This window comes from Pecten maximus, chromosome 16, assembly GCF_902652985.1.
Source record: "Pecten maximus chromosome 16, xPecMax1.1, whole genome shotgun sequence".
Taxonomy (NCBI): domain Eukaryota; kingdom Metazoa; phylum Mollusca; class Bivalvia; order Pectinida; family Pectinidae; genus Pecten; species Pecten maximus.
The window spans coordinates 715,379-829,802 of NC_047030.1; the positions used below are offsets into that span (position 1 = coordinate 715,379).

General features: G+C 37.5%; 2 protein-coding genes across 5 annotated transcripts; both read left to right on the forward strand.

Annotated features, from left to right (window-relative positions):
- Window positions 1-545: 545 nt before the first annotated feature.
- On the forward strand, window positions 546-93,161 carry LOC117314806 (kinesin-like protein unc-104). Of its 4 annotated transcripts, XM_033868910.1 has the most exons (46): window positions 546-770; window positions 1,356-1,576; window positions 16,904-17,007; window positions 17,835-17,917; window positions 18,073-18,252; window positions 18,961-19,026; window positions 33,282-33,460; window positions 34,661-34,772; window positions 35,022-35,165; window positions 35,591-35,614; window positions 37,600-37,678; window positions 38,990-39,068; window positions 39,271-39,410; window positions 39,954-40,143; window positions 40,392-40,467; window positions 41,256-41,338; window positions 41,646-41,737; window positions 42,728-42,868; window positions 43,301-43,354; window positions 43,689-43,770; window positions 44,420-44,601; window positions 45,581-45,663; window positions 46,770-46,838; window positions 48,371-48,543; window positions 51,541-51,684; window positions 53,137-53,274; window positions 53,614-53,732; window positions 54,338-54,426; window positions 59,732-59,864; window positions 61,458-61,626; window positions 61,901-61,991; window positions 62,578-62,699; window positions 63,251-63,346; window positions 67,475-67,540; window positions 69,899-69,958; window positions 73,187-73,258; window positions 73,531-73,688; window positions 74,449-74,554; window positions 74,762-74,962; window positions 79,480-79,595; window positions 81,137-81,645; window positions 83,077-83,198; window positions 83,550-83,802; window positions 87,633-87,752; window positions 88,018-88,136; window positions 90,392-93,161. In XM_033868910.1, the coding sequence occupies exons 3-46, from the start codon at window positions 16,908-16,910 to the stop codon at window positions 90,429-90,431; spliced, it is 5,454 nt and encodes a 1,817-aa protein (XP_033724801.1). In that variant the 5' UTR covers window positions 546-770; window positions 1,356-1,576; window positions 16,904-16,907; the 3' UTR covers window positions 90,432-93,161. The 4 variants fall into 4 exon arrangements, with proteins under 4 accessions (XP_033724801.1, XP_033724802.1, XP_033724803.1 ...); XM_033868911.1 differs by lacking the exons at window positions 35,591-35,614; window positions 51,541-51,684 and having other exon boundaries at window positions 547-770; window positions 79,492-79,595; XM_033868912.1 differs by lacking the exons at window positions 35,591-35,614; window positions 51,541-51,684 and having other exon boundaries at window positions 547-770; window positions 79,492-79,586.
- A 10,279-nt stretch (window positions 93,162-103,440) lies between these two features.
- On the forward strand, window positions 103,441-113,347 carry LOC117314714 (lithostathine-1-beta-like). The gene is made up of 4 exons (XM_033868803.1): window positions 103,441-103,636; window positions 107,018-107,302; window positions 110,888-111,073; window positions 113,041-113,347. The coding sequence occupies exons 1-4, from the start codon at window positions 103,579-103,581 to the stop codon at window positions 113,280-113,282; spliced, it is 771 nt and encodes a 256-aa protein (XP_033724694.1). The 5' UTR covers window positions 103,441-103,578; the 3' UTR covers window positions 113,283-113,347.
- The last annotated feature ends 1,077 nt before the right edge of the window (window positions 113,348-114,424 follow it).

Sequence of the window (114,424 nt, forward strand, 5' to 3'; positions counted from 1 at the left end):
AATTTTTCAAATTAAAATGGTTTGCCAAGGCAGCAATGTAGCAATGTAGCACTGTCTGTACAATATGTATAATGGTAGCCGTTATTGATTGATCTGTCAAAGGCTTGTGTCCTGGTATCCCTCTTAGATCAATGGATTCATCTCTGCCTCTGACGCAGAAATATTCTCCAAGAGAAATCAATAATCTCTCCCACCAACAGCATGACATCACCCTAACTACTGAAGGCAATGGTACTCAGAGGTTCCAAAGGGAGAATTTGTCAAAAAACAAATTCAAAATTGAATAGAAGTTTTTTTTCAAACCTGTCAGAATTTTGTATAGTTAGATTTACTAAAGGACTTGGTCAGGAATAATTTCAGCATTCACCATCTGTAATGTGTAATGGTTAATCTGTCGGGTGTCAGCTGAGATATTGATTGACATATTTGCCCTATTTACCTGTAAGTAGACCTTTCCATTGATTATACATCGGTGATCAATATTTTCATGCGTACTACTAATGCTGATTAATTTAATTACCTGTACCGAGTTGGTATTTGTATATATACAATATAGGGTGAAATATTATATGTACAATTACGTGAAATTTCGTTGCCAAAATGTATTCCATTTCTGATCCTCTCCCCGGATGATTTGAATCCCTGAGTGCACCTCTGACGGGAAGTGCATTACATATTCATTAGACATAGCTTAACTATTTCTGGTGTGCTTCAGACAGAGCACAAAAAGTGGCTTACGTTCTGTTTGGATTTACGGACACCCTGCTAAGGTAAGCTTCGAGAACTACGGAGTAGTCTTATTGTATGCATAATATTTCACTGTATGATTCAAATACACAAGAAGTTCCTGTATTAAAACCGAATTCCGGTAGTGCCATGGGACCTGGGGGCCCAGACATTACATCATGGAATACGTAGATATAAACATAATAGATTATAAGTTAGTGAGAGTCGATGCCAGTAGAATTCCTATTATACCAACCCTGGATTTTCATTAATGACAAAATTTATCAAAGTTGATTATATGTGGTGAATTAAAATTAATCTCCTGTCTTTAGTTCCAGCAACATTTAGGTAATGTTTTGAAATTCAGAGAAAATTGCTCGTTCAGCATTTTGGGTGAATTATGTTAATTTGGATGTGTTTTCTATGGATCGAAGCGACATCCAATATTATAATAAGAAACCAAATGAGTCAATATTCAGAGACATGACGTTATACCGTGTAAATTATCATAAGAGCACTACCACTACCAAATCTTCGCGACTGTTTTCGCCATATTGCTGCGAAGTGAAACATTTTGTCAGTGTGTCAGACTTTCCCAGTAACTTGTTTTTCGTGTGATTTATCTTCAGAAACAACATGGAGTTGTGAGAAGAGAGAGTAAAAAGCAGGTGGAAGATTTCTCATCGGATACCAGCGTCCAGATCGGACCTTCCCAGGATACCTACAATAACAAGCCGCCATAGCAAAATGGATCATATACCATACTTATATCTGTAGACGGTCTCCATACAAAGCTTTGGCACCGGATTCTCTTGAATATTCTTCCAGTTTAAGCAAGAGACAACAAAAGGTATGTCTGCTTCCTTAATTATAGACTTTATTTAACATTCTTGATATTCATCATACTCAAATAACCTGCAGCTGCTGGGAAATATTCTGGCAGTGTATAATGTACAGTTAGAATGTTACTGTTCCTTGGGACTTCACGTTAAAATGTTCATGAATGTTTCCATATTTTATGCTAATTACTTATTTAGTTTTTGTTAATAAGCTATATTTTTACCCATATATATATTTGTAATGTCTGGCCTCAGCAGTAAAATAGAAATGTCAAGTTATGTAACATACTTGGACAATTTTGTTGGAACTGAAGGATAAATGATACTTTTTTTGTGATCATATGTTTATAAATAGTAGATATGTAAATATACCTATTAACTATATACATGTAGCATTACCCACTAGGGAATTCTCACAGGTGTATGCTCGTAGACAGGTATATAATTATATACCATATTTAAGTAAGCCCCTGCTCACAAAAGAAGCCCCCATCTTCATTTTTGCAGAATCATCAATTTTGAAATAGAAAGCTTGCAGTGGTTCACAAATAATCCCTACCAAACTTAAATTATTGTCAACTTTTACACTAGGGGAAAGGGATTATTTGAGGATAAATATGGTGCTAAACTTTTACACATGGGGAAAGGGATTATTTGAGGATAAATATGGTACTAAACTTTTACACATGGGGAAAGGGATTATTTGAGGATAAATATGGTACTAAACTTTTACACAAGGGGAGAGGGATTATTTGAGGATAAATATGGTACTAAACTTTTACACAAGGGGAAAGGGATTATTTGAGGATAAATATGGTACTAAACTTTTACACAAGGGGAAAGGGATTATTTGAGGATAAATATGGTACTAAACTTTTACACAAGGGGAGAGGGATTATTTGAGGATAAATATATATGGTACTAAACTTTTACACAAGGGGAAAGGGATTATTTGAGGATAAATATATATGGTACTAAACTTTTACACATGGGGAAAGGGATTATTTGAGGATAAATATGGTGTTAAACTTTTACACTAGGGGAGGGGGCTTATTTGATGAAGAATATGCTACTTAACTTTTACACTAGGGGAGGGGGCTTATTTGAGGATATATGGTGACCATCACAGACAGTCACAGGGTGAAGATTGTCACTCTGAGAGGTTGTCACTCTGAGAGGTTGTCACTCTGAGAGGTTGTCAGTATGAGTGGTTGTCACTCTGAGAGGTTGTCAGTATGAGAGGTTGTCAGTATGAGAGGTTGTCAGTATGAGAGGTTGTCACTCTGAGAGGTTGTCACTCTGAGAGGTTGTCAGTATGACAGGTTGTCACTCTGAGAGGTTGTCACTCTGAGAGGTTGTCAGTATGAGAGGTTGTCAGTATGAGAGGTTGTCACTCTGAGAGGTTGTCACTCTGAAAAGTTGTCAGTATGAGAGGTTGTCACTCTGAGAGGTTGTCAGTATGAGAGGTTGTCAGTATTAGAGGTTGTCAGTATGAGAGGTTGTCACTCTGAGAGGTTGTCAGTATGAAAGGTTGTCACTCTGAGAGGTTGTCAGTATGAGAGGTTGTCAGTATGAGAGGTTGTCACTCTGAGAGGTTGTCAGTATGAGAGGTTGTCAGTATGAGAGGTTGTCACTCTGAGAGGTTGTCAGTATGAGAGGTTGTCACTCTGAGAGGTTGTCACTCTGAGAGGTTGTCAGTATGAGAGGTTGTCACTCTGAGAGGTTGTCAGTATGAGAGGTTGTCAGTATGAGAGGTTGTCACTCTGAGAGATTGTCAGTATGAGAGGTTGTCAGTATGAGAGGTTGTCAGTATGAGAGGTTGTCACTCTGAGAGGTTGTCAGTATGAGAGGTTGTCAGTATGAGAGGTTGTCACTCTGAGAGGTTGTCAGTATGAGAGGTTGTCAGTATGAGAGGTTGTCAGTATATATGTGTAGCTCAGATTATTTTTCTAGGAAGATGCAGTTGTTTTTGAAGGAGTGACTCATATACTCATTGATAAAACAGCAAACTGATCAATTACATTAAATAAAACTTATCTTGACTGCTGTAAGGAAAATTCTGCTCATTCCCCAAAATGTTTCCTGTTATTCCCATCAGAATTCTGACATAAATACCAGCATGCAATATGCACATAAGAACATTTTTCTGCTTTCCATGAATTTGAACAATTACTACTGACTGGATCAACTGTCTACTTACCTACATAACCAATCTTGATTCCTTTCGATCAGTCCTCTCTCAGGTTTATTATATATAATTAGGCATCAATTTTTTCCAGTTTTTAACTTGTAACTGATGCTAGATTCACCAACGTTGTCACTGAGTGAGGTGATATGTAGGAAGATTGTAGCTCTGGGCTGGTTGTCTTTGCAGACTGACAGGCTTTAAGCTTACTAACTAAATGTAGATGACATACAGTCTTACTAACTAAATGTAGATGACAGACAGTCTTACTAACTAAATGTAGATGACAGACAGTCTTACTAACTAAATGTAGATGACAGACAGGCTTATTAACTAAATGTAGATGACAGACAGTCTTACTAACTAAATGTAGATGACAGACAGTCTTACTAACTAAATGTAGATGACAGACAGTCTTACTAACTAAATGTAGATGACAGACAGGCTTACTAACTAAATGTAGATGACAGACAGGCTTACTAACTAAATGTAGATGACAAACAGTCTTACTAATTAAATGTAGATGACAGACAGGCTTACTAACTAAATGTAGATGACAGACAGGCTTACTAACTAAATGTAGATGACAGACAGGCTTACTAACTAAATGTAGATGACAGACAGGCTTACTAACTAAATGTAGATGACAGACAGGCTTACTAACTAAATGAAGATGACAGACAGTCTTACTAACTAAATGTAGATGACAGACAGTCTTACTAACTAAATGTAGATGACAAACAGGCTTACTAACTAAATGTAGATGACGGACAGTCTTACTAACTAAATGTAGATGACAAACAGTCTTGCTAATTAAATGTAGATGACAGACAGGCTTACTAACTAAATGTAGATGACAGACAGGCTTACTAACTAAATGTAGATGACAGACAGGCTTACTAACTAAATGTAGATGACAGACAGTCTTACTAACTAAATGTAGATGACAGACAGGCTTACTAACTAAATGTAGATGACAGACAGTCTTACTAACTAAATGTAGATGACAGACAGTCTTACTAACTAAATGTAGATGACAGACAGTCTTACTAACTAAATGTAGATGACAGACAGTCTTACTAACTAAATGTAGATGACAGACAGTCTTACAGTACTAACTAAATGTAGATGACAGACAGGCTTACTAACTAAATGTAGATGACAGACAGGTTTATTAACTAAATGTAGATGACAGACAGTCTTACTAACTAAATGTAGATGACAAACAGTCTTACTAATTAAATGTAGATGACAGACAGTCTTACTAACTAAATGTAGATGACAGACAGTCTTACTAACTAAATGTATATGACAGACAGGCTTATTAACTGAATGTAGATGACAGACAGTCTTACTAACTAAATGTAGATGACAGACAGTCTTACTAACTAAATGTAGATGACAGACAGTCTTACTAACTGAATGTAGATGACAGACAGTCTTACTAACTAAATGTAGATGACAGACAGGCTTATTAACTAAATGTAGATGACAGACAGGCTTATTAACTAAATGTAAATGACAGACAGGCTTACTAACTAAATGAAGATGACAGACAGGCTTACTAACTAAATGAAGATGACAGACAGGCTTACTAACTAAATGTAGATGACAGACAGTCTTACTAACTAAATGTAGATGACAGACAGGCTTATTAACTAAATGTAAATGACAGACAGGCTTACTAACTAAATGTAGATGACAGACAGTCTTACTAACTAAATGTAGATGGCAGACAGTCTTACTAACTAAATGTAGATGACAGACAGGCTTACTAACTAAATGTAGATGACAAACAGGCTTACTAACTAAATGTAGATGACAGACAGTTGGCTTATTAACTAAATGTAGATGACAGACAGGCTTATTAACTGAATGTAGATGACAGACAGTCTTACTAATTAAATGTAGATGACAAACAGTCTTACTAACTAAATGTAGATGACAGACAGTCTTACCAGTTAAATGTAGATGACAGACAGTCTTACTAACTAAATGTAGATGACAGACAGTCTTACTAATTAAATGTAGATGACAAACAGGCTTACTAACTAAATGTAGATGACAAACAGTCTTACTAACTAAATGTAGATGACAAACAGTCTTACTAACTAAATGTAGATGACGGACAGTCTTACTAACTAAATGTAGATGACAGACAGTCTTACTAACTAAATGTAGATGACAAACAGTCTTACTAACTAAATGTAGATGACAGACAGTCTTACTTACTAAATGTAGATGACAGACAGTCTTATTAACTAAATGTAGATGACAGACAGTCTTACTAATTAAATGTAGATGACAAACAGTCTTACTAACTAAATGTAGATGACAGACAGTCTTACTAACTAAATGTAGATGACAGACAGGCTTACTAACTAAATGTAGATGACAAACAGTCTTACTAACTAAATGTAGATGACAGACAGTCTTACTAACTAAATGTAGATGGCAGACAGTCTTACTAACTAAATGTAGATGACAGACAGTCTTACTAACTAAATGTAGATGACAGACAGGCTTACTAACTAAATGTAGATGACAGACAGTCTTACTAACTAAATGTAGATGACATACAGTCTTACTAACTAAATGTAGATGACAGACAGTCTTACTAACTAAATGTAGATGACAAACAGGCTTACTAACTAAATGTAGATGACAGACAGTCTTACTAACTAAATGTAGATGACAAACAGGCTTACTAACTAAATGTAGATGACATACAGTCTTACTAACTAAATGTAGATGACAGACAGTCTTACTAACTAAATGTAGATGACAGACAGGCTTATTAACTAAATGTAGATGACAGACAGTCTTACTAACTAAATGTAGATGACAGACAGGCTTACTAACTAAATGTAGATGACAAACAGGCTTACTTACTAAATGTAGATGACAGACAGTCTTACTAACTAAATGTAGATGACAGACAGGCTTATTAACTAAATGTAGATGACAGACAGGCTTACTAACTAAATGTAGATGACAGACAGCTCGCTTATTAACTAAATGTAGATGACAGACAGGCTTATTAACTAAATGTAGATGACAGACAGGCTTACTAACTAAATGTAGATGACAGACAGGCTTACTAACTAATTGTAGATGACAGACAGTCTTACTAACTAAATGTAGATGACAGACAGTCTTACTAACTAAATGTAGATGACAGACAGGCTTACTAACTAAATGTAGATGACAGACAGGCTTACTAACTAAATGTAGATGACAGACAGGCTTATTAACTAAATGTAGATGACAGACAGTCTTACTAACTAAATGTAGATGACAGACAGGCTTACTAACTAAATGTAGATGACAGACAGGCTTATTAACTAAATGTAGATGACAGACAGTCTTACTAACTAAATGTAGATGACAGACAGGCTTACTAACTAAATGTAGATGACAGACAGGCTTACTAACTAAATGTAGATGACAGACAGTCTTACTAACTAAATGTAGATGACAGACAGTCTTACTAACTAAATGTAGATCAATCATTTTATGGATACATATATATATATAGAATGGCAAAGTCCTATATTGCCTAGCATTTTCCAGACTGTCTAAGGTCAAGGTCACACTGAGGTCAAAGGTCATTTGTTATGATGCTTGTCTGGGTTCTTTGGACTTCCTAAGGATGAAGATCAGTGAAACGCTACATATATATTCAGTGTGTAAACGTGATGTGTTCTGAAACTGTCTGTGTGGCCAAAGTCAAGGTCACATTGTGGTTAGAGGTCAAAATCATTATTATAGTCAAATCGTTTTATTAACAGAAAGAAATTCTTTGTAGTCATAGATATACTATACAGGATAGCAAGACTGTAGGTCAGTTACCACTTTTAGGTCTGTTTAACAGAGGTCAAGGTCACATTGAGGTCAGAGGTCAAATGCATTTCCTGGGCCATATATACAATGTATATGCATGTCCTTAATAAAGAAATAGCTTTTGTAAATTTTTAGGGATATATGTGGGTCGGCTAGGAGGTCTGTAAAGGTCATATTGAGGTTAGAGGTCAATAGGGTGTTGTGATGCCTACCTGCTGTTTTGGTGTTGTGGGTCAGTATAGAATACCAATCTTTTTATTGAGAAAACCATTGTGTGCTCATCATTTGAATGATAATTTTAGGGTTGGAGAACATTTACTCATCTATATATATATCAAAGTCTTGATTAGCCTGACCATCCTATTAGATTTTCTTTGCCTTGATGCAAATGTGTTAAGCGAAAATAAGGTTGCTGTCAAAATTGACACCCAGATCCTTTTCCGTTCCCACTTTCTGAATGGGGTGTGTGTTCTTCACTAAGGCTGTATCAATGATCCAATGGTTCATTTCCAGTTTTAATGTGTTTCTCCTTGTTAAGCTTCATTAGTCTGGTCTTTGTCCTGTTGCTGACATTGTTGTTATCATCACCAGTGAGTCTCTGTCCCTTCCAGACGATATTTCTCTGTAGATCTTGGCATTGTCGTCAGCAAACAGTTTTATGGTGGCTGGGTTTACTACATCAGGAGGATCGTTGATATAGATTAGAAACAAAGTATAGGTCCTAACACACTACGTACATATACCCTGGGGAACTCGGCCTGTCACTGGTGCTGTCACACTACCCTGGGGAACTCGGCCTGTCACTGGTGCTGTCACACTACCCTGGGGAACTCGGCCTGTCACTGGTGCTGTCACACTACCCTGGGGAACTCGGCCTGTCACTGGTGCTGTCACACTACGTACATATACCCTGGGGAACTCGGCCTGTCACTGGTGCTGTCACACTACCCTGGGGAACTCGGCCTGTCACTGGTGCTGTCACACTACCCTGGGGAACTCGGCCTGTCACTGGTGCTGTCACACTACCCTGGGGAACTCGGCCTGTCACTGGTGCTGTCACACTACCCTGGGGAACTCGGCCTGTCACTGCTGCTGTCACACTACGTACATATACCCTGGGGAACTCGGCCTGTCACTGGTGCTGTCACACTACCCTGGGGAACTCCGCCTGTCACTGCTGCTGTCACACTACGTACATATACCCTGGGGAACTCGGCCTGTCACTGGTCCTAACACACTACCCTGGGGAACTCCGCCTGTCACTGGTGCTGTCACACTACCCTGGGGAACTCCGCCTGTCACTGGTCCTAACACACTACCCTGGGGAACTCCGCCTGTCACTGGTCCTAACACACTACCCTGGGGAACTCCGCCTGTCACTGGTGCTGTCACACTACCCTGGGGAACTCGGCCTGTCACTGGTGCTGTCACACTACCCTGGGGAACTCGGCCTGTCACTGGTGCTGTCACACTACCCTGGGGATCTCGGCCTGTCACTGGTGCTGTCACACTACCCTGGGGAACTCGGCCTGTCACTGGTGCTGTCACACTACCCTGGGGAACTCGGCCTGTCACTGCTGCTGTCACACTACCCTGGGGAACTCGGCCTGTCACTGGTGCTGTCACACTACCCTGGGGAACTCGGCCTGTCACTGGTGCTGTCACACTACCCTGGGGAACTCGGCCTGTCACTGGTGCTGTCACACTACCCTGGGGAACTCGGCCTGTCACTGGTGCTGTCACACTACCCTGGGGAACTCGGCCTGTCACTGCTGCTGTCACACTACCCTGGGGAACTCCGCCTGTCACTGGTCCTAACACACTACCCTGGGGAACTCCGCCTGTCACTGCTGCTGTCACACTACCCTGGGGAACTCGGCCTGTCACTGGTGCTGTCACACTACCCTGGGGAACTCGGCCTGTCACTGGTGCTGTCACACTACCCTGGGGAACTCGGCCTGTCACTGGTGCTGTCACACTACCCTGGGGAACTCGGCCTGTCACTGGTGCTGTCACACTACCCTGGGGAACTCCGCCTGTCACTGCTGCTGTCACACTACCCTGGGGAACTCGGCCTGTCACTGCTGCTGTCACACTACCCTGGGGAACTCGGCCTGTCACTGGTGCTGTCACACTACCCTGGGGAACTCGGCCTGTCACTGGTGCTGTCACACTACCCTGGGGAACTCGGCCTGTCACTGCTGCTGTCACACTACCCTGGGGAACTCGGCCTGTCACTGGTGCTGTCACACTACCCTGGGGAACTCCGCCTGTCACTGGTCCTAACACACTACCCTGGGGAACTCCGCCTGTCACTGCTGCTGTCACACTACCCTGGGGAACTCGGCCTGTCACTGGTGCTGTCACACTACCCTGGGGAACTCGGCCTGTCACTGGTGCTGTCACACTACCCTGGGGAACTCCGCCTGTCACTGGTGCTGTCACACTACCCTGGGGAACTCGGCCTGTCACTGGTGCTGTCACACTACCCTGGGGAACTCCGCCTGTCACTGGTGCTGTCACACTACCCTGGGGAACTCCGCCTGTCACTGGTGCTGTCACACTACCCTGGGGAACTCCGCCTGTCACTGGTCCTAACACACTACCCTGGGGAACTCCGCCTGTCACTGCTGCTGTCACACTACCCTGGGGAACTCGGCCTGTCACTGGTGCTGTCACACTACCCTGGGGAACTCGGCCTGTCACTGGTGCTGTCACACTACCCTGGGGAACTCCGCCTGTCACTGGTGCTGTCACACTACCCTGGGGAACTCGGCCTGTCACTGGTGCTGTCACACTACCCTGGGGAACTCCGCCTGTCACTGGTGCTGTCACACTACCCTGGGGAACTCCGCCTGTCACTGGTGCTGTCACACTACCCTGGGGAACTCCGCCTGTCACTGGTGCTGTCACACTACCCTGGGGAACTCCGCCTGTCACTGGTGCTGTCACACTACCCTGGGGAACTCCGCCTGTCACTGGTGCTGTCACACTACCCTGGGGAACTCTGCCTGTCACTGCTGCTGTCACACTACCCTGGGGAACTCGGCGTGTCACTGGTGCTGTCACACTACCCTGGGGAACTCGGCCTGTCACTGGTGCTGTCACACTACCCTGGGGAACTCGGCCTGTCACTGGTGCTGTCACACTACCCTGGGGAACTCGGCCTGTCACTGGTGCTGTCACACTACCCTGGGGAACTCGGCCTGTCACTGGTGCTGTCACACTACCCTCGGGAACTCGGCGTGTCACTGGTGCTGTCACACTACCCTGGGGAACTCGGCCTGTCACTGGTGCTGTCACACTACCCTGGGGAACTCGGCCTGTCACTGGTGCTGTCACACTACCCTGGGGAACTCCGCCTGTCACTGGTGCTGTCACACTACCCTGGGGAACTCGGCCTGTCACTGCTGCTGTTTTAGACTTTGTTAATAGTGACCTGCTGCTTCATTCCTTATAAAAATCCTCTTTCCATTTTCCCATGTTTCCAAAAATGCCATATCCCTTGACAGTAATCTTTAACATTTTTGCTTTCGGTCCTATATGTTTGGTTAGTATATAGGGCTGTTCTATGTTAAGTCAGAAAGTTTTGCATACTCTGTTTATTGATTTCAATAAAATACCACAAGGATACACACAAATGTACACAAATACACACAAATGTACACAAATATACACATATATACACAAATACACACAAATATACACAAATGTACACAAATATACACAAATGTACACAAATATACACATATATACACAAATACACACAAATATACACAAATACACACAAATGTACACAAATATACACAAATGTACACAAATATACACATATATACACAAATACACACAAATATACACAAATACACACAAATGTACACAAATATACACAAATGTACACATATATACACAAATACACACAAATATACACAAATACACACAAATGTACACAAATATACACAAATACACAAAATGTACACAAATGTACTCAAATACACACAAATGTACACAAATGTACATAAATATACTCTAATACACACACATGTACACAAATGTACAGAATAAATTTTCAGTTTCAGGCCAGCAAATCAACAGCATGCTTCTGTTTTGGTGTGATGGTACCAGATCTGATGTTGTCTTGTTGTCTATGTTCCCTGAGATAGTGTCTAATGTTTATAAGTGAGAGTGTCTAATGTTTATAAGTGAGAGGGGTCTAATGTTTATAAGTGAGAGTGTCTAATGTTTATAAGTGAGAGGGGTCTAATGTTTATAAGTGAGAGTGTCTAATGTTTATAAGTGAGAGTGTCTAATGTTTATAAGTGAGAGTGTCTAATGTTTATAAGTGAGAGTGTCTAATGTTTATAAGTGAGAGTGTCTAATGTTTATAAGTGAGAGTGTCTAATGTTTATAAGTGGGAGTGACTAATGTTTATAAGTGAGAGTGTCTAATGTTTATAAGTGGGAGTGACTAATGTTTATAAGTGAGAGTGTCTAATGTTTATAAGTGAGAGTGTCTAATGTTTATAAGTGAGAGTGTCTAATGTTTATAAGTGAGAGTGTCTAATGTTTATAAGTGAGAGTGTCTAATGTTTATAAGTGAGAGTGTCTAATGTTTATAAGTGAGAGTGTCTAATGTTTATAAGTGAGAGTGTCTAATGTTTATAAGTGAGAGTGTCTAATGTTTATAAGTGAGAGTGTCTAATGTTTATAAGTGAGAGTGTCTAATGTTTATAAGTGAGAGGGGTCTAATGTTTATAAGTGAGAGTGTCTAATGTTTATAAGTGAGAGTGTCTAATGTTTATAAGTGAGAGTGTCTAATGTTTATAAGTGAGAGTGTCTAATGTTTATAAGTGAGAGTGTCTAATTTTTATAAGTGAGAGTGTCTAATGTTTATAAGTGAGAGTGTCTAATGTTTATAAGTGAGAGTGTCTAATGTTTATAAGTGAGAGGGGTCTAATGTTTATAAGTGAGAGGCCGGGGTCTATATAATTAAACAGGTCCATTAACTGTATAATGTCCTCATTAGTCAGAGACAGTATAGTATAATGTTCTGAGGCATTGATCAGTTGACCCCTGTCTGACTGGGATAATGAGCTACAGCTGATGTACACATATTTTAATTTATACAATAACACAAGTCACATTAGCTCTAAAAGTTACATTTATTGAAAAGCTCTACTTTCATGTATCAACACATTATAATTTTTTTGGCATTCTTAGGGGCTACTCTGTAGGATTATTCCTTAAGGTAAATTTGGAATTAACTTGGTAATTTCCAATCCATAGTGATAACCGCAGCCCCTGGGAAATCCCCATAGGTGCAGGGTTGTACATGTTTGCATATAAATCCGAATTGGGGGTAAAATTCAAATATATTGAATTATAAGGCCCCGAATCAATAATTAATTAGGGATAACCTACAGAGTAGTCCAAATTTTTTTGGTTAGACATAAATTGAGCTAACAGCATTAACTATTCATGTACACGATATAGTTGTTACCAATATCTTGATCGAGAAACAGACATTCAATGTAAATAATATATAATAATGGAGTTGCCACTACAATCTTTCATTTGTACACAATCAATAAACTTACTATATAAACACAAGACTATTTATTCACCTTAGCCGGATTGATTTACATTTCGATTCTAATTATAAACAACCATTAAAATCACACCCGACAAATACTGTGGGAAACTTATTGGATAAAGTGAGCGGAGCCCATAGACAACCTGTAGGCCAGGGAACCCAGTAGGTCAGATGTGGAGACCCCTGAGAGAGCCCCGCTGGTCAGAAGGCTGATCCCCAAGATTAAAGTAACAATCAGGAAAAAACCTAACCCAGCAGGTTAAATTGGCCAAGTCTAGGACATGCAGGATAATAATAGACCCAGTGGAGACCCTAACATGTCAGATGGGCAAAGCCCAAATTTAAGGTAAATATGGATGAAAGCCTGTGGGGAACCCAGCAGGTTAGATGGGCGGAGCCCACGACATGCAGGATGGCACTAACCTGTGGTGCACCAATCATGTCAAATTGGCAAATCATAAACTAAAAAATAATGGCAAACCTGTGGGGAACCCAGCAGGTTAGATGGGTGGAGCCCAGGACATGCGGGATGGCACTAAAACCAGTGGAGACACTATATATCTAGTAGCATCAGATGGGCGAAGCCCAACTAAAGTAAATATGGAGGCAAACCTGTGGGGAACCCAGCAGGTTAGATGGGCGGAGCCCAAAAACATGCAGGATGGAACTACATAAGGTAATGAAAACGGAAACCTGTGGGGGACCCAGCAGGTTAGATGGGCGGAGCCCCTGACATGCAGGATGGCGCTGAAACAGGTGGAGACCCTATAGCTACATATAGCTAGCATTTCAGATGGGCGAGGCCAAACTTAAGGTAAATATGGAGGAAAACCTGTGGGGAACCCAGCAGGTTAGATGGGCGGAGCCCACAACATGCAGGATGGTACTAGTACTAAAAACCTGTGGAGCACCCCGCAGGTCAGATGTGTAAGCCCAATTACGTTAATAAAATGGCAAACGTGTGGCCTGGGGCACTCAGCACATCGATGGTTGAGTCCCAGGGACATGCAGGGAATTTATGTCATATAAATGTATAACACAACTAACACTTGGTAAATATATACACTGGCGACAGATAGGGGCGGGAGGGCGGGTCGTCAAAAGAAACATGAACGTAATTCCACCAGCCTCCTCAACTGCTAGACAAAGACTGAAATTAGCGTCACCTAAACTCTTGACCATTGGTCACTATAGTCACGTGATTACCAACAACATACTTAATATTCATGCATAATGACATCATCTAATTACTGCTGAACAAACGTTACCGAAGGTTAACTCTCCGGCTTATTATATATAAAACCTATTTACATAGATATATGAAGTTGTACATTTGTAACATTAACATGAAAATTCCCTTCCAAGAAAACATTATAAGTCCCGTAGGACCTTACAATATATAATAATCTGACGTTAGATTTGGAGTTAAAGAAACTCAAGATTGTAGAGGACATGTGCTTGTATAAACTTAAATTAACACAAAATTTAAATAAGCATGCTAGCATTTTCCTCTTTGAATATTTGGTAAACCATTGTAACTTAATTACTGCTATGTCACTGCTAGGTAAAGCTGAAGTAGACAGATGGTATTAGAGATCTGGTTAAATCACTTCCTTGTTGATTATAGCTGATCTACTTCTGAAACTACAGTTCAGGGTTTACACAGGATATTAAATGCATATCAGTCGGGGCCCTTTACAGATTAGATGGTGGGGTACTTGTGTATGGTTTGAATGGGTCTTCATCTTCTGTTCTTTGGTTCTATAGCTTTTGGGTTATAATTATTTATACCTGAAAATAGATAAACATAGATGAGGTCCTTTTCAGATTAGATGGTCGGGGTCCTTCTCTATGGGTTGAATGATGATCATGAGGTCCGTTTTAGATTAGATGATCGGGGTCCGTCTCTATGGGTTGAATGATGAGGTCCGTTTTAGATTAGATGGTCGTGGTCCGCTCTATGGGTTGAATGATGAGGTCCTTTTCAGATTAGATGGTTGGGGTCCGTCTCTATGGGTTAAATGATGAGGTCTGTTTTCAGATTAGATGGTCGTGGTCCGCTCTATGGGTTGAATGATGAGGTCCTTTTCAGATTAGATGGTTGGGGTCCGTCTCTATGGGTTAAATGATGAGGCCCTTTTCAGATTAGATGGTCAGGGTCCTTCTCTATGGGTTGAATGATGAGGTCTGTTTTCAGATTAGATGGTCGGGGTCCGTCTCTATGGGTTGAATGATGAGGTCCTTTTCAGATTAGATGGTCGAGGTCCTTCTCTATGGGTTGAATGATGAGGTCCTTTTCAGATTAGATGGTCGAGGTCCTTCTCTATGGGTTGAATGATGAGGTCCTTTTCAGATTAGATGGTCAGGGTCCTTCTCTATGGGTTGAATGATGAGGTCCGTTTTAGATTAGATGGTCGGGGTCGGGTTGAAGGATGAGTTCCTTTTCAGATTAGATGGTTGGGGTCCTCCTCTATGGGTTGAATGATGAGTTCCTTTTCAGATTAGATGGTTGGGGTCCTCCTCTATGGGTTGAATGATGAGGTCCGTTTTAGATTAGATGGTCAGGGTCCTTCTCTATGGGTTGAATGATAAGGTCCTTTTCAGATTAGATGGTCAGGTCCTTCTCTATGGGTTGAATGATGAGGTCCGTTTTAGATTAGATGGTTGGGGTCTGTCTCTATGGGTTGAATGATGAGGTCCTTTTCAGATTAGATGGTTGGGGTCCGTCTCTATGGGTTGAATGATGAGGTCCTTTTCAGATTAGATGGTCAGGGTCCTTCTCTATGGGTTGAATGATGAGGTCCTTTTCAGATTAGATGGTCAGGTCCTTCTCTATGGGTTGAATGATGAGGTCCGTTTTAGATTAGATGGTTGGGGTCTGTCTCTATGGGTTGAATGATGAGGTCCTTTTCAGATTAGATGGTCGGGTCCTTCTCTTGGTTGAATAATGAGGTCCTTTTCAGATTAGATGGTCGGGGTCCGTCTCTATGGGTTGAATGATGAGGTCTGTTTTCAGATTAGATGGTCGTGGTCCTCTCTATGGGTTGAATGATAAGGTCCTTTTCAGATTAGATGGTCGAGGTCCTTCTCTATGGGTTGAATGATGAGGTCCTTTTCAGATTATATGGTCGGGGTCCGTCTCTATGGGTTGAATGATGAGGTCCTTTTCAGATTAGATGGTTGGGGTCCGTCTCTATGGGTTGAATGATGAGGTCCTTTTCAGATTAGATGGTCAGGGTCCTTCTCTATGGGTTGAATGATGAGGTCCTTTTCAGATTAGATGGTCAGGTCCTTCTCTATGGGTTGAATGATGAGGTCCGTTTTAGATTAGATGGTTGGGGTCTGTCTCTATGGGTTGAATGATGAGGTCCTTTTCAGATTAGATGGTCGGGTCCTTCTCTTGGTTGAATAATGAGGTCCTTTTCAGATTAGATGGTCGGGGTCCGTCTCTATGGGTTGAATGATGAGGTCTGTTTTCAGATTAGATGGTCGTGGTCCTCTCTATGGGTTGAATGATAAGGTCCTTTTCAGATTAGATGGTCGAGGTCCTTCTCTATGGGTTGAATGATGAGGTCCTTTTCAGATTATATGGTCGGGGTCCGTCTCTATGGGTTGAATGATGAGGTCCATTTCAGATTAGATGCCCAAGTTCTTTGTGTATGTTTTGAAAGATGAGCTTGTTTGTCATTGATGAAATTTTGTGAAATATTCTGATTTGCAGTAAGATGTCGTCGGTAAAAGTTGCTGTGCGTGTACGTCCATTTAACGGACGGGAAAAAGCACATGACTCTAAATGCATCATTCAGATGTCTGGCAAAAGCACAGGTAAGTTCACAATTTGGTTAAATCAAACCAAGGGTTTAGTTTTACTAGGTGTGTGGGATAACATTTTACAAAAGTCAACTTTTATTGGTTCGACTAATTGCATACTTTAAAATCAATTTATTTTGAACTTGATTAAATTAAGATTTTGGTAACTTTTATAAATTGTTGATGATAAATGCTAGATTAAGAGCAATTGCTGTTATTTAAAAGTATCATGTTTATACTTATACTGTCATACGTGGTGATTTTCTATGTTTGTCTATTGTTATCTGTGTTTTTCTATTGTTATCTGTGTTTCTCTATTGTTTTCTATGTTTCTCTATTGTTATCTGTGTTTCTCTATTGTTTTCTATGTTTGTCTATTGTTTTCTATTGTTATCTGTGTTTTTCTATTGTTTTCTATGTTTCTCTATTGTTATCTGTGTTTTTCTATTGTTTTCTATGTTTGTCTATTGTTATCTGTGTTTTTCTATTGTTATCTATGTTTCTCTATTGTTATCTGTGTTTTTCTATTGTTTTCTATGTTTCTCTATTGTTTTCTATGTTTGTCTATTGTTTTTCTATGTTTTTCTATTGTTTTTCTAGGTTTTTTATTGTTTTCTATGTTTCTCTATTGTTTTCCATGTTTGTCTATTGTTTTCTATGTTTGTCTATTGTTTTCTATTGTTATCTGTGTTTTTCTATTGTTTTCTATGTTTCTCTATTGTTTTCGATGTTTTTCTATTGTTATCTTGTTTTTCTATTGTTTACTATGTTTCTCTGTTGTTTTCTTTTTCTCAATTTTTTTCTGTGTTTCTCTAATTTTTCCTATATTGTTTTATTTTTAGCTATAACTAACCCAAAAGCTGGACCCAAAGATCAGAATTTGAAGACATTTGAGTTTGATTACTCTTACTGGTCCCATACCACAGTGAGTATAGCGGACAACTCCATAATAACTATCCTTTAAAAACTTACTGGTCACATACCACAGTGAGTATAGCGGACAACTTTATAATAACTATCCTTTAAACAGTGGATTTTAAGGGCTTGTTTGTCCTAATATTTTGTGTGTGACCTTTTCAGCCAGAAGACCCAATCTTCGCGTCCCAGCGCCAAGTCTACGAGGATATTGGACTGGAGATGTTGGAACATGCCTTTGAGGGCTACAATGTGTGTATCTTTGCTTATGGACAGACTGGTTCTGGTAAAAGTTACACTATGATGGGGAAGAATGAACCGGGACAACAGGGCATCATTCCACAGGTAAGAAATACTAAAATCAGAATTTCAGGTTGGACAATGCCTGTACACGCTAAAATTGAACCCAACCCTTTTTGATGTTGAAACACTTAATATTACACTCCCATAAAATAACTGGCTATGTAGTATATGATTGAAGCAGGATATAAACTCAAAAAATAATAAACGCTCATATATTTGGGTTGTTTTTTATTGCACAAATAAAGTGATATGAAGATTTCTTTTACTGAAGAATCTTGAACATAAAATATGATTGTGTAACCAATCCTTCATTTCACACTGGGGGCTACAATAGACTTGGTAATACAGATGGTGTTGTGTGTTTCGATCCCTGCCTGGGACAATGACTGCCTCATGCTGTCCTAGTGTCGCTTAGCAAGACAGATACAGTTTACCCCAATCAATCTGGATAGCAGTGACTTTTCCATAATGTGTTTCAATGTGGTAGTCACCAGTAGCTACAAGAAGTCCCTGCCTCAGGCCCAACAAACTAATAAACTGTATCGCTCCACCAATAGATACCTTACATTCTTATTTATATACCAATTATAAATGGTCGTGTTTTCTGTGACGGTATCCCAGGCAATGTGATAACGAAAAATTATCTTAATTTAGATTCAAGTGTGTGAAAATACTCTTAGATGTTTCTTGTCATAATATAATATAGATGAGATAAAAATATAAACTGATATTATTATTTTGCTGTTTCAGCTGTGTGAAGATCTGTTTGTTAGGATAAAGGAGAAGAGCTGTGATGTGACCACCTACTCATGTGAGGTATGTTAGTTTTAACTTGTATTGAAGTTTGTAATGACACTCAGCCATAATATATAGTCTATAACTTGAAACGTTTGTTGTGTATAAACTTTTCTTTTCGTGGAGAGTGTATCATGATGGTAGCCATCAGCAGACCCTCAATCATTACACGGTGGACGGGACAGACACGTTGTGTTTTACTTCCTGTATGTATAGTTCATTTAGTCTGTTAGACATTCAAAAATATTGCTGCTATAGCTTTCGACATTTGTTTTTTAAAAAAGATGTTATTTTGTCGACAGTTTGATGTTTTGAGGCGGCTACGTAAAATTGAAATAGTGATGACATATATTCACAGTATATTGCCATGCCAGTTTCTTACCGAAATTCTTTCTTTTGTATGGCTCACCTGCATTTGAAATTTTTCTTGACAAACTAATGATGACTTAATCTTGTGTGTAACAAGCAATTTCATTGGCTAAAAAATTGATGTTATATGCAGCCCATAAAGGATAAAATGATGTCATTGATTGTAACATCACTTTCGATTGGATGATTCAGGAACAGTGGTTTCATAATTTCTTAGAAAAAGACACTATCAATAAAAGCTGATTTTAACAGTGTACAGTAGATTAATTTGTCAAGATTAACTTCAATAATCTTAAAAAATTTGAAATTTTTTATGTTATTGAGCCATAAACAAGAAACTGGAGTGTACTCTCATCGTAAACCATGTACCTCCCAACAACATTTGAGGGAGTGTACTCTCATTATAAACCATGTACCTCCCAACAACATTTGAGTGAGTGTACTCTCATTATAAACCATGTACCTCCCAACAACATTTGAGGAAGTGTACTCTCATTATAAACCATGCACCTCCCAACAACATTTGAGGGAGTGTATACGTACTCGTTATAAACCATGTACCTCCCAACAACATTTGAGGGAGTGTACTCTCATTATAAACCACGTACCTCCCAACAACATTTGAGGGAGTGTACTCTCATTATAAACCATGTACCTCCCAACAACATTTGAGGGAGTGTACTCTCATTATAAACCACCTCCCAACAACATTTGAGGGAGTTTACTCTCATTATAAACCATGTACCTCCCAACAACATTTGAGGGAGTGTACTCTCATTATAAACCATGTACCTCCCAACAACATTTGAGGGAGTGTACTCTCATTATAAACCACGTACCTCCCAACAACATTTGAGGGAGTGTACTCTCATTATAAACCACCTCCCAACAATATTTGAGGGAGTGTACTCTCATTATAAACCACCTCCCAACAACATTTGAGGGAGTTTACTCTCATTATAAACCACGTACCTCCCAACAACATTTGAGGGAGTGTACTCTCATTATAAACCACGTACCTCCCAACAACATTTGAGGGAGTTTGCTCTCATCGTAAACCACGTACCTCCCAACAACATTTGAGGGAGTTTGCTCTCATCATAAACCCCGTACCTCCCAACAACATTACTTTAGTTTCCTTAGATCTAGCTGGCCGACTTTTGGAATATTGAAGCTATGAACACTAAAACATATTTAACTGATATTTTATGTTTCAAAAAACAAGACCTTCTGAGTCCCAAATAAAACACGATGAAATTTGATCAAAAATTGTTATTTCCACTGGAAACTGAAAATGCCTAATAAGTACATGATTATAGACATGACTAAAATATTATTACAGAAATAAAACTGACTTAAACTAATTATATAAATATAACAGGCCATTATATTTTTCCCCCATTTTGTTCCATTTTCATGGAGTAAATCTAGTCACAGATAGTATTTGCAGTCTGTTCCAAATTTAATCTCTAACTCCCATTGTGGTGGCCTTTGATTAGTAATACATACAATTTTTGTTTCTAAAATGGGTGATTTAAGTTATTTTTTCAAACATTCTATACATAACAAGTATTTTATTTGCCTAAATCCTATGTCAACTTTTCTATTTAGAAACACTTTCTATTCTTAACCTTAGGCTTGTGTAAAAAACAACTTAATGGAGACAATCTTCCTTTAGGAAATGCTTGCCTCATGTAGATTTTCTAGGAGGTGTGGTAATGGAATTGTGTCCCTAGCATGCAGAATTGATGGAGATCCATCGGTATCATTAACAAGGCTCCATAAATGTCGTGCTCAGTGTAATTGATTGTTTGAGTTTGACAAAGCTATATATGGATTTTTCCTGTTAAGGATTCTGAGAGACTAATTACAGACTCTTTAGAATATTTATTGGGTTTCGTAATAATTTCATCAGTCTGTGTTCTGTATTTTGTCACCAGCCTTTAACTCTACATATTTCATGAAGACAGAAAATTTAAGTAATACAAAAAATCTTTCCGCTTTCTTCATTCTTCTGATGGCTTTGATGTTCCTCATGAAGGTCTAAATCTTTCTTGTATTCATTGTATGTCATTCTCTGATTTTCTAGTAGAAAATTTAAATTTCACAGACATATTTCATCAGGCTTTCTGGGGGTTGGTAATTTGCCCCAATTCTCAATTAAAATCATATGGTATTTGAGCCAAATTTCTATAATTTGCAGTTTACTTTTGAATTTTCCCTTCCTAATTACTTAATATTTCCCCCTAATTTAGACAGAAATATCCATTCTAAACAAAGGAAAGAAGCCCTGTAGTATATTTATAGATAGATTATATTACATCATGATGATTTCCCCAAACTTAGAAAGATGAAAATAACCTAGAAAAACACAGAGTTTTGTATTTTTATACCAATTTAAAACTACTTTACCTAATATGCGTAGATGATATGTCTGTATTCTGTTTTGTATGAATTAAATATGATGTACTGGTACCACATTAATTTGGATGAGTTATCTCCCCTGGGTCTATATAGATCAATACTATCTATGGGTGTCAGAGTGCTGTGTATGACTCATACGATGACTGGATTTACTTAATTCTATCTAAAGCAAGAAGTATAATAATTAAAAATTCAAGGGTTTGATAACAGTTCAGTATAATGGAACAATTCAATTTTAAACTAACAGAGAAAATGGAGGCTGAATTAAAATAAAGAATTTTCCTTATTTGGAACCACTCAGGCTACCATTTGTACATACTTATTTTTTGATTATTTAATATAACACTTCAGATGTTAAGAATAAACATTGGTGGTAGGACTATAATATATATTATATTGTGATTTTGGTATCTTCTCTCAAAAATCTTCTTTTTTTTTCTTTCTTTATATTGTCTCCCTTGAGACTGCCTCATTCCTGGACATGAAGATTTCCTTTACTATTGATTCTATCCCAAGTTGGTGACTTATCAACCAATTCTAGTGTCATTATATTGGACTGCGATAGATGTCATGCCAATGTGTCTGTAATGTGCCATTTCAGTGATATAGCACCATGATGGTGATCTGGGAGGAATGTAGCCAAACTGGACTGGTTAGTGTCTCGAGTACAGAGGTCCCAGGTTGTAGGTGATGACATTTGTCCTAAAGTCAAGTTGTTTGCGTTTTATACCCATCTTAAATATCCACAGGAGGTATAGGGTCTTGTGTGTGTCTTTGGGGTCAAAGACTTTGTTAAAAGAGGGAGGAATATTAGAGGAACTGGACTTGGCTGAATTCCAGTGGACAGGTAGCTCAAATGGTTATATAAGAGCCTCTGTTTAGAATCAAGACATCCAGGTTGGCATCCCAGTCTAAAGATCATTGCATTTTGCTTGTTCTATCACCTTTGGCACATATAAATAAAATACCCTCAAAAGGTGGTACAGGGTCTTGTGTGTGTGTCTTACAAACAGGGAGTCGAAGACTTCGTTGAAGGAGGAAAGAATGTAGGGGAACTTGACTGGACAGAGTGCCAGTCAGCAGGTAGATAAAGATGGTTAGAGTGGTTGTCTCAAGCTTTAAGATGTCCAGGTTGTCTCAAGATCTCAGATGTCCAGGTTGTCTCAAGATTTCAGATGTCCAGGTTGTCTCAAGATTTCAGATGTCCAGGTTGTCTCAAGATTTCAGATGTCCAGGTTGTCTCAAGATTTCAGATGTCCAGGTTGTCTCAAGACTTCAGATGTCCAAGTTGTCTCAAGATTTCAGATGTCCAGGTTGTCTCAAGATTTCAGATGTCCAGATTGTCTCAAGATTTCAGATGTCCAGGTTGTCTCAAGATTTCAGATGTCCAGGTTGTCTCAAGCTTTCAGATGTCTAGGTTGTCTCAAGATTTCAGATGTCCAGGTTGTCTCAAGATTTCAGATGTCCAGGTTGTCTCAAGCTTTCAGATGTCCAGGTTGTCTCAAGATTTCAGATGTCCAGATTGTCTCAAGATTTCAGATGTCCAGGTTGTCTCAAGATTTCAGATGTCCAGGTTGTCTCAAGACTTCAGATTTCCAGGTTGTCTCAAGATTTCAGATGTCCAGGTTGTCTCAAGATTTCAGATGCCCAGGGTTCAAGTCGTGGTCGGATTGTCGCAGTGTTCCTCTCCTTACACTTGATTAACATATTATATAAGGTCACAGCTTCAGATGGAAAATCTTTAGGGATCTGCTGTCAGGTTGTGTTTAGATTATTGAAGGTCTGTATCAGAAACCCACACTCTATAAATCAATGGTACTGTTTGATAAGCCTGGCCTGTCAACAGTTATATGGATTGAGGCCCTAATCCCTGCTGACATTTATATAATTAGTGGTCGGCCTGGGGAGTACTAAGTTTATAACCACTGTAGGAATTAACAGCTGCCATGTTGTGTGGTTTATGTCAGGCCAGACTACTGGGGAAATATGCTGAAGCTGAAGTGTATACATGACTACTCATTTTACATATATCTGTCAATTACTGCACATCCAACCCTAATATAGATTTTTCTAATGCTGTACATTACATACTCAATGTTAGTTATACACTGTATAGCAATATAGATATTATAGGTGTAATACACTGTATATCAATAATATATATTATAGGAGTAATATACTGTATATCAATATAGATATTATAGGAGTAATACACTGTATATCAATATAGATATTATAGCAGTAATACACTGTATATCAATATATATATTATAGGAGTAATACACTGTATATCAATATAGATATTATAGCAGTAATACGCTGTATATCAATATAGATATTATAGCAGTAATACACTGTATATCAATATAGATATTATAGGAGTAATACACTGTATATCAATATATATATTATAGGAGTAATACTGTATATCAATATAGATATTATAGGAGTAATACACTGTATATCAATAATAGATATTATAGCAATAATACACTGTATATCAATATAGATATTATAGTAATAATACACTGTATATCAATATAGATATTATAGCAGTAATACACTGTATATCAATATAGATATTATAGGAGTAATACACAGTATATCAATATAGATATTATAGCAGTAATACACTGTATATCAATATAGATATTATAGCAGTAATACACTGTATATCAATATAGATAGTATAGGTGTAATACACTGTATATCAATATAGATATTATAGCAGTAATACACTGTATATCAATAATAGATATTATAGGAGTAATACACTGTATATCAATATAGATATTATAGGAGTAATACAATGTTACAGGAGTAATATACTGTATATCAATAATATATATTATAGGAGTAATATACTGTATATCAATAATATATATTATAGGAGTAATACACTGTATATCAATATAGATATTATAGGAGTAATACACTGTATATCAATAATAGATATTATAGCAATAATACACTGTATATCAATATAGATATTATAGTAATAATACACTGTATATCAATATAGATATTATAGCAGTAATACACTGTATATCAATATAGATATTATAGGAGTAATACACAGTATATCAATATAGATATTATAGCAGTAATACACTGTATATCAATATAGATATTATAGCAGTAATACACTGTATATCAATATAGATAGTATAGGTGTAATACACTGTATATCAATATAGATATTATAGCAGTAATACACTGTATATCAATAATAGATATTATAGGAGTAATACACTGTATATCAATATAGATATTATAGGAGTAATACAATGTTACAGGAGTAATATACTGTATATCAATAATATATATTATAGGAGTAATATACTGTATATCAATAATATATATTATAGGAGTAATACACTGTATATCAATATAGATATTATAGGAGTAATACACTGTATATCAATATAGATATTATAGGAGTAATATACTGTATATCAATATAGATATTATAGCAGTAATACACTGTTTATCAATAATATATATTATAGGTGTAATACACTGTATATCAATATAGATATTATAGGAGTTATACACTGTATATCAATATAGATATTATAGGAGTAATACACTGTATATCAATAATAGATATTATAGCAGTAATACACTGTATATCAATATAGATATTATAGCAATAATACAATGTATATCAATATAGATATTATAGGAGTAATACACTGTATATCAATATAGATATTATAGCAGTAATACACTGTATATCAATATAGATATTGTAGCAGTAATACACTGTATATCAATGATAGATATTATAGGAGTAACAATATAGTAAGGAGTTCATAATAAAAGTAGAACATTCCTAAATAGATTATTATAATTATAACCAATTATAAAATTTTGCTTGATTTAGGCAGAACTGTATTGATCAATAGAATTTTAGCACAAACACGTCAAGACAGTCCTAATTTTGGCACAAAGCTGAAGCATGTATCCAGGGTTGTAATTTTTTGTTGGTATTGATGCAGGTATAATCACCTGTATCAATTAGGTTTAATGACCTTATTTGGTCATCTTTACCTAGATTTATCATATCTGATTAAGTTGACCACTTGATCAGTAAAAAATATGCTAAGTATCTATAGAAAATAGTGAGTTCACATAATACATTTATGTACCCATGAATGGTCAGGGACAAAAACATACAAAATGATTCAATATTCATAATGTTGATAGTATACGTATTCATATGATTGATTAAATGCATATTCATATCTACTAAAATACATATTTATGACACGCATCGTCATAACAACAATATAACCTGCTAGTAATGTCAATATACAGTAGAACACTCCTGGATTATAACGCTCTGTGTCTGTTTTTCTGTAGAGTACAATTTTAAGTATGATATATACATGTGTAATATCCAAATGAATTCTTATTGATTTTTTTCATTTATCATACAGAAACGGATATGAAATATGTATGAAGGGCCGTGGGGACTGATACATAGTAGTCACTGGGTTAGGTACAGTATAACTGGGAGGTTCTGTCCTGGTCTGTCCTGTCTCGTACGTAGTAGTCACTGGGTTAGGTACAGTGTAACTGGGAGGTTCTGCCCTGGTCTGTCCCGTCCCGTGGGGACTGATACGTAGTAGTCACTGGGTTAGGTACAGTATATATAACTGAGAGGTTCTGCCCTGGTCTGTCCTGTCTCGTGGGGACTGATACGTGTAGTAGTCACTGGGTTAGGTACAGTGTAACTGGGAGGTTCTGTCCTGGTCTGTCCCGTCTCGTGGGGACTGATACGTGTAGTAGTCACTGGGTTAGGTACAGTATAACTGGGAGGTTCTGTCCTGGTCTGTCCTGTCTCGTGGGGACTGATACGTGTAGTAGTCACTGGGTTAGGTACAGTATAACTGGGAGGTTCTGTCCTGGTCTGTCCCGTCTCGTGGGGACTGATACGTGTAGTAGTCACTGGGTTAGGTACAGTATAACTGGGAGGTTCTGCCCTGGTCTGTCCCGTCTCGTGGGGACTGATACGTGTAGTAGTCACTGGGTTAGGTACAGTATAACTGGGAGGTTCTGCCCTGGTCTGTCCCGTCTCGTGGGGACTGATACGTGTAGTAGTCACTGGGTTAGGTACAGTATAACTGGGAGGTTCTGCCCTGGTCTGTCCCGTCTCGTGGGGACTGATACGTAGTAGTCACTGGGTTAGGTACAGTGTAACTGGGAGGTTCTGCCCTGGTCTGTCCCGTCTCGTGGGGACTGATACGTGTAGTAGTCACTGGGTTAGGTACAGTATAACTGGGAGGTTCTGCCCTGGTCTGTCCCGTCTCGTGGGGACTGATACGTGTAGTAGTCACTGGGTTAGGTACAGTATAACTGGGAGGTTCTGCCCTGGTCTGTCCCGTCTCGTGGGGACTGATACGTAGTAGTCACTGGGTTAGGTACAGTGTAACTGGGAGGTTCTGCCCTGGTCTGTCCTGTCTCGTACGTAGTAGTCACTGGGTTAGGTATAGTGTAACTGGGAGGTTCTGCCCTGGTCTGTCCTGTCTCGTGGGGACTGATACATAGTAGTCACTGGGTTAGGTACAGTATAACTGGGAGGTTCTGCCCTGGTCTGTCCTGTCTCGTACGTAGTAGTCACTGGGTTAGGTATAGTGTAACTGGGAGGTTCTGTCCTGGTCTGTCCCGTCTCGTGGGGACTGATACTTGTAGTAGTCACTGGGTTAGGTACAGTATAACTGGGAGGTTCTGTCCTGGTCTGTCCCGTCTCGTGGGGACTGATACGTAGTAGTCACTGGGTTAGGTACAGTATAACTGGGAGGTTCTGCCCTGGTCTGTCCCGACCCGTGGGGACTGATACGTAGTAGTCACTGGGTTAGGTACAGTATAACTGGGAGGTTCTGCCCTGGTCTGTCCCGTCTCGTGGGGACTGATACATAGTAGTCACTGGGTTAGGTACAGTATAACTGGGAGGTTCTGCCCTGGTCTGTCCCATCTCAACAACAGATCAATGATTTGTAGATCAGTTAGTCATTCCAACACTGATTCAGCTGGTGTATTAATGTTAGAGTCATGGAACTGTTTAGGGATTGTAGTATTGATTCTGTAAAGTTACAAACACTGTCCAAAGTTCTAATAGTACGAGAGTCAAACCGACTAGAGGCTGTATTCTGACTATTAGGACTGCGCCATTATAGACAATACTCAAGACATCAGATATGTTCACCGTATAACACAGAATTATATGATATATTTGATACATCTATGTCAGTTTTTGATGCACTACTTTCATGCATATGTGAAAAAGAGTGGTCGGTGGCACATTGGTAACACACTTGTCTTTCACCAAGGTGGCTAGGGTTCCGTTCCCTGACCTGAAAAGGTATAGGGTCACTTGCCCGACCACGTGGGGTTTCTCCTGGTACTCCGGTCTCCTCCCACAATAAGATAATCCTCACACATTGTAATTGTTATAAAATAGATAGAGTCTATGTGGCAAATGTTTAAAACAACTTCTTCTGAAAAGCTATAAAACCCAGAGTCATGAGATTGGGCTATGGCATGCTGGATCTGAAGGCTTGCTATCAAGTTTGCTCTAATGAGTTTTAAAAAACTCCTTCTGAATAACAAAGAGACCTTAGGTGATGATAATGATGATATGCTCTGATGAAGCCAGGCTATCAAATTTGTACAAGTAAATGACTAAATGATCATGACCTTGAAATGCTTTCAAGGTCACTTCCAATCACATCTTCCGAACAGCTGACCGGGTTTAACCCGGTTATGATATTTAATGTACTAGATCGAAGGGTATATGGTATTTTGAACTAAAAGACTAAAAGCACTCCAGACTAAAATATTTCAATAAAGCCTTCTTTTTATAAGGTGCCAAACAGAGGAGCAATACAGATATCTAGGCTGATAGAACTCTGGCTTAAGTTCAATGAGATGAAACCTAACACTAGGCAATTTGATTCATGTAGGCGGTAAACCAGACACAATACTTAAAAAATGTATAATACAGGCCAATTGTGCCATTGCTAGCTGTTTAAAGAAATGTTTTAGGAACTGCAATAGGCTTGCTTTCACTAGTGGTAAATTGTGTTTGTATTTAATTGTCTCATAATTACTGTCACACACGACTATATTCTAGACTATCATTATTTTGTCTCAGAAGCCATAATTGATCCGACACTGATTAAGTTTACCCTGTGATGTACCACTGTGTAGGCGCGGATTGAGAGGACGGACAATGTAGTTAGGATAAATTATTAATACTAGAATCACATCTCTTTGAGCTAGAAACTTTATTATCTGGTGTGACAGGGTCAAGAGTAGGTTACAAATGTATAAATCTGCGGCATCCATAGATGTTGTTGACTATCAACAGACATGTCGAGATTAATTTACCCAAAAGGTCAACAGCCTTTCAATGATGTATAATGGCCGATAATGAACCTGTGCTGGAATTTCTCACACGCAGTACATATCATGGGGACTTAGTATGTTTTTTTATCTGACCTTGTGATCGTCAAGGAATGATCAGATTTCAACCTGACAACCAAATTGAAGTTGTGAAGAAATATCTGTTAGAAATAAAATTGTATCTGACCTTGTGTTCTACTGTTGTAACGTAGCAGACAATCAGATTTGAATGTTGATGTTTCATGATGCATTTATACTCAAGTAATCATACAATGGATTGATTTTCATACTGATCTTGTGGAAGGAAATCAATATCACAATATTATTGGTTGACCTTTGTCATATTACGGCCAATTTACTGTCATATTTACCCCCTGCAGCTCTCAATAGATAAACAGCACTGAATCGGTGACGATGTATTGCCTGAAAAACACTTGTTGCCAGATAAAATCTGACTGGAACTGCGTCAACAACTTTACCCCTGACATTTCCCGGAGCTTGTTGCTGCGGCTAGCATCAGAGAACAGTGGGGCAGTAATCATCCTCCCAGCGCGTACCAATTAAATCTAACTGATTTATTTTTTGCCCGCTACACAGAGATCCGGCCATTGGATTAATTAAGATCTACATTAGAATTGGTCGGACTCTAGCATGCTATAAATACTTATTTATCGAGATCCATACAGGGTATCGTCCCTAAAAACGTTTATTTACGTGAGATTTATTTTAGTACCCACATTTCTCTAAAGCCCAAAGGATTATTTACTTAATCAACAGTTAATTTTATAAAGATATCCTCTTATATACCAAGCATGGAGCTGACATTCATTGAAGACTTAACATCAAGAATAAATAAAAATGGTGTAGATTAATTTCACATGAAGATTAGATTAAGCCTGAAGCATAGATGTGTAGATTTCACATAATACTCATTACAAACTATCAATTATAAACATGTTAATTAATTTACTGTTAATTTGTGCCTTACGTAAGGTTTCCCTCGGAAGTATAAACGGATGACATTCGGTGGTGCCTGGATGTTTATGTTACTTGAACGACAATGAAACCTAATGCCTTTAAAGGCATTAAAGCAGTCACAAACACAGGAGACAATACTGCGTGAGCGTATCATTTCCTGTGCGGTGATAGGTAGAGGAAAGCGTTGCTTTGGTACGACACAAACCTCAACAAGAACAATCAATAAAATGGCCGACCAGTCCCTTGTTCCACTGTTTGTTCTGTTCTCTGAATGATATATTTTTAGCTTTCTGAATAGTAACCTATTCTATAGCAATACATCCGGCTGACTTTCTCACAGGTAGAATTTGTTAAAGGTCTAATTTCTCTAAGGAATACAATGTTCGTGCTAAGATATATGTAGAATCACTTTTGCATTGTTTCACGCTGCTAGCAGATGTACAGGTGGGAATCCTACAAATAGATTTATTTGACCTACGTACAATTCCAACGTACAATATATATCCTGATCTGAAATAAAATTGTATCTGCCTTTAATGACAAACTGTATAAAGATCACCTCATCTGAAGATAATCTGCCTTTAATGACAAACTGTATAAAGATCTCCTCATCTGAAGATAATCTGCCTTTAATGACAAACTGTATAAAGATCTCCTCATCTGAAGATAATCTGCCTTTAATGACAAACTGTATAAATATCACTTCATCTAAAGATAATCTGCCTTTAATGACAAACTGTATAAGTATCACCTCATCTGAAGATAATCTGCCTTTAATGACAAACTGTATATAGATCCCCTCATCTGAAGATAATCTGCCTTTAATGACAAACTGTATAAATATCACTTCATCTAAAGATAATCTGCCTTTAATGACAAACTGTATAAGGATATCCTCATCTGAAGATAATCTGCCTTTAATGACAAACTGTATATAGATCACCTCATCTGAAGATAATCTGCCTTTAATGACAAACTGTATATAGATCACCTCATCTGAAGATAATCTGCCTTTAATGACACACTGTATAAAGATCTAAAGCCCTCGTGCAACAGTTGTTGCTTCGGGGCTGACAAAATTACTATTGCCCTCGTACCCATTTGATAACTGTATAATAGATCCCCTCATCTGAAGATAATCTGCCTTTAATGACAAACTGTATATAGATCCCCTCATCTGAAGATAATCTGCCTTTAATGACAAACTGTATAAATATCACCTCATCTGAAGATAATCTGCCTTTAATGACAAACTGTATAAATATCACCTCATCTGAAGATAATCTGCCTTTAATGACAAACTGTATAAAGATCTTCTCATCTGAAGATAATCTGCCTTAAAGACAAACTGTATAAAGATCTCCTCATCTGAAGATAATCTGCCTTTAATGACAAACTGTATATAGATCCCCTCATCTGAAGATAATCTGCCTTTAATGACAAACTATATAAAGGTCTTCTCATCTGAAGATAATCTGCCTTTAATGACAAACTGTATATAGATCACCTCATCTGAAGATAATCTGCCTTTAATGACAAACTGTATATAGATCTCCTCCTTAGAAAGATGATTTGACTATTAAGTTAAAACATCTATCTACCTGTAACAATATATCGTTGGTGGACTATATCTCAAATCATCATTAATTTGTGGTTCAATGTTGGTGGCCATGGGAACCAAGCACCTCCTGGGATTTCTTGCTGTCTTTAACACTTACATTACTCCACAGTTTTAATTTTGACTAAAACAGACCTGTTTCATTGGAGAGGGTTTTTACTTTTAGTAATTTACGTCATAATCATGAATTAACAAGACGTAACCATGGTAATCCTTACAGATAATTCTCTGATCCAATCATTACTTCCACACTTACTATAATAAGCCATTGATTGGCCATCAACAATAACATGTTAACCATTTGTGTTTTATTAGTGGAGGCCATATATATACTGAAGACTATTTATGGTAAACACTGTTGTTAGTTTTTTTAAACACATCTGTTAAGGACTTTCAGAATGATGTTATATGTTAAGTAACTTGAAGTATATATATGTGTATAATTAAATTCCAAGGGCCAATTAAAACTAGGCTCAGTGTTGTGGATGGACTTATTACATGCTTGGTTCTTTAGTTGTATAAATACTGTACTTTGAGTTCCATTCAGAAAAAAACTAACAAATTTATCATAAAAATTTTGAATGAAGAATTCCTTATTTGGAAATGCACTGGAAAAATAGATAATTATAACTTACTTCATGTAGATAGTCTTATCTGAAAAAAAAAGAAATTCCAGTTTGAAAATTTCCTATTTGTATTATATAAGCTCTGGAAAGTTTATAAATTGTTCTGATTATAAAAGATACATGGTTCGAATTCCTTCGCAAAAAAGGAAATTCCTTAAATCCCTGGAGAGCTGAGAAAATTGAAATATCGTGATATTTGGTAATCATGGGGACTATTGTAATGTTTAGGAGTAGGTCTGATTCCGATCCATCTCACATTATATGTAACTATTTATTGGCAGGCGCAACAAAGAATGGATCGATGGCCCATCTTGTGTGGGAGTGTATAGGAGACAAGGATATGTCTATTACACTGTTCCCCAGCACATCAAATCCTCTTATTGTCAATAGGTTACACACTGTTTAGGTTGTAATACCATTAGTTTTAGTGGATAACAAGCCTGTTGTAAAATGTTTGTCTTAATTAGGGATTGGTTCTTTTCCTTTAAAATCTTCCTTAAAATAAATGAATGATCAGGTTTCAATTTGACAACCAACTTGAAAACCTTCTTCTAAATGAATTATCAGGTTTCAACCTGACAACCAAATAAAACATTTTCTTTCTCCTAAATGAATTATCAAGTTTCAACCTGACACCTCTTAACTGGAAACCTTCCTTCTCCAGAATGAATTATCAGATTTTATGTGGCCGGTATATTATTTTTGACAGGATTCAAGTACAACACATTCTGCAATCATTAGATCAAACACTGTTAAATTAATATTAATATTTTAGGGTAATTTGTATTGTTATATTTACAGGTAAATTCTATCGTTACATTTTCAGGTAAATTCTATTGTTATATTTTCAGGTGAGCTATATGGAGATCTACTGTGAACGTGTGCGTGACCTCCTGAACCCAGGTAACAAGAACACACTCCGGGTGCGAGAACATCCTCTCCTAGGACCCTATGTTGAGGACCTGTCCAAACTGGCTGTCCAGTCCTTCCAGGACATCAGCAATCTCATTGATGAGGGTAACAAAGCCAGGTAATTTAAAGAGATAAAGATACAGGTTTATTGATAAAGAATTAAGTCCAAGACTCAGTTGTTGAAAAGGTGATTAGCTCAATCACTTGATTTCTGTTAATCTAATCTCCCCTTTACTTCAAAACCTGAATATTTGTGTTACTTAAAACAGGCAGGTAGGAGGAGACGAAAGAGTGCTATAGAGTTTTGTAACATTTTGTTTTTACCAGAAATGATTTGATCAGGATTTTAAAACAGTTGTTAAATTGCTATTAGCCTATAATGTCTTTTGAACAAGTGGGCCCTGGTTAGTAAGAGGATAGAATGGGATAACAGATTAGTGCAAGGACAAAAATGCAAATAAGGGCAACAAGGCATGTTAGGTCTCATGATCAGCAACAAGGCATGTTAGGTCTCATGATCAGCAACAAGGCATGTTAGGTCTCATGATCAGCAACAAGGAAAATTAGAGCAGTCTTAAGGGCAACAAGGCATGTTAGGTCTCATGATCAGCAACAAGGCATGTTAGGTCTCATGATCAGCAACAAGGCATGTTAGGTCTCATGATCAGCAACAAGGCATGTTAGGTCTCATGATCAGCAACAAGGAAAATTAGAGCAGTCTTAAGGGCAACAAGGCATGTTAGGTCTCATGATCAGCAACAAGGCATGTTAGGTCTCATGATCAGCAACAAGGAAAATTAGAGCAGTCTTAAGGGCAACAAGGCATGTTAGGTCTCATGATCAGCAACAAGGCATGTTAGGTCTCATGATCAGCAACAAGGAAAATTAGAGCAGTCTTAAGGGCAACAAGGCATGTTAGGTCTCATGATCAGCAACAAGGAAAATTAGAGCAGTCTTAAGGGCAACAAGGCTAGTTTGGCATGGCAACAAGGCGAGTTGTATATAGTGATTGAAGGTGGAAATAATGGCAGCATGGTGGATTAAATGAGCAAGGTCAGGGACAAGTCAATTCAAGGGAAAGGGCATTAAGGCAAGGTTAAGGGTAGTAGTAAGGATTGAGGGAAACAAGGGTCAAGAGCAACAAGTAATTTCAGGTTAGGGAAGGGACAGGAAGACATGTTCGGGACAGCTAAATCTTGAATACACTGATGGAGAGCATTAAGTACTCAATCAGAATACAGGTGTAGGAGTTGAGGAGTAGTTATATACTAGGCTATAGGTTTCTTATGTTTAACAGTCCTACTGTTGTACTCCACAGAACTGTGGCCGCCACCAACATGAACGAGACAAGCAGTCGATCACATGCTGTGTTCACAATTATCTTCACGCAAAGAAAGAAGGACTCGGCCACTAAAATGACAGGAGAAAAGGTAACAAGCCAAAAACAAAAACCAAAAAAGGAAATTGTGATACTTTATCTTTTCAGAAATCAGTATAAATATAAGGTCTAAAATGAGTATGAAGTTATTTGAGATGTGGTAAAAAAGTAGTCCCTTTTTGTGTTATGTAAACTTGGTTATATAATTTATATGCTGGGTGAAGATTTCTTTTCACCGTAAAAATAAATATGTTACAAAAATTAAATTAAGTTATTTATACAATAATATTTTGTTGTGTAGGTCAGCAAGATAAGCTTGGTAGATTTGGCGGGTAGTGAACGAGCTGACTCAACTGGAGCCAAAGGCACTCGTCTAAAGGAGGGTGCTAACATCAACAAATCCCTAACTACCCTTGGCAAAGTCATCTCAGCACTGGCAGAATGTGTAAGTTTATTATTGCAGGAGACGAAAAGTCAAAGTGTGAAAAATTGGACAAGTTGGGGGAAAAAAGGGGAGAAAAAAGAAAATTAATTTTAAATTAATAGAAAAACAAATATAAAAAAAAACAAAAACAAAAGGAATTTAAAATTAGTAAAAAAAACAAAAACAAAAAACAAAAACAAAAGTAAGATTAGTATTTATTTATTTATATTTTTTGTCCTGTTAAGATTGAGCTATGGTATTACACTGGCATACTTTTGGTCTCAATTGACATTCCTTCAGAAAGAAAAAGTTACTGTACAGTAACAGTCACTATGGGCTTAATCATGTCGCTGAAGAACTATATTTTGAACAATAGTTTGATTTCAACAGTATCTGCTTTCTCTCTTAGAATTCTTAACTATCTCTGTCATTTCTCTACAATTTAGAGTGCTCTAGAATCTACTGGGAAAGTAAGTGTTTAATTGGAATAGGATGTTGTAATGATCGCTCATATGTTTTTGTGATTACCTCCCCTGATTTATTATCTCCCCTCTTGTTGTGATTATCTCCCCTGTTGTGTTTGTTTTCTGTGTCTTTGTTTCCTGTCCTTCCTCTTGTTGCCTATATCATGCCTATAGCAATTAGATGATTTGATTTTCAAGTTGGATGTTTTGATTAAAACAAGATGAATCATTTCCAATCTTAACCTGGAGTGACAATCGGTTTAACATGTATATGCAACCCAGATTTTCAAGAATGTGTAAATGTTAAATGACCTTTCAAAAATAAACTATGATTTTATAAAACTGAAAATGTTTTAATTAAATTTAATTGATAAATATACAACCACACTCACTGGTTGTCCAATGACTATCACGGTTCCTATTTTTACACTAAAATTACCTTTATTGTTAATCTGCTGTATAACCATTTGAAATTACAATCGATTAATTACTCAAGAAAATTATAGAAACTTCAAACTTAGGGTTATGTATTCTTTGCATGATCATTCTATTTATGAGCTCATTTCACTGTATCATTTGCTTATGAATAGTTAGTGGCATGATTTCAAGTTGCTAACAAGTTTAAAACAACGAATCCTGCAAGCACTTTGTTCTGGAAACAAAAATTGTTCTTGCATCTATGAAACGAATTGAAACTTAGGCGAGGAAGTGGAGGAGATGGTTCAGTGCAGCCTGGATCCATTATAGGGAAATGAGAGGATGTCAGTCATCCTTGTTTCTCATATCTTATACTGTTGTTTGCTTCACCTTGACACTTTTCTCTTTTTCTCCTGGTATGTCACTGTCTTAAAAAAACCTTTTATTAGTAAATTCCTGTGACCATGAAATTAAAGAAACACATTCCAGGAAAAAACTATCTTGTTATCTTTCAAGTAATAAACAAAATATTTGTGTTGTAGCAGTATTTCATTTAATATGGGGTAATATATTATATTGTAGATTTTTATATGTTAATCTTATTTCAGGTAAAGAAGCCTGCGCTAAGGGCAGCAAACATCATAGCTATAGTATACTTATGTATAGACAACATACAAGTACAAAGTGGTTTGGGTGAAATCAGATCTTAAACCATTTACACAAATTGTATAAATTTGTATAAATCTATTTAAAACATATTTTTTTCATAAGTATAAGTGCTCTTTGATATAATGTTGCTTAATGACATTTTGTTTAATATCCTAATATAATTCTTTATTTCCTTAACAAGGATTACATAAAGCCCATAGGCTACTAGATGCTTTCCTGTCGCTTAACATAATACTGTGTAATGATACATTGTTGTATAATGTCATGGGGTTGTGATAGCTCAATCCGTAAACTTCGGAATAACCCAACCATTGTTGTATAATGTCACGGGGTTGTGATAACTCAATCCGTAAACTTCGGAATAACCCAACCATTGTTGTATAATGTCATGGGGTTGTGATAACTCAATCCGTAAACTTCGGAATAACCCAACCATTGTTGTATAATGTCATGGGGTTGTGATAACTCAATCCGTAAACTTCGGAATAACCCAACCATTGTTGTATAATGTCATGGGGTTGTGATAACTACAGACAGATATATCTGAGGGGTGTGGTTCATATCCTACCATGCATCTAGCTTTTGTCTCCGGGGTGCTGAGATCACAAACTCAGACAATACATACACGTTTTCTTATTCATTTCTAGATTTTATGTGACAGACTTGTGTTGTTCAGTGATATAGCCAATAGTAATTACTACATAGAGATCCTGCCTTAAGATGACCTAGGACGATGATGGGTGATAAACCAAACAAACAAATGTTCAATAAACACCATTTTCTCCAATGACCGTCCCTCCAGGTGTCAACAACAAATACCAGTAGGCTGTTCACCAGTCTGAACCATTTTCTCCTTGTAATTCACTAAATCATCAGGTTCAATGCAAAATGTATTTTTTTTTCAGTCAAATAAGAAGAAGAAAAAGGAAAATTTTATTCCATACAGAGATTCTGTTCTGACCTGGCTCCTCAGAGAAAACCTTGGTAAGTTAAACAGCTGTTAATATAAGATCTGTCCAACATATAACATCTGATTTACCCAAGATACAAGTACCTTATATATATATATAACATCTGATTCACCCGAGATACATGTACCTTATATATATATATAACATCTGATTCACCCGAGATACAAGTACCTTATATATGTATATAACATCTGATTCACCCGAGATACAAGTACCTTATATATGTATCAGTTTAGCTTAGAGGAACCTGGTCTTGGCGTTCATCAGCATTCCTTAAAGAAATGATGTGTTTCAATAGGAAAGCAGTATTGGATTGAAGGAAAAAATCTTAATGAAGGAACCTTTCTTCAATTCTGTTTTCATGTTGCACTCGAACTTGAAAAGTCCTTGAATTTTAAGCTGGGCCTGGAAAAGTCATGGAAATTGCATTTTGGCCTTGCAAGTCCTTGAATTTTTGGAAAATGGCCTTGAAAAGCCCTTTGTCTGTAGGATGTGTTTTGAATCATCAAAGCAAAAGAGGAGAACTATGAACAAAATCTCAAAAACTTAATTGTATAGAAAGTGAAGGCCCTGAAATCTCTATTTCAGACTGTTAATTCTGGCTGGAGATGATAACATAATTATCATAAATAAGATGATGTCTAATTTTAGATTTCTAGATTCAAAGTTTGTTTTTGGTAATTATGGATAGTTGTACACTGTACTGAGTTTTTAAGTGCCACAATATATACAGAGTTATTGCCCTTTGTTTAAGGTGTATCAGGTATTGTGTACTAAAATCTCCCAATATACACAGTGACCTCCCTTTGTTTACAGTGCTTACCATGTAATTCATAATCTGTCAATTAGAATTACCAAAATATCTCTTTGGATTGCAGGCAATAAAATGATAAAATCAGACAATTATAGAGAGAACAGTCAGTTTAGAACAGGACTATGTATAGTAGATTGTTTTTTGAATTTGGCCGGATTTGTTCTCTTGGAATTTATTTTTCATTTTAAATATTTTCTTATCTTACATGTATGGATAACATGATGAAAGTGCAAAAGAGGTCTAGCTACATGAGATGTTGATCAGACTTACAAGATGTTTTCTTTGGTAGTTTCAAAGATATGAAGTAAAATAAATTACATTGTACCTTCTCGCTTCCATTAAGATTTGTTTTACAAAGACGTGTTATATCTGACATGGCTTAATAATCAAGATTTCTGTTTCTTGCTTTACTTTCTACTTGAACATTACGATAAGATAAATTATACATATTTCCCAATGTTTTGCCACCAATCATATTCCTCCTTACATTTTGGTTGGTTTGATTGACAGGTGGGAACTCCAAGACTGCTATGGTGGCTGCCCTGAGTCCGGCTGATATCAACTACGACGAAACTCTTAGTACTTTGAGGTTTGTAATGTCTCTAACTCCATAGTTCAATTTATAATTTTATTTAAGGATAATGTTAGACATGGTGTAATTTTAGCATTCCACAGTATATCATATGATGTTAACAGTAGCTTTAGAATGGTGTAAAATAGTGATGGTTCATTTACGATACACCTACAACACTTTATAGTTACACTAACCAGGTTTCATTGTTTATGTACAGGTATGCTGACCGGGCCAAACAAATTGTATGCAAGGCAGTGGTTAATGAGGATCCAAATGCACGAATTATCCGAGAACTTAAGGAAGAGGTTGCCAAACTACGGGAAATCCTTGTACAGGAGGGGATAGAACTTGGAGCAGGTAGGTCAAAGGTTGGCTTCTGTATGTGTTACACAGGCTGCTCCTACTTCATAAAAGTCAGTCATCAGATAGATCTGTGATACTGACATCTTATTTAATCTCCACATTATCTTGTGTCAACTCCTTTATAGATTTTAAGAAATTGTTCCTCTTTTTTTTTATAGAATATACAGCATTTCATTTGGTTTAGGTGTTTTGAGTCTCAATTTATTTGTTAGTCTGGGTGCAGCAGATGCACATTTCCGTCCTCCTTTCCCAACACAGGTTTGGGACCATCTGTGGTAGAGCTATATACTGTAGAGTTCATGGATTTCAGATTAAATGTCACTCCTTTTTACGTTTATGCTTCATTAGGGTTATAAATACAAACCCTGATGTAGAGTACACTTAACACTTCAATGACAATGCTTTCTGTTTGACAAACATTTCTTTAAAAAAAAAAAACTTGTTCATGTTCTATAATTTGGGATTCAAAATGTAGGGGAGATAACTCTTATGTCAAATTATAAATGAGATTTGTGAATTATATCCTTCATTTATTAGGACTTCAAGGTCTGCCTGTGGCCCCCAAGATTCCGTCAGGAACATCGTCGCGGACGAGAAAGAACTCTGTATCAATAGAAGGGGGAGAAGACGCTATTGAGAGACTCCAGATGTCCGAGAAACTTATAGCAGAGCTAAATGAATCATGGGAGGAAAAACTCAGAAAAACAGAGACAATTCGGAAGGAAAGGTAGACATTTAGCTTGTGTAGTCTTCTTACAGGTATAAAAATAGACAGGTGAGAAGGAAAGGTAGACTTTCTCCGACCTACTTAGGCCAAAAGTAAAGATGCCTTTACATCATTATGCTTATTGGAAACTTTATTTAACAATTTTTGATCCAATTTCTGAATTTTGAATATTTTCACAACATCTCAAAAATTTTAATGTTGCACTCATTTACTTCAATATTTTCACATCATCTTACTCTGTCAAACAGAGAGGCTGTCCTTGCAGAAATGGGTGTGGCCCTCCGAGAGGATGGTGGAACAATAGGAGTGTTCTCTCCTAAAAAGGTAAGACTTTTATTTCTGTAGAATTATGTTATCAATATCAGGTAATTTTACTCTATAGTTTTTAAAAAGTGTGAAAAAAATCCGGTATATAGTTAGAAACTTGACGAAATTATTAAGACAATTCTACACCGTTAGAAGCTTAGCTAAGGTATTAAGACAATTCTACACCGTTAAAAGCTTAGCCAAGTTATTAAGACAATTCTACACCGTCATGCTTCCTTTGATTTTATATTACAATTATTTCAGTCAAGCAATTTGCTTCTAAATTACTCATTATGCCAGTTAGCAATAAACAAAGATAAAAATATCAAGATAAAATTGAAAATCCTAAAGTCATTGTTTTTCACTGTGAATAAACTTAGCCAAAAGTGCTTAGAATACACCAAATTAATGGGAAGTTGGGAATGTGGGCTGTCCAAGAAATTTAGTCTGACTGAATGTATTTTATACCACAGTCCCCCCACTTAGTGAATTTGGACTGTCCTAGAACTATAGTCTGACTAAATGTATTTTATACCATAGTCCCCCCACTTAGTGAACTTGGACTGTCCTAGAACTATATCTAACTGAATGTATTTTATACCACAGTCCCCCCACTTAGTGAACTTGGACTGTCCTAGAACTATAGTCTAACTGAATGTATTTTATACCACAGTCCCCCCACTTAGTGAACTTGGACTGTCCTAGAACTATATCTAACTGAATGTATTTTATACCACAGTCCCCCCACTTAGTGAACTTGGACTGTCCTAGAACTATACTCTAACTAAATGTATTTTATACCACAGTCCCCCCACTTAGTGAACCTTAATGAAGATCCACTGATGTCGGAATGTTTAATCTACTACATCAAAGCTGGACTAAAGACAATGTAAGTCATTCTATTATATCAGGCTGTAAAGCATTGCCATTTTTTTCACAAATCTCTCATATGCACCCAGTAATTTGAGTTCTATTTTACAATTGAATAATTGCAAAATAAATAAACAGAAGAAAAAGCAATTCCAAATCATAAAAAGAAATAAAATAATCATACTTGTTTTTAATCCTAACTAATAAAAAAAAGATAAATCAAATTATGCGTGATTGAAGTGAAGTGAGAGAACAATCTGGATTTTAGATATTAATGTGATGAAATCTTGCTGCTGTTTAATATGTACATTCATGTTTTCGTTCAGGGTTGGTCATGGAAAATCTGCACAACAACATGACATCCAGCTTAGTGGCTCACATATACTAGAGGAACACTGCTACTTCTCCTGTGAGGATGGTAAGTAACCATGGAAGCAAAATTATAGTCAATGAGATTTGTTTATACTTTTGTTAGCAGTGAAATGTAGGCATTTGATTTCTTTTTTTTGTATTTTTTAACATCCTATCAACAGCTAGGTTAATTTAAGGATGGCCTCCCCTGTGTGGGTTTGGTTTGGTATTTTTTAACATTCTATCAACAGCTAGGTTAATTTAAGGAAGGCCTCTCTGTGTGGGAATGTTTTTGTATTATTTAGTATCCTATCAACAGCTAGGTACATTTAAAGATGGCCTCCCGCTGTGTGGGTTTGGTATTGTTTAGTATCCTATCAACAGCTAGGTTCATTTAGGGACGGCCTCCCGCTGTGTACAAGACGAATGTGTTTGGTGTATGTGTGTGTTTTGGAAGGTTGTGGTATGTTGATGTTTGTCTCATTGTGATAGCACAGAACTGATGCTGACTTTATAGTGCTACCTCACTGAAATGTACCACCAAAGACACCCCACCCAGTCACATTATACTGACAACAGATGAACCAGTCATCCTACTCACAAAAATGAAAAATTGTTAAACTACTACTATTTTTGGAATTATACTTCACTTGGGGAAAAAATCAAGAGCTTTGGTGTTGGTAACAGGATCCTGCCATTGGTAACGAGACCCATATTCAGCCCCTAATCCTTTAGAGAAAGAAAGTCCTGTAATACCATAATGGTGAACTGGTATATTTCTTTCTAACAAAGTTGCTTACTTTGTAGTCCATCCCTTGTAACACAGAGTTTACATTCTGATCTGATTTCTGTATATAAGTATTGCTGTGTTATAAGTATTGCTGTGTTAAGTATTGCTGTGTTATAAGTATTTCTGTGTTATAAGTATTGCTGTAGATAAGTATTGCTGTGTTATAAGTATTGCTGTGTTATAAGTATTTCTGTAGATAAGTATTGCTGTGTTATAAGTATTGCTGTGTTATAAAATGCTCATCAGATTCAATTTGTTATTTTTCAGAAAAAGTCACCCTGACTCCTATAGGGGAAGCAATGTGCTACGTAAATGGTCGTCAGGTTACGGAGCCAACCGAGCTGAAGACGGGAGCTCGGGTCATTCTAGGCAAACACCATGTGTTCCGGTTTAACCACCCCATACAAGGTAAGGTCACGCCCCATACAAGGTAAGGCCATGCCCCATACAAGGTAAGGTCACACCCCATACAAGGTAAGGCCACACCCCATACAAGGTAAGGTCACACCCCATACAAGGTAAGGTCACACCCCATACAAGGTAAGGTAACGCCCCATACAAGGTAAGTACACACCCCTTCTAGATATACCAAAAATCTGGAGGCGAGAAAAAAAAATTAACCTTGACATGGGTATATGTATGTGTAACATTCAATGTCACAGGTATAGAATTTGCATTACATGTACAATTATTTAGCTTTCGTCACAAAACCATTTTCATAAGAAAGTTTAGGCAGCAAAATGACTTCTGTGTTTTAAACATAACTTGTGTATGCATAAATGTTCATGTTTACATTTGTATAAAGTGAGCGGAGTGTAAATTTTGTGTTTGTAATTACAGCCAGAAGAAGCCGAGCATATCTCCTGGACGAGAACCCAGCAGAAAATCCTAGTAGTAAGTTTTTATTGTAGCCTTTTCGAATCTTAAATCCCCAAAGTGGAACATTGTTATTGTAATTTTCTGGGGTTTTCTTTTTGGGGGGAGGTGGGTTTGAGTTCCCAAATTCACATGAAAATTGTTAGCTTTGGATTCTGCATATTTCCTAAAAGATGAGGGGGGAAAAAGGCTCTAACCAGGAGTGCACAATCTACATTTAGTATTGATAATATTTGAATATGCTCCAGTTTCTATTTAAGTAAATGTTATATGCATAAGCTTATTAATATCAGTGTTGTTTGTGATAAAACAGCCTAAGCATCATATCTTAAACGTTTATTCTGAATTACAGCCGAACCTGTTGACTGGACATTCGCTCAGCTGGAACTGTTGGAAAAACAAGGCATAGATCTGAGGACAGAAATGGAACAAAGGTATAGATAACAAGAGTTACCGAACCCTTCCTTTTTATACCCCGCCATGAAATAGGGGCCATATAGTGTTACCCATGTACGTCCCTTCCCTTTCAGGGTGTCAAGTGGCAGCTGGGGTATTTATATCTTTAGGACATTTTCTATTCTTATATAGACCACTTCATTAATATACATAATGCATTTGATATGAATTTCTGTATATATTGCATCAATATTGAATTTTTGATATACTCTCTTGTAGTTCATCCTAACAAATATGTAACATTTACATTTTGAAAATTTTGTCCCTATGATAACCTGAAAATTTTGCCCTTCTGATAAACTGAAGATTTCACCGCCTTGATAAATTTTGATAAGCTGAAGAATTTGCCCTTCTGATGAATTTTTATCAACAGAAAATTTGCATTTCTAATAAACTTTTGAAAAAGATTTTGCCCTTATGATAAATATTGATAAACTACAGATTTTGCCCTTATGATAAATATTGATAAACTAAAGATTTTGCCCTTATGACAAATATTGAGTTCATATTAATGATAATCAACAGTATGATATAAAATTCAAATCTCACAAATTTATTTCAGGAACAAAACAGGACAAGTTTTACCTGTTAAGTTAATTACATTTGTACTTCATATCCATCTGTTAGGTTGTGTGTTCTGGAGGAACAGTATAAGAAAGAGAAAGAAGAGGCGGACCTGTTATTTGAGCAGCAAAGGAAGGATTATGAGATACGTATCCAGTCCCTTCAGGAGCAGGTTGAGCGACACTCCATGATCTCCAGCTTTGCCAATGTGGAAGACCTACTCTCAGAGGAAGTGGAAATACAAGGTAGAATACTCTGTCATAATGAAATAATCCCCCTGACCTTGTGTAAAAGTTTAGTAACAAAGTTTGGGAAGAGCTTATCTGTTAATTACTTTTAGCTTACTATACAAGATTAAAAAAAAAAGAGAAAATGGCTTATTTCCTTACAGGAGTTTATTTGAGGATAAATACAAATATACATTGTTAAACGGAGGGTATGGCTCCTCTGGAACTGGAGGGGTGGGGCCAAATAGGGAAAATTGATTGATGGATTTTGATGAAGCATTATTTAGCAAATGAGATCTATAGTGATATAAATGACGGATGGGGCACTCTTAGGGTAGGAGAAAGGGGGCCCAATAAGGATAATACAGCCAAAAGAAAAAAATGTAAATACTTTTTCTATTTCAAGAATGACAGGATATAGTCCATCTGTAGTTTGAACCATTGTTGGGAGAGGCAGTTCAAAAGTAGGAAAATATTTGAAATATAAGTTAAATTATAGTATTTTGCCATAATTACTAAAATATCCAGGTTAGCATTGCAGGCCCTCTGGGCCTCTTGTATAGTCAGGTGCTGCACCTAGTCATGTTTTGCTGGAATCCAGTTCAGCAAATTTGAACAATAAATGTATTAATTCTTCAATAAATCAAATGAGATGAAGTAAGTGTCAGGATTTTAAATAAAATCTTTATAATAGTTACCCCAATCTGGCCATTGTCTGTATAGTCTAACTACAGGCTACAAAATAAAATTTCAATAATATGTTAAAATATTGAAGAATTATAAAAATATAACAAAATAAAAGGTGTTATGATTAGTTTCCTTGAATGTAAAAACATATATATGCTTTGTATTATATATACAGAGACTTGAAATTTTGTCATAAACAGCATGTTCAGCATTTCTTAGGATTGATGAGCTGGTAAAATATAATGACAAGATAATGAATCGTTGTTACTCATATAATACAATTTCTTGAATTCATTCAACTTTATTTCAGAATGTGCATGGACTGACAGAGAAAGAGAGCTGGCTGCCTGGGCCTTCAGGAAGTGGAAATACCATCAATTTACCTCTCTTCGGGTACGCCATTATAAATACTAACATCTCATAAAAAATAAATAATTATAGTTGAGCACTTTTCCAGTGCAATGTTAGGGTTAGGGTGTGTGACATTGTTAGTTAACACAAAAGGAAAAGTAATACTAGCATTGCTGACAAAATTCATACAATGTAATCAACAGCCTGTCTTCAAGACATTTTTGTTTGTTGAAAGTTGAGTATGATATTATATGTTTACTAGAAACCAAATCATAGAGAATATTTATTTATAAGATGATGTTACACATCTTTGATTTCCTCTCTCATTGAATGTTTTCATTTTCTCTTAAAATTTTAATTCTGTTTGCTGTTTATAAATAGATATTCCCTGTTTATAGTTTTCTGTTGGATAGCTTAAACTGCTCTAATTTTGTTCTGGAATTCAGAGCGTAATTTTTCCAGTACAATAACTAGATCAGAAGGTCGGGGTCAGATGGCAATGTTCTGATTTAGTGTGTATTAGATACACCATATAGATATAGTCCCAAGAGAGATGTATGGGTGTGTTGATAGAATTATCATAGAAACTAAAAATAATGATAAAAAAGATCCATCAAGTTATCACAACAGTATAATCAAGTTAAACTTTCCATTCTAACAGGATGGGGCAATCCTATATATCTTGTTATGAAATGGGTCAAATTATAAACAAATTCTCCTTTATAAAACTTGTCATAGTTGAGAACCTCACATTATAATACAGTGTTTTCTTGTATCAAATACATCTGCAATGTTTTTTTTTTTGAAAATTTTGTTATTTGTTAACAAGTAAATCAAGTATAAGTATATTTGACATACCTATAGGTGTTTCTAAGTGTATTATATTTGACACATCCAATTTCATATCAAAACCCAATGACAAGGGGAGGTAATCATTATCTAGGTAAATGTCAAAATTAGCCAGGATATTTAAGTCTTTCTAAATTCCTTGTGTTTATGGTATCAAGTGTTTTGATATAACTGTATAACCGAGTTAAATTTTCCATTCTAACAGGATGACCTGTGGGGCAATGCTATATTCCTTGTGTTAATGGTATCAAGTGTTTTGATATAACAGTATAACCAAGTTAGATTTTCCATCCTAACAGGATGACCTGTGGGGCAATGCTATATTCCTTAAAGAGGCCAACGCCATCAGTGTGGAACTCAACAAGAAGGTAAAGTCATTTCTCACGGGAAGCTGAACACATTTTCCAAACGTTTAAATGACCCTGCCATTTAATTGGTGGTGTTACCCATTTCTGTCCTGTCCCATCCTGTCTCATCATGTCCCATCCTGTCTAATCCTGTCTCATCATGTCCTATCCCGTCTCATCCTGTCTCATCCCGTCTCATACCTTCTCATCCCGTCCCATCCTGTCCCATCCCGTCTCATCCTGTCTAATCCTGTCTCATCCTGTCCCATCCTGTCCCATCCTGTCTCATCCTGTCTCATCCTGTCCCATCCTATCCCATCCTGTCTCATCCTGTCTCATCCCGTCTTATTCCTTCTAATCCTGTCTTATTCCTTCTAATCCTGTCTCATCCTGTCTCATCCTGTCTCATCCCGTCTCATCCCGTCTCCTATCCCATCCTGTCTCATCCTGTCCCATCCTGTCTCATCCTGTCTCATCCTGTCTCATCCTGTCCCATCCTGTCCCATCCTGTCCCATCCTATCCCATCCTGTCACATCCTGTCTCATCCTGTCCCATCCTTTCTCATCCCGTCTCATCCCGTCCCATCCTGTCTCATCCTATCCCATCCTGTCCCATCCTGTCCCATCCTGTCTCATCCTGTCTCATCCTGTCACATCCCATGTCCCTCCATCCTATCCCACCCTGTCGCATCAGTCTCATTCAATCTGCCCTTTCTCATCCCATCCCATCCCATCCCGCCCTGTCTTATCCCATCTCAACTTGTCTCATCCTGTCCCATCCTTTCCAATCTTACCCCGTCCCATCCTGTCTCAATCAGTCCCTTCCTGTGTCATCTTGTCCATTCTCATCCGGTTCTGTCCCATCCCGTCCCATCCTGTCTCATCCTGCTCTCAGCTTGATTAAGTCCTCCAGGTGTTTGCTGTCAAAGTTTCCTGAGTTGTGTGATAAAAACTATATTTTCGTTCTCATTTCATATGTAATTTTAAAGCTGCTCTCAAAGTTTTTATTTTTATAGCATTACTACCCATAATTCTCTTTCTGGTAGAAACATGTAAAGATGGTAGTCACAACAACAGGTTTATCAGTGTTTTACACTGTTTTACATTATCTTAGGCAGCACAACATAAGTTAACTATGCTTTTTTTATTTGTTAAACATCAGATAATTGTTAAATCAAAAAATTAACTTAAATGAGACAGATAATGTGATGACTGGAAACTTTGAAAAAAAATCGTAAAATTCCGTCAGATTATGCAGAGACTTGATAGCAGATAGTTGATGATTAATTTTATGGATGTTGTGATAAACAGTGTATACTGTAAACCAGTTTATTATTGCATATTTTGCTGGCAATTAAAATTCATGAAAATTAATCACCTCAAAATAGTTTAAATCACATGTACAGTAGGTCTTTTTTGACTGTAAGTCAGGAAATGAATTCGCTGCAAAAAAGTTGTGAAATCATGAAATTCAGTCACATGAGTTGCTTCAGCTGATAATGTAGTGAAATATGGCAGACTGATATCACTCCTGTAACAACATTCACCTACAGGTCCAGTTCCAGTTTGTTCTACTGACCGACACCCTCTACTCTCCTTTGCCGCCTGACATCTTTTCCTCTGATGATCGTGACCTTGAACGCCCATTTCCAAGGACGATCGTGGCCGTGGAAGTCCAGGATACCAAGAATGGAGCTACCCACTACTGGAGTCTGGACAAACTTCGGTACGCATGCACTTATTTCCTGATCATTCCTGTCTATGTCAAACTTGACTCACGTTTTATCCACTGTATAGGGTTATATGTCAAGTAAGTTCTAACAGTCATAAACTTTGTATGAAGGAAAACATTGTTCTCTGTGACTTATAAGAAGGGTAGAAGCTAGTTATAATCCACACCCACAAAGAGTTTTATAACATTGATGATATTGCAAGATATAAACATTAATTTACGTTTTTGGTCATTTATCATAAACATGTTAATCCAGATCCAGATGCTCTATCAATTATAGATATCAATTATAAGTAGCATGAAAAGCATTGTCAATTAATACACTAATCATTGTCAATTAATACACTAATCATTGTCAATTAATACACTAATCATTGTCAATTAATACACTAATCATTGTCAATTAATACACTAATCATTGTCAATTAATACACTAATCATTGTCAATTAATACACTAAGCATTGGCAATTAACACTAATCCATTGTCAATTGACACACTACATGTAACTCAGTGGTGAACAACGGCACAACATCAAAGGCAGGAGAGGAATTAAATTATCTACTTGTTATGAAATGGGTCAAATTATCAACAATTTTTTCTTTATAAAACCTCAAAGTTGAGAACCTTACATTGTTATACAGTGTTTTCATTTATCATATACATCTGCAATGTTTTTGTGAACATTTTGTTATTTGTTAACAAGTAAATCTAGTATAAATATCTTTGACATATATAGTTGTCTCTATAAGTGGATTATATACGACACATTCAATTTAATATCAAAACCCAATGACAGGGGAGGTAATCATTATCTGGGTAGATGTCAAATTAGCCAGTATAATAAAGTCTTCCTCAATTCCTTGTGCTAATGGTATCAACTGTTTTGATATAACTTAATGCATTCAATTCAATATCAAATCACTTACTTACATTACATAAATTGATATTGAAAACATTTTAAACAGAAGAGACATTTGAACTGTGAAAAGTATGACTTATAATCTTAAATCTACCCTGGTATTTATAAAGAGAATTATAAAATTATTATTACTTTGCAAACGACAATATATTCACCAGATCTATTTATAAGAAATTCTCTTTGATGTTCCACTGTTCCATTAGATACCACAACAAATTCTGAGTTTGTTACTTTTGCTATTTTTTATGGTAAATGTGGTTATAGATTTATTATAGTCTAATTTATTATGAAAGATCAAAAAACCTTGTCACTCACAGTTAAACAACATATAAAACTCTAATGTCTTCATGTAGTTAAGTCATGAGTTAAATTAAAAAATTTGTAACATTTGGTACGATTGAAATGTTTTCTAATTTCCAATTTCAATATTCTATTAAGTTTTACAGTAGAAAGTTTTGATGAGGTTTTCACCATGCAAACTTCTCACTAATCGGCAAAGTTGGAATATTGTGACTAATCCGACATCTCAGTGCACCTAGCATCCATTTTATTTTTGTTTGTTGAAGAATTAAGATTGAAAGTGAGATTTAATTTGGTTTTTACAGCCTCATCTTGCCACCCAAACTTGCTTTTTAGGTGTAATAAAGACCCACATAGTTTTGAATAAATTTATAAGGTGGAAAAACAATCTGGAGTTTATTTATAATAATAGGCTTTGGTACTTGATATTTATGTTTTTGACCGCCCGGCCACATCTCATCAATCTTTGGTTTAAACTTTCTTTTTTTCATGTACTGTGAAACATCTCTTCATTTTTACCATAAGATATTTATTTGTAGTGATAGATTGTAGCTTGCATGATTTTAACCCCCAGTTTTATACCCAACCTTATTGAACCTCTGTTTGGTGTCTAGCTCATGTTAATTGGTGACATTCCTCTCTCTGCCCTGTGGTAGATTCCATTTCTATGATTAATTGTTAAATCTCATACTGAAAATGAGAAAATTGGTTAGGAACTGGCTGAATATTTATTTCAAAATATTAATAATATATCAGCTTTCTTAGTGATATATTTAAATAATCAGAACAGCAGTTCATCAACACATTTTGATTTAATTTATTCATTGCACATTTGATTTTTTGGTTTTTATCAATTTTCAAAATAAAAATATTAAAAAAAAAATTTACACTGAATGGCAACCTTTTAACTTGCCATCATATGGATATGTCAGTGTTATTTGATTTAATAACAAACAGAAAGTTTTTCCCATTTTGTAAAGAGCTAAGGGTAGAATTAACTTTATGACAACAAAAGGTGGTTCTGATGAGTTTTTTATGTTGAATTCCCTTTGATATAAGTCCTATCTCTTTACACACAAAAGCCAAACTTGACAGCCGCGATGTATCGTGTACATACCTCCCCCAGATTAGTGATGTCCCTTTATACACCCACTGACACAAGCGTGAGTTCCAACTTTGTCGATTAGATGTTAAAAGTCCTGAAATTTTTTTAACTGTGGTCTTCGATTTATCAGTGTTTTAAAATATAAAATCAATTAAAATCATCATCGTTAATCTAATATTCTTCTAAAAGTGAATTCCATCAGGTAGGAATAGCGAATTGAATTTATACCTGTTCTATGGATATTTTCTGACATTTTTGCAATAAATTGTATTTGTTTCTTTGATGTTCATACTAACAATATATTTTTTCTATGAATTCTAATTTGAACTCTTGTTTTTCTGCAAGCTCTAAATTCACTTTTTAAGCATAATTTAAACCCTTTATATACTATTTTACAAATGCTATAACATATTCTGTATTTTTATTCTCATGCTTAGTGACTTATATAAAAAATGTATTTGAAAAAATTAAAAAAAAATATAAGTATTGAAAAAAAAATTATCTCAATAGTTTTGCTACAAGCACATTTTTCTCAAAACCTTGAAATGGTTTAACAAAAAGGCTCATTTCTGTGATATTTGTCGATTTTGGAAGAAGAAAAATCTATGTCATTTTGATGGAATTTTGAATGGCTGTGACAAATCTTGGACATATTGACATTGTAGACATCGATTGGAGCTCATGCGCGACATTTATAACGAGGATTTATCGCCCGACACACCTGAAGCCAAACAGGATTTTCTCCAATGTCTGGTCGGCTGTGGTCCGCACCAAAACTACTTTAACTTCATTAACCTTATCCCATCCAGGTGTGTCTGTATGACCTTCACCTCTCACCTTTATCCTCAATTCTGTTTGACCTCTGTATGACCTGTGTCGGTGTTGTACTTTATGTATTCATATTTATTTTTTATCAATTTTTAGCATTTTTCTTTCTTTAAGTTTTCACATTATTTTGTTTTCATTAAATTTCATTTCTTTTCAGATTTTGTTTTATTGAAAGTGGAATTTGTATTCTTTTCAATTTTACTTTTTTCAGCTTTTTTATGTTGATTACACCACTCATTACTGGGTATCAAAATATATTTTATCTTAATTGTTTTAACTGTTTAAATTTGAATGTGTAATAGACTGAACTGTGATATTAAACAGCATCATAGAATAGAGAATGATATTAAGTGGAGTCTACAATTATAGGAAAATAAAGCTTTGCACTCGCTTTCCGTTTCCGGCAAAATGATTTTGAAATTGTGAAAGATATAAAATACAAAAAATAATGTATATTTTAAAGTGTGGATACAAAAAATAATGTATATTTTAAAATGTGGATACAAATTGACCACAAAATATGATTTAATTTAATCACAATGTTACAGAGAACCAATCGCCTACTGTTTGATGATCTGATATCACCTTTGACTTGTTTTGAAACTTTTCTACATTTATGATGTGGTATCAGTCTTTTATATGACTTTTGATGATACGATTATAAGTCTGTGTTACAGTGACACCAGTTTCTGCTTGAACATTAATCTTCGTGCAATTAAAAAAAAATCAAGGCTACTGAAACAACATTATTTCATGATATTACAGAATTTCCATATAAATAGTGTTACAACTTGAGAATGATTTTTGTAAACATCTGGGTTTTTTTTCTAAAGAGCATGGTAACTGCATGAATGTTTGTAATAATAATCAACGCACAATATATGATAAAACAAGTGATGTTTACCTTTCGTTTAAGGCTACATGGTGCCGTTTATTAAACTCTTCCTTTTTAAAAATGTGCCACATTGATAAACTGTTAAAGATTTATAAAAGAAAATGAGACTTTGTTTTATTTACTGACAAATTTCTGACTGTGCACATATATATGTATGTTTGTGATATTTAAAGGAAGGATAATGCCTTTTTTGGCAAGTATGGAAAAACACCTCAAATGTATAAAGGCAGAGAGATGTGTTGATATCTGGTAGACCTCCTGATATAATGTTCTGTGCCAAATAAGGTACAGGCTTTTGAGCAGTTAAAACTTCCAAATTTGAGTGATAATTCCACAGCTGATATTTGTATGTCCCCACCCTAAAGCTCGAGGTTTGAGTGATAATTTCACAGCTGATATTTGTATGTCCCCACCCCAAAGCTCCAGATTTGGGTGATAATTCCACAGCTGATGTTTGTATCCCCCAACCTTAAAGCTGTTTTTGTTTTTGACATTTTCATTTGAAGTTAATAATGATCATTTTTCCATCGTATCACAGACAGAGGCTTGAGTTGATGCGGGAAATGTACCACAATGAGGCGGAGTTGTCCCCAACGTCTCCTGAGCCTAATCTTGACAGTATGACTGGTGGAGACCCCTTCTATGACCGGTTCCCTTGGTTTAGACTTGTCGGCAGGTAAATAGATCATTACCATGTATAACCCCAACTATCACCTCAGGCAATAAGTTATTATCAGTATGTTTACTCTGCTCTAGGGCAACAAGGTTTTTATGGCATATTCTATTTCTATACAATAAAATTCAGTTTTAAATTGTTTAGGCCTTTGTGTCCCATAGTAATTGTATTTGTAGGAGAATTAACTCCCTTGTATAGAAGTTCATTCAAGTCAACTTCATCTCATATGACAGTTATCTCCCTTGTATGAAAATTAGACTTAACCTTTCGTAGTGTAGGTGAACTATTGTAGTTAACCTTAATTTATCTCTCTTATATTAAATTACCTTTTCCTTTCAGGGCATTTGTGTACCTGAGTAACTTATATTACCCTGTACCCCTTGTCCATAAAGTGACCATCGTCAGTGAAAAGGGAGAGGTCAAGGGGTCACTTCGGGTAGCAGTCCAGGCTATTACTGGTAAGTTCCTTTATTTCTAAAGTCTTGCTGAAGCTGTTATATGTTTTGTTACTAAGGTGTTGTCTTCATCAAAGGTTTGGCTTGTTTATGTATATATATTATACTATATGATCATGTCAGGGTATCGGGCCGACCATCACTGCGCCATTGAAACATTCTTTTTTAAGAACGCCGATGTGGCGCAGCGGTATAGGCTGCGGGTATTTCTGGCTAGGGGATTGGGTTCCGTAGATCGTGAGTTCGAGGCCCGGTCAGGGCACGAGTCATACAGTTGTCTTCCTTCGTCATTTGTGTTTCTAAGCTATATATTATACTATATGTGTATACCACATTAAATGTAACTGAATGCCAGAATTATCCTTAGGTATGTAATAGTCATAAGTATACCTTTTGGTCAGATTTGATTTCAATTATAATTATTGAGTCCTGTTCAAGCCAAGATTGTTTAATGCTGTGTATTCTCCAAATCGATCATTTCATTGTTGGTGTATTTTTTTTTTTGTCTCCTGCTGCAATATAGGTTCAATTTTTATAGCAAGTCAACAGAAACATTTAACTATACTTTTATATATATTTTTTCTATGACAATATTTCTTATTCATTAGACAAAGAGGAAACTCCTGACTATACTCCAGGAATCAAGCAGTCTGGAAACGCCAAAATAACATTTAATGATAAGGACTACTATCAAACAGTGAGTAGTGTTAAATCACACCCCTGTACAGTGTTATATCACACCCCTGTACATTACACCCCTGTACAGTGTTAAATCACACCCCTGTACAGTGTTAAATCACACCCCTGTACAGTGTTATATCACACCCCTGTACAGTGTTACATTACACCCCTGTACAGTGTTACAATCACACCCCTGTACAGTGTTACATCACACCCCTGTACAGTGTTAAATCACACCCCTGTACAGTGTTAAATCACACCCCTGTACAGTGTTAAATCACACCCCTGTACAGTGTTTATAATCACACCCTGTAAGTGTTCTATCACACCCCTGTACCAGTGTTACTATCACACCCCTGTACAGTGTTACATTACACCCCTGTACATGTGTTAATATCTACACCCCTGCTACAGTGTTTACATACCACCCCTGTACTAGTGTTTCATCACACCCCTGTACAGTGTTACCTTAACACCCCTGTACAGTGTGACATTACAACCCCTGTACAGTAGTGTTCACTCACACCCCTGTACAGTGTTAAATCACAGCCCCTGTACAGTGTTAAATCACACCCCTGTAAGTGTTATATCACACCCCTGTACAGTGTTAACATCACACCCTGTAACAGTGTATCACACCCCTGTACAGTGTTACATCACACCCCTGTACAGTGGTTAACATCACACCCCTGTACAGTGTTACATCACACCCCTGTACAGTGTTACATCACACCCCTGTACAGTGTTAAATCACACCCCTGTACAGTGTTAAATCACACCCCTGTACAGTGTTACATCACACCCCTGTACAGTGTTACATCACACCCCTGTACAGTGTTACATCACACCCCTGTACAGTGTTACATCACACCCCTGTACAGTGTTACATCACACCCCTGTACAGTGTTACATCACACCCCTGTACAGTGTTACATCACACCCCTGTACAGTGTTACATCACACCCCTGTACAGTGTTACATCACACCCCTGTACAGTGTTACATCACACCCCTGTACAGTGTTACATCACACCCCTGTACAGTGTTACATCACACCCCTGTACAGTGTTAAATCACACCCCTGTACAGTGTTACATCACACCCCTGTACAGTGTTACATCACACCCCTGTACAGTGTTACATTACACCCCTGTACAGTGTTACATTACACCCCTGTACAGTGTTACATCACACCCCTGTACAGTGTTACATCACACCCCTGTACAGTGTTAAATCACACCCCTGTACAGTGTTACATCACACCCCTGTACAGTGTTACATCACACCCCTGTACAGTGTTACATTACACCCCTGTACAGTGTTACATCACACCCCTGTACAGTGTTACATCACACCCCTGTACAGTGTTAATCACACCCCTGTACAGTGTTACATCACACCCCTGTACAGTGTTACATCACACCCCTGTACAGTGTTACATCACACCCCCTGTACAGTGTTACATCACACCCCTGTACAGTGTTAAATCACACCCCTGTACAGTGTTAAATCACACCCCTGTACAGTGTTACATCACACCCCTGTACAGTGTTACATCACACCCCTGTACAGTGTTACATCACACCCCTGTACAGTGTTACATCACACCCCTGTACAGTGTTACATCACACCCCTGTACAGTGTTAAATCACACCCTGTACAGTGTTACATTACACCCTGTACAGTGTTACATCACACCCCTGTACAGTGTTACATCACACCCCTGTACAGTGTTACATCACACCCCTGTACAGTGTTACATTACACCCCTGTACAGTGTTACATTACACCCCTGTACAGTGTTACATTACACCCCTGTACAGTGTTACATTACACCCCTGTACAGTGTTAAATCACACCCCTGTACAGTGTTACATTACACCCCTGTACAGTGTTACATCACACCCCTGTACAGTGTTAAATCACACCCCTGTACAGTGTTACATTACACCCCTGTACAGTGTTAAATCACACCCCTGTACAGTGTTAAATCACACCCCTGTACAGTGTTACATCACACCCCTGTACAGTGTTACATTACACCCCTGTACAGTGTTACATCACACCCCTGTACAGTGTTACATCACACCCCTGTACAGTGTTACATCACACCCCTGTACAGTGTTAAATCACACCCCTGTACAGTGTTACATTACACCCCTGTACAGTGTTATATCACACCCCTGTAAAGTTTTATATCACACCCCTGTACAGTGTTACATCATGCCCCTGTACAGTGTTAAATCACACCCCTGTACAGTGTTATATCACACCCCTGTACAGTGTTACATTACACCCCTGTACAGTGTTAAATCACACCCCTGTACAGTGTTACATCACACCCCTGTACAGTGTTACATTACACCCCTGTACAGTGTTAAATCACACCCCTGTACAGTGTTAAATCACACCCCTGTACAGTGTTACATCACACCCCTTTACAGTGTTACATTACACCCCTGTACAGTGTTAAATCACACCCCTGTACAGTGTTAAATCACACCCCTGTACATTATTACATCACACCCCTGTACATTATTACATCATGCCCCTGTACAGTGTTAAATCACACCCCTGTACAGTGTTAAATCACACCCCTGTACAGTGTTAAATCACACCCCTGTACAGTGTTACATCACACCCTGTACAGTGTTAAATCACACCCCTGTACAGTGTTAAATCACACCCCTGTACAGTGTTAAATCTACCCCCATTTTACGTGTTAAATTCACCCCTGTACAGTGTTACATCACACCCCTGTACAGTGTTAAATCACACCCCTGTACAGTGTTACATCACACCCCCTGTACAGTGTTACATTACACCCCTGTACAGTGTTAAATCACACCCCTGTACAGTGTTAAATCACACCCCTGTACAGTGTTACATTACACCCTGTACAGTGTTACATCACACCCCTGTACAGTGTTACATAACACCCCCTGTACAGTGTTACATCACACCCCTGTACAGTGTTACATCACACCCCTGTACAGTGTTAAATCACACCCTGTACAGTGTTACATTACACCCCTGTACAGTGTTACATTACACCCTGTACAGTGTTACATTACACCCCCTGTACAGTGTTACATCACACCCCTGTACAGTGTTACATTACACCCCTGTACAGTGTTACATCACACCCCTGTACAGTGTTACATCACACCCCTGTACAGTGTTACATCACACCCCTGTACAGTGTTACATCACACCCCTGTACAGTGTTACATCACACCCCTGTACAGTGTTACATCACACCCCTGTACAGTGTTAAATCACACCCCTGTACAGTGTTACATCACACCCCTGTACAGTGTTACATCACACCCCTGTACAGTGTTAAATCACACCCCTGTACAGTGTTAAATCACACCCCTGTACAGTGTTACATCACACCCCTGTACAGTGTTACATCACCCCCTGTACAGTGTTACATCACACCCCTGTACAGTGTTACATCACACCCCTGTACAGTGTTAAATCACACCCCTGTACAGTGTTACATCACACCCCTGTACAGTGTTACATCACACCCCTGTACAGTGTTAAATCACACCCCTGTACAGTGTTAAATCACACCCCTGTACAGTGTTAAATCACACCCCTGTACAGTTTTAAATCACACCCCTGTACAGTGTTAAATCACACCCCTGTACAGTGTTACATCACACCCCTGTACAGTGTTAAATCACACCCCTGTACAGTGTTATATCACACCCCTGTACAGTGTTACATTACACCCCTCTACAGTGTTAAATCACACCCCTGTACAGTGTTACATCACACCCCTTTACAGTGTTACATTACACCCCTGTACAGTGTTAAATCACACCCCTGTACAGTTTTATATCACACCCCTGTACAGTGTTAAATCACACCCCTGTACATTATTACATCATGCCCCTGTACAGTGTTAAATCACACCCCTGTACAGTGTTACATCACACCCCTGTACAGTGTTACATTACACCCCTGTACAGTGTTAAATCACACCCCTGTACAGTGTTAAATCACACCCCTGTACAGTGTTACATTACACCCCTGTAGTGTTAAATCACACCCCTGTACAGTGTTAAATCACATCCCTGTACAGTGTTACAGCAAACCCCTGTACAGTGTTACATTACACCCCTGTACAGTTTTACATTACACCCCTGTACAGTGTTAAATCACATCCCTGTACAGTGTTAAATCACACCCCTGTACAGTGTTAAATCACACCCCTGTACAGTGTTACATCACACCCCTGTACAGTGTAACATTACACCCCTGTACAGTGTTAAATCACACCCCTGTACAGTGTTAAATCACACCCCTGTACAGTGTTAAATCACACCCCTGTACAGTGTTAAAACACCCCCTTGTACAGTGTTACATTACACCCCTGTACAGTGTTAAATCACACCCCTGTACAGTGTTAAATCACACCCCTGTACAGTGTTACATCACACCCCTGTACAGTGTTAAATCACACCCCTGTACAGTGTTACATTACACCTCTGTACAGTGTTACATTACACCCCTGTACAGTGTTACATCACACCCCTGTACAGTGTTAAATCACACCCCTGTACAGTGTTACATCACACCACTGTACAGTGTTAAATCACACCCCTGTACAGTGTTAAATCACACCCCTGTACAGTGTTAAATCACACCCCTGTACAGTGTTAAATCACACCCCTATACAGTGTTACATCACACCCCTTTACAGTGTTAAATCACACCCCTGTACAATGTTACATCACACCCCTGTACAGTGTTAAATCACACCCCTGTACAGTGTTAAATCACACCCCTGTACAGTGTTACATCACACCCCTGTACAGTGTTACATTACACCCCTGAACAGTGTTACATTACACCCCTGTACAGTGTTACATCACACCCCTGTACAGTGAAGATCTATCACTGATGCTTTTTAGATTGTATTGAAGCAAACATCTTTTAATTTCTTAGTGATAGGCAGTAATATCAAGCTCCTTGGTATCGGTTAATATCAGGTTTGTTGGGTGATTGATAATCGTATCCACCTCAGCCACAGATAGTAATATAATTGTATAATAATACAAAGCAAGCCACAGATAGTAATATAATTGTATAATAATACAAAGCAAGCCACAGATAGTAATATAATTGTATAATGATACAAAGCAGACCAAGAGGATCAGAAATGGCCTATGTATTTACATGTCAATTGTCTGTTTCCATTTCCAAAACATTGTATGATTTTGTCATATCTACCTCTTAATTATTTCATTTCTACTCCTATTTCAAATTACAAAGTTTTCATTTCGCTCCTATTAATTAATTTTACAGAAACAACAACACTTGCCAGACAAGACTGCTCAGCTGCGAGCTAGAATGTCCCCCCAGGGGGCGCCCTCGACGGAGGAACTGAGATATGTAGAGGGTGAGGGGTCAACACCAGACAACTGTAATGCCATGGATGGTAAAATAATGATAGAAAAACAGACGTATAATTGTATGACATCCTTCGTCAGTTAGACAACAGACGTAAAATTGTATGACATCCTACATCAGTTAGACAACAGATGTATAATTGTATGACATCCTTCGTCAGTTAGACAACAGACGTATAATTGTATGACATCCTACATCAGTTAGACAACAGACGTATAATTGTATGACATCCTTCGTCAGTTAGACAACAGACGTATAATTGTATGACATCCTACGTCAGTTAAACAACAGACATATAATTGTATGACATCCTACGTCAGTTAGACAACAGACGTATAATTGTATGACATCCTTCATCTAATTGTATGACATCCTACGTCAGTTAAACAACAGACGTATAATTGTATGACATCCTACGTCAGTTAGACAACAGATGTATAATTTTATGACATCCTTTGTCAGTTAGACAACAGACATATAATTGTATGACATCATACGTCAGTAAGACAACATACGTATAATTGTATGACATCCTTTGTCAGTTAGACAACAGACGTATAATTGTATGACATCCTACGTCAGTTAGACAACAGACGTATAATTGTATGACATCATACGTCAGTTAGACAACAGACATATAATTGTATGACATCCTACGTCATTTAGACAACAGACGTATAATTGTATGACATTCTTCGTCAGTTAGACAACAGACGTATAATTGTATGACATCATATGTCAGTTAGACAACAGACGTATAATTGTATGACATCCTTTGTCAGTTAGACAACAGACGTATAATTGTATGACAACCTACGTCAGTTAGACAACAGACGTATAATTGTATGACATTCTACGTCAGTTAGACAACAGACGTATAATTGTATGACATCCTACATCAGTTAGACAACAGACGTATAATTGTATGACATCCTACGTCAGTTAGACAACAGACGTATAATTGTATGACATCCTACGTCAGTTAGACAACAGACGTATAATTGTATGACATCATACATCTTTATCAAAACCAATCAACCTATAATTGATGTTATAACAAAGTACATACAGCTTAAACTTCTACACTACCCAGACATCCTACCTGATAGTTAACAACATCAAAAACAACCAGATGAATTTTCATCATCTCCATTATCAATACTGAAATACTATTGTTTATACCGTATTTATTCTAATAAACACCCCCACCCTAATAAACGCCCTCCTTTTTTTGGAAAGAAAAATTCCTCAATTCGAGAAAAAGAACTTACTGTGGCACAGTTATATATCCATCCACGTGTGTCCAGAGGTAATTATTTAAAGGATATCTAACATAAAACTAACACAAACCACAAAACAAAGTTTCAGTAACTATATACACAGTACCACTATATGTTCCATGGTGTGAAATGGGTACATACAACAGATCTCACAACTTACCGACTCTGAAATTTTGATCTCCATTAAACGCCCCCCTTGGAAAAATTTCACGCCCTGGGGCGTTTATTAGAATAAATACGGTATGTATATTTCTGACAGTATTGGTGATTTGAGGTACATGTACATATATGTTTTAGGTCCTGTGATATAATTTGACCCTCAGTTACAAATTTTCTTGTAGAAGCCTATCGTTATGAAGACATAGCAAATCAGGAAGACAAATTCTCAGACATTGATGATCGTGACCTCCCCAAACATCTCAAGGTCGGGAGCCAGTTCATGTTCCGAGTAACCATCTTGGAAGCGTCCGGGATTTGTCCTGAATATGCTGATATCTTCTGCCAGTTCAAGTATGTTTTAATGAAAATGACATAAATGAGATTGATTTTAGACAATTTGTCACTTCTTGAAAATTTCTGATATATGAGAAAGAGCTTTTATCTAATATCAATAATGAATATATTCTTGTCATGTCAATAGAGTCATTCAGTATTAAAAAATAGAGCTATAATACCTAGATTGTTTCATGACTTAAAGGAAAATAAATTCATTAAATACGATGTTAGAAATAGCTTATAGTAAAGATATACAAAATGTTAATGTAATGTCTGTGTTCTGTTCTAGTTTTCTATACCGCCATGACGAAGCTTTCTCAACTGAACCACTGAAAAATTCTGGCAAGAGCCACCCACTGGGTTTCTACCATGTACAAAATGTAGGTTATATTCTCTGTGTTTAGTTAGCGATGTTAAGATTCTCATTACATAGTTTGTTCTAGAAGGAGGGGTTCTTTGTTTTAAATGTACATAATACGTAAATTAGAATTTACACATTTAGTTATTTTTCCACATGAATTTTATAATAGATACATTATGTATTCAGTATTCAGGCCTGTACTGTATCATTAAGTGTAAGCTAAATTGTATGAATTGAATAATTTAATCATGATGGTTTTCAATTTTTCATATTGTATTAAATTAGTTTTTGAAAATGCATCTCTGCATGAAATTTTTAAATGTTTCTAATTATAGTAATAATCTTTTAACTAATGTAAAAATAGCATTACAATCAATCTGTTTCTCCATACTTAGTACAGTATGTGATTTTCTCTTTCAATACATAATTTATTTTATGTTATTCCAAACATACCTGTCTAGTATATTATAAGTATGTTCTTTATTGTGAATATGACTTACTTTCTGTTTCCCTTTATTAAGCCTATGGTAATTGTGGCCTACTTTCTGTTTCCCTTTATAAAGTTTACTGTGAATATGACCTACTTTCTGTTTCCCTTTATATAGTTTACGGTGAATGTGACAAAGTCCTTCATTGACCACATCAAGTCCCAGCCACTTGTGTTTGAGGTGTTTGGCCACTACCAGCAACACCCGCTACACGACCAGGCTAGGGACACAGTTCCCTAGTAAGTACATGTAGTTGTCTGTGCCTTTTGGGGAAAATTGGGAGTGCCCTCTAGTAATCAGAATCCTACATCTATCAGCATTTTCATTTCTGGAGGGTTTCTCCAAATTTAGAAAAGGAATTGAACAGCTCTCTTGTTTCCTTAGATACAGATATAAGGTCTTTTTGTGTGAAGTCAACTTGTCAAGCAAGTGGTTTGAAGGTCAAAGACAATTCTTGATCTCTTGAAATATTTCACACTCTGGATGAGCCTTAAACAATCTCTCCTTGATAAATGGAAAGTGCAGAATCACGATTAAGGGCTGCCAAGTTTGTTCAATTGAATGACCTTGACCTACTTCTAACATCGCATGGAATTAAATAAAACCTTCAAATATATCTAAGAATCCCTGTAGACATTGTTTATTTCACATTTTGCTCATAAAAATAGGGAAAAAAAGTGTGTTTCGATTTTGTAAAAGATTCATTACCCTCGCCATCTTGTTCATGAAGTCAAAATGATTTTGTAAATTTTCTAGTATGATTATTAAGTATACTGTTTTGGTATTGCAGCAGTGCGAGGCCACCCCCTCGGCGTAGTTTTCCACCATTGATTCCAGTTTCCAAACCAGTTCCCTCGCCTAAGTTTGGTATTATCACCCCTCCAAGGTAGGTTATAGATCTGTACCCTGTGTCTGTTTGCCTGTAACCCTGAGCCAAAGTTGTTGTCTTACTTTGTGTATATATATATCAAACATTACAGTACAGTTTGGTTTGTTTTTCTGTATCAGACTTAAGACAGTTACATTGGATTTCCTTACTACCAATTCTTAGTGCCTCAACATTTTTTGTCAATTTTATGCGGGCATTACAGTCAAAACCTAAAGTTGTGTCTTTTTTTAAAGAAATCAAATTTCATAAAATTATTTTCAAAGTGAAAGGAGTTTTCACTACCCGGTATTTCATGTTAATCAGAGTTGTGTATGTGACGGCTGTATTTGTCATCATCATGCATGCCTGGTTCTTGTCTCCTGAAAATGTAATTGACAGTAATCTTAATTAAGATGACACAAGTAGCTCTAACCATATTTGCTTCAAACTCTTGTTTCAGTACAGTTTTAAGACTTTTCACAATTTTAGGGAGGGGATACTCTTTTGTCTGTCCATCACACATTGTTTTCTACCTTTCCTAAATATTCATAGAATTCAGGCAAATTTAAGATAAGCTTACAAAATGACATGAGGGGACAGTTTAAGAAGAGTTGAACATGTGATCTAGATAATAGGCTCTTCCTTAATGTTGTTTCTCTGATGTTTTCTAGACAATAACTTTTAGGACAGGGGTAGAAAGGGGTTGGTACTAATCTTTAGCTTAAAGTAGATAAGCATCTTCATTAAACTGCATTAGAAGTGAATGGATGGGGCTCTTACCAGGCTTGCTTCTTGGGTTTATCACATCGTGAACAGTCTGGGTCCTTTTGAGGCAGGGTCTCCTTGATTTAGTTGATAACTACTTCACTGAACCACATACGGGAGGCCGTGCATGCCGTCCAGAGTAGTTAAGTTAAAGTGTCTTGTCAAAGGATACAACCACAACAACACTGACCTGTCCCTTTCTCAGCTTCATGAGAAATAAACATCTGCTGGTAGGAAAATTAAACCATGCACGTCGAATCTTCACCTGAGGCTGTGTAGATCGACATGCTAACTGACTGTTACCAGACATCGGTTTATACTAATATATTCACTAATGAAGAACTTGTTTCCAAATTATTGTTATCTTCGAAATTAAGGCAGATGGTGGTTTGAGTACAAAGAGCATAAATCTATATCTAGTGAATTGTGGATTATGAACTGAATTATCATTTTGTTTGTTTCTGGTCTTTTTGTGTTTATTTGATTGTGTAAAACCTACTGTTGTAAATGCCATATTTATCCTCAAATCAGCCCCCCTCCCCTAGTGTTAAAGTTTACCATATTTATCCCCAAATCAGCCCCCCTCCCCTAGTATTAAAGTTTACCATATTTATCCTCAAATAAGCCCCCTCCCCTAGTGTTAAAGTTTACCATATCTATCCTCAAATCAGCCCCCTTCCCTAGTGTTAAAGTTTACCATATTTATCCTCAAATCAGCCCCCTTCCCTAGTGTTAAAGTTTACCATATTTATCCTCAAATCAGCCCCTCCCCTAGTGTTAAAGTTTACCATATTTATCCTCAAATAAACCCCCTCCCCTAGTGTTAAAGTTTACCGTATTTATCCTCAAATCAGCCCCCTCCCCTAGTGTTAAAGTTTACCCATATTTATCCTCAAATCAGCCCCCCTCCCCTAGTATTAAAGTTTACCATATTTATCCTCAAATCAGCCCCCTTCCCTAGTGTTAAAGTTTAGTACCATATTTATCCTCAAATAAGCCCCCTCCCCTAGTGTAAAAGTTTAGTACCATATTTATCCTCAAATCAGCCCCCTCCCCAAGGGTAAAAGTTTACTATATTTATCTTAAAATAAGCCTGGTCCCCTAATGTAAAGGTTTACCCTATTAGCCCCTCCCCTAATGTAAAGGTTTAGTTTTAAAGTCTGGGAAGGTCTTATCTGTGCACCATTGTAAGCTGACCATTGTAAAATTGATGATTTTGAAGAAATAATGAAGAAGGGCTTATGTGTGGGCTGGGGCTTTTTTGCAGACAAATATGGTACTTAAGATTCAAAACTGTCTGCAGAAAATACCAATATTTCATAACAAGTTTGGTGCTGTAAGCAGAAAATACCGATATTTTATAACAAGTTTGGTGCTGTAAGCAGAAAATACCGATATTTTATAACAGGTTTGGTGCTGTAAGCAGAAAATACCAATATTTTATAACAAGTTTGGTGCTGTAAGCAGAAAATACCAATATTTCATAACAAGTTTGGTGCTGTAAGCAGAAAATACCAATATTTCATAACAAGTTTGGTGCTGTAAGCAGAAAATACCGATATTTTATAACAAGTTTGGTGCTGTAAGCAGAAAATACCGATATTTTATAACAAATTTGGTGCTGTAAGCAGAAAATAACGATATTTTATAACAAATTTGGTGCTGTAAGCAGAAAATAACGATATTTTATAACAAATTTGGTGCTGTAAGCAGAAAATACCGATATTTTATAACAAGTTTGGTGCTGTAAGCAGAAAATACCGATATTTTATAACAAGTTTGGTGCTGTAAGCAGAAAATAACGATATTTTATAACAAGTTTGGTGCTGTAAGCAGAAAATACCGATATTTTATAACAAGTTTGGTGCTGTAAGCAGAAAATACCGATATTTTATAACAAGTTTGGTGCTGTAAGCAGAAAATAACGATATTTTATAACAAGTTTGGTGCTGTAAGCAGAAAATACCGATATTTTATAACAGGTTTGGTGCTGTAAGCAGAAAATACCAATATTTTATAACAAGTTTGGTGCTGTAAGCAGAAAATACCAATATTTCATAACAAGTTTGGTGCTGTAAGCAGAAAATACCAATATTTCATAACAAGTTTGGTGCTGTAAGCAGAAAATACCGATATTTTATAACAAGTTTGGTGCTGTAAGCAGAAAATACCGATATTTTATAACAAATTTGGTGCTGTAAGCAGAAAATAACGATATTTTATAACAAATTTGGTGCTGTAAGCAGAAAATACCGATATTTTATAACAAGTTTGGTGCTGTAAGCAGAAAATACCGATATTTTATAACAGGTTTGGTGCTGTAAGCAGAAAATACCAATATTTTATAACAAGTTTGGTGCTGTAAGCAGAAAATACCAATATTTCATAACAAGTTTGGTGCTGTAAGCAGAAAATACCAATATTTCATAACAAGTTTGGTGCTGTAAGCAGAAAATACCGATATTTCATAACAAGTTTGGTGCTGTAAGCAGAAAATAACGATATTTCATAACAAATTTGGTGCTGTAAGCAGAAAATAACGATATTTTATAACAAATTTGGTGCTGTAAGCAGAAAATAACGATATTTTATAACAAATTTGGTGCTGTAAGCAGAAAATACCGATATTTTATAACAAGTTTGGTGCTGTAAGCAGAAAATACCGATATTTTATAACAAGTTTGGTGCTGTAAGCAGAAAATACCGATATTTTATAACAAGTTTGGTGCTGTAAGCAGAAAATAACGATATTTTATAACAAGTTTGGTGCTGTAAGCAGAAAATACCGATATTTTATAACAAGTTTGGTGCTGTAAGCAGAAAATACCGATATTTTATAACAAGTTTGGTGCTGTAAGCAGAAAATACCGATATTTTATAACAAGTTTGGTGCTGTAAGCAGAAAATAACGATATTTTATAACAAGTTTGGTGCTGTAAGCAGAAAATACCGATATTTTATAACAAGTTTGGTGCTGTAAGCAGAAAATAACGATATTTTATAACAAGTTTGGTGCTGTAAGCAGAAAATACCGATATTTTATAACAAGTTTGGTGCTGTAAGCAGAAAATACCGATATTTTATAACAAGTTTGGTGCTGTAAGCAGAAAATAACGATATTTTATAACAAGTTTGGTGCTGTAAGCAGAAAATACCGATATTTTATAACAAGTTTGGTGCTGTAAGGATAAAGTACCATGAACTAAATTATCTGTAATGTCCCGATGAGAGAACGACAGTTTTGAATCTAAGTGAATGTTATACTGTACTATGATTTTGTTTTCAATTGCTTGATATTTTTGTTTCAGTCTTTGTTTTGATGTTTGTATTTATTATTTTGATTCAGTTGATATTTGTTTTGATGTTTTTCTGTCCACACAGATCTGATAAGAAGTCTGGCACAAAGCAGGATTTATTGATAGATGTAACTAAGTTTACAAGTCTGGGGTAAGGACACTCCCACTGTTGACTTGATGACACTTTCCGAATTTTGCATCATGTTGTCAATTCACTAATATGTCTAAATTAGCTTGGGGCTAGCTAATTACTACACTAATAAGTCTTCATTAGTTCAAGGCTAATTAATACTAACATTCACATTCTAGCTTAACGTTTGGTTTGGTTTGTTTTTGTTTAACGTCCTATTAACGTCCAGGGTCACTCAACACTTAACATGAATATCTGCAAGTGTGTCATTACCTAGATATATTCACGATAATTACATTTTCATTCCTTTTTTAATTCATATTAACTTATAATGGGAGTTCTTAATACAATTTCGTAATAGCTTTTTATGAAACTGGTAGAATTTATTGTTAGACAATTTTTTTTTTTTTCCTTTTGGGGCATGGAGGTGGATAGTGTGGGGGAGAATTGCACTTTGCTAAAATAGATTATATTGATCATGAGTATTTATTTTATTTATGTTTCTATTTTTTGTGTATTTGTATGATTCCTTTGTGAGAATTTGACTTACTTGTTTTACTATCTTCAATATTCATTTTTATATGATTAAAAATGTCTAGAATTTTACTTTATTAACTAAAAATCATATTTCATTATGTTTAGATGTATATAATTACTATTGGTCACCTTATATGAGTATTTCATCAGAATGATTTATTGTATAATTCATCATTGATTATTATTGATTTTTTGTTGAGATGCATTTTTAGGAATATTATATACTGTAAGTTATAAGATTACCTTTAGACTATCTATACTAATGCCATGTTTATCAGATACTTATGGTGAATAACTTATAAATAAAATTTCATATTTTATTATGATTTAATGTGACTCATTTACCATTTATGTTCTTTTCTGAATATAACAGCAGGATTTATTTAATGGCATTTTACCAGTTATTATTACTGTTTTTTTATATGAATCTATATTTAGAACTGTTTATAAAGACACCTTGTTTATCACTGTTTACCGACTAGTGACTCACCAAAGCTACTACCAGTGTTATTATTTAAAAGCTTATATCGCTGTAGATTGGGGTCATGATAAACACATACTTCTACAATTTTGTCACAATTTGTTTATACAGACATTATTTACAGGGTTATCATAAACAGAAAAAAATACACATGTACATGATTGTATTTAAGACAAAATAACCAAGAAAAAAAAGTAAATATTTATTCATAGAAAAATGCAAAGTTTATTTACAAATAAGATAATTTAATCACAAAAAAAATACAGAAAAATAATTTAATCACAAAAAAATTACAGAAAATAATTTAATCTACCCTGGTAATCATGAAACAGAAGAAAAGAAAATGTAAAATCTATTAACAGAAGTGTAACTTGAGCATGGGACTGAAGAAAATTAAGTGTCAAATATATATATTTGCAGAAAAAAATAGCATGTCACAAAAAATGTTAACATTTATTGATAGAAAAATAATGTATTCCAGTGACAAAAGAAATCAATATTTATTGCAAAAAACAAAAAAAAAACAAAAAAAAACAAATCTAATCATAAAATACAAATAATGTAATATTTTGTTTCAGAAAGACAATTATACAAAGGAAAAATGGAAAATGGTGTTTCAGGGGGAAATATTACGTCTGAAAAAGAAAAAAAGTGATCATGGATACAAATTAAATTACAATATTTCAACTTATTTCAAACCTCTATTTCAATCAAGGTAAACTTAAGGTATTTTCCACCTGAAAGTAAAATTGAAAAATTAAGGCAATGTATATATACAACACTTAATGGATCTCCAATTACTTAAATTTTGTACACTTAAGATACATATGTATGTAGTTCAGTTCATAGACAGTCAAAAGACACTGCACATTATTATTACCTTTATTTCATACAAATATGAAGAGGTACAAATAATTATAAAATGTTCCAATTTTGATGGGTTTCCATTCCTTGATGGTACTGCGACTTTATAAAATAAATAGAATTATTATAATAATGAAATTGCACTATAAAATAAATACAAAAAATGTAGAATTATAATAATAATAAAATTGCACTATAGATAGGAATAGAGATACCATACTTTTAAGAATATTGCCGTTATGCTACATTGGTAGACAGACTCTTTTGTATTCAATCGGTGACAAAATTGCTACATAAAATCAAATAATTGTACTGGAATGTGAAAATGAAGAGAGACCCCAATCTACAGTGTATGTCCTATACAAACTAGCATGTTGTTTTGCGCTTAGCTTGGCTGTGCGTTGGTGGCTGGGCTTGTTGTGATGTCCACCACTGGCTAATGTTAAGGAATGACCGCTGATTGACCATTGCTTTGATTGTCCTTTTCTTTACCGTAGGTTTTACGACTCAGGTAGAAGTCCAGACATCGAAGTAGCTCCCCTGACACCCTATATACTGTAGGTACCAATCATACCACACCTCTCTTTCCTATTGTCTTTACACAACAATTTATCCTATCCTGTAACCATAGAGATTGTCTGTCCTGTAACCATAGAGATTGTCTGTCCTGTAACCATAGAGATTGTCTGTCTTGTAACCATAGATATTGTCTGTCTTGTAACCATATAGATTGTCTGCCTTGTAACCATATAGATTGTCTGCCTTGTAACCATAGAGATTGTCTGCTTTGTAACCATATAGATTGTCTGCCTTGTAACCGTAGAGATTGTCTGCCTTGTAACGATATAGATTGTCTGCCTTGTAACCATATAGATTGTCTGCCTTGTAACCATAGAGATTGTCTGTCTTGTAACCATATAGATTGTCTGTCTTGTAACCATAGAGATTGTCTGTCTTGTAACCATAGAGATTGTCTGTCTTGTAACCATATAGATTGTCTGCCTTGTAACCATATAGATTGTCTGCCTTGTAACCATAGAGATTGTCTGCCTTGTAACCATATAGATTGTCTGCCTTGTAACCATATAGATTATCTGTCTTGTAACCATATAGATTGTCTGTCTTGTAACTATAGAGATTGTCTGTCTTGTAACTATAGAGATTGTCTGTCATGTAACCATAGAGATTGTCTGTCTTGTAACCATAGAGATTGTCTGTCATGTAACCATAGAGATTGTCTGTCATGTAACCATAGAGATTGTCTGTCATGTAACCATAGAGATTGTCTGCCTTGTAACCATATAGATTGTCTGTCTTGTAACCATAGAGATTGTCTGTCATGTAACCATAGAGATTGTCTGTCCTGTAACCATAGAGATTGTCTGCCTTGTAACCATAGAGATTGTCTGCCTTGTAACCATAGAGATTGTCTGCCTTGTAACCATAGAGATTGTCTGTCTTGTAACCATAGCTTTGCTCTAGCTGTCCTGTACATAACTACGGTATTTCAATATAATGCCTGTCTTGTTACTATAGTGGTATGTCTGTCTTGTTACCATAGTGATATGTCTGTCTTGTTACCATAGAGATAATCGGTCTCATTTCCATGGCGATATGTCTGTGTTGTTGCCACAACATGTAAGCCCTTAAGGAGGGTATCATATAGTAGGTGCTGCATCCCACAAGGCAAAAGAAACAAAAAAATGCACACACAAATTGTGGTAACCATTGGATCTGTCATGTGACCATGTGTCCTAGAATGACCATAGGTACATGTATATAATAGCTGTCTTGTAAACATAGTAGTTATATTGTGTGTATGTCCACTGACAGTACAATAAACAGTTTACCTCATGTATTACCATAACAACAGCAAGCTAAAAATAAATTCCCAATAAAAAGTGTCAGAATCGAATTCAACAAATTGGAGCCTGTAATCTCCCCTTGATTATCTTCCATTTCCGACCTCAAAGAATTTTTGTATATTTCACTACCATCAAGATGTTGATTTACATTACGATTTAAATACCAACCCCTGGCACATGTTTTTATTTAACACATTGCACTTAATTTCATGCCTACTCAGCTCTTTTTCTCTTAATCAACTTTTTTAACATTTTTTGTGTTAATGACAGATTAACAAAGAAAAGATTTGAAATCATTTTAAGTTCCTTATTTTGTACTAACATGTCCTTTAATTAAATCATCTTAAATTCTGACAGTTTTCTTCTATTTTTGTTGATCATTTCTAACTTAAATGATTTAAGTCATAGATATTTTCTATAGATTTTATTTCTTAATGTATTTTGATACAATACTGCCGCAGCTTAATTCTGGAATTAACAAAAATGAGACCAGAGAGCTGTGAAACATTTTTATTATGTATATGAGTGTGACTAACCTGTTTATGTTTCTGTTATGTGAGTGTGACTAATCAGACAACATTTATGTTATGTATATGAGTGTGACTAACTTGTCCACGTCTATTATGTATGTGAGTGTGACTAGCCAGACAACATTTATGTTATGTATATGAGTGTGACTAACCTGTCCATGTCTGTTATGTATATGAGTGTGACTAACCTCTCCTCATTTCTGTTATATAAGTGTGACTAACCTGTCCACATTTCTGTTATGTATACGAGTGTGACTAACCTGTCCACATTTCTGTTATGTATATGAGTGTGACTAACCTCTCCTCATTTCTGTTATATAAGTGTGACTAACCTGTCCACATTTCTGTTATGTATGTGAGTGTGACTAACCTGTCCACATTTCTGTTATGTATATGAGTGTGACTAACCTGTCCATGTTTCTGTTATGTATGTGAGTGTGACTAACCTGTCAACGTATGTTATGTATATGAGTGTGACTAACCTGTCCACGTTTCTGTTATGTATATGAGTGTGACTAATCAGACAACATTTATGTTATGTATATGAGTGTGACTAACTTGTCCACGTCTATTATGTATGTGAGTGTGACTAGCCAGACAACATTTATGTTATGTATATGAGTGTGACTAACCTGTCAACGTATGTTATGTATATGAGTGTGACTAACCTGTCCATGTTTTTGTTATGTATATGAGTGTGACTAACCTGTCTATGTCTTATGTATATGAGTGTGACTAACCTGTCCACATTTCTGTTATGTATATGAGTGTGACTAACCTGTCAACGTATGTTATGTATATGAGTGTGACTAACCTGTCCACATTTCTGTTATATGAGTGTGACTAACCTGTCCACATTTCTGTTATGTATATGAGTGTGACTAACCTGTCCACATTTCTGTTATGTATATGAGTGTGACTAACCTGTCCACATTTCTGTTATGTATATGAGTGTGACTAACCTGTCCACATTTCTGTTATATAAGTGTGACTTACCTGTCCACATTTCTGTTATGTGTATAAGTGTGACTAACCTGTCCACGTTTCTGTTATGTATATGAGTGTGACTAACCTGTCCACATTTCTGTTATGTATATGAGTGTGACTAACCTGTCCACGTTTCTGTTATGTATGTAAGTGTGACTAACCTGTCCACATTTCTGTTATGTATATGAGTGTGACTTACCTGTCAACGTATGTTATGTATATGAGTGTGACTAACCTATCCACATTTATGTTATGAGTGTGACTAACCTGTCCACATTTCTGCTATGTGTATAAGTGTGGCTAACCTATCCACATTTCTGTTATGTATATGAGTGTGACTAACCTGTCCACATTTCTGTTATGTATGTGAGTGTGACTAATCTGTCCACATTTCTGTCCACAGTGGAAGCCACGTCCACTCTCTCTACGACCTCCTCGTCTGGTTTGAGATCTGTGAATTAGCACCAAATGGAGAGTAAGTACAAGAAGATATCCCAGATGCTCTAATATCAAAGATGCATGGGTTCCCACTGAGGTGTATAACCTTTTATTCCTGGATAACACATTATTTATGATAGAAAAGGCTTATTGATTGAAAGAAAATTAAAATACTCATCAATCATTTCCACATTTATAATTTTTTTCACCATATTTCGGAGAATCATCGCTCTTTTAAGGCTGTGTTTGTTATTTGAAAATTATGCAAATAGCAAAAAATATTAGGGCTAATTTTACCTCTGTCCTCAGGTACGTGCCAGCGGTAGTGGACCACAGCGATGACCAGCCATGTATGGGAACGTACATGCTGCACCAAGGTATACAGCGGCGTATCGCCATCACTATCATGCAGGACCAAAGTCCCGAAACAGACCTCATCTGGAAAGATGTCAAGGAACTAGTTGTTGGTATGTACTTGTCTTTATCATATAGAGAACCAACACTCCTCTTGTTCAACATGGCGGTAACCTTATCATATAGAGAACAAATACTCCTCTTGTTTAACATGGCGGTAGTCTTCCTGGATTGAGACCTTGTGGTATTCAATACAGATCCTTCCTATGTCATGAACATACATGTACCATTATAAGCTCACCGGTTACGAGTAAACGTGAGCTAATGCTGTACCCCCGGTGTCCACGTCGGTGTCCCGCCCCAAGACTTTGAAGTTTTTGTGGAAAGTCAAAAAGAATACACCTCACACCCTTCTAATTTGAATTGGTTTATACATCCATTAGAGGTCTAGGAGTGATTTCAAAATAACATGCTTATACATACATAAAAAATGAATGCAAAGTGTGATTGCTGCTGCCGAAGAGCTTTACCATCATTGATTGCACTAGTATTTAACTGCAAATAATTTCCTACCTACAAATAAACCTCTTTCTTCATTACAGCAGAATCATCAATTTTATTTTTATCAGTGAACTAAATGTGGTTTACAGATAAAACCTGACAGTACTTTTAATTAAAACAATAGTTTCTTCACTAGAGGAAGAGAGCTTAAGTGAAAAATGAAAAATCATTCACCAAATATATTTCAAGTAATAATTAAATCTTCTTGAATATCTCTTTAATGAAATATAATATATGTACTATAATGTTTAACAGAAAATATATACAGTGAGTCAAAATGGCAAACATTTAGATCATTTCTGAATTCTGCAGGACGTATCCGCACCACTCCTGAATACAGAGATTCCGACATGGAGACCACAGTCCTGTCTCTAAGTCTTTTCCCCGCCTCCTACATACAGTACCCTGGAGACGACAGGTATAGTACTGCCAACATCTCCCTCAGATATGAGAAGATATGATAACAAAATATCATTAAAACTTTTACTGTCTGAAATACGATTTTTGCAATCATGTCAATTTTTGTTTTAATTTGAAAAAAGTACATTCTTGTTATTTACCAAGTAAAAACTAAGAATTTAACTGCCATGCAAAACTGAGTATTTCAATATGTGATATTTTGCAGAATATATTTCCGCTTTGAGGCAGCATGGGATAGCTCTCTCCACAACTCTCATCTTCTCAACCGTATGACGTCATCAGGAGAGCGTGTGTACATGACATTGTCTGCGTATATTGAGGTTGAGAACTGTGACCAGCCTGCCTGTATTACCAAGGACCTCTGTGTTATCGTACACTCGAGGGACACAAAGATATCTACTTCAAGGTATGCATGCAGATTAAAGTCATTTGCCTACAAAGTTACTTATAAATGTCAAGGTCATTTGCCTACAAAGTCACTGATAAATGTCAAGGTCATTTGCCTACAAAGTCACTGATAAATGTCAAGGTCATTTGCCTACAAAGTCACTGATAAATGTCAAGGTCATTTGCCTAAAATGTCACTGATAAATGTCATGGTCATTTACTTGTATTTTTGACATTACCGTAAAATGTCATTCATTTCGTTCATTTGTAATTTCTCAATGACCATCACATATACATGTACTTCGAAAGTTACTGTAAGGTACAAAGGTCATTAAGTCAAAAGGTCAAGGTCAAATGCCATAAATCTCAGTAATTTTTTTAACTTGATATTAATTTCTGAGAAATTTATTTCAAAGTACCTGCCACTTTCAACAAAAAATGTTGAAATTTACTTTCCCTTATATTTAATCAAATCTGTGCAAAAATACACATAATAAAGCACAGTGATATACTGTACAAAATCTCAATTACTTTTTCCTGATTTATCGTTCATTGATATTATCAACAGCATTTATCAATAGAAATTGAAAAATTCCAACATCATTTATCATTGTATGCCAATTTTACTGAAAGTCAATCATTCTTTATGTTTTAAGATAAATAAGGTTGAGCCAAATTATCAGATTTTGATTTACTTTGTAAAAAGGAGAAAATTGAAAGATTAATACAGAATCTTTTTTTTGATATATATAAGTATGTTTTAGGTGTGAGATAAAAACTGTGATGTGATGCTAAATTAAGTGTATACATCTCTATTGTCTTAAACATCATGATATCAAGTTGCAGTATCATGAAATCTGTGCATGTCCTGAACAAGGAACGCTTTAATATGTCTCCATTGTTTGCCATGAATTTTGTGTGCAGCGCCATCTTGTTTACAACTTGAATGGTTCATCCTTCCCAGCATGCATCATCATTTTCACTGACCATGTTACAGTGAACATTGCATTCATACAGCAATTAATACCATATCGTGGTAGCTTCTGTTTAAAGAAGCAAAATTTTATATAAAATATTATAAAAAAATTATGAAATATGAAAGTATGAATTGAACATACAGTCAAACCTGCTCTAACGACCCCCTGTATATAACGACTGCCTGTCTATAACGACCGGTTTTAAGATTCCCCGTGAGATTTTACTATATAACGACCCTCTGTATAGCGACTACCTGTCTAATGTGACTAACGACCGGTGATTTCGGAACGGCGGTCGCTAATTTGTTTTCTATAGCGACCGATTTCTGTCAGCCATGTTCTGCTCTCGGCAGTCATCTCTCATAAAATCCCCGGAAATTCAGACACATCGACCCTGGCCTGATTATACAACAAAGGACCACCACAACCCTGGCCTGAGTATATAAACAAAAGACCCCTACCACCTGTTAGCCTATAATTACTGTAGCTGCCCTGGCCTGGGGCTCGGTAAGAGAGGAGTGGGCCACCATGCGTGTCGGTATTACATTACAACTGTGCACAGGTGGCTTCATTTGACACGGTCAGTTAATTTTGTGATTAAAATTAGGATACATCACTTCAATAACAAACACTGGTCATATCTGTCAACAAGATTTACTCACATGAAAACCAATAATGCCTTTCTTAATCGTAGCTGTCGGTACTAGCGTTTGTACTGCCGCCATCTTTAATTAGTCAATACTAATAAAAAGTCGTAATCTGACACAAATATCCGGATTTCAATTTGGGTCAGAAAAAAAAATGGTTTTAAGAAGTAAGACTATCTAACACAAAATAATTAGTAGTAACACAAATATAATTAATTAATTATTGTGTATTCTTTTTCTTTATTTATGAAAGAAAGGGAGATAATTTGATAGATACATATAGCATTATTTCAGAACAAAATATTAAAAAAAATTATCCATAAGACCATTTTGAGTTATACATTGTATTTTGTGTTTGGGTCCACAAAATCATTAAATATTAAACCCTTCAGATTTATAAAGTTTATGCATTTATTTAATTTCTGACTGGTCTTCTGAATGCCCTGTTCAATGACAATTTATTTATGGCAGTTTTAAGTAAATTGGTTGGTGCAATAATTTTGACCTGTCTATAAAGGCAACCTGTCTATAGTGACCGTTTTTCTGCCTCCCCTTGGGCGGTCGCTATAGACAGGTTTGACTGTATAAATGTTTTTATCAAAATTTATTAGATAATACCAATACAACAATACACTATAATTTCCAGTTCACTGAGCTGGTAAACCGTGTAGATGTCAACTCCGCTACAAAACATCGCTCATCAATATCCAGTATAGGTGTACTGGTTGTGAAATATAAAAAACCATTTGACATCTCGTTCCTTAAAACACTGACTACAACAAAAATGATTGATATTAGGACAAACTGGATGGGTGACACTTAAGCTGAAGACACTCCCATGTTTATTGCAACATTAAATTAAATGAAAAGTGAAATACCATTGACTTAAAATAACGTGTTGCTGAGAGGGTTCAGTACAGGTATTTGATATTGTGTGCCTTTCAGCCTGCTGTCAGTGTATGCTTGCATTCCCATTAATGCCACATGTAACATATGCACTCTAAAGTTTCTGTAATGATACCTGCGGCCACAAAGTTACAGAGTATACTGGAATCAAGTTGTTCATCTGCCTTTCTGTCGGTATTAGAATATTGTACGGACAACTCCTAGTTTTCATATAGACTTTTTGAAGCTCGGTGGATGTAGTCATCCCACATTGATGTTGTGCACCTGGTTTTTTTCAGATTCTCCTATTTTAATGACAGTTATGTCCCTTTCAGTTATAATCAAAGGCTGCCTTAACAAACTTTTGTAAAAACTTTTTGGATGCAGTCATTCCACACTGAAGTTGTGCACCTGGGTTTATTTTATATCACTCTTGTTGGCCCAAAATAGAAAAGTGTGAAGGGAGGGTAGACTGGGGAGAGGAGGGTATATTGGGGAGAGGAGGGTAGACTGGGGAGAGGAGGGTATATTGGGGAGAGGAGGGTATTAGTGAGTCGTCCTGGTGACAGAATTGGAGTCAGGGTAGATTGGGGAGAGGAGGGTAGATTGGGGAGAGGAGGGTAGATTGGGGAGAGGAGGGTAGATTGGGGAGAGGAGGGTAGATTGGGGAGAGGAGGGTAGATTGGGGAGAGGAGGGTATTAGTGAGTCGTCCTGGTGACAGAATTGGAGTCAGGGTAGATTGGGGAGAGGAGGGTAGATTGGGGAGAGGAGGGTAGATTGGGGAGAGGAGGGTAGATTGGGGAGAGGAGGGTAGATTGGGGAGAGGAGGGTATTAGTGAGTCGTCCTGGTGACAGAATGGGGGTCAGTGTAGATTGGGGAGAGGAGGGTATTAATGAGTCGTCCTGGTGACAGAATGGGAGTCAGGGTAGATTCGGGAGAGGAGGGTATTAGTGAGTCGTCCTGGTGACAGAATTGGAGTCAGGGTAGATTGGGGAGAGGAGGGTATTAGTGAGTCGTCCTGGTGACAGAATGGGGGTCAGGGTAGATTGGGGAGAGGAGGGTATTAGTGAGTCGTCCTGGTGACAGAATGAGAGTCAGGGTGGACTGGGGAGAGGAGGGTATTAGTGAGTCGTCCTGGTGACAGAATGGGAGTCAGGGTAGATTGGGGAGAGGAAGGTATTAGTGAGTCGTCCTGGTGACAGAATGGGGGTCAGGGTAGATTGGGGAGAGGAGGGTATTAGTGAGTCGTCCTGGTGACAGGATGGGAGTCAGGGTAGATTTGGGAGAGGAAGGTATTAGTGAGTCGTCCTGGTGACAGAATGAGAGTCAGGGTAGATTGGGGAGAGGAGGGTATTAGTGGGTCGTCCTGGTGACAGAATGGGAGTCAGGGTAGATTAGGGAGAGGAGGGTATGGGTGATCGGTCCTGGCGACAGAATGGGAGTCAGGGTAGATTGGGGAGAGGAGGGTATTAGTGGGTCGTCCTGGTGACAGAATGGGAGTCAGGGTAGATTGGGGAGAGGAGGGTATGGGTGATCGGTCCTGGTGACAGAATGGGAGTCAGGGTAGATTGGGGAGAGGAGGGTATGGGTGATCGGTCCTGGCGACAGAATGGGAGTCAGGGTAGATTGGGGAGAGGAGGGTATGGGTGATCGGTCCTGGCGACAGCTATAGTTTAGAGTTGGCTTTTGTTTGGAAATCATGTGTAATAATTGCTTTATACAGTGTTACCTGTTAAACATCTGAACACCTGTAATTAAAGACTTTCAGCTATATGCATACATTGCTCTGCAGTACAAACATCGCTAATCTTGACATCGATGTAAACCAGACCTTCAACTAGACATATATCGCATACAATTCTGATCCTGTCTAATCTAGAGACCGTTACATTGTCGTGGCTATGCTTGATGTGTGTCGAAACTTCCCCTGATGCATGCTGGGACAGATGAGCGATGTAGGTTGTGACACCGGTACCTGTCACATTACCAGAGTCTGTTGTACTTAACAGCCTGTCCCTAACTTAGTGCTCGTTTCAGGACACTGAGGAACTTATTCGGCGGCTCCAAGAACCAGGACAGTAATCGGGTGAGCGGTATCTATGAGCTGTACCTGCGACGGGCGTCCGATTCAGGTAGTCCAGGTATTGTGTTGTGTTTGTGTTGTTTTCACCAGCACCATACGAATGACCCTATCCCCCTCCACATGATCTGCACTGATAGAATTATTCGGCCCATACATCCACCTATCCATACCCATAAGTGATATCCTACACTGTAAAACTCTTTTTGAATGGTCAATATCACTATGCACATGACGATTTGTAAGGCCTATTTTGATTGGTCACTTTTCTTGTCTGACTGTGCATGATTGGTCACCTTCCCATTGATAGTGAATGGCCTTGTTAACCTCGGTACTGTTTGAATGGCACTTTACATTCTTATAATGATTTGTTATAATAATTCTGATTGGTCATTGAATGAAATTTTATGTAAGTCTCACTGTGATTGGCTGATTTACAGAATGCTCTTTATTATCTATCATCTACAAAATGTAAAATGATGTTTATTCACTTTGATTGGTTACTGATTTAGCATGTGATGTGATGTGATTTGATTGATAACTCTTTCTTAAAAATCAAAAAAGCAGATTTACAAAATTGTATCTTAAATGTCACTGACTTCTTCTTTATTCCATAACAAATTCTTTATCATAGCTCTAACACCAAATCCTTCCAATGTTACATGGCTATAACTGGCCTGTCATCAATTTTAAGATTTGTAGTTAGCTAGTGTGGTAATGATAATCATATTAGGATATAGGTTATTTTACTAAAGGACCAATATGCAACAGTGGGCCTTATATTTAAACTTGTGGTTTTGGTTATTGAGCTTCCATTCCCTCCCTTATCAGACACAAAACAAACCCCTTTCACATCATCCCTCATCTCCCCCCTTCCCCATCCCCCCCCCCTCCCCCTCCCCCTCTTTCCCCTTCTTCCCCCCCTTTCCCAACACACCCATATAGTAGAAGCCAGTAGCAGTATTAGTTCATGTACATGTAGTTGATATTGTTTTAGTTCAGTTGTAGAATAGAATGTTACATTTAAATAAGCTGTAAATATCATATAATGATTTAAAAAATCACAAAAGTTCAGTTGTTTAGTTCTATAAATGTAATTCCTATCATTGCTCAGCATTGATATCAGCTGAAGCTAAAAATGACCATATATTACCTAATAAGGGTGCAGGGTTTGGGTAATTAATGTTAGGGACAGCCTTATTAAAGGTTCTGAAGTTTTTTGAAACAGACTCTAAGTTATAGTAGGTACCAGGAAGCCTCCAATAGTGAGACTGAGTTGAGTTTTGAAACAGACAATAAAATCTAGATTTGAGTGTAAAGATTAGCATTAAATCATTAAACATATCAACAAATAAATAAAATTTCTAAATCTAGTAAAATAAGAACATTAACTGTAAGTTGTATATTGAAATTAATTTTCACTAACCTACCTACCTAAATTGAAAATCATAAGTGAGACTCTGACAAATATACTTTCAATAAATACTGGCCTACTAATATTCCATTTTCTCAGCTTTGAAGATGGCAAATGAAATCCTCAAAAAAATGAGAAATTGATTTGAAGAAAGTTAAAACTAAATAGTGTCATGTTACTTTCTTCAGGTGTACAACGACGCCAGCGTCGTGTCCTGGATACATCGTCGACATACGTCCGAGGCGAGGAGAACCTGAATGGCTGGCGTCCCCGTGGTGACTCGCTCATCTTCGACCACCAGTGGGAACTAGAGAAACTCACTCGTCTAGAGCTTGTAGAGAAGTCACGCCATGTGTTGTTACTACGGGAAAAACTTGCTGAACAAAACAAAACTCACGAGCTGAGTAAATTGGACAAGGAAGCGTCAAATAAATCAGCTAAGGCGAGGCAGCAGGAGGAGACGAAACTCGACGAGAAGATTCAGCCACCCACGCCAGACAAATTGGACAACATCACTGACGAAAAACTTATTGAGAAATGGGAAAAGGTGGACGAGAGTGAAAAGGGCAAAAAGCTCAGTAAACGAGAGGCCATATTTAATTTTGAAACTAATGGAGATCCAGAGAAAGAGTTAATGGCCAAATGTTTGAGGTTGATGATTCATGGACGGGTCCCCTTGTCACCACCCCCAATCAAGGTATGCACAAAGAAATGCCAAGTGCTTTTCTCGAGTTTTATCAGATTGTTGTACCAGCAACTCGGGTACCCTTAATTAGGCTATGTTAATCTCTCCATCCATCTGTCCATGATGCAGAATCCTTAAAATCTCAGAAAGCCCTGTGGTGATTCATCTTTATATATATGTATGTAGATAAAATAAAAGTTAATCAATTTTGGGAGGCATGTTATGTAAAAAAAAAAAACATTGTGTTGTCTTTCTGAACCCTCTTGTATTCATTTTGGTAGTTTAAAAGTACATTTTTAGGTAAATATCTTATATACACGTATACATATATAATATATATAATAATACCATAGCAGAATTTGGTAAATATCTTACATGGATATTACCATATTTGGTCAATATCTTACAAGGATATTACCATATTTGGTAAATATCTTACAAGGATATTACCATATTTGGTAAATATCTGATACAAATATTTATCAAACCATATTTGGTAAATATCTTACAGATATTACCATATTTGGTAAATATCTTACAGATATTACCATATTTGGTAAATATCTTATACAGATATTACCATATTTGGTCAATATCTTACACAGATACTGTTTTTGGTAAAGCCTGGCACTTCCCTACTGTATTATTAATATAAGTCTGTTAAATGTTTGTAGACAACGACTGTGATGTTATGTTAAATGTTTGTAGACACCGACTGTGATGTTATGTTAAATGTTTGTAAATGTTTGTAGACACCGACTGTGATGTTATGTTAAATGTTTGTAGACACCGACTGTGATGTTATGTTAAATGTTTGTAGACACCGACTGTGATGTTATGTTAAATGTTTGTAAATGTTTGTAGACACCGACTGTGATGTTATGTTAAATGTTTGTAGACACCGACTGTGATGTTATGTTAAATGTTTGTAGACACCGACTGTGATGTTATGTTAAATGTTTGTAGACACCGACTGTGATGTTATGTTAAATGTTTGTAGACACCGACTGTGATTGATGTTATGTTAAATGTTTGTAGACACCGACTGTGATGTTATGTTAAATGTTTGTAGACACCGACTGTGATGTTATGTTAAATGTTTGTAGACACCGACTGTGATGTCATGTTAAATGTTTGTAGACACCGACTGTGATGTTATGTTAAATGTTTGTAGACACCGACTGTGATGTTATGTTAAATGATTGTAGACACGACTGTGATGTTATGTTAAATGATTGTAGACACGACTGTGATGTCATGTTAAATGATTGTAGACACGACTGTGATGTTATGTTAAATGTTTGTAGACACCGACTGTGATGTTATGTTAAATGTTTGTAGACACCGACTGTGATGTTATGTTAAATGTTTGTAGACACCGACTGTGATGTCATGTTAAATGTTTGTAGACACCGACTGTGATGTTATGTTAAATGTTTGCAGACACCGACTGTGATGTTAGACTCTGTAGCCAGTACAAACACAAACACATCAGAGGACAGCGATGGTGTAACAGATTCCATGACTACCAGTATGTCTACATCATCAGCCTCGGAACTGTTCAGGTGAGAAAAGTACCATAACAGTCAAATGTCAGAGAGACCACATTTCAGGACTTATTTATATTCGGACTCTAGGTTTTGTTTCAAAATTCATGGGAAAATATTTGCAAAATATATATTTCATTTTTCCTGAATTAATGATTGAATTGACATCTACAACATAATTATAATAATTTGCAAGTACACAGTGTGCTTGTTAAGCCAAATACAGTATACATTGTACATGTGTACATATTAAAAATCTCTAACTTTAGACTTACTCATCCCTACAAAACTTTATATTAATACTAATTTATATAATGATATTATTCCCTTAACATATTAACAAGACAAAACTTTTTTTATATATTTCAGTAAACAATCCACAAACAACAACTCTATCCAATTGTCAAAATCATGTGAAAGTCTGTCTACAAACTCGAGCACTTCCCAGGATTCCCCCGCAGACAGGAAGTTGTCTCTACCAATCAAATCAATGAGTCTCAATCTAGACAGCAACATATACATTCCACATATAGAGGAGGTTCGTGTTAGCCCCGTCGTCTCCAGGAAGGGCTACCTTAACTTTCTGGAGGAGAAGCACAGTGGCTGGGTCAAACGATGGGTGGTAAGTAGGATCTATGGCCAAATCTGGGATTTAGTAGACTTTGGTCAGTTGGTCAATTGTGGTCAACTGCTATGTAGTAAATATTTGGGTAGTAATTATGGCTGGTGTTAGATTTTTGGTTGTAACTAGGGCTTGAGTTGAGTTGAGTTGGAGTTTGGGATCGTAAGCAACGGCAGTTGAGTGGGAGTTAGAGGTGGTAAGTAGGACTGAAGTTGAGTGGGAGTTGGAGGTGGTAAGTAGGACTGAAGTTGAGTGGGAGTTGGAGGTGGTAAGTAGGACTGGAGTTGTGTGGGAGTTGGAGGTGGTAAGTAGGATTGGAGTTGAGTGAGAGTTGGAGGTGGTAAGTAGGACTGAAGTTGATTGGGAGTTAGAGGTGGTAAGTAGGACTGAAGTTGAGTGGGAGTTAGAGGTGGTAAGTAGGACTGAAGTTGAGTGGGAGTTGGAGGTGGTAAGTAGGACTGGAGTTGTGTGAGAGTTGGAGGTGGTAAGTAGGACTGAAGTTGAGTGGGAGTTGGTAAGTAGGACTGAAGTTGAGTGGGAGTTTGAGGGGGTAAGTAGTACTGAAGTTGAGTGAGAGTTGGAGGTGGTAAGTAGGACTGAAGTTGAGTGAGAGTTGGAGGTGGTAAGTAGGACTGAAGTTGAGTGAGAGTTGGAGGTGGTAAGTAGGACTGGAGTTGTGTGGGAGTTGGAGGTGGTAAGTAGGACTGAAGTTGATTGGGAGTTGGAGGTGGTAAGTAGGACTGAAGTTGAGTGGGAGTTGGAGGTGGTAAGTAGGACTGAAGTTGAGTGGGAGTTGGAGGTGGTAAGTAGGACTGAAGTTGAGTGGGAGTTGGTAAGTAGGACTGAAGTTGAGTGGGAGTTGGAGGTGGTAAGTAGGACTGGAGTTGATTGGGAGTTGGTAAGTAGGACTGAAGTTGAGTGAGAGTTGGAGGTGGTAAGTAGGACTGATATTGATTGGGAGTTGGAGGTGGTAAGTAGGACTGAAGTTGAGTGGGAGTTGGAGGTGGTAAGTAGGACTGAAGTTGAGTGAGAGTTGGAGGGGGTAAGTAGGACTGAAGTTGATTGGGAGTTTGAGGGGGTAAGTAGTACTGAAGTTGAGGTGGAGTTGGAGGTGGTAAGTAGGACTGGAGTTGAGTGGGAGTTGGAGGTGGTAAGTAGGACTGGAGTTGTGTGAGAGTTGGAGGTGGTAAGTAGGACTGAAGTTGATTGGGAGTTGGAGGTGGTAAGTAGGACTGAAGTTGAGTGGGAGTTGGAGGTGGTAGTTAGGACTGAAGTTGAGCGAGAGTTGGAGGGGGTAAGTAGGACTGAAGTTGATTGGGAGTTGGAGGTGGTAAGTAGGACTGAAGTTGAGCGAGAGTTGGAGGGGGTAAGTAGGACTGAAGTTGAGTGGGAGTTGGAGGTGGTAAGTAGGACTGAAGTTGAGCGAGAGTTGGAGGGGGTAAGTAGGACTGAAGTTGAGTGGGAGTTGGAGGTGGTAAGTAGGACTGAAGTTGAGCGAGAGTTGGAGGGGGTAAGTAGGACTGAAGTTGATTGGGAGTTGGAGGTGGTAAGTAGGACTGAAGTTGTGTGGGAGTTTGAGGTGGTAAGTAGGACTGAAGTTGTGTGGGAGTTGGAGGGGGTAAGTAGGACTGAAGTTGAGTGAGAGTTGGAGGTGGTAAGTAGGACTGAAGTTGAGTGGGAGTTGGAGGTGGTAAGTAGGACTGAAGTTGAGTGAGATTCGGAGGTGGTAAGTAGGACTGAAGTTGAGTGGGAGTTGGATGGGGTAAGTAGGACTGGAGTTGTGTGGGAGTTGGAGGTGGTAAGTAGGACTGAAGTTGATTGGGAGTTGGAGGTGGTAAGTAGGACTTGAGTTGAGTGGGAGTTGGAGGTGGTAAGTAGGACTGAAGTTGTGTGGGAGTTGGAGGTGGTAAGTAGGACTGAAGTTGTGTGGGAGTTAGAGGTGGTAAGTAGGATTGAAGTTGAGTGAGAGTTGGAGGTGGTAAGTAGGACTGAAGTTGAGTGGGAGTTGGAGGTGGTAAGTAGGACTGAAGTTGAGTGGGAGTTGGAGGTGGTAAGTAGGACTGAAGTTGAGTGAGAGTTGGAGGTGGTAAGTAGGGCTTGAGTTGAGTGGGAGTCGGAGGTGGTAAGTAGGACTGAAGTTGAGTGAGAGTTGGAGGTGGTAAGTAGGACTGAAGTTGAGTTGGAGTTTGAGGGGGTAAGTAGGACTGAAGTTGAGTGAGAGTTGGAGGTGGTAAGTAGGACTGAAGTTGAGTGGGAGTTGGAGGTGGTAAGTAGGACTGAAGTTGAGTGAGATTCGGAGGTGGTAAGTAGGACTGAAGTTGAGTGGGAGTTGGATGGGGTAAGTAGGACTGGAGTTGTGTGGGAGTTGGAGGTGGTAAGTAGGACTGAAGTTGATTGGGAGTTGGAGGTGGTAAGTAGGACTTGAGTTGAGTGGGAGTTGGAGGTGGTAAGTAGGACTGGAGTTGTGTGGGAGTTGGAGGTGGTAAGTAGGACTGGAGTTGTGTGGGAGTTGGAGGTGGTAAGTAGGACTGGAGTTGTGTGGGAGTTGGAGGTGGTAAGTAGGACTGAAGTTGAGTGGGAGTTAGAGGGGGTAAGTAGGACTGAAGTTGAGTGGGAGTTGGAGGGGGTAAGTAGGGCTTGAGTTGAGTGAGAGTTGGAGGTGGTAAGTAGGACTGAAGTTCAGTGGGAGTTGGAGGTGGTAAGTAGGACTGAAGTTGTGTGGGAGTTGGAGGTGGTAAGTAGGATTGGAGTTGAGTGAGAGTTGGAGGTGGTAAGTAGGACTGGAGTTGAGTGGGAGTTGGAGGTGGTAAGTAGGACTGAAGTTGTGTGGGAGTTGGAGGTGGTAAGTAGGACTGAAGTTGAGTGAGAGTTGGAGGTGGTAAGTAGGACTGAAGTTGAGTGAGAGTTGGAGGTGGTAAGTAGGACTGAAGTTGAGTGGGAGTTGGAGGTGGTAAGTAGGACTGAAGTTGATTGAGAGTTGGAGGTGGTAAGTAGGACTGAAGTTGAGTGGGAGTTGGAGGTGGTAAGTAGGACTGAAGTTGATTGGGAGTTGGAGGTGGTAAGTAGGACTGAAGTTGAGTGGGAGTTGGAGGTGGTAAGTAGGACTGAAGTTGAGTGGGAGTTGGAGGTGGTAAGTAGGACTGGAGTTGAGTGGGAGTAGGAGGTGGTAAGTAGGACTGAAGTTGTGTGGGAGTTGGAGGTGGTAAGTAGGACTGGAGTTGTGTGGGAGTTGGAGGTGGTAAGTAGGACTGAAGTTGTGTGGGAGTTGGAGGTGGTAAGTAGGACTGAAGTTGTGTGGGAGTTGGAGGTGGTAAGTAGGACTGAAGTTGTGTGGGAGTTGGAGGTGGTAAGTAGGACTGAAGTTGTGTGGGAGTTGGAGGTGGTAAGTAGGATTGAAGTTGAGTGAGAGTTGGAGGTGGTAAGTAGGACTGAAGTTGAGTGGGAGTTGGAGGTGGTAAATAGGACTGAAGTTGAGTGGGAGTTGGAGGTGGTAAGTAGGACTGAAACTGAAGTTGAGTGAGAGTTGGAGGTGGTAAGTAGGACTGAAGTTGAGTGAGAGTTGGAGGTGGTAAGTAGGACTGAAGTTGAGTGAGAGTTGGAGGGGGTAAGTAGGACTGAAGTTGAGTGAGAGTTGGAGGGGGTAAGTAGGATTGGAGTTGTGTGAGAATTGGAGGTGGTAAGTAGCTTAGGCTGGAGTTAAATGGGGTTTGAAAGTTTAAGTGGAACAGAGGTAAAACAGGACATGTACTATACTGTCGTGATAACATCATAGTTTATTAAACTTCAACATCAAAATATCTCTTTATGTTGGAAATTAAATTGTTTTCTAGGTTGTGAGGCGTCCATATGTGTATATCTACAATTCTGAGAAGGATCCAGTGGAACGTGGCATTATCAACTTAGCCACTTCTCAGATAGACTACAGCGAGGACCAGCAGGCTCTGCTGAAGGTAGGCTTCCATAACTCATGGTTACCGTAGTTATTCTCAAAGAAGCTTCCTCCTCTAGTTCAATGTTTTATTCTGAAGATTGGAGAGGACTTATTTGTGGATAAATAAGGTAATCAGTTTTCCAAGTATTAATTTTCAGACTTTTTTGTCATATTAGTTAAATAATTGTAAATCTAATAAATAGAATAAGAAAAAAAAGTATACACCCATACCAGGTTACAATGATATGGGATCATAATTATATTCTATTTTCTCTCCTATATAGGCTCGTAATACATTCTCCGTACTGACAAAGTACCGTGGGTTCCTGATGCAGACCCTGGATGAGAAAGACTTCCATGATTGGCTATATGCTATCAACCCACTCCTGGCTGGCCAAATAAGGTAAGCTACCAACCCACTCCAGGCCGGCCAAATAAGGTAAGCTACCAACCCACTCCTGGCCGGCCAAATAAGGTAAGCTACCAACCCACTCCTGGCCGGCCAAATAAGGTAACCTATCAACCCACTCCTGGCCGGCCAAATAAGGTAACCTATCAACCCACTCCTGGCCGGCCAAATAAGGTAAGCTATCAACCCACTCATGGCCGGCCAAATAAGGTAAGCTACCAACCCACTCCTGGCTGGTCAAATAAGGTAAGCTACCAACCCACTCCTGGCCGGCCAAATAAGGTAAGCTACCAACCCACTCCTGGCTGGTCAAATAAGGTAAGCTACCAACCCACTCCTGGCCGGCCAAATAAGGTAAACTATCAACCCACTCCTGGCCGGCCAAATAAGGTAAGCTACCAACCCACTCCTGGCCGGCCAAATAAGGTAACCTACCAACCCACTCCTGGCCGGCCAAATAAGGTAAGCTCCCAACCCACTCCTGGCCTGCCAAATAAGGTAACCTATCAACCCACTCATGGCCGGTCAAATAAGGTAAGCTATCAACCCACTCATGGCCGGCCAAATAAGGTAACCTATCAACCCACTCATGGCCGGCCAAATAAGGTAAGCTATCAACCCACTCATGGCTGGCCAAATAAGGTAACCTATCAACCCACTCATGGCCGGCCAAATAAGGTAAGCTATCAACCCACTCATGGCCGGCCAAATAAGGTAAGCTACCAACCCACTCATGGCAGGCCAAATAAGGTAAGCTACCAACCCACTCATGGCCGGCCAAATAAGGTAAGCTATCAACCCACTCCTGGCCGGCCAAATAAGGTAACCTACCAACCCACTCCTGGCCGGCCAAATAAGGTAACCTACCAACCCACTCATGGCCGGCCAAATAAGGTAAGCTATCAACCCACTCCTGGCCGGCCAAATAAGGTAAGCTACCAACCCACTCGTGGCCGGCCAAATAAGGTAACCTACCAACCCACTCCTGGCCGGCCAAATAAGGTAACCTATCAACCCACTCATGGCCGGCCAAATAAGGTAAGCTACCAACCCACTCCTGGCCGACCAAATAAGATAAGCTACCAACCCACTCCTGGCCGGCCAAATAAGGTAAGCTACCAACCCACTCCTGGCCGGCCAAATAAGGTAAGCTACCATCCCACTCCTGGCCGGCCAAATAAGGTAAGCTACCATCCCACTCCTGGCCGACCAAATAAGGTAAGCTACCATCCCACTCCTGGCCGGCCAAATAAGGTAAGCTACCATCCCACTCCTGGCCGGCCAAATAAGGTAACCTATCAACCCACTCCTGGCCGGCCAAATAAGGTAAGCTACCAACCCACTCCTGGCCGGCCAAATAAGGTAAGCTACCAACCCACTCCTGGCCGGCCAAATAAGGTAAGCTACCAACCCACTCCTGGCCGGCCAAATAAGGTAAGCTACCAACCCACTCCTGGCCGGCCAAATAAGGTAAGCTACCAACCCACTCCTGGCCGGCCAAATAAGGTAAATACGGTACACTTTTTTCCTTCAGATTCATTTTTTTCTAAAATGCAAATAATAAAGAAAATCATATTCAATTTCATTTGAAACACTTTTTGCTTATTACAAACTTTTGGCAAAAACTGCATAAATTTTGACCATCAACAAATAAAACATTCCTTACTGTCGTACCAGTGCTATCAGTCTGAACAAAGGTAAAATTCCTGTTCCTGGAAATATTTCATATCTAAGGAAATAATGTACATTTTAAACATATTTCATGATTATTGGAGTTGTCTCCCTTGCAAACTTTCATCAGCTTGGGTTTGTTAATCTGAATCACTGTTATGCGTACTGCCTCATATCTGATAAACATACTAATATGTGTATAAGCAACATACATAATATAATGTATGAATCCAGTAGATATTGATCAATGATGCTGTCACAATAATAATCACATGTAAGTGACACTACTTGCACATTTCAGCATTGTAATTAGTACATGGCTGCCAACTTTTGAAATTTGTGTTCAAATTTTCTTCAAGTCTAAAAAAGATACATTTCTAGACCTCTCTCAAGCAAACTGATAGAGAATATCATAGACCCCGTGACTAAGTTGATTTTGTTGTGTGTTGCAGGTCTACACCCCGTGACTAAGTTTATTTTGTTGTGTGTTGCAGGTCTACACCCCGTGACTAAGTTTATTTTGTGACATGTTTCAGGTCTACACCCCGTGACTAAGTTGATTTTGTTGTGTGTTGCAGGTCTACACTCTCCCGCCGTAAGCAGCCAGTACAGATATGAGTAGTTTCTCACACAGATGGACGAGAGCACATGAATGCAAGGTTCGAGAGAATGATCTGATGGCCTTCAGCTGAATATTTTGAGTGATAAATGAATTTTTGATACTATCAGTGGAAATGAATATGTCTATACTGTATAGCTTTTCAGAGTAAAGGAATTTATGAGTTAAAGTCTTAAACATTCAACAATATACACAAATTCTAAGTCTAGAAAAAGAATTGTGTTGGAATATTTTTGCTGACAAAAATTATTCTTGAAATAAATTGGAAATATTAACTTTTGGTTCCACCATTTTGAATTGAAAATTCAGCCAATCGCATGAATGGATGTAAATGGCCAATGAGAGAGCTTGTTATATAAACTGTACAATTCATCAAATGAATAGATACTAGTTATAGATTTGTCATTTACATTTACCCATCATGCAAAGTGATTATATTGTGACACTATGTGATCCTATATATGTATATTCAAATTCAACCGTGTAAGTTATTTTATGTGGAGATTCTCCCCTTTTGCAAAAAAAAAAAAGGAGAATGTGTTTTATCATTAAAAAACTGGCACCTGACCTATCTCAGTTATTGAGTTTGAAATACAGCACAGTATACTGAGGTGGAAAGATGCCTGAAAATTCCAGAAGCTTATCCGTCGTATGTTGTAGTGAAAAACTATAAGCACATTGAATGTGATCATGTAGCTATGTACATCATTATGTAAACCAATCTAGTCTTCATTTCATCGTCGCTGTAGATAGGTATATAAACTATATATAAAGCTGTTTGTGTTGAAGTATCATCCTTATGAATGTACTGGTAGAAAACAGGTCACAACAGATAATTTTCTGGTTGAAACTAGAAGTTGTAAAGAAATTTAGATAATTACGTATAACATATTCATGCTGTGAACCAGAACTTTTTTTTAACAGTAAATATTTATTGTAGATTTTTTTCTATAAATAATCGAATTTTACAAATTTTATATTCTTTGGAAAATATCTAATGTTTGATTTTTTAACTTATTCTTTAAGTAAGCTAGCAAAGGTGTAGAAAATTTAATTTTCTGTGCATATATGTTAAACTAAAAGAGAAGGCACTGTTTTGTTGTATACTAGGTAATGGTGTAGAATATTCACATTTATCTAGTGTAGAGGAAAAGGTTATTTTACCTGGACATACTGGACAATATCATAGGTACCCTCTTCACCATTACCTAATATACTGGACAAAATCTCCGGTACTCTCACCCTAATCAACTGCTGTTTCGATCATAAAATAAAATAATACACAATAAATTTATCATGGATAATATTTACACATTAAGTGAAGTGTGTATTGATGGCTTTGCTAACAAGTTCGGAAAATTCAGTTTATGAATGTGATATTTAGTGTGTAAAATAACGGTACATATATATATATAAGTACAGTCTGAGGAGTAGTAATTCTTTACAGCCAGGTTTCCAGTAAATTATAATTCATAAACTGAAGCAGTTTTCATACTGTCAATGGAATACTAGCGACACTGCAGACAGAAATAAATTCAGCATGTAAAATTTATATATACATAATGAAACACATTTGATCCATATTTGTGATCGATGATTAAGATAGCTTTATAACATTGCAATAATCCAAAGTATTTACCTGTGATAGGAACCAGACTGAGTAATCTTCGTTAAATTATCTAACACTTAACATTGATTCACATGTGAATTAATCAATTATCAAGATAAACTGTTAGAGAAGAGATTTCAATGGTTGAATCAACCCTATGAAGTCTTGTGTCCTGTTGTCAAGTTGAAAGGAAATCACAGTATTTAGTTAAATAAAACACATTTTTTCACTTTTACACAGATTAACACACAGGCCTAAACGCTAAGCACAGCCTATATGTGCCAAATCTGATATCCAACAAGTATAAGTATTTTTCAGATTAAACTGATAAATTACAATATCAAACAGACATATTACAGTTTGATATCGAATGCATCACTGAAAATAGAGGTATGTCATTTAGATGGGGTTTGATGACACAGCTAGTTTACATGTATCACTGTAGAATATTGTCTGACATCTTAACCAAACTCTACAGGAGATATTTGAAATAAATAAAACATTCCTTTTTATTGAAATAAAGTATAATATACAATTGTAGTTCCAACTTTGCTAATAAAATTTGAGATATTTTGAATGCCCTATGAAAAATCTTGCTATATTTTATTAGATTTATCAAGAGACACTGTCGATCTCTAAGAAATGTCATGGCTCCAAATGACGGTAATGTAAATTTTGTGATCGCCTGTTTGTATTTCTATGGGTTTGCTTAATTATATTATAAATGTGTATAAAACTGTGCATTTCTTTATATTTTCAAATTTTAATATGACTCTAAAACATTAAGGTTCATTGAAAGGGTAAAACATGCATGACCTGAAATCTAACCCCTGTGGAATACCTAGATATAGATGTAATGTCCTGGGGACCTGTCAACCCTCCTCGCTTTTACCCCAAATTGTTAGGTTCAGTAGTTTCTATATAATTCTCAAAACAAGTGTCTGTAGTGGCTGAGTTTAATTTAGTACAACGCTTACAAGCAATACTGCACCTTCAGTTTGTCAATAAGATATTCCAATATAATGGTTTCAAAGACAATGTCGATTTTTCGCCTCATTCTAAAATTATAAGATTTATAAATGGCATTAAAAAATTAGGCTAAAGGAGACAACTCTGAAGGTGAAGGAAAAACATGAAGGGAGATAACTCTGTTGGGGGGAAAATAAAATAATTACAATACATATAGTAAAAAGATTCCTGCTGTATTATAAAATGCCTGCTACTCTTGTCAAAATTTTTTTTTACAAAATACATAGTGTATACATTTATCTGACAAATAGATTGTTTTAAGATTTTGTTGTTTTTCCTGTTGATATCCAGCTAGTATGTACAATTAATATATGTAACATGTGATATAATTTAATTCATTTCAAACTTCATACCGGTTTATCATTAGATATTAAAACAAATGTATACTCATTCTTTTGTGAATATATTGCTTCATGTTTCACTGTTGATTGTATATAAAGACTAGTAATTTATCATTACAAAATATTACTTTTATGTTCGCATATTATTTTTGCTACAAAGTAAATTACTGTGTATGTAAGTGTAGCTACAAAGTTCCATGTGTGAGCTTATTTAATGTTTTACATCTTTAAACACACTCTTGTGTTTCCTAATATAATTTACAAATACATGTATGTGTTGTGACTGAATACAAGTATATGTAGAACTGTGATTTGTTTTTTGCAGAAATATTATTTTTGGAAATATTCCATTTTTTTTCATTGGCATTGTAAGATATTAAAAATTTATTAATTCAGCCTAAGTGATTTCATGTACATGTACTTTATGCCTTTTCTTTTAAGATCTATAATAAGAATTATTTGAACTTAAGGGACAATTAAGTCTATTTACAGGAATTTTGAAATCAGCTTGGTACTAAAAATACATTGCTCATGATAAAAGTAGTTGATGATAAGTTCAGTAATTATAATCAGGATCAACTCTTTTAATTTTTTTTATTTCCTTCGGAAGCTACATGTAGTTACAAATCGGGCTTCACCAGAAATAGTACGATCTGGGACAAGAGCCTTGATGACATAGCAAGTACTATTTCACACTGATGGTGAAACAAATATTTGCAAGTAAGAATTGGGTCAGAATTTAAATGTCATGTGAAAAATGTCAAACAAAACTTTGGTGTTTTGTGTGTGTGTAAGAGTTAGTTGTACACACGACAGATTTGATGTTTTGTGTGTGTGTAAGAGTTAGTTGTACACATGACAGATTTGATATCAGAAGAACTTTGACAAGTAATGGATGTCCCAGTACTCAATTCTAAATGCCCGAAAAATTGTGACTTTTATCGATATTTAATCATGAATTGTTCATGAGGAATATTGAACTGTTTTTCTATGGAGGACTTTTTAATAATAAGGAGGAAAAATCCAAGCTTCACAAGATTGCCCCCTTTAAACTAATTTTCCCACCAAAACAGTTATTGTAGATAAGGAAAAAGCTGATGAAAGTGTAGATAAGGAGAAAAAATGATGAAAGATTTACATTAAATGAGAATAACTGTTTATAAAGATATCATCAACCCTGAAGTAAATCATGAATTAAGTCTACAGTATGGTATAAGTCTAATGTATGACATAGGTCTACTGTATGACATAGATCTACTGTATGACACAGGTCTAATGTATGACATTGGTCTAATGTATGACATATGTCTACTGTATGACAGAAAAATCATCACTGTATATTTGCATTTATTTTTTTCAGTTAAAAGTTGAAATCCAAATATTAGTATGAAAATATTGGTACAGATTAATCTTATGAAAAAATACTCCAATTATATTACTGTACTGTTTAAAGGCAGACATGGTATAAATATGACAATAACTGGCTTGTGGTAAATTCTTGACCAATACTATACTCTCCTACAGAACTTGACCTGTACCTGTTAACAAACCTTGCCACTTCCCACCGTTCTTACCTTGGCTCTGATGTGTTATCCACTTAAATAACACCGTTCTTACCTTGGCTCTGATGTGTTATCCACTTAAATAACACCGTTCTTACCTTGGCTCTGATGTGTTATCCACTTAAATAACACCGTTCTGTAATTAACAGTGTATCTCAGTTGTAGGTAATGATTCCACAGACTTTTTACACTGTTGAGATTTTCATGTGAAAGTGCTTTATATTTTATTTATCATGTTGTTACTGAATCCTATAGTTTATTTAGGTTGTTTTTTTACTTGAATATGCCTTTAAAGTTTGTTTTTCCATGTATGACATGTTTCTCAGATTGTTAATTTAGGTTGTGCCAAGTTTTAATTTGCCTTATTTCAATCCTTAAGTTGGTAAGGATTATTGTCAACTATGCTATAGAAAAAAAAAATTATATCTTGAATACACAATGGTAATAGTTTAACAGATATAAATGTCAAACCTTTGTAATCTGTATCAAATGTCATGTTTTAGAGACATTTCTGTAACCTGAACATTCTACATTGGTCAGTAATCTGACAATCATGGAGACTTTTGAATTTAGAACAAGAGTATTGATGATTAGAGGCTGTGTCGTGTAAAAATGTTTTATATTTTTATTTTTTATTTGCTTTCCTTTGTTACTTATGTTTGATGATACCTCAATATCACTCTTTGATATACCTGTCTACATCTAGTCCTAGTTTTGTAGAGGTGTGTGCTCACACAGTACAGCGGCTGTATTCTCCTCATTAGAGATGTTCTCACACAGTACAGCGGCTGTATTCTCATCATTAGAGGTGTGTGCTCACACAGTTCAGCGGCTGTATTCTCATCATTAGAGGTGTGCTCACACAGTACAGCGGCTGTATTCTCATCATTAGAGGTGTGCTCACACAGTACAGCGGCTGTATTCTCATTAGAGGTGTGCTCACACAGTACAGCGGCTGTATTCTCATTAGAGGTGTGCTCACACAGTACAGCGCCTGTATTCTCATCATTAGAGGTGATATAGCACTGTACTGTATATTGAAGATTGAAAAAATTCTGCAGGGAAAATATAGAATTTATTAGCGACCTCTCCATTACACGTTGGATTGATGTGTATTCTATGCTTTGCTTGCCATTCAGTATTGTTTAGATTTGTTATGTATTTAACCCTAGGCCTGAAAACCATCAAATTTTCACAAACAAGTTATTTTTAGGATTTTTGAGATAATCACAAAATTTAATCTGTACATTGATTTCAATAAGTGACAGTTGAAAATACTCCTTTCGTTTGGCAAAAATGTGTTGACATTAAATTGACCATGATAGTAAAATTATGAAAATTAATTTCAGTAATATAAATTGTTTTGAAGCTGCTGTTGCCAAATTATTGCTGTTCCCTAGGAAGAGAATTGTGGAACAACTGGTATGGGAAAATTTGAAAAATGGGATTATCTTGGACTGTGTGTGCCATATATTACACATTAACCCCTGATTAATGGCCAATGTTGGGACAACTCTTTAAATAAAATATTGGTGACTTGGACCATATGATTGCCAGAAATATGATATTGGTTCTAGCAAAATTAAATTTAGATATGGCGAGCCAATGTTTATCCTTTACTCAGAAAAAGGTTATGCAGGAATTGAGTTTGTAATTCTTGTCATTTAGAGAAACAGCAAGCAGAATACAGAGATTTCTAAATTTGATTCAAGTTTGTTCGCTTTCCATTTTTCTTTTTTATTTAATACCTAGCTCTCTTTTTTTTGTTTAATTTCTCGTTGTTTTGGAAACATTTTCATTTTAGCAAGCAGATAAAATGCATTTGAAATAAGCTGAGTGTCCAGTTAAGAGGCCTCTCTTTATTCCGTTAAGAGCTCTCTCTGGTTTAAGTCTACCATTAAGAGCTCTCTCTGGTTTAAGTCCACCATTAAGAGCTCTCTCTGGTTTAAGTCCACCATTAAGAGCTCTCTCTGGTTTAAGTCTACCATTAAGAGCTCTCTCTGGTTTAAGTCCACCATTAAGAGCTCTCTCTGGTTTAAGTCTACCATTAAGAGCTCTCTCTGGTTTAAGTCTACCATTAAGAGCTCTCTCTGGTTTAAGTCTACCATTAAGAGCTCTCTCTGGTTTAAGTCTACCATTTCATATTGTTTTGATATCTAGGCCGACACTAGGAGTATTTTTGCTGCTATAGATACATTTATTGGTGTATCTGTTCTCACCTGTCACTCTATGTCACAGGGGCTTGACTTTGACCTCATTAAACTCGTTTATAATTATAAACCATTACCTAGAATTTCAACCTATTCTTCTGAACTATAAATTCTCTTGAACTCTCAAACTCCAGAAACTGCCCAGTATGAAATCCTATAACTTAAACTTTGTCGTACATGTAAAATAGGATAAAACATCAAAGTTTTTATCTTCAGAGTGTTCAGCCCCCGAGAATTAAAATGCTTTCTGATAGCCAAGTAATTGATTAAAGTTATGAAATGTGTATATTATATACTCTGATGTTGTGTCACGTGAAATGGAATGGCCCATTTCGATGGCATTAATTATCTTATCTGATTTTCCATAATTAGATGTAAAAGCGTTAAGATTATGTATAATGTGTTGATGTTGAAGTATTCCAAGATCAAACTCATATTTCACTTTGTCATTGTTGATCTCTTTCACAATGTGGTCTGCATTGTTAACCTTTAACCCTTACATCTCACCCAACGTAACCTTTGACCCTCACATCTCATCCAATGTATTGTTGGTTAATCATTCCATAAACAGCATATCAAAATGTTCACAACTGTAGAAAGATACAATTCCAAAATATCTTTGACTGCTTTTAATGTTATCTTCATAATATCTCTGCCCCTCTTCAGGATATCTCTGTCGTACTTCAAGATATATCTTGCTGTACTTCAGGATATCTCTGCGGTATCAGTGGCAGAGAGACCTACTCATATAATGACCGTTAGCTAGAGGTCTCTGATCAGCCTGGATTTCACACAATATATACATGGTAGGGACAGAGCTATATGAAGGTCATAGGGTCAATCTGCCATATATAGTAACGTTTTGGCAATATTAAATTTTACATTCAAATTCAAAGCTACTGTCACTGGCTTGAATCATGTTAAAGGTGTATTTTAATATACATGCTCTGTATATAATAGTTAATGTTTTTATGATAACATATTAATAGTATTGATATTCAAAATGCGTATAGAACTTTCAAAACAGGTATAAATACCAAAAAGATTATTTTCATTTAAGTTTAAGACAAAAGATATTAAGGAATATAAATGTTTTAGGTCGTAGTATAAACATTCAATAGGAAAACAATTCAATGTAAATCACAAGTGTTTCTGTGACAGTGATTAACATGTGGACCACAAGTGTTTCTGTGACAGCGACTGTCATGTAATAATCACAATCACAAGTGTTTCTTTGACAGTGATTAACATGTGAATCACAAGTGTTTCTGTGACACTGACTGTCATGTGTTAACAAGTGTTACTGTGACACTGACTGTCATGTTATCACAAGTGTTTCTGTGACTCTGACTGTCATGATAACAAGTGTCTCTGTAACACTGACTGTCATGTAATCACAAGTGTTTCTGTGACACTGACTGTCATGTGTTAACAAGTGTTTCTGTGACACTGACTGTCATGTTATCACAAGTGTTTCTGTGACACTGACTGTCATGTAATCACAAGTGTTTCTGTGACACTGACTGTCATGTAATCACAAGTGTTTCTGTGACACTGATTGTCAATTAAATCTTTAAAGGTAAAGGCAGTTACTGCAAGATGAGGCTACGTGCAATATGATACTGTTCAATAAAGACGTTATATGTTACGGTGATGTTTACGTATTGTATATGATTGTGATATTTACTATTGCTGTCATCATAACTATTATTAGATAGTTCCCATTTGTTGAAAATATTATATACTTTCATGTTCGGCTGTTGCCATGGCAACTTAATCATGTGATCTGTATGATGATGTATGTACAGCTTTAATAATGAGCGTGTTGTTACATCGTTATGTGTACCAGCAGGAATAAACTGCAGTTTGGAATCAACTTGTTCTGTTTTATTTTGTTACGCTGGCTGTAATTAAAAACACACAAACAAAGACGTACAAACAAGTGAAGAACTTTTTTTGTTATATTTGTGGTTTAATCATACTACATACTTTCTTAGAAACCTTTCGTAGCTTAGCAACGAAAACAAATGCAAACCAATGAATATCTCGGCCAATTCCGTCAAGGCTTGGACCCTAATAAAACCGAGCATTAAGGAGCATTATGTCAGATAACTGTATATAGATATTATTTATCAGTATCCTTTAAACTAGTTTGAGGAACACCGTCGTGTTTTGTTCATATGGACCAAAGGACAAATTAAGTGTTCGTTTCGCGTTGACACGGGATCAAGTGTCCATATCAAATATCCTATATATATGCCCTGATTATTCGGGATCGTAAATTGTGCATAGGATAGAAATGATATGAAAGGTTACTGGTGTGACCGGAAGCGGGTACGTCGGACCTATTGTTGAATGTATGGATAATAAGATACAAATCTGTGATAATGTTTCGCTGTAGAGAAGAATGGGGTGGCCTTCCTTGGGACAGGACCCGAAAGGGAAGAAGTTTTCCTCTATAAAAGGTTAGCGTGTTACACCAGCGATTGGACATCTGACCAGTTATAGCATGGAACATCCGTAGATATATGGAATGTTTAGGAGATTCATGTGCAGAAAGAGAGTAGGGACCTGGACTAGATTTTGACTTGCGTATGTAAATTGTCTGGCCAAATGTTGGCTGTGACAAAGTGATGGAGAGAAAAGTTACAGCACTACTAAAAGGGAAAATAGAATTTGTGACGGACATGACTGTGTCTCTTGGGCCGTTTTGAGACTTCGGTTGAGGATTTCTTTCTTCCATCACAGGCCTATTGTTATCTTCGATCAAAAGTGGCTTCAGAGACAACGTGGGGGCCTTATAAGCATGGAATATTCCTTTTTGTATTCAGTGTTGTATAAGGAACCAGCATTTAAAGAGTAATAATTATATATGTACATGTATTTTCTAATTACGAATGCTTTTAAAAATGACCAATTTTATCTGATTTTGAAGTGATAAAACAAAATGATACAATTTGGCCCTAAATGACCCTAGCTGCCGATGGACCGTAAAACACAAACAAACAAACAAACAACCAAACATTTTCTAATTTCTCGGTTCCCTCCGCTGTCCAAAGGACCAACAAATCGTTCACTTATAGACCGTAGGTTCTGGACGTATTAAGTACAGTTGATACATGTAGCTAGGGCCGCGGTGGCCGAGTGGTTAAGGTGTCCCGACACTTTAACACTAGCCCTTCACCACTGGGTTGTGAGTTCGAAACCTACGTAGGGCAGTTGCCAGGTACTGACTAGGCCGGTGGTTTTTCTCCGGTGTACTCCGGCTTTCCTCCACCTCTAAAACCTGGTCCTTAAATGACCCTGGTTGTTAATAGGACGTTTAACAAAAACAAACAAACAAATGCATGTACATTTGTATCTATAAAAGGAACAAAGAAACCGTCATATTTATAAAACAACTTAGTGGTACGATGTCCTTATCAACAGTGTCCGATGTCAAATCGTCTATGCGCTTTTAGAACGAGTGTATGAATGTGGACTTACACGAGTTAGTGATGTGCGATGTAACACTTCCTATCAAACAATACGAAGAATAAGCGTTTATTTTTTGGGGTTTTTTTATGTTTATTTTTATTTATTTATTCATTTATTTTTCTGATTTGGTAACCGCATTTCTTTAATACACGGCAACATTTTAAAGCTTGATATATGAAGTGTGTTACTCCGTGCATGTCAAATACCCAATTTATGGAGTTCACTCCAACCTCTGATCACAGTACCGCTTTGGGTCGATCTATCCTCCGGATTGACTGTAGACTAATGGGACGGTCGTAACAAAATGTTGTGTCGCTATAGAGAATCAACACGTGAGTTTCGCGTGCTATCTGTCATTGCGCTTCGTACCTTTGACCATTTCAAAGCATGGTTATCGTGGTTATCGGAGTAAAATAAACATTTAATTCGAAATTCCACTAGGATTATTATTTAGTATTCAATTAAAATTTTGAAATAAATATGAATGTTTTATTTTTAAATTACATTTTTGGATTGAAAACTACAAAACCGGATAAAAAAAATTTAAATTCGTTAAGGTGAATGTATGTTTGTACCTGGCGACATAAAAGGCGTACCTGTAAGGAACAGCATGCAAGGTATGCATTATCATCTGTTTTATTTAAATTGTGCACTTCAGTTTATTAAGACCGATGTTACCGAGTAATAAAGATATTCTAACCGATATTCTGTTGAGTCATTCTGTAAGCACTAACCGGGAGCCTTTACGTGTATGGGGACAAACCGTTTTATCTATTCTAAAAAAGTAACAATTCACGTATAAATACAGTACAACGTCTTTGTCAGGGCTCATCGGAAAGTGAAAAACAAATTTAACAATCACTAGGCCATCTTTATATTTTAAACGGACAACCCTTGTCGAACAGATCCAACAGTTTGGACCACTATATAAACAGACAACCCTTCAGATTTTCCCCGATTTTACACCGAAAACAGTTACTAACATGGACCCTCACATAACATGATCAAGTATTATATAACACATACAGATATACAGGTCTTTATATAACAAACAAAACAGTTGTATGTAATAAATTATTCCCAGAGGAAAATGCCACAGGGACATGATAATTCAGACCACATTACGTACTGTAGTCCCCATATTATCTTAATTATTGCGCGCCATTTTACTGTAAAAGGTCTATAATGTATAACTTTAGATAAACCCAGTTAGCCACATGCTTTCTGTTTGTAATTATGGAACGATACCATACTTTTTATATTGTTGGAATGTATTCTCTAACTATTTATCTATTATTATCACATAAGTGACTCATTCTGCTATATGGTATGTCATTAATATTGTAAGACACATGTTTAATAACACTATACAGTGACGTCATAATAAATTTGTGACGTCATATGATTGTCTGTGTAGACGGAAACGTCCCATCTGAACCGGATTTCGCCTCTTTTATATAAAAACGAAAATTGAAAGTTTTTTGCTTATTATATATATTCTCATAAATAGTAGTTATGTGATAAATAGACTCGTTCAATAGTTTGATATTCCATTCGACTAAACGCTCGTGTCATATCAAATCATTAAACTCGTTTAATTAATTCCATATGTCATAACCACGAGTGTAAAATCCTGTATCTATAGAGTACATGTATTGGAGATTTTAAACTCGGAATATTTACTTATACATATTTTACTTCTGTCTGTTACAGAATGTCTATTGGTTCGATACTTTAAGTTTATTTCCATTTTTTACCCAGATTTGTCAATTGATTTTTATTGATTGAAATCCACTTGATGCCGTGGTGCACGTATAGATATTATAATAACATATACATTATGTATGCCAATGCTTTTAAAATAACACGAGGAGTTGGCAATACAAAAATGCTTACCTGGTTATGTATGGAAACCCCGCAAAACCATACTTTATGAATTTGCAACAAACAAAGGCGCAGCATCGGTAAGTAAATACATGTTATTCATAAAAAATATTCCCGCCCAAACAGATTACTACATAAAAATGTGTATTTACTCACCAAGCACCTGTGGTAACAAAGATATAATATTGACTTTAACTTATCCTAAAGGTTAATTAATTCTCCATGTACATGTATTCTGCACTGGGCGAAATTGACCTGTAGGCGATGTGTGCGTTTTAAGGCAAACGTTCCAGGGTTTGTACCAATCGAAACATCTCGTTCAATTCCGTTAAGGCACAACGGAACCCACGCTTGATTACGAGCCTTGGCGGAATTGGCCGAGTTGTTGGTCCGGAATAGTCCGAGATACGTAACCAGATGTGTATCTACTTTTCCGTATGGAAAAAAATCTGATTAATCCGTCATTTCCACATTAAATGATAGTCGAATCATCTGAATTTTGATATACTTGATATATTTTTAATAAACTACAAAATGTACTTTCTAATTCATGACTGACTAATGAAAGCCTTGAGTTCGTAAGTTTTAGATATAGCAAGACTATCTAAAAATAGGTTCATGATGAGTTTCATAAGAGAAAGAATCAAGTTAATAGGTCCTTTTCAATTACATTTTCAAAACTTCACGCGAGGATTCACATGGAACATAGTTCCTCTCACCACTATCTCGTATCTACGGAGTATCGGGATTCATATATAGTGTCATCACACTGAATTGACAAACCTCGTTAGCACCAGTCTTCAGTGTTATCAATATTTTTTAAGATCACTGACTTAAAATGTCCATGGGAAAGCATTAGCGAATTAAAGGAAAGTTCCATAAGTGATATTTTCATTAGATGTGATATGCCTTCCCTTGAAAAAAATATTGAAGTTTTTTCCTGAATTGTCGGTGGTGAAGGATCTCCGTAGACTTGACTTTATCTAACACTGTCGAGTTACACAGTTATCACACCTGAGACGTACCCCCACGAGATGCAGGTCCTATGTAAAGCTGCCACCTTTCTCCTAGCCACCATCATTCTACTCACAGGTATGTCTTAGACTCTCACGAATAATTCAAAAAGATACAACAAAGTATTTTTCTTCAATGAAAGTAAACTACATGTATGTGAAACTATACTTTCACATATTGATTTAAGTTTTATCTATTGATGAAAATTTATTTTATCATTAACTGTATGGAAAAAGCATCGTTCTGTACAATCTCCATTCTATTCTGTGCTTGATTCCCGAAACACTAATAGCCATTGAACTAGGATACAAATAGCTCCATATATGTAATGACTTAATGATCAAACGGAAAGGAATACGATGAGATAACCCTCGGACGGGAATATGTTGAGATAACCCTCGGACGGGAATAAGTTGAGATAACCCTCGGACGGGAATAAGTTGAGATAACTCTCGGACAGGAATAAGTTGTGATAACCCCTCGGACGGGAATAAGTTGAGATAACCATCGGGCGGGAATATGTTGAGATAACCCTCGGACGGGAATATGTTGAGATAACCCTCGGACGGGAATATGTTGAGATAACCCTCGGACAGGAATAAGTTGAGATAACCCTCGGACGGGAATATGTTGAGATAACCCTCGGACGGGAATATGTTGAGATAACCCTCGGACAGGAATAAGTTGTGATAACCCTCGGACAGGGATATGTTGAGATAACCCTCGGACGGGAATAAGTTGAGATAACCCTCGGACAGGTATATGTTGAGATAACCCTTGGACAGGTATAAGTTGAGATAACCCTTGGACAGGTATAAGTTGAGATAACCCTCGGACGGGAATATGTTGAGATAACCCTCGGACAGGTATATGTTGAGATAACCCTTGGACAGGTATAAGTTGAGATAACCCTCGGACGGGAATATGTTGAGATAACCCTCGGACATAAATATGTTGAGATAACCCTCGGACAGGAATATGTTGAGATAACCCACGGACGGGTATAAGTTGAGATAACCCTGGGACGGGAATATGTTGAGATAACCCTCGGACGGGAATATGTTGAGATAACCCTCGGACAGGAATAAGTTGAGATAACCCTCGGACAGAAATATGTTGAGATAACCCTCGGACGGGAATATGTTGAGATAACCCTAGGACAGGAATAAGTTGAGATAACCCTCGGAAAGGAATAAGTTGAGATAACCCTCGGACAGGAATATATTGAGATAACCCTCGGACGGGAATAAGTTGAGATAACCCTCGGACAGGAATATATTGAGATAACCCTCGGACGGGAATATGTTGAGATAACCCTAGGACAGGAATAAGTTGAGATAACCCTCGGAAAGGAATAAGTTGAGATAACCCTCGGACAGGAATATATTGAGATAACCCTCGGACGGGAATATGTTGAGATAACCCTCGGACAGAAATATGTTGAGATAACCCTCGGACGGGAATAAGTTGAGATAACCCTCGGACAGGGATAAGTTGAGATAACCCTTGGACGAGAATAAGTCGAGATAACCCTCGGATGGGGATATGTTGAGATAACCCTCGGACGGGAATATGTTGAGATAACCCTCGGACGGGAATATGTTGAGATAACCCTCGGACGGGAATATGTTGAGATAACCCTCGGACGGGAATATGTTGAGATAACCCTCGGACGGGAATATGTTGAGATAACCCTCGGACGGGAATAAGTTGAGATAACCCTCGGACGGGAATAAGTTGAGATAACCCTCGGACGGGAATATGTTGAGATAACCCTCGGACGGGAATATGTTGAGATAACCCTCGGACGGGGATATGTTGAGATAACCCTCGGACGGGAATATGTTGAGATAACCCTCGGTAGAGAATAAGTTGAGATAACCCTCGGACGGGAATATGTTGAGATAACCCTCGGACGGGAATATGTTGAGATAACCCTCGGTAGAGAATAAGTTGAGATAACCCTCGGATGGGAATATGTTGAGATAACCCTCGGACGGGTATAAGTTGAGATAACCCTCGGACGGGAATATGTTGAGATAACCCTCGGACGGGAATATGTTGAGATAACCCTCGGACGGGGATATGTTGAGATAACCCTCGGTAGAGAATAAGTTGAGATAACCCTCGGACGGGAATATGTTGAGATAACCCTCGGACGGGAATATGTTGAGATAACCCTCGGTAGAGAATAAGTTGAGATAACCCTCGGATGGGAATATGTTGAGATAACCCTCGGACGGGTATAAGTTGAGATAACCCTCGGACGGGAATATGTTCAGATAACCCTAGGACAGGAATAAGTTGAGATAACCCTCGGACGGGAATATGTTGAGATAACCCTCGGACAGGAATATGTTGAGATAACCCTCGGACAGGAATAAGTTGAGATAACCCTCGGACAGGAATATGTTGAGAAAACCCTCGGACAGGAATAAGTTGAGATAACCCTCGGACGGGAATATGTTGAGATAACCCTCGGACAGGAATATGTTGAGATAACCCTCGGACAGGAATATGTTGAGATAACCCACGGACGGGTATAAGTTGAGATAACCCTGGGACGGGAATATGTTGAGATAACCCTCGGACGGGAATATGTTGAGATAACCCTCGGACAGGAATAAGTTGAGATAACCCTCGGACAGGAATATGTTGAGATAACCCTCGGACGGGAATATGTTGAGATAACCCTCGGACGGGAATATGTTGAGATAACCCTCGGACGGGAATAAGTTGAGATAACCCTCGGACAGGAATAAGTTGAGATAACCCTCGGACAGGGATATGTTGAGATAACCCTCGGACAGGAATATGTTGAGATAACCCTCGGACGGGAATATGTTGAGATAACCCTCGGACGGGAGTAAGTTGAGATAACCCTCGGACAGGAATATGTTGAGATAACCCTCGGACGGGAATAAGTTGAGATAACCCTCGGACGGGAATATGTTGAGATAACCCTCGGACGGGAATATGTTGAGATAACCCTCGGACAGGAATATGTTGAGATAACTCTCGGACAGGAATAACTTCAGATAAACCTCGGACGGGAATATGTTAACATAACCATGTTAACATTTTCTCAATTTCTTTCTTCTATGCAAAGTGCCTTCTTAGTCCATTTGGACAAGGCTTGAAATTTTGAATACGCAAAATCTTACCCATGGAAATTCCAAGAAGTTGACAAATATATAAGATACATTGATAAATGAATATATCTTGGGACTCTAAGTAAATTTCTAATCTCGGAACTCTACGTATGCTTTATATCCTTTGTTCCAAAATGAGACGTCTTGGCATTTTGACGGAGGAAATCAGTTATAGAACTGAAGGAAAGTTCCTTAGCTAAGATATCCCTTCGGAAATTTTAAGTTGGGGTTAGCCCCATCTGTCGAAATCTCTAATTGGTACTGGGGTCAGAAGTCACTCGGATTAAAAGTGTATTATCTACTGTAGGTGGAGCTGAGAGTAGTCTGTCCTCCTGTCCGTCCTCCCTGACTCGGAATAACTATCTAAAAGAGTACAAAGAGTATTGTCTACAATTTGTACACGGCGAGAAAACCTGGGACGATGCTAGGGCAGACTGTAACAAACATGGCGGAGATCTCGTTCAGGTCGTCGATCAAGATTTCCAGAACTTTGTCGTTACTACACTGAGAGACGTTTTAAACTGGGACAGACACGGCGTCTGGATTGGTGCCACTGACCATGACGTGGAAAAGAAGTGGATGTGGGTCACAGGTAACTTATCACGTCATAGATGACGTCACAATGTCAGAGTATTGTTCGAGTGTTTCAGTACGTAATAGTTATTTTTCCAATGTTTGTACGCAGAATGCGGCTGTCTGATTGGTTGAGATTTTTTTCCATACCTCTATGAAAAAAAATCCGAAAACGGCACGGAAAATGTGACTTCACAATATGGCCATTGACGTTGCGTATTAATTTGTGAAAAAATGTGTGAGTTGTGATCCCTTATAATACTAGTCAGTTAAAATGTGCATAAAACAATGAATAAATTAATTATAAGCGTTGATGTTAATTATGTTTTAGTTTCATAAAGATTTGTTAGCAAACTGTATGAATCCGCTAGCGGATGGTAAGGGTACTAAGACAGTTAATTCTGTGTAATGCCAACTCCGTCTGTGTTAGCCCTCTATTGTACGATAGTTGCGGTATTGCGGTGTCCGATTAAACACCTGTGAGGTCATCATAACGCGTGTCGTACGTCACCACATATATACGCAAAAATATATTACATATCATAAATTACAGAACCAGCAGTATAACTTTGACGACACTTTATAGACTTTGGGAATCCAAAATTTATCGAAATCATAACCCCAAGTGATATCACAAAAATTAAAATGAAACTTTAAGGATACGTTTCTCTCGATCGCTAAATACTTAATTCGGCGGTTTTCAATATGTATTGATTATATTTATGTTTAATACATTTTTCATCTGACTATCTCACTTTTAAATTTAACGTACATGTACCCATGTATTTGTACACACGTACTTGTACACGATTAATATGTTTTTGAATACATGTCAGTCTCTCCTCATTTTTTAGGTCACCTGAGACGAAGTCTCAGTTGACCTATTGCAATCGCCTTTTGTCCGGCGTCGTGCGTCGTGCGTCGTAAACAATTTTTATTTTCAACTTCTTCTTAAAAACTGCTGAACTAAATTCAATGAAATTTTACAGGAAGCTTCCATGGCTGAGGGTGAACCAAAATTGTGAATTATATGGTCCCCACCCCCCAGGGGCCTGAGGGGCGGGGCCAAAAAGGGTCAAATTGACTAAAACTTCAAAATCTTCTTCTCTACTCTCAGATAAGGTGGAATCAAACACTCTTCATAGATGAAAGGGTCTTAAGGTGCTTTACCAAAATTGTGAATTTCATGACCCTGGGGTCTCATGTTTGCCCCTGGGGAGGGGGTAAACTTTACTATAGTTTATATAGGGAAATCACATTTTTGACTATTATTTGTTGGATTTGTATTGGAATTCATTCTAACTTGTATCAAATTATCAGCATGGGATGACAGTTTGATGGTATGTATATGTTGGCCCTAGTTGACCCCCAGGGGCTGGTGGGCGGGGCCAAAAAGGGTAAAATTTACAAAAATTTCAAAAATCTTCTTCTCTACTCTTAGATATGGTAGAATTAAATACTCTTCATAGATGGAAGGATCTTAAGGTGCTTTACAAAAATTGTGAATTTCATGACCCTGGGGTCTCACGTTTGCCCCTGGGGAGGGGGTAAACTTTACTATAGTTTATATAGGGAAATCACATTTTTGACTATTATTTGTTGGATTTGTATTGGAATTCATTCTAACTTGTATCAAATTATCAGCATGGGATGACACTTTGATGGTATGTACATGTTGGCCCTAGTTGACCCCCAGGGGCTGAGGGGCGGGGCCAAAAAGGGTCAAATTGACTAAAATTTCAAAAATCTTCTTCTCTACTCTCAGATATGGTAGAATCAAATACTCTACATAGATGGAAGGATCTTAAGGTGCTTTACCAAAATTGTGAATTTCATGACCCTAGGGTCTCATGTTTGCCCCTGGGGAGGGGGTAAACTTTACTATAGTTTATATAGGGAAATCACATTTTTGACTATTATTTGTTGGATTTGTATTGGAATTCATTCTAACTTGTATCAAATTATCAGCATGGGATGACAGTTTGATGGTATGTACATGTTGGCCCTAGTTGACCCCCAGGGGCTGGTGGGCGGGGCCAAAAAGGGTAAAATTTACAAAAATTTCAAAAATCTTCTTCTCTACTCTTAGATATGGTAGAATCAAATACTCTTCATAGATGGAAGGATCTTAAGGTGCTTTACCAAAATTGTGAATTTCATGACCCTGGGGTCTCACGTTTGCTCCTGGGAGGGGGTAAACTTTACTATAGTTTATATAGGGAAATCACATTTTTGACTATTATTTGTTGGATTTGTATTGGAATTCATTCTAACTTGTATGAAATTATCAGCATGGGATGACACTTTGATGGTATGTACATGTTGGCCCTAGTTGACCCCCAGGGGCTGATAGGCGGGGCCAAAAAGGGTCAAATTGACTTAAATTTCAAAAATCTTCTTCTCTACTCTCAGGTATGGTAGAATCAAATACTCTACATAGATGGAAGGATCTTAAGGTGCTTTACCAAAATTGTGAATTTCATGACCCTAGGGTCTCATGTTTGCCCCTGGCAACATCCCTCCTTTATATAGGGAAATCACATTTTTGACTATTATTTGTTGAATTTTTATTGGAATTCATTCTAACTTCGTTAACATTATCAGCTTGGGATGACAGTTTGATGGTATGTACATGTTGGCCCTGACTGACCCCCAGGGGCTGATGGGCGGGGCCAAAAAGGGTCAAATTAACAGAAATTTTAAAAATCTTCTTCTTACAGCCCAAATAAGGTAGAATTTAATACTCTTCACAGATCGAAGGGTCTTAAGGTGCTTTACCATAATTGTGAATTTCCTAGCCCTGGGGTCTTGCGTTTGCCCCATGGGAGGGGATAAACTTTACTATAGTTATAGGGAAATCACATTTTTGACTATCATTTGTTTTATTTGTTTTGAAATTCATTTTTTCATTCAAATTTACTGAAATATTTCAAAAATCAGGTGACCGTTAAGGCCCATGGGCCTCTTGTTTTCTTTTATGATGTTAAACCTACCAAAGTAGTGTTCCAATTTGGCAATACATGCAGAAGGGATAGCTAATTATTCCATCTGTGTTTTCAATAATATCACGTCTGACGACTTTTGAATTTTCAATTTGATAACAACAGTATCTTCGTAGGTGAGGCCAAAATGTCAGAAACGTGAATGAATCAATTAAATAGTGATTATTACCTTTTTTTGCGGTTGTTCGGTCTCAGCGTCTTATATTAATCAGCCGTATATAAAATTACACAACCGCCAGTCTATAACGTACACCGTGTTATGTGTTACATGTGAAGTGGTATGTGAAGAAACATCAATAGCATGTCTATAACTAGCAATTGTTATTGTAACCCTGGTAAATACTAGCCGCAATATACCGCTCGGCTAGAGAGATCTTCTCTTTAGCTCGATCAGTTGAGCGTAAGACTAGTTAGCCAGAGGTCCCGGGTTCGATCCCTAGTGGAGGCAGTGATTTATATTTAATTAATCATGCGCTCTGTTACACTATTTATAAATTTCTTTAACGGCCCTATTACTATTAGTTTACCAAATAAATTGAACAAATAAACATTCCATCATTGGAATGTATCCGCCATCATTCGACCCATTGCTTGTGTTTCAGGCCAGGAATTGACTTGGTCCTTTTGGCAACCTGGAGAGGGTCCACATCACACTGGGGGATTCCTGTTCGTCCCCAGTAACGAGGCCGAGGACTGTGCCCAGATCCGTCTGGACGACGCCCTAGGGAGGTGGCACGACTATCGCTGTAGTGGATTAGGAATTCATTATTCCTATATCTGTCAGTACTGTAAGTATAATGATGATTCATTTATTTATTTATTTAATGCCACGAAATTTATTTATGTATTTAAAATAATGATAATATCGGCAATTCATGAAATAAAAAATATAAAGCTAGATATAAAGATTTTATTGACAATTCTTTTTGGCCCTGTATGGTACTTGGGGGGGGGGGGGGGGGGGGGGCGAAGGGGGGAGGGGGTCCTTGACTGCTGACTCCTTCGTCCCCACTCTGTGTATGTTGTGTGTTGATATGTGTGCTGGCTCCACCGTCAACTCTCTGTGTATGTTGTGTGTTAAATCCTTGTTGATATGTGTGCTGGCCCCACCGTCACCCCTCTGTGTATGTTGTGTGACATGTTAAATCCTTGTTGATATGTGTGCTGGCCCCACCGTCACCTCTCTGTGTATGTTGTGTGTTAAATCCTTGTTGATATGTGTGCTGGCCCCACCGTCACCTCTCTGTGTATGTTGTGTGTTAAATCCTTGTTGATATGTGTGCTGACTCCACCGTCACCTCTCTGTGTATGTTGTGTGTTAAATCCTTGTTGATATGTGTGCTGGCCCCACCGTCACCACTCTGTATATGTTGTGTGTTAAATCCTTGTTGATATGTGTGCTGGTCCCACCGTCACCCCTCTGTGTATGTTGTGTGTTAAATCCTTGTTGATATGTGTGCTGGCCCCACCGTCACCTCTCTGTGTGTGTTGTGTGTTAAATCCTTGTTGATATGTGTGCTGGCCCCACCGTCACCCCTCTGTGTATGTTGTGTGACATGTTAAATCCTTGTTGATATGTGTGCTGGCCCCACCGTCACCCCTCTGTGTATGTTGTGTGTTAAATCCTTGTTGATATGTGTGCTGGCCCCACCGTCACCCCTCTGTGTATGTTGTGTGTTAAATCCTTGTTGATATGTGTGCTGACTCCACCGTCACCTCTCTGTGTATGTTGTGTGTTAAATCCTTGTTGATATGTGTGCTGGCCCCACCGTCACCCCTCTGTGTATGTTGTGTGTTAAATCCTTGTTGATATGTGTGCTGGTCCCACCGTCACCCCTCTGTGTATGTTGTGTGTTAAATCCTTGTTGATATGTGTGCTGGCCCCACCGTCACCTCTCTGTGTATGTTGTGTGTTAAATCCTTGTTGATATGTGTGCTGGCTCCACCGTCACCCCTCTGTGTATGTTGTGTGTTAAATCCTTGTTGATATGTGTGCTGGCCCCACCGTCACCTCTCTGTGTATGTTGTGTGTTAAATCCTTGTTGATATGTGTGCTGGCCCCACCGTCACCTCTCTGTGTATGTTGTGTGTTAAATCCTTGTTGATAGGTGTGCTGGCCCCACCGTCACCTCTCTGTGTATGTTGTGTGTTAAATCCGTGTTGATATGTGTGCTGGCCCCACCGTCACCTCTCTGTGTGTGTTGTGTGACATGCTAAATCCTTGTTGATATGTGTGCTGGCCCCACCGCCACCCCTCTGTGTGTGTGTTAAATCCTTGTTGATATGTGTGCTGGCCCCACCGTCACCCCTCTGTGTATGTTGTGTGTTAAATCCTTGTTGATATGTGTGCTGGCCCCACCGTCACCTCTCTGTGTATGTTGTGTGTTAAATCCTTGTTGATATGTGTGCTGGCCCCACCGTCACCCCTCTGTGTATGTTGTGTGTTAAATCCTTGTTGATATGTGTGCTGGCCCCACCGTCACCCCTCTGTGTGTGTTGTGTGTTAAATCCTTGTTGATATGTGTGCTGGCCCCACCGTCACCCCTCTGTGTGTGTTGTGTGTTAAATCCTTGTTGATATGTGTGCTGGTCCCACCGTCACCTCTCTGTGTATGTTGTGTGTTAAAGTCGTTGTTGATATGTGTGCTGGTCCCACCGTCACCCCTCTGTGTATGTTGTGTGACCTGATAAAAATTAGTGTTGTTTATATTTTGAGTGTTTATGCTATTCGATGAGTTTGATCACGTGTATTTCAGATAAGGTAGACACGAACTCACAGGCGCCAACAGTACCTCGGATGACCACGGAAGCTGTGAAACCCCCACATCCAGTGTCAACCACTGGCATTGACGGATCCACGGGACAGCAAAACATCCACACAGCGGACTATTTCAATACGATGGAAACCACAGCCAATAGTGGTTTATATATTTCTACTGAACACTATGTCGACTCCGACACAACCAGCATTCAGTATGATGAAAAGTCTGAGGATTAAAATCCATGATTTCTTTCGAATAAAAATGTAATGATAAAACATCATTAAAAGCGTGCATGGTTTAATGAAGTCTTGTGTCAGATTCTTTTGTAAGATAGATGTAACAGCCGAGCCAAAGAGACAGAAATCTGGGGGAAATGCGATAGACACGTATGTATGAGTCAGAAGACATCAAATCAATGATGACCTTGAACACTGATGTCGGATACAACTGATGACTGCAGAGGAGAGGATATCGGAAATGGCTAAGGTCAAAGAATTGTATAAAAGACGCCCAGGATATCTGCCAAAGGTCAAAGAATTGTATAAAAGACGTCCACGATATCTGCCAAATGTCAAAGAATTGTATACAAGATGCCCATGGGCCTTAACGGTCACCTGAGATTTGAAATATTTCAGTTAATTAAATTGACCCTCTTTGGCCCACCCATCAGTCCCTGGGGGTCAGTCAGGGCCAACATGTACACACCATCAAATTATCATCCCATGCTGGTAATGTTACCATATTGGAATAAATTCCAATAGAAATCAAACAAATGATAGTCAAGAATGTAATTACCCTATATGAACTATAGTAAAGTTTACCCCCTCCCCAGGGGCAAACGTGAAACCCCAGGGTCATGAAATTCACGATTTTGTAAAGCACCTTATGACCCTTCCATTTATGAAGAGTATTTAATTCTGACTTATTTGGGTCTTAAGAAAAAGATTCTTGAAATTTCAGTCAATTTGACCCTTTTTAGCCCTGCCCATCAGCCCCTGGGGGTCAGTCAGGGCCAACATGTACATACCATCAAACTGTCATCCCATGCTGATAATGTTAACCAAATTAGAATGAATTCAAATAGAAATCCAACAAATCATAGTCTAAGATGTTTAACAAAGTTTACCCCCTCCCCAGGGGCAAACATGTGACCCCAGGATCACGAAATTCACAATTTTGGTAAAGCACCTTAAGACCCTTCCATCTATGAAGAGTATATGATTCTACCATATCTGAGAGTAGAGAAGATTTTTGAGTTTTAGTCCATTTAACCCTTTTTGGCCCCGCCCCTCAGGGGGTGGGGACCATATAATTCACAATTCTAGTTTACCTTTAGCCATAGAAGCTCCCTGCTAAATTTCATTTAATTTGGTAAAGT

Bases quoted from the DNA above. Each gene is read 5' to 3' on its own strand.
- LOC117314806 (XM_033868910.1), top strand. From the start codon at position 16,908: ATGTCGTCGGTAAAAGTTGCTGTGCGTGTACGTCCATTTAACGGACGG. The intron at 17,918-18,072 runs GTGAGTATAGCG...TGACCTTTTCAG, and splicing joins CTTACTGGTCCCATACCACA to CCAGAAGACCCAATCTTCGC. The intron at 61,627-61,900 runs GTATGTTTTAAT...GTTCTGTTCTAG, and splicing joins GATATCTTCTGCCAGTTCAA to TTTTCTATACCGCCATGACG.
- LOC117314714 (XM_033868803.1), top strand. From the start codon at position 103,579: ATGCAGGTCCTATGTAAAGCTGCCACCTTTCTCCTAGCCACCATCATT. The intron at 107,303-110,887 runs GTAACTTATCAC...CTTGTGTTTCAG, and splicing joins GAAGTGGATGTGGGTCACAG to GCCAGGAATTGACTTGGTCC. The intron at 111,074-113,040 runs GTAAGTATAATG...CGTGTATTTCAG, and splicing joins TTCCTATATCTGTCAGTACT to ATAAGGTAGACACGAACTCA.